The following is a 121896-nucleotide window of genomic DNA, read 5'->3' on the forward strand; positions in this document are numbered from 1 at the left end:
GGACTCAGGTCTCAGCGCTAGATACGGGTGCTCTGTATACAGAATACAAAGCAGCTGTATCTCAAAAAGTAAAAATAGTTTAATAAGGCTCCATTTACATGTGCGTCAGGGCTCCGTTCAGGCAATCCATCTGAGCTTTCCGTCAGAACGGAAACCTGACTAAATCAATATTGTAGTCGACTGCGCTTTTGATTCCATCAAAACGACGGAACCCTTGCACAACGGAGACAAACGCAAACCATTTGCACCGGATCCGTCACTATTGAAATCAATGGTGATGCAAACGGAAACCTATGGTTTCCGTTTGTTTCAGTGAGGGCTCCGTTCTGATGGAAAGCTCAGATGGAACGCCTGAACGGAGCCCTGACGCAGATGTGAACGAAGCCTTAAATGTAATTACAAAGTTGCACCAAACACACTGATTTTTATATAAAAAAAAATAAAAAAAATTCAAAGATGTACATAGCTTTTCACGTAATCTGAACAGGCTTTAAAACGGCAACCAATGGTAGATGTGCACTATGAAGGCACTGAATTCTGTGCCCATTTGACATTTATTAACACTTTAGTGCCTTTCAGTGCACCATGGTGTCCATTTGCCACTTATTGCCTCTTTACCGTTCTTCTGTTTGGTGGCCCCTTGATGCCGATTTGCCATTTACCGCCCCTGTAGCCTTTAGCATCTTTTGTGACAGAATAACAATAACTGGGCAACAAAATGGCAAATGGGCATCAAGGGGGAACTGAATAGAAGGACACTAAAGGGGCAATAAGTGGAAAATGGGCACCAAGGTGGCACTGAATACTCTGTCCATTTGCCATTATTGCCCTTTTTAGAACCCCATCATTTCCCACATTCAAACAAAGTCCAGTCAGTGACTTACCTGCTGGGCTTCTAATAAACACTGCCTGCTGGAGCTGGAGCCGCCCTGGAGAAAACGTTCCCTCAGTGTCTCCACCAGCCCTGTAAACGCACAGGAAGCGCGGTGTCTCCTCTCTGTCTTGCGTCCTGAATGATGTCATCACGCCTGTCTCTTCGTTCAGGACGCAGGACAGGGTGAGCAGAAGAGCGGTGGCTATGACCGTCGATTCCACTCCAGTAGAAGCTCCTGTCGTCTGTGTCCATGATGTCATTGGCTTCTCCTGGAGTGGAATCCCAGGTCATAGAGTCTGCAACGCTGTGACCGGGGATTCCGCTTCAGGAGTTTCCCCTGATGTCACTCTCCATATATGGACAGAGACATCAAGCAGCGCTCCAAGAGCGGAATCCCCAGCCACACGGGGATTCCGCTCCTTCAGGGAGCTACAGTGGCGCTAGTAGACAGCAGAGCAGGGAGATACCTCCCTGCTCTGCTATAGTGCCGTCGCTACCGCTATAGCAGCCACAGCAGCTGCTAGCGGCGCCACCACCCTCATGCCCGGTGTCACCGCTAGCAGCCGCTATGGCTGCTAAAGCGGTAGCGACGGCCACTAAGTGAAGAAGCGCCTGGGTGGAAAGGCGACTGCAGTTAGTGTGTGTATCCGCGCTGGTAGTTGTAACGGCGCTGGGATACACACACCCGCTGGCGCCCCTCTTGCAGTGTGGCGGCTGGCGCCCTGTGCGACCGCACTGGTCGGACATATCTAAGGCTGGCCATGCCCACAGGTTTCAGGAGAGGCACATGGAAGAAGTTGGGAATTTTGAGGGTAGGAGGCAGACGTAATTTGTAGGACACAGCATTGATTTGTCGTAAGACTTCAAAGGGACCGAGAAATCTAGGAGCAAACTTGTAAGAAGGAATTTTTAAGCTAATATTTTTAAGAGGATAACCAGACTTAAACTCCGGGAGAGAATTGAGGAGATGGCCTTCTTTCCCTATCAGCAAATTTCTTCATCCGAGCCACCGCCTGTAAGATCGCAGACTCGGTTTGCTGCTAGATTCGGAGAAAGTTTCCGAAAGAAACATTAGCTGCAGGAACTTCGGAGATAGCAGGCACAGGGAGAGGCATACGAGGATGTTGGCTGTAAACAATTAAAAACAGAGAAGAAACTGTAGATTAATTTGTGTGATTGCTATATGAGAATTCAGCCCACGGAAGGAGATGTACCCAGTATGTCATGTTGAGCTGATATAAAGGGCGAAGATAATTTTCGAGATTTTGGTTAATTTGTTCAACTTGCCCGTTGGATTGCAGATGGTACACAGAAGAGAAAACCAATTTAAAATGCAGAATTTGGATGTGAATTGGACGCCACGGTCAGATACAATGTGAAGAGGTGATCCGTGCTATTGAAAGACATGCAGAATAAAGAAACTTGCCAGGCGAGAAGCTAAGGAGAGGCTGGACAGAGAAATGAAATGTGCCATTTTGGAGAAACGGTCCACAATAACCCAGACGTTGGTGCAGCCAGCAGAGGGAGGAAGATCTATAATAAAATCCATGTCAATGTGCTGCCAAGGACCATCACAATCTGGCAATGGTTGGAGTAGGCCCATAGGCTTGGAATGACCAATTTTGTTTTGGCCACACTTTGAACATGTGGAGATATAGTCTTGACCATCCTTGGGTAGCGTGGGCCACTAATAGTGGCGGGAGATGAAGTCCAGAATTTTACGAATGCCAGAATGACCTGCCAACTTGGAGTTGTATCCCTAGGAGAGAATCTTTTCCCATCAGCGGAAGAGATATAGGTTTTCCCTGGAAGGATGTCTTTGATCTGCAGAGGAGCAACAGCTATTATACGTGAGGGGTCAATGATATGCTGAAGATCCTCTCCTAGGTCAGCTGTCTCAAACGATAGAGCATCTCATATTTTTATCAGCTGGATGGAAATGGAGTTAAAAATTAAACCTGGCAAAGAAAAATGACCACCTGGCTTAACGTGGATTCAGACGTTGTGCCAACTGTAAGTATGTGAGATTTTTGTGATCAATGTAAATGACAACTGGATGGCAGATCCTCTAACAGATGTCTCCACTCTTCTAGAACCAACTTGATGGCTAGGAACGCACGATCACCAATGGAATAGTTCCTTTCCACATCAGAGAAAAGTTTGGAGAAGAAGCCACAGGAGGTAGCTTTTCCATTAGCGTTTCTTCGGTAGAGAAGTGCAGTAATGGAAGAGGCGTCAACCTCCAACAAGATATCGGGAGACATCTGGATGGTGCAGAATGGAGGCAGTAGTGAAGGACTTTTTAAGATTGGTAAATGTAGATTCTGCTTCAATGGTCCAATTTTTGGTGTTCTTCCCTTTTTTGGTGAGGGCCAAGATGGGAGCTGTAAGTGAAGATAAATTAGGGATGAATTGACGGTAGAAGTTCGCAAAGTACAGAAACCTCTGTATAGCTTGAAGACCTTAGCTGTAGTTGTAGGCTATGAATACCTTTGAGGCCATTTTTTTTATTAACTAGATTAGTCAGTGTGTTTAATGTAACTTTGTAAATAGTTTTTAATTAAAAAAAATCTATACCTTTGGAGATACAGCTGTTCTGTATTCTCTATACAGAGCAGCGGTATCGTTCACTTTAAACTGAATCCGTCAGTCCCGCAAACCTGACAGGTTCAGCGTCGACGGGTCCCGCGTGTATGTGATACGCCGGATCCTCCTGTAAACTATCTAAGTTATGAACTTAGATGTGATCGATTACAGGTGGATCCCGCGTGGACCCGCTGACACTGAACCCGTCAGGTCCGCGGAACTGACGGATTCAGTGTAAAATGAGCGATACAGCTGCTCTGTATAGAGAATACAGAACAGCTGTATCTCTAAAAGTAAAACAATTTTTTAATAAAGACTAATTACAAAGTTACACTGACTAATCTATATATATATATATACATATACATTTATTTATTTACCAAATAAGTTGGAAAATGACTAGAAAATATAGTCAAGACATTGACAAGGTTAGAAATAATGATTTTTATTTGAAATAAAAATTTTCTCCTTCAAACTTTGCTTTCGTCAAAGAATGCTCCATTTGCAGCAATTACAGCATTGCAGACCTTTGGCATTCTAGCTGTTAATTTGCTGAGGTAATCGGGAGAAATTTCACCCCATGCTTCCAGAAGCTCCTCCCACAAGTTGGATTGGCTTGATGGGCACTTCTTGCGTACCATACGGTCAAGATGCTCCCACAACAGCTCTATGGGGTTGAGATCTGGTGACTGCGCTGGCCACTCCATTACAGATAGAATACCAGCTGCTTGCTTCTTCCCTAAATAGTTCTTGCATAATTTGGAGGTGTGCTTTGGGTCATTGTCCTGTTGTAGGATGAAATTGGCTCCAATCAAGTGCTGTCCACAGGGTAAGGCATGGCGTTGCAAAATGGAGTGATAGCCTTCCTTATTCAAAATCCCTTTTTACCTTGTACAAATCTCCCACTTTACCAGCACCAAAGCAACCCCAGACCATCACATTACCTCCACCATGCTTGACAGATGGCGTCAGGCACTCTTCCAGCATTTTTTCAGTTGTTCTGAGTCTCACAAATGTTCTTCTGTGTGATCCAAGCACCTCAAACTTCGATTTGTCTGTCCATAACACTTTTTTCCAATCTTCCTCTGTCCAATGTCTGTGTGCTTTTGCCCATATTAATCTTTTCCTTTTATTAGCCAGTCTCAGATATGGCTTTTTCTTTGCCACTCTGCCCTGAAGGCCAGCATCCCGGAGTCGCCTCTTCACTGTAGACGTTGACACTGGCGTTTTGCGGGTACTATTTAATGAAGCTGCCAGTTGAGGACCTGTGAGGCGTCTATTGCCCAATTAGACACTCTAATGTACTTGTCTTGTTGCTCAGTTGTGCAGCGTGGCCTCCCACTTCTCTTTCTACTCTGGTTAGAGCCTGTGTGCGCTGTCCTCTGAAAGGAGTAGTACACACCGCTGTAGGAAATCTTCAGTTTCTTGGCAATTTCTCGCATGGAATAGCCTTAATTTCTAAGAACAAGAATAGACTGTCGAGTTTCACATGAAAGCTCTCTTTTTCTAGCCATTTTGAGAGTTTAATCGAACCCACAAATGTAATTCTCCAGATTCTCAACTAGCTCAAACGAAGGTCAGTTTTATAGCTCCTCTAAACAGCAAAACTGTTTACAGCGGTGCTAACATAATTGCACAAGGGTTTTCAAGTGTTTTCTATTCATCCATTAGCCTTCTAACACAGTTAGCAAACACAATGTACCATTAGATGGTTGCTGGAAATGGGCCTCTATACACCTATGTAGATATTGCATTAAAAACCAGATGTTTGCAGCTAGAATAGTCATTTAGCACATTAACACTGTATAGAGTGTATTTCTGATTAATTTAATGTTATCTTCATTGAAAAAAACTGTGCTTTTCTTTCAAAAATAAGGAAATGTCTAAGTGACCCTAAACTTTTGAACGGTAGTGTATATATATATACCAAAGACAGAGAACAAGTAACAGCACCAGGACTTCAGCGTTAGGGAGATGTTTGTTTATTCACCACCAGGTGGAAGAATGAGCAACGTTTCGGTTCACACCTGAACCTTTCTCAAGCTAATTCAAACAGTGTATAATACCACATATATATAGGAGGATACACAGAGTATACAGTAAACAGTGCAATTACATAATGCGCATAAAAAAATGAATCCATATATAAAGTATGTTCATACAATTAGTGAAAACATATATTAAAGTGACCAGTTCATTTATTTCAGTACAACATCTCTCAGTATGAGATACACGTGTGTATATAACACAGGTAATACTATAATTACCCTATTCAGTGATATCATATCCTAATGAAGGGGCGGAGCAGAGGAATCATATCCAGAACTAATTAGAGTACAGAAAAATAGGACTTGTACCATAGAACTTACATTGTCGGCTCTCAGTGAAGCATGGAACAAGCAATGGCGTCCCACGGTCAGTAATGCGCATGCGCAAGATGGCGGACTGCCGGAAGTGCGTCACATGGAACGCATCCCCGGAACGCAGTACAGCCGCGCATGCGCAAATGGCTCATTCCGTCACAGCGCATATTATAGCAGGACAGAATAACATTCAAGTACGGGAATTACCCGGCAATGAATATTTTAATATAAATACCCTGCCACCAATGTGTATGTATAATTATATGTCTATATATAATTCTAAGACTCAATATGGAGTCTAGAAAAAAAGGGGCCACGGACTATAACATAAGTAGGGGAAATGGCTGTATCCAAATAGGACGAGCAACCATATAGCCTAAAACAAAGGTTAAAGTGGTATATCCCACCCGTCTATGTATTAAAATAGGACCCTATAGATATTAGTTATAGAACAAGACATGTATAAAGGTAGGGGAATCATATATAAGTTCAAAGTGCCATATAAACTTTATTGCAAATCTTTTCACAGAGAGGATGGATTATACAAATATGTAAATAGTAAATAGTCTATAGAACATAACTAGCTGAAAAAACATAGCCTCTGCTCCCATGTTGTACATCCCTTCATATGGATCAGTATCTGTAATAAAAAAGAAGAAAAATTTCACAGTGAAAAAATGGATATATGTAAAAATATGAAATTACAATTCAAATCTAGGGTTACGTGAATTAAAAAACAATAGAATACTGGATAAAAATTATCTTTAGTATACTAAAAAACAACCTACCTATACTCAAGAAAATGGGGAACGGAGTCAATAATTTTAAAACGCATTTGGGATACATTATGTTTACAATCTATAAAGTGTCTAGATACTGGTAGATCTCTTCTCTTGGTTTTAATATTAGATTTATGATTCCTCATTCTGAGAGTTACTTCGGTTGTGGTTTCACCCACATAATATAAACCGCAAGGGCAACTCAATAAATAAATTGCAAAGGTAGTTTTACAGTGTAGAAACCCTGAATTTTGAAAGTTTTTCCAGTTTGTGGATGACAGAAACTATCTCCTTTGATCATATGATTACACATGTTACAGCCCAAACAGGGAAAGCATCCACGTTTTGGAGGGGATAAAGTGCTTTGTGACATTTGAATTTTTGACCTAATATCTGCCTTTACCAAACTATGTCTAAGGCTGGGTTCACACGACCATGTTACGTCCGTAATGTACGGAAGGTATTTCGGCCGGAAGACCCGGACCGAACACAGTGCAGGGAGCCGGGCTCCTAGCATCATAGTGATGTACGATGCTAGGAGTCCCTGCCTCGCTGCAGGACAACTGTCCCGTACTGTAATCATGATTACAGTACGGGACAGTAGTTCCACGCAGAGGCAGGGACTCCTAGCGTCGTACATCACTATGATGCTGGGAGCCCGGCCCCCTGCAGTGTGTTCGGTCCGGGTCTTCCGGCCGAAATACGTTCCGTACATTACGGACGTAACATGGTCGTGTGAACCCAGCCTAATAGTTTTACCTTTACGATATGCTAACAAGGGTGGTTCTTGAAATTCCTTAATGAAGGGAAAGGCCCTGGTCAATAAACGCCACTCTCTTTTTAAAATATTACCAATTTCAGAACTGGAAGTCGAAAAAGTAGAGACAAATGGTATGCGAACATTATTTTTATTATATATATATATAGATATATATATATATATATATATATATATATATATATATTAGATCCAGTTGAACATTTTTAAATTTTTATTTTAGAACTAAGGTGCAACATGTGTATATATATATATATATATATATATATATATTAATACTGTTCAAATTGATGACTTCGAAGGACAGATATAATAAACACCAATGCTGGATGTACAATGTAACACCAATGCGCACCCACCATTCATATGTCCAATAGTTTTAGAAACTAAAACGCCCACCACTAGATGGCACATTTGCACTTGAATTGTATTCTATAGCCTCAAATAATTTGAGGAGTGGAACAAGTGATTGTGAACTAGCCAATTCTACTAATACATTTTAGAGGGAGTGACCATTATCAGGAATTTCTAAGACCCATACAGCCAAGTGGTTTCTTGCAACCTGGACAGTTCCAGGTCCCTTAGGACAGTACCTTTTTACCTGGTAATCAAAATAGATTGTACAAATTTGTTTTAAAGATTCTCTGTCACCACATTATAAGTGCCCTATCTCTTACATAATGTGATCGGCGCTGTAATGTAGATCACAGCAGTGGTTTTTATTTAGAAAAACGATCAATTTTGACGGAGTTATGACCTATTTTAGATTTATGACTTTCTTAATAGACAACTGGGCGTGTTTTTACGGGGACTTACAGCACAAAACATCAAGATCACGTTGTGCTGCCATTTACAGCGTGATCTCGCGAGATCATGCTTGCTGTCATTAAGTCCCACACAAACATTACCGAAGTGTCGGGATTGTGAATAGACATCGCGTCCTGGCTGGAGGTGATGTCTAATCACTCTCAAGGCACTTCAGTAACGTTGATGAGTGAGTAAGTGACAGATCACGATGTCTGAATATATGAATGGAGAGAAGTATATGATGCTGATTGGTCTGATTGCTCAGCGTCATATCCTTCTCTTTACAACGCCCAACTTGGTCAAAAAGTTCAAACACCCAGTTGTCTATTAAGAAAGTCATTAGCATAAATCTAAAATAGGTCATAACAAAATTTATCGTTTTTCGAAGTAAAAACCACTGCTGTAATCTACATTACAGCGCCGATCACGTAAGAGATAGGGAATTTATAATCTGGTGACAGAGCCTCTTTAATCTCTGATTCCTGCTTTCCTAATTTTTTTATTTTTTTCTTCGGAATAACTTTCCTTAAACATAAAGGTTTGCTGTTGAAATATAAAACAAAAAAGCATACACAGCACATAATGTATTTTTATTAATTCATGCACAAAGTAAAATAGCTGCAACATTATGAGTGAATGTAACAATTTATATCAGCAAATTGCAGTGAAAAGTGTTCTTGCAAGAATTCAGATTAGTATTCCGACTAATTGCAGTTCTGCATCAGGGGTGTGCATAACAATCACAGGGCCCGACATCAAATGTCAGCTCCTTTACCACTTACATACACGTACACCGAATGGACACTTTATTAGGGTATGTTCACACGGCTTATTTTCAGCGGTTTTTTCGGGCCGTAAACTTCCCGAAGAACGGCTGAAAATACGGGGGCTAAACACCTCCAAACATCTGCCCATTGATTTCAATGGGTAAAACTGCATTTCGTTCCCACGGGGCGTTTTTTTACGTGCCGTATGTAAAGATGTTGCGTAAAAAAATGTCCTGTAAAAAAAAATGCATGTCACTTCTTGAGCCGTTTTTGGAGCCATTTTTCATAGTCTCCATAGAAAAATAGCTCCAAATGCGGCCGTAAAAAACACATAAAAAAACACTTAATGCATAAATAAGGGCTGAAAATCAGAGGCTGTTTTCCCTTGAAAACAGCTCTGTATTTTACAGCCATTTTTTGTTACGCATGTGCACAATACCCTTAGAAACACCCATCTATTAGCACGTTGGATCTCCTTTAACCTTCAGAACCACAGCAATTCGTCATGGCATAGATTCCACTAGGTGTTGAAATTATTCAGCAGGAATATTGGCCCATTTGGACGAGATATACTCTGACATTTGCCACTAAAGTGTCCTTCTGCCATAGGGTAAATAGCTGCCATGAGGGGGTGAACTTGGTCGGTCAAAATACATCGGCAAGCCCTACTGTTCAGGTATCAGGACACAGGGTGTGCCAAAAACACATTCCCCCCACCATTACTCCACCTCCACCAGCTGAACTGTTCACACCTGCACGAAGGGTTCATCGATTCATGCTACTTGCACCAAAGTCTGACCCTCCCATCAGCATGGTGCAACAGAAATCCGGATTCATCTGACCAGACAATGTATTTCCACTGCTCAGTGGTCCAATTTTTTAGCTCTTTTTCTCACTGGATTCTTGCCTTTCACTTGTACTGGTCATCTTCTGTTATAGGAACAACGAGTTGTGTGTTCAGACACGTTAGTTGGAGCACCAGCCTTGTATTTAACTGCATTTACTTGACTGTTCACCGCCTGTTCGTCAGAACAATTTTTGACGTCCTTCTCTGACCCCTTTCGTTTTATGAGTTGTTGATGTCCACAGGTTTTCGCTGGATGTTTTTCCCTGATCACACCATTCAGAGTTTACTCCCAACACCGTTCTTGAGAAAACCCCACAAGGTTGGCAGTTTTTTAAATACTGGCCATGGTTAGTCTTGCCCCAATAACCATGCTTTGTTCCAAGTTGCTCATATCTCTCGATTTTCCCAATCTAATGTGAATTCACACTGAATCTGATCCATGGAAGATGTGCTCACTTGATTTTATGCCGCACTCTGGCGCCACGTTTTTATTTTCCATACAGGAACGCTCCAATCGTGGAAGGGCAGGTGTCTCTAATAAAGTGGCCAATTAAGTGTAGATACACACATTATACACACACATACACATGCACATGGATAAATATATACATATTCACAGATACACGAATATACACTATATGGAGAGACATTAATCATTGAATTCAGGGGTTTCATTCAGTCCCATTGCCACAGGTGTATAAAATTCAGCACCTCGCCATGCAGTCTGCCCTTACAAACCTTTGTGAAAGAATGGGTCGTTCTAAAGAGCTCACTGAATTCCAGCGTGGTCCTGTAAAAGGGTGGCAACATTGCAACAAGTCAGCTTTTGAAATTTTCTCCATCCTAGATATTCCACGATCGTAAAACTAAATGACTCAGTGGGGAGTTTCCAGGTAATATGAACCCCCCTAAGTGTGCCCCTGAGCCCCTGCCCCACATACTCCCCTATTTCTGTTTCCAAGCCATCTAGAAGGAAGCGTGAGCAGCCAGTCAGTGGGCACTCACATTTTGCCGTTATCTCCTGCACGAAGCTTTGGATGAGTGAACAGTTGAATTGCTCTCAGCCACTGACTGGATGTATTAAGATTGAATCGCAGGCCAGGATCACATGAGCCTGGAGCAAGCGATGTCATATAGCAAACATATACAGAATACACAGACGCCATTGTTTTCCTTTCTTATTTTTGAAACACAAGGGTTTTCTGTCAGATTCCAGATCTTATTTCAACATAATTTATTGGACATTTAAACTGGTTAAGCCGGATTACTTTGTATATTTAGGCAATAAATAAATAAATTAGGCTTATACTGAGGTGAGCCAACACTTTTTCTGTCCTTCTCTAACACATGGGCACAGTGTGCCATTTACATGGACTACCTGATTTTATTTTAAAATAATTTGTTAATTATCGTGACCATCCCAGTTTTTGTGGAACAGTAAATTAATTGGGTGATGGGGCTTCTGAAAGGGAGAGACAATAGGACAGCTCCTATTTTGGGTAAGTCCTTAGCGCTTATAACTCTGACTAGCACCACCTGTTAAATTTCTGGGCCATGTTTTGCCCCTTCTGCAGTAAGGAGCAATTCAAGAAATATTGATTTGGAAACGGAAAAGAAGTTTCTAAGGTGGTTTGTAGGAAATGTTAATACTGTTGGTGGTCTAGGGTAGTAAAGGGGTTAGCGGTAATAGCCCTGGTGGTCTAGGGTAGTGCAGGGGATAGTTGTAATAATATTGGTGGTCTTATGCAGTGAAGGGGTTAACTTTAATATTATTTGTAGTGTAAAAACTATCCAAATGCTTGTCTATCAGGGACAAATAGTCCTATAGTAAGACTGAAGATATCATTATATATGGGATAATATGCCTCCTACTGTAAATTCTAAAAATGTTAGCAGTCACGAAGGATACCCGTGACCATATAAAAGCACGAGGGCGCAGAACAATTGGTTCAGGTTACAAAATGTTTTCTAATACTATTGTTAGGTGATAGTTATGTCTCTGAATATGTAAGAAACTAGAAAGAAAAATTAAAGTAAAACAAGTTTATGTCATTCGCGTATGTTCAGATTACACAATAGCGGAAGGTGTCTGGCCCCCTTTGAAAAAACACCTGCCCCTACACATAATATCAGGAGCTATCGGATATATAACAACAGCTAGCAAGGAGTCTCACATTACAGTATATTTACCTTGAACATCTAGAAATACCAGTTTCTGTCCAGTGCTGTACTTTCTACATCTAATCATTCTCATTCTCTGCTCTGTACCTACAGCCATAGTCTATTGTTCATGATGTCAACAATATAAAATATATATTTACACAGACCTGTGCAATTTTATTTTTTTTCTATGGAAGGGATAAAAATCATGTATTTTGTAAAAGGAACAAACACGTCAACTTAATGTGTTCACATAGTTGCCTTAGTCTGTTTTTCTGGGCCTGTGGGGATTGTGGCCTTGAGCCGGAGGGGTATAGTCTGGCTGCAGCGCTGGGCTGCTAGGTTGCCCCACTACAGATGCACTATTGCAGTCCTGTGTTTAAAGCTAGAGAAGGGACCTGCTTAAATGAGGTCATCCTTAACCCCTATAGGACCGGCCCATTTTCGGTCTTTGGCAAAGCATCTTTTTAAATCTTTTTACATTTTTTCAGCGTCGCATTGCGGGAGCCATAACATTTTTGGTTTTCTGTCAATGTTACTGTATAAGGGCTTGTTTTTGTGGGACAATACATATTTTTTAATAGAACCATTTCAGGGTACATATAGACAGGTCCGCCATCAGGAATTTCAGGGCCCCATACAGCTAAATTTTCTGGGCCCCCCTACCGTGGTACCGCCTGTTAACGGTACTCCGTCCAGCACTAAATCATGCTACAGAGGGCCGCCATCAGGGGGGTATTAGGGGTACTGATGTGAGGGGCCCGGCCAAACCTAATTGAAAGGGGGGCCCGGCAACTGCCGCGACTTGCCTTTGGTAGAAAAAAAACAGGCCCCTGCAATGGGGCCCGTTTTTTTCACCAAAAGAATGTCGTGAGCTGCGGGCCCCCCCTCTCGTCATGGGGGCCGTCAAACACCGCCCGCCCGCGCGACCGCCTGGAACTGCGCAACGATTTTTGAGGCAGATTTTGACCTGCCCACACTATCTTGCCGCGTTTTTTGCCAGCGGCGATTGAGGACAGCAGACAAAAAACGCAGCGAAAAATGCATTTTCTTCCTCCCATTGATTTCGATGGGAGGTCAGAGGCGGAACAGCGGCAAGAAAGGACGTGCTGCTTTTTCTTTTCTCCGCGACTGGCTCCCATTGATTTCAGATTAAATCAATGGGAGGCGGATTTGGAAGTTGTTTGGTGCTGATTCTGACGCAGTGTCCGAGTCAATATCAAGGCCCAAAAACTCTGTGAACTGACGACATAGGTAGTGCAATGTATTAGAACATCAAACAAACAGTTGGACCTTCAAGTCCCCTAGTGGGACTAAAGAAAAGTGTAAAAAAAGTAAAAATAAAAGTTGTAAAAAATACAATAAAAGTTTCAAATAATAACACAAAACACAATCGCCCTTTTTCCCTTATCAAGTCATTTATTATTGAAAAAAATAATATTAGCCATACATATTTGGTATCGCTGCGACCGTAACGACCTTAACGATAAAAATATTGTTATGAATATAATATATAATAATATATAAATATGTTATTTATTCCGCACAGTGAACGCCGTAAAAAAAAACAAAAAAATACTGACATAATTGCTATTTTTTGGTCACTTTGTCTTCCAAAAATTGAAATAAAAAGTGATCAAAAAGTTGCATGTACCCAAAAATGGTACCTATAAAAACTATAACTCGTCTCGCTAAAAACAAGCCCTCATACAGCTCCGTCGACGAAAAAATTAAAACCGTTATGGCTCTCACAACTTGGCGACAGAAAAAATCCATTCTCTTTACAAAAGTTATTTTATTGTGCAAAAAGTTGTAAAACATAAAAAAGTTCTATAAATTAGGTATCACTGGAATCGGACTGACCTGCAGAATAAAGGTAACATGTAATTCATAACGCGTGGTGAACGCTGTATAAAAAGAATTAAAAAAATATGCCAGAATTGCTGTTTTCTGGTCACCTTGCCTCCCAAATAAAAAAAAGGATAACAAGTGATCAAAAAGTCGCATGTACCCCAAAATGGTACCAATAAAAACTACAGCTCGTCCCGCAAAAAAAACAGCTCTCATACCACTACGTCTATAAAAAAATTAAATTAGTTAAGGCTCCAATAAGCCAGGAAATAAAAATATGCAGTTGTGCCGGCCCGAGGGGAACGTTTCTTCTGTTTCAAGTGCCGAATTATCAAGGCCCCTAAAATTAGGGAACCCGGAAGGGGAGGGGCCAAACATATCTGCTGGAAGCGACGGTGCCCGTATTATACCAGGACAACACTTCCCAGCAAAATTCCTCAAACTGCAAACTGCAAAGATCCCGAGTGTGGACCAAAAGGGGAATAAGTAAAGACCATTTATTAGTGCGACACCAGCCTGTGCAGAAAGGATTGCTTCACAGCGTAACACACATCTATGTTTTATTTTATTGGTTTTTTTTTTACCCCATTATTATACCACCTGACTATGCCCCTTATATGCTCCGCCCGGCTTACATGTACACCCACATTATAAACGGAAACACCAGTAAGACTCAAAACAAAACTACTACAAGCAAAATCCACGCTCCAAAAGCCAAATGGCGCTACCTCCCTTCTGAACCCTACAGTGTGCCCAAACAGCAGTTTACTTCCACATATATGGCATCGCCATACCCGGGAGAACCCTTTTAACAATTTTTGGGGTGTGTATCTCCAGTGGCACAAGCTGGGCATGACATGTTGGCATATCTATGGAAAAAATCCAATTTTTACTCTGCAACATCGAGTGCACACCAATTTCTGCCAATCACCTGTGTAGTTAATATGCTCACTACACCCCTAGGTGAATACCTTGAGGGGTGTAGTTTCCAAAATGGGGTAACTTCTGGGGGGGATCCACTGTTTTGGTCCCACAGGGACTTTGCAAATGTGACAAAGCGCCCAGAAACCAATCCAGCAAAATCTGTACTCCAAAAGCCAAATGGCGCTCCTTCCCTTCTGAGCCCTACTCTGTGCCCAAACAGCAGTTTATGACCACATATGTGGTATTGCCGTACACAGGAGAAGTTGCTTTACAAATGTTGGGGTTCTTTTATTCCTTTATTTGTTGAGAAAATGAAAAATTTTGAGCTAAAGCTACGTCTTATTGGAAAAAAATGATTTTTTTTATCTTCACTGCCCAATTCTAATAAAATCTATGAAACCCCTGTGGGTTCAAAATGCTCACTACACCCCTAGATGGATTCTTCAAGGGGTGTAGTTTCCTAAATGGGGTCACTTTTTTGGTGTTTTCACTGTTTTGGTCCCTTAGGGGCTTTGCAAATGTGACGTGGTCTCCGCAAACCATTCCTGCTAAATTTGAGCTCCAAAAGCCAAATGGCGCTCTTTCCCTTCTAAGCCCTGCCGTGTGTCCAAACAGCCGTTTATGACCACATGTGGGGTATTGTTTTACTCGGGAGAAATTGCTTTAAAAAAGCATTGGTGCATTTTCTCCTTTTAGTCCTTGTGAAAATTAGAAAAAATTAGCTAAACCTACATTTTCTTTGAAAGAATGTAGAATTTCATTTAAATAAAGTGAAACATGTCAGATTTGAAAAAATTGGCTGCGTCCTGAAGGCCAAAACAGGCTGAGTCCTGAAGGGGTTAATAGAACCATTTTGGGATACATATAAATTATTGATTAAGTTTTACTTTTTTAAGGTGTGGGGAAAAACATTTCTACCATTGTTTTTCAGATTATTTATGTTGATCAACGTGTGGTTAAAATAACATGTTAACTTTATTATATGGGTCGATATGATTGCAGCAATACCATACATGTGTATTTATTTTTTTTAACAATTTTGCAAAATAAAACTTTTTTGTGGACAGTTTTTTTTTCTTAACTATTTAAACTGTATTTAATAATTTTTTAAGTCCCACTGGGAGACTTCATAATGCGATCTTCTCATCTCTTCTTAATGCTTTGGTAAACTAGAATACTAAAGCATTAATGCCTGTCAATCCATCAAGCTCTGCTTTTGACATAAGACATGATATAATGCATATAGACTTGGCAGGCCTGAGAGGCCTTCGTTAGGCCCCCAACTGCCATAACAACCATTATCCCCTCTCTGCGATTGCAACATGGGCGTGTCGATGGGAAAACAGAGGGAGTCCCTCCCTCTATTAAACTCCTAAGATGGACATCTAAAAAAGCTAAATTTGGCGCATTTCACAACTCATTTTAGCCACGCGATTTTTTTTTTAGACAATTGTTGAGTGTTGAAAGTGTTAAAGAGGTTGTCTGGTCATGGGGCAGTTTTTCATTCTGATGACCTATCCACAGGAGAGGTCATCAGTATATGATCGGTGGGGGACAGACACCAGGATCTTACACCGATCAGCTGTACCGGCTGCCTCCATCACCGTAAGTTATGCAGTGGACAGTGCCAGAAGCAGATGGCTCCAAGCACTTTATAGCAGCTGTGCTGCAACACTGCAGCTCTGCTCCTATTCAAGTGCAGTACATACACTGTTTTTCTCTGCACAGCGGCGCCCCAGTATATAGATGGCTACAATCAAGTAGAAAGGGGCGCAGCGATAAGTCAGCGCTGTGGCCCCTTCATTCTAAAGATCGGTGGGGGTTCCAGGTATGGATACTAGATATATGCCATCACTTTATAAGATGGGAATACTCCTTTAAAATAGATATTTTATTGAAAAAAAAACAGACTAAAACAAATACAAGTGAATTATCTAAGATATATAAAAAATAACATACTGTTCTTTACGTTTACAGCCATAAATGTTGGAAACTTTATGACTAAAATTTCAGTGTCACAAAGTATCAGAAAGTCATTGATTTTTGCAAAGGTCAGAGCTAGTGTCAAATTCTTGTACTAATATTCTTTTATTACATGAGGGATATGTTAAAGGTACAAAGCTGATAAATATATATGGAATATTCATTGGGTTATTTATTTTCTACATTGCAATAATTTACAATCAGATTACAAGACTATGTGTGATAATTTAGTAAATATATGTGTTTTATACATACCAGTTCTTAATAACACGTACAGCAGTTCAGCTTGATTGATATTTTACAAGGTAAAAGGGTTTTCTTACCATAGACTTTTGGCATATTAACAGTCGTACCGTCACCGATTCTGATAATACCTTGAAGTATTTTGCTGTGTGCTCTGAGATTATACAGAGCCACACAGAGTCCCTGTGGCTAATGAGATGTGTACTATCGAGATGTAGGCACTCTCTGTGCCGCTGTATGATGCTCGGTGTGGTGCCGTATTACCAAATTATGTTCCAGTAGAAGTAATTTGTTAGGAAACCTCCATTAAAGCGAATCTGTCATCTAAATATGCTGCCCTATGTAAGGGCGACATATTATGGGGACAGGTCCGCTATACTATTAGTCCAAATGGCACAAACAATATAGTTCCATATGGCTAATAAAGCCTAACAAAAAGACAGTGGACTGTTAGTTATTAGTCCGCTGTACTCATGAGTAGAGCACTCCCCCTCCTCCTCTATTCTCTTCGACCATTAAATTATGGCTGCTGTTTATCTACATGTATTCACGGCATCCTTCACTCACTGGTGAGAGGGGTGGGGACAGGCAGGGAGAGCGCTCTTCTTATGAATACAGCAGACTGTTAACTATGAGTCCACTGTATTTTTCTCTACGCACAATTACCCATATGGAACAATATTATTTGTATCGTTGGATCAATAGTACAGTTTTTACATCCTTCATTTTTTGGTTTTGGGGATATTCACATTTAAACATTCTGAAGTCACATATTAAAATGTTATAGAGGGTTTGTGACCTGAATATGCTATTCCGCATCACAAATCCATAGCAGTTTACAGTACAATACAAGTGGATGGGCTTTCAAAACCCCATCCACGTGTAGCAGAACAAATCTGCACTGAATCTACAGCATGCTCATTCTTGTGCGGAATTTACTTGTGGGATTTTCACTTCGGATTTCACCCTTTACCATGCATGTAATTTATGCAAATTTTGCTGAAGATTCATTGCAGATTGGCTGCAAATTTGTGGCAAAATTGGTGACGGAAATTGTCTGCCACGTCTGGATGTACCCTAAATGTCCCATAATGATACACCCAAAATCGAGTCAAAGGTGGGACAATGCTGATCCATGCATTTGCCCCGAAAAGGGTAATGGCTAACTATCCAAGGTAACTTTTAAATGGAATCAGCATAGGGTCTATATGGACACCACACACAAACTACATATATAACCTGTAATATTGATGACCCTTTAATTTTCTATGTAAAGCCCATTGAAAATTTAATTGCAAATAGTAGCCTTCATCTAGTCCAGTCAATCCTTGGTCAATGATTAATACAGGGAAAGGTTAGAGAGTAATGATGTTTAAACAATGAGCAATACTACAACCCTGCCGAGGTGTTATCACTATAATTCGATTTTCTCACATTTTTGTGACTTTGCAATTACAATTTTTTCCCCCTTCAACTCATACTATGTTAAAACATTCTTATTGAGTGTGAATATTAATATCATTTTGATAAAGTTTTATATTTGGAATGGAGATTCATAGTATATTTTACCCTGCCTCCCAAAAGCAAAATATTAAGTTATTAGAAATGACATTCACTTGTATAAGGCTGATCTGCAATACCAGCAACAGCCCAATAGAAGAGTGGAGCTGTTTCTAAAAGGAAAGCAGACCTCTTTTCCTAAAGATCGACTTTAGGGATTTGCGACCTGTGTGGTAGCATAGAGTGTATCAGCCACGCCTGCTGAAGGGGCGTCCCAGGGGCATCTCAGGGGCGTTGGTGAAATATTTTTTTATCTGTAGAGCACTATTATTAAATTATGTGTGGAGATGTTGTTTGGTCACTATATGTTGATATTATTTGAGCACTGTATGGTGGTATTTACGGTACTTAGGTATAGTGTATGGTAGGGTGGCACTATATATTATTGTTATTGAGGCAACTGTATGGAAGTGTTACCTGGTTAACGTTTGGCACTGTATGGTGCTGTTATTAAGGCATTTTTTGCTATGGTTATTTGTAAACCATATGGGGGCAACAGAAGGTACCCTACAAGGCACCATTCCACATAAGGCAGATGTTGATGGGAGCTAATAGTGCTATATAAAGGATATCATAATTGTGGTGAATAGTAATAGAAGAAGAGAGGGATGACACAAAGAGGAAAACTGTGAAACTGTGAATCCCATATTTTACAAAACTATAGTCTGTCGATTGCTATGTCAAAGCACACAATGTATGTAAATAGTAGGCACATTGTAGAGTTACATTTTAAAAAATCACATTGTAAATTATTCCAATCCACTAATAGAAGCATCACTCCAGGGTATAATCCAATAAAAACTTTGATTCACCCAGTGGCCACTGAAGCAACGTTTCAGCCTCTCAATGAGGACATTTTCAAGGCGTGAAGTCTTAAAATGCCTTCATTGGGAGTGTGAAACGTTGCTTCACTGGACACTGGGTGAATAAAAGTTATTATTAGTTTATAGGTATGAACTTAGATGTCATCGTTATTAGCTGGATCCTGCATGTCAGAGACTCGGCAGGACCAGCTTTCACCAGAGCTGTCAATGCAGCTGACCTGATGGAATCGTCTTTGATGGCAGGTTAAAGCTTCTATGAATACAATAAATATAGACGTTGTAAATTAAAAAGTTTTAAAAAACTTCAATTAAAGTAAATTTAAAAGTTGTTGAAAATGAATAAAAACATTGATTTATCGAAAAAAAAATGTTCAATGGTGTACATACATTGCTTTTAAGTAAGACTATAATGGAATAATAATCAGAATTTGCCACAAGTTATCCATGTCACTAAATATTGTCATTTATCAAGAGAATAGCTCTTTGTTTAGGGTGAAATCTGCAGAAAATCTGCCAGATAATAGGTATTCCCTTAAATCCACAGTGAAACAATCTTCTACATGTGAATGGGGTTTTGAAAACCTCATTTACTTGGTGCAGAATCTGCACTGAAAACTAGGAGCAAGTTGACCATGTCTGAACATGCCCTTACCTAAGAAAATGGCTTGTTTTTTTGGCCAATGCACCAACAAAAGCTGTTGGGCTGCGGGTGATGGATTCCATTGTTGCCCTACCACTAAAGCACTCTCTAGAATGAAAGCAGATTTTACTGGGAGAATATACTATGGAAACTTCCTCCTTAACTTGCTCTAAAAGTAAAAATAAAGAACTGGTTGAGCACATTGCATTGCCCCGGGACATTTTTCAACCATTATGTTAAGATCACTATTATATACAGTAAAGGAAGTAAATATCAGCTGCAATGGCTTCAGATCTCCCCTTACTGAAATGTTTCCACTGATTTGTTATTACTTTCATTATCACCATTTTCCTCTCAGTTTTTCGCATGTTACTATACCACTATTGGTATGCTCTACTCCAAAGTCCAGCCCATGAGCTAGTACTGTGTCTGTCTGTTATTCTGTAAAGTAAATATAAATATTCTAATGTTTGTCTCTGATATTACCAATTGGGCAATTTGACAAATGTTCCTTGTGTGGCCCCAGACTTTATACTTCACCAATTGTTGTATCACCACTACCTTAGAAGAAAAGAGATTATTGGCCGACCAGAGTATTAAAGGATCCTGGCTCAGACACAGTCAGGGTTGTGACCCTTAGGGGTGTGCGACCTCTACCATTGCACAGGGCAAATCACTCCAGCACATGGAAGGGGTTGCTGCCCTGGCTCCCTTCCCCTGCTTGTTTCAGAAGCGCCCGGGCCGGGCGACTCAAAAGCTGCCTTTCCGCCCGTGCCACCCATCAGTGCGGGTGCCCCCATGGCCGGTGGTGCCGCTTGCAGCTGTTGCGGCGGCTACAGCGGTAGCGACGCCACATTCAATTGTGTTCTATTGAACACTATAGCAGAGCAGGGAGGTATCTCCCTGCTCTGCTATCTACTAGCACCACTAACTTCCTGAAGGAGTGGATTCCCCGTGTGACCAGAGATTCCGCTCCTGGATAGAGCGCTTGATGTCTCTGTCCATATATGGACAGTGACATCAGGGGCAACTCCTGAAGCGGAATCCCCATCCACAGAGTTGTCAATGCTGTGACTGCGGATTCCACTCCAGGAGTAGCCCTTGACGTCACTGTCCATATATAGACAGAGACATCAAGCGCTCCATCTTGGAGCGGAATCCCCGACCACAGGGGCATTCCGCTCCTTCAGGGAGCTACAGTGGCGCTATCTACAGAAAGGGGGAGTGCTATCTACAAGGGGGCTGTGTGGTACTACCTACAAGGGGGTGTCTGACAAAACCTACAAGGAGGCTGTGTGGCACTACCTACAGGGGGGTGGCACTAACTACAAGGGGGCTGTGTGGCACTACTTACAAGGGGGCTGTGTGGCACTACCTACAAGGGGGCTGTGTGGTACTACCTACAGGGAGCTGTGTGGCACTACCTACAAGGAGGCTGTGTGGCACTACCCTACCTGCAAGGGGGCTGTGTAGCACTACCTACAAAGGGGTGTCTGGCACTACCTAAAAGGGGGCTGTGTGGAACTACCTAGAGGGGTGTGTGGCACTTCCTACAGGGGGGCTGTGTGGCACTACCTACAAGGGGGCTGTGTGGCACTACCTACAAGGTGGCTGTGTGGCACTACCTACAAGGGGGCTGTGTGGCACTACCTACAGGGGGGCTGTGTGTCCCTACCTACAGGGGTTCTGTGTGGCCCTACCTAGAAGGAGGCTGTGTGGCACCACCTAGAAAGGGGTGTGTGGCACTACCTACAAGGGGGTGTCTGGCACTACCTACAAGGGGGCTGTGTGACACTTCCTACAGGAGGGTTGTGTGGCACTACCTACAGGGGGGCTGTATGGTCCTACCTACAAGGGGGCTGTGTGGCACTGCCTAGAATGGGCTGTGTGTCACTACCTACAAAGGTCTGTGTGGCACTACCTACAAGGGGCTGTGTGGCACTACCTACAGGGGGCTGTGTGGCACTACCTAGAAAGGGGTGTGTGGCACTACCTATAAGGGTCTGTGTGGCACTACCTACAAGTGGGCTGTGTGGCACTACCTACAAGGGGGCTGTGTGGCACTACCTACAGGGAGTTGTGTGGCACTACCTACAAAGGGGCTGTGTGGCACTACCGATAGGGGGCTGTGTGTCACTACCTACAAGTGGGTGTCTGGCACTACCTACAAGGGGGCTGTGTGGCACTACCTAGAGGAGGGTGGCACTACCTACAAGGGGGCTGTGTGACACTTCCTACAGGAGGGCTGTGTGGCACTACCTACAGGGGGGCTGTATGGCCCTACCTACAAGGGGGCTGTGTGGCACTGCCTAGAATGGGCTGTGTGTCACTACCTACAAGTGGGTGTCTGGCACTACCTACAAGGGGGCTGTGTGGCACTACCTAGAGGAGGGTGGCACTACCTACAAGGGGGCTGTGTGACACTTCCTACAGGAGGGCTGTGTGGCACTACCTACAGGGGGGCTGTATGGCCCTACCTACAAGGGGGCTGTGTGGCACTGCCTAGAATGGGCTGTGTGGCACTACCTACAAAGTTCTGTGTGGCACTACCTACAAGGGGCTGTGTGGCACTACCTACAAGTGGGCTGTGTGGCACTACCTACAAGGGGGCTGTGTGGCACTACCTACAAGGGGGCTGTGTGGCACTACTTACAGGGGGCTGTGTGGCACTACCTACTAGGGGCTGTGTGGCACTAACTACAAGGGGGTGTCTGGCACTACCTACAAGGGGGCTGTGTGGTACTACCTACAGGGGGGCCTGTGTGGCACTACCTACAAAGGGGCCTGTGTGGCACTACCTACAGGGGGCCTGTGTGGCACTACCTGCAAGGGGGCTGTGTGGCACTACCTACAAGGGGGCTGTGTGGCACTACCTGCAAGGGGCTGTCTGGAACTATCTACAGGGGGCTGTGTGGCATTATCTACAGGGGGAATCTGATGGTCATTTTACTGTGAGTGGGGGACTGGTGGTCATTTTACTGTGAGTGAGGGGTTAATGGTCATTTTACTGTGGGTGGCGGGCTGATGGTCATTTTACTGTGAGTGGCGGGCTGATGGTCATTTTACTGTGAGTGGGGAGGTGATGGTCATTTTACTGTGAGTGATGGGGCTGATGGTCTTCAAGTGGTTTCCACCTCTGACCTCCAATTGAAATTAATAGGAGGCAGAAAATACCTGCGGCACTCGTTTGGAGTGATTATTTGCCTGCGGCTTTTGCATTAGCTGCAACGGCTTAAAAAAAACGCCCAAAAAAAAAAGTCAAATAACGCTGTCAATTCAAAATCTGCCTCAAAATTCTGAGGTTTTTTTCTGCCTCACAAAAAACACTGTGTGAACATACCCTAAGAGTGTAGTTCTTGTTTTCAGCCATTTTCTGTCTTTCTCAAAACAATTTTTGGTAGGGATGCAATGAGGATTTTTTTTTTCCAGGGGTGCCTCGAGTCCGAAGAGGTTGGGAAACTCTGCCTTAGCTCCTGCCATCATGCAGTGAGGAGGAATGAGGGGTTCAGGACCCCGTTCTAGTGATTGGTGGGGGTCCAAGCGGTGAGACCCCCCACAATCAGATATATAGCACCTATACTGTGTATAGGTAACCATTGATGGTCATTTTACTGTGAGTGGGGGACTGGTGGTCATTTTACTGTGAGTGAGGGGTTAATGATCATTTTACTGTGGGTGGCGGGCTGATGGTTATTTTACTGTGAGTGGGGGGGGGGGTGATGGTCATTTTACTGTGAGTAGGGGGCTGATGGTCTTCAAGTGGTTTCCACCTCTGACCTCCAATTGAAATTAATAGGAGGCAGAAAATACCTGCGGCACTCGTTTGGAGTGATTATTTGCCTGCGGCTTTTGCATTAGCTTCAACGGCTTAAAAAAAAACGCAAAAAAAAAAAAGTCAAATAACGCTGTCAATTCAAAATCTGCCTCAAAATTCTGAGTTTTTTTTCTGCCTCACAAAAAACACTGTGTGAACATACCCTAATGTAGTTCTTGTTTTCAGCCATTTTCTGTCTTTCTCAAAACAATTTTTGGTAGGGATGCCCTGAGGATTTTTTTTTTTCCAGGGGTGCCTCGAGTCCGATGAGGTTGGGAAACTCTGCCTTAGCTCCTGCCGTCATGCAGTGAGGGGTTCAGGACCCCGTTCTAGTGATTGGTGGGGGTCCAAGCGGTGAGACCCCCCACAATCAGATATATAGCACCTATACTGTGGATAGGTAACCATTGATGAAAAAATACTTCGAAAAGTGACTTGGCTGAATTTATCTGTCGAGCTGAAAAAATAATAATGTACTCTGGACTCTGGGTAACAATGTTGCTGTTACGTCCATGGCCGGGGATCGCCGTTCTAACTCACCCCCTGACGATCCCGGCCATGGACACCTCTCTGCTCGGCGTCCTCCTCCCTCTGGCAGGCGCCGGCACTGTCTTCCGGGTCCTCGCGCCGTTCCCCGCAGGGCGCGCGCGCCCGCGCGTGCACGGCCTTAAAGGGCCAGTACGCATCCAGCTGCCAGTAATCAGTTATTAGCCCAAATGGCTGCTGGACTATAAAAATGAGCTCTGCCCACTGGTTCCTTGCCTGAGCGTTGTTGTATACCCTAGTCTGTCTTGCTAAAGGTCTCCCAGTGTTTTCCAGTTCCCAGTGTTGCCCATTCCTGCTGCCTGTACCCTGTATCCCGTACTATCGTTACCTGCTGTGAAAGCCAAGTTGTGTCTTCCGCCGCATGCGCGGCGTCAGCCTCTGTGAAAGCCAAGTCGTGTCTTCCCGCTGCATCCGCGGCGTCACCTGCTGTGAAAGCCAAGTCGTGCCTTCCCGCTGAATCTGCGGCGTCACCTGCTGTGAAAGCCAAGTCGTGATCCTGCCACTGTCTACTATTGCGTCAGGTACCCGTTTTGAACTATAGACATTGTTTTGTACCTAGTTGGCCAGCTGCTACCCCGCTACGCTGTACGGCCCAGTGGGTCCACACCCCGCGCCGTGACAGTACGCTCAGGCCATGGACCCCGCTGGCCAAGTCAAGAGTCTGTCATCCTCCCAAGCCATGCAGGCAGACCTGCAGGATCTGCAAGCGCGACAGGATCAACTCATTGTGGCAGTAGACTCCATGGCGCAGCATCTTGGTGCACTAGTTTCTTCCGTCATCGCTCCTAGTGAAACTCCTCCGATCAACCCTCCAGCTACACCTCCTGGCAGCTCCAGTTCGGACTCTCGGTTCTCGCTGCCATTGCCACCACGGTTTCATGGAGATGCAAGTTCGTGCAGGGGGTTCCTGAACCAATGCCAAATCCATTTCACTCTGCACGCCCAAGCATTTCCTTCGGACGGAGCCAGGATCGCCTTTATTGTATCCCTACTCGCCAGCAAGGCCCTGGCGTGGGCGAACCCAATCTGGGAACGACAGGGACCCGTGACCAGAGACTTCCTGGGGTTTGTGCGGTTGTTCCGTTCCGTATTTGAGGAGCCTGGACGAGCCTCATCGGCTGCTACTGCTATTTTTAACCTGCGTCAGGAGGACGTCTCCGTGGGCGAATACACCATCCAGTTCCGGACTCTGGCAGGAGAATTGTCTTGGAATAATGAGGCCTTGGTAGCATCCTTCTGGCATGGCCTATCGCCTGAGATCAAAGACAAACTGGCTGCTCGAGATCTCCCAGCTGCCCTGGATGATCTGATTCAGCTGGCTAGCCGCGTGGACATAAGGCTCAGAGAGAGATCCCAAGAGATTCTTCAGGAGAGACGGCTTCCTAGACTGGCGCTCAACTTCCAGCAACCCCTCTTGCCCTGTTCTTCTGCTGCGTCCGAGGTCCCGATGCAGGTGGATCGGCTTAAACTGTCTGATCAGGAGAAACAGCGCAGGCGCACCTCTGGACTCTGTCTGTATTGCGGCCTCGCTGGCCATGTCGTGCGTCTGTGTCCCCAGAGGCCTAAGAAACCCCAATGTCTGGGATTGGTTGGAGAGACAACCCTGGGCGCTACTGCACTTGATAGGGAATTCTCGTCCAAGCTGTTCATTCCTGTAACCATTGTCGCTGGCGGGAGACCTCATCCAGTCTCTGCCTACCTGGACTCTGGCTCCGCAGCCAATTTCATCTGTCAAGACCTTGTGGATCTGCTTCAGTTGCCCACTGTTTTGCTGGAGAGACCATTGATCGTTGCCTCGGTAGATGGACTGCCTTTGCCTGACCCAGTATTGTCTGTGACCAAGCCGTTGAGACTCCAGGTGGGAGCTCTTCATTCCGAGCTGATCTCTCTGTATGTCCTGTCCAAGGCCGTCAACCCCGTGCTGCTGGGCTTGCCTTGGCTCCGTCTTCACGCCCCAGTGCTGAATTGGAACTCTGGAGAGGTTCTTCAGTGGGGTCCCAAGTGTCTAGACCGCTGTCTGGGTCATGTCCTTCCATCCCAGCCTTCTTCGCCTCAGTCATTGTCTGGGCTACCTCCTTGTTACTCTCAGTTCGCTGATGTCTTCGACAAAAAGGAGGCAGAGATATTGCCACCACATCGAGAATACGACTGTCCTATTGACTTGATTCCTGACTCTTCTCCTCCTCGCGGTAGAGTATACTCTCTTTCCTTACCAGAGACCCAGTCTATGTCGGCCTACATTAAAGAGAATCTAGAGAGGGGCTTCATACGAAAGTCTTCATCCCCGGCCGGAGCCGGGTTTTTCTTTGTCAAAAAGAAGGATGGATCCCTTCGACCCTGTATTGACTACCGGGGTCTCAATCAGATCACGGTGAAGAACAGGTACCCCTTGCCGTTGATTTCTGAGCTCTTTGATCGTATACGGGGGCGAAAAATTTTTCCAAGCTTGACCTGCGGGGGGCCTACAATCTAATCCGGATCCGTCAGGGAGACGAGTGGAAGACTGCCTTTAACACACGTGATGGACACTATGAATATTTGGTCATGCCCTTCGGCCTGTGTAACGCTCCCGCAGTATTTCAAGAATTTGTGAATGACATATTTCGTGACCTTCTCTATGTCTGTGTTGTGGTGTACCTCGATGATATCTTGATTTTTTTCCCAGATCTTGTGACTCATCAGGGCCATGTCCGCCAGGTGTTGCTTAGATTAAGAGAGAATCATCTCTACGCCAAGTTGGAGAAGTGTGTGTTCCAAGAAAAGTCTCTTCCCTTCCTGGGCTACATTATCTCTGATCAGGGTCTCAAGATGGATCCTGAGAAGGTCAAGGCTGTCCTGGAGTGGCCACGTCCCCAAGGCTTAAGGGCCATACAACGCTTCCTGGGATTCGCCAACTTCTACAGACTATTCATCCCCAACTTCTCTTCTCTGACAGCTCCCATCTCCACCGTTACTAAAAAGGGTATGAATGCCAAAGTATGGACTCCAGAGGCGGAGATCGCATTTGAAACCTTAAAGAAAGCCTTCACGTCTGCCTCCATTCTGCACCATCCTGATGTGTCTCTGCAGTTTTCGTTAGAGGTGGACGCCTCCTCTATTGGTGCCGGGGCTTTATTGTACCAGAGGGGTTCGAAAGGCAAGACGGTGGTATGTGGTTACTACTCCAAGCTCTTTTCTTCTGCAGAGCGCAACTACTCGATTGGGGACCGGGAGTTACTGGCCATCAAGATGGCTCTGCAGGAATGGATACACCTACTGGAAGGCGCAGCTCATCCTATCCTGGTCTTCACGGACCACAAGAACTTGACCTATCTACAGACGGCTCAACGACTGAATCCTCGTCAAGCCAGATGGTCATTGTTTTTTGCACGGTTCCAGTTCGAACTCCACTACCGACCTGCCGACAAGAATGTGAGGGCCGATGCCTTGTCTAGGTCTTTTGAAACAGAGGACACTGTGGAGTCCCCACAGAATATTATCGATCCCTCCTGTATCTACCCTGTCAACCCTCTGCAGGTTAGAGGCATTCCCCCAGGAAAAACTTTAGTACGGCTGGCAGACAGAGGAAGAATCCTTCGCTGGGGTCACTGTTCCAAGCTGGCAGGACATGCGGGTGCCCGTAAGACCCGAGACCTGATTGCCCGTCAGTTCTGGTGGCCCACGCTGCCCAAAGACGTCATAGACTTTGTCTCCTCCTGTACGGTGTGTGCAGCCAACAAGGGTTCCCACTCCAGACCAGCCGGTCTGCTCCAACCACTGCCGGTACCCGAGGCCCCCTGGCGGCATATTGCTATGGATTTTGTTACGGATCTGCCCCCCTCTGCAGGATGCAGTGTGATCTGGGTGGTGGTGGATCGTTTTTCAAAGATGGCTCATTTTGTTCCCCTGACTGGCCTGCCTTCTGCCACTCGACTGGCTGACCTCTTCATGCAACACATCTTCCGTCTGCATGGATTACCTCTGCATATTGTCTCGGATCGAGGGGTCCAGTTCACCTCTAAGTTCTGGAGAGCACTCTGCGGCCTACTCGGGGTAAAGTTGGACTTCTCCTCAGCTTATCACCCTCAGTCCAATGGGCAAGTTGAGAGGATTAATCAAATTATGGAGAACTACCTACGGCACTTTGTTTCCAGAAGACATGATGACTGGGTGCAGCTGCTTCCGTGGGCGGAGTTCTCTTATAATAACCATACCAGTGAGTCCACCACTTCCAGTCCGTTCTTTATAGTCTATGGCCAACATCCTCGAATACCCCTGCCCGGCTCTACTATGTCTCAGGTGCCTGCAGCCGATTCTACCTTCAGGAACTTTCTGCAAATATGGCAGCAGACACGGTCTTCTATTCTGCTGGCGGTGGACCGCATGAAGAGAAAGGCAGACACTAGAAGACGAGAACCTCCCCAGTTTCTTCCAGGTACAAGGGTCTGGCTGTCTTCCAGGAATATCCGGCTGAGGGTGCCATCTTGCAAGTTTGCCCCCAGGTTCCTTGGACCCTTCGAGATTCTGCTGCAGATCAATCCTGTGTCGTACAAGCTTCGACTGCCTCCTACCCTCAAGATCCCTAATTCCTTCCACGTCTACTTGCTAAAACCCGTGGTTCTAAACCGCTACTCCAGGACTCCTAGTTCCGCAGTGGCTCCTGGCAGTTCATCCGGAACTTTTGAAGTGAGGGAGATCCTGGCCACCAAGAAAGTAGGAGGCAGGACATTTTACTTGGTGGATTGGAGGGGATTTGGTCCAGAGGAGAGGTCTTTGGAGCCAGAGGAGAATATCGATGCCCCGGTCCTCGTGAAGAAATTTCTTTCCCGCTCTGGTCCCAAGAGGAGGGGGCGTAAGAGGGGGGATACTGTTACGTCCATGGCCGGGGATCGCCGTTCTAACTCACCCCCTGACGATCCCGGCCATGGACACCTCTCTGCTCGGCGTCCTCCTCCCTCTGGCAGGCGCTGGCACTGTCTTCCGGGTCCTCGCGCCGTTCCCCGCAGGGCGCGCGCGCCCGCGCGTGCACGGCCTTAAAGGGCCAGTACGCGTCCAGCTGCCAGTAATCAGTTATTAGCCCAAATGGCTGCTGGACTATAAAAATGAGCTCTGCCCACTGGTTCCTTGCCTGAGCGTTGTTGTATACCCTAGTCTGTCTTGCTAAAGGTCTCCCAGTGTTTTCCAGTTCCCAGTGTTGCCCGTTCCTGCTGCCTGTACCCTGTATCCCGTACTATCGTTACCTGCTGTGAAAGCCAAGTCGTGTCTTCCGCCGCATGCGCGGCATCACCTGCTGTGAAAGCCAAGTCGTGTCTTCCCGCTGCATCCGCGGCGTCACCTGCTGTGAAAGCCAAGTCGTGCCTTCCCGCTGAATCCGCGGCGTCACCTGCTGTGAAAGCTAAGTCGTGTTCCTGCCACTGTCTACTATTGCGTCAGGTACCCGTTTTGAACTATAGACATTGTTTTGTACCTAGTTGGCCAGCTGCTACCCCGCTACGCGGTACGGCCCAGTGGGTCCACACCCTGCGCCGTGACAGTTGCATTGCCCCATGTGAAATCTAAATGAAATGTAGGTAGGCAGGAGGTACCATTAGAAATGCTCATTAGAATAATCCAACTGAGGTCCATGTTACACAATATTTTACAGTGATGTTTAAACTTTAAACATAATTTTTCAGCTCACATTTATAATTAATCTGCATAAAAGTGTAGTAAATTGTAAATTCCATCTTGTACTGATCTGATCCTGAGTTACAGCATGTGTCCAGAGCTGCATTCACAATATTGCCGTATTCAGAACGGAAACCTCCCAGCATTCCCTGCTGGTTAAATGTCTGCACAGGGCTTGCTCTGGTTATTTGCATTCTGGCAAGTGCCATGGTATTCAGATAGAAAAGACAACTGTTCCAATACATTATAGGAGCAAAGCTAAGCTGTTAGGGATGTGTCTGACAACAAGTTTGTTGTCTGTTTCCAATGACAACCAGCAGAGTTGTGAATTCAGCTCAAGATCAGCTATAATACAGGCTGTAAAGGATCAGTACAAGATAAGTAATGCAATGTATTTACAAAGTTACTCAATGCTTTATGTGGATTATATCTATATATAAACTAAAATGTTGCTCAATGCTGAACATAACCTGTAATCCAACCTCAAATATTGTCTTTCTATATAAATAAAGCGGCATAATAGGCTCTGTCCTATTGAAATTCATTTTCAAATTTTCCCTTTTGCTATTGAATAATTACCACCTTTTATATGAAACAAAATGCAACGATGCTCATAAACAATATTTCCAAAAGTGAGAAGTCCCTTATTTATGCCCCTTTAGTGAAATATATCAATGTTGGTCGGTGACCTGTGTATGGCCACCTTTACTCTAACTAGACATCTTTCTCTAGGACGGTTTCTTACTTTCATGGTATGTTTTCATTGTCTGTTGATCTTTGTGTCTTAAAGAGGCTCTGTCACCAGATTTTCCAACCCCTATCTCCTATTGCAGCAGATCGGCGCTGCAATGTAGATAAGAGTAACGTATTTTTTTTTTTCAAAAACGAGCATTTTTGGCCAAGTTATGACCATTTTTATATTTATGCAAACGAGGCTTTCTTAAGTACAACTGGGCGTCTTTAAAAAAGTTAAAGTACAACTGGGCGTGTATTGTGTGTGTACATCTGGGCGTTTTTACTTCTTTTACTAGCTGGGTGTTGTGAATAGAAGTGTATGATGCTGACGAATCAGCATTATCCACTTTTCTTCCTTACCACCCAGCTTCTGGCAGTGCACAGACACGCTGTGACGTCACTTCCTGCCCCAGGTCCTGCATCGTGTCGGACGAGCGAGGACACATCGGCACCAGGCGACAGAGGCTACAGTTGATTCTGCACCAGCATCGGCGTTTGCAGGTAAGTCGATGTAGCCTCTGTTGCCTGGTGCCGACGTGTCCTCGCTCGTCCGACACGATGCAGGACCTGGGGCAGGAAGTGACGTCACAGTGTGATCTCTCGAGAACACGCTGTGTGTCTGTGCACTGCCAGAAGCTGGGTGGTAACGAAGAGAAGTGGATGATGCTGATTCGTCAGCATCATACACTTCTATTCACAACGCCCAGCTAGTAAAACAAGTAACAACGCCCAGATGTACACACACAATACACGCCCAGTTGTACTTTAACTTTAAACACGCCCAGTTGTACTTAAGAAAGCCTCATTTGCATAAATATAAAAATGGTCATAACTTGGCCAAAAATGCTCGTTTTTGAAAAAATTTTTTTTTTACTCTTTTCTACATTGCAGCGCCGATCTGCTGCAATAGGAGATAGGGGTTGGAAAATCTGGTGACAGAGCCTCTTTAAAATCCCACCATTTATTCTTCTGAAAATCCTGTTTTACTTGAATTCACCTCCTTTGAATTAAAACTTAATGTTTATTAGAAAACAGTTAACATAATCTTGTTGCTAAACCGCTGACTTACATATAAAATCATGCCTATATGACTTGTGTAAATGTTTACCTGTTACAATAAAGTCTACCATGGATACAGATCCATTTCCTTTATTGAAGCAACTTTGCAAATGCAGTTTTGATTAACAATATTCTACCATTTTGTGTCTACAGCCCCTGTGTGTAGTCAGATCCTGCAGCCGTACTCCCATCTGTCTACTACTTCTTGCTAACATGAATGCTTTATTGATCTTAATGGAAAACCAAGATGAGTAGAAAGTAGCTGATACATCTACACTGTCACTATTGAACGACACTTCCCAGCATTTATTTATTAATAAAATAAAAACACAACACAAACCTGACTATACAGAACTCCACTACCGCGTCATAACACTTCACATACATGACTGCGATATGTCGGTATTACTCAGCCTTCAGGTATCTATTTTCTTGTGGACATATTAAACCTGTTTGAGTGCCACGGTTCACCATTTCTTACACAAGCCTGGTGTGTAATTACAGCTCTTTAGTTAAAATCAATCACACATATTTGCCATTGTTATTAGTATTGTTAGGCTTAGAAAAGCTAGAAAATGAACACATGAACATCCAGCACGTAGGGTGCAAATGCTGCTCTTTACCAGATCATATTTGTAACATCCACGGCCGCGGACCGTCGTGGTTACTCACCACTCGACTGCTGGTCCACATCTCCTCCCCAGGAGTCACCAGCACTCACTTCCGCTCCGCAGTGTCCAGTAGGGTCCGTGCACACACTCGTGCCTGGCCTTAAAGGGCCAGTGCGCGCACATGAAAATAAGGTTCTAATTAGCACTAATCACCCGGGACAATAAAAGGGCCCCTGCCCTTTCACTCCTTGCCTGAGCGTTGTTTGTATTCCTCTGTTAGTTTTGCAAATGGTCCCTTAGTCGTATCCTATTCCCTGTGTTCCCGTGCCCTGCTACCTGTATTCTGTATCCCGTGCTGTATTTGTACCGGTGCCCTCTCTAGTGTTGGAGTCGTGTTGTGCCGTCTGCTACGCCTGCTGACACACCACGTCTGGTGTCATCTGCCACGTTTTGGATCATCTGCCACCAAGGTCCCATCTGTGCCTAAGCCGCTGCTACTGTCTGGACTATTACAGGTACTCTTGTGCTTGGATGTTATATTGACTTGGTACACTGTTGTTTGGCCAGCTGCCATCCGGCCTAGTGGGTCCACATACCCACAGATTATGACAATATTTCACACCCTATTGGCAGATAAATACTGGGGACTATTTACTAATACTGTCTAAGTTTTAGATAGTGTAAACTTAGACAAGGCAGTTCAAAAATGCGGCAAATTGATTATTGGTGCATTCTGCATGAAAAATTTGGCGTATCTTTCTAGACATGTTAGACACTTCTCTTTTCCTTTATAGCACCTATTAGTTGGCTTAGATTCTGCTAGTTTTTTTGCAAAAAAATATTTGCACATTTTTGGTGCATGATGTCATATTTTAAGCCCCATCCCCTTTCTATAGATCATGACCCTTGCCAACTAAGCCGCACCCCATTGTCGAGCTTGTTGAAAAAAAAACTGTCTAAAATTGTTAATACATTTGGCACATGGCATGTACGCCAGAATTCAGACTCATTTTAAGACAGAATTCTAGCACATTTTGAATAGTAAATCTGCCCCGATTAAATCAATCAAGTATGAATCTACACAGCAAAAGGGAAGAGTCTCTGGGTGGCCAGGTGACAGCCTATAGTGCTGGCAGGAAGTAGCTGTTCCAGAAACTGAAGACAGGAGAGGTCTGGGTCACTATGAGTAAGAGCCATGATACATTGGCTTGATACGCTTAAGATGAATTTATTCCTAGGATGTGTTATTAAATAAATTTTTTAAATGTTGAAATAAATGAAGATGTCTTTTAATCTCACTGGATGAAGTGCTGGATTTTGAAAATTGCCTTTCTTCATGGATTATACCCTCTGCTGATGCAGATTTCTCCGAGCACCATCTGAATGAAGTGACCCCTGATACTATGGGTAGTACGGTGAGTGGAATAAATATATTTTTTTCTGGAGCACAAATAGTTGAGAACAGAATAAGGCCTTGTTCACATCTGCGTTGGAGGCTCCATTAGGGTCCTCCGTCGCAGATTCTGCTGATAATACCGGAAACAATAGCACAGCATGCTGTGCTATTGTTTTCATTAAAACCACGGACAGCACGGAAAGCTGATGGAACCCATTTAAATCAATGGGTTCCGTTGGCCACTGGTGTTGTCTGTGGTGCAACGGATCCGGCACTTTCGGTGATTCCCTTTATCTGCTCCTCTGATGGATCAGAATAATGGAATACACAACACACATGTGAACAGGGCCTAATTCTTCAGAGCTGTCAAGTTTTGATCTTTGGCTGGAGGTATGTTTTAAGGCTACAACAGCCTAGTATTAGTGACTCTAAGGGTATGTTCACACGCTTAGCAAGAAAACGTCTGAAAATACGGAGCTGTTTTCAAGGGAAAACAGCTCCTGATTTTCAGAAGTTTTTTTTTAGCAACTTGCGTTTTTCATGGCATTTCTTACGGCCGTTTTTGCAGTTGTTTTTCTATAGAGTCAATGAAAAACATCTCCAAAAACAGCTCAAGAAGTGACATGCACTTCTTATTTGCAGGCGTCTTTTTATGCGCCATTTTCAGAAAATGAGGCGTAAAAAAATGCCCCGTCGGAACAGGCGTTTTTCAAGGCGTTTTTCAAGGCGTAAATGCTCCGAAATACATCTGAAAACACTGCGTGTGCACATACCCTTAGTGCTGACTTACATAGAACCCACTGATAAGTGCTGGCCAGAATGGAGAATCGTTGAAGTCTAAGAAGTTTTATTTGTAGAAAGGAATCCATCTGACATACTTATGAGATGTTAAGACATTTATACAGCCATATTTGGTAATATTGTAAGTAGCATATAGCTGGAGAATACAGTGTTCATAATCCTTAACCTGTAATTCTGGTTTCTCTGTAGGAGTCAACAGTAAACACATAAAAAAACCCTCATATTACTTTCGGTAGCCACACCTTGCTGCTAAGCACTATGTGCTCTGTGGAATTGCAAGGAAACATCTTTCACTTCTTCGAACCCAGGTTCTTAAAGGGGTTTGTTTATCAGGGACATTCATATGCCATAAATGTCCCTGATGGGCAAACCCCTTTAACTTATGGTGTGTACAAAATTCATGAAGGACCATGTCAGGCTGATTAATTTATACATCATTAAATTATAAATTAAATTATTAACCATGGGCTTAAAAAATAAATATAAATCTCTAGTCTTCCTTCCTGGTGGGTATTTGTCTGATCAGAGGTAACGAGCATGGTAAGAAAAGTAGCAGGGAAACAGCCAGTTCTATGTAAAGACCCTCCATATATACCCCTAGTGCTCAAGTCCAGGATACCGGGGCCTGTATATATATATTATTAAAAGATGCCATGACACAGTGGGTTATACGTTTTAAATCCGTTAGAAAGGAAAGTGGAGGTATTGTCCATAGCAACTATTAAAAATGCAGCTGTTTGCATAACTTTTTGGATGTAGTTGTTCATATATATATATATATATATATATATATATATATATATATATATATATATATATTGACTACATTTAACCTCTTCCTGCCCTGTGGTGTATAGGTACGATGCATTTATCTCCCAGCGCCGTATATTTCTGGCTCTGTGATCGCAGGGGCAAAGCTGTTGTGCCTGTGCGATCACCAGCGGGGAGGGCATCTGTGATTGATAGCTGCAGTAATGGTCAGGATCGCAGGAAACACATCCTGGCCATTCAACCCTAGTGATGCCACGATCAAAAGTGATCAAGGCATCACAAAGGAGAGAGACTCCCTTTGACCCATGATCGACCGGGCTGATGGTTTTAAGTTACAGAGTTGTCCTGAGCAAATCCCTGTTAGGGCATGCCTGAGGTATGCCCTTATAGCTGCCTGTGCATTTTATATGCACAGGTAATAATGCATTGGAATACATAGGAATTCCAATGCAGTATAAGGAAAAAATTAAAATATAAAGTAAAAGTCTACTTGTGGGACAAAAAAAAAAGTTCAATCAAATAATTTGTTAAAAAAAAAAGAAAACGTCCATGAAAAATAAGGAATTAATATGATTATTTTTAATAAGAACCATTTTTTTAATTAGGACGCGTCCTTACTTAGCAGCTCTCCACTTTGGCTCATACAGGTGGATCCCGCATCGGAGACCCCCTCTTTGATGTCCATATGCCCTAATAGACAACCCCTTTAATGATTTTGTCTGAGAATTTCTTGTGTGAGGCAATCCAAGCATTCCTATAGACTTTTTCTATGATGATGATCAATCTTTATAATCCCTGCAAAATACTTATAACACACAGGATCACCATAATTATGATCACATCTAAAATGATTAACTTAGATGTGATCGTAATTATGGTGACCCTGTGCATTAGAGACACACAGGACCCGCTCTCAGTCAAGCCGTCAGTTCAGCTGACATGACAAATTCGGCTAATATCAAATAATACAGTTTATATGTATACAGAATACATAGAAGCTGTATCGTAAAAACGAAAAATTTAAAGGGGTTGTCCACGACCGGACAACTGATGACCTATCCACAGGATAGGTCATCAGTACATGATTGGTGCGGGGTAGGACATCAGGACCCCGCACCGATCAGAAGCTCCGGCTGCCTCCAGGCGCCGGATGTTTTGAACGGTATGCAGTAGTTGGAGCTGCAAGCAGACGGTACTGACCACTGCATAGTGGACGTTCTGCAGTACTGCTCTGATGTCCATGTGCTGTCCGTTCTTTTCACGCACCCATTGACTTAAATGGGCTGCATGGTGCGCAAAAGCGCACCAAAATGGGACATGTAGTGAGTTTCACGCAACGGAAATACGTAACGCAAATATGCTCGTGTGAATAAGGCCTTAGTCTAAAAGTACAAATTCTCCTCTGCATTATCCAGGTTTATTGTGGACAGCTAACACATATCCATTAAACTAGTTTATCTGTGGCTGTACACTATCATGCAATGCTTCTACACTACACCACTTATAGATCTGAGAAAACAGATTTCTCTTTACAATGTTATTGAACAGGACCAGAACATAGAAAAAACATTTTCATAGAAGGTATACTCCTCTATGACGAACACACTTGGTTGTTTCTATAACCTCCATAGATTATAATGAAGAAAGACACATGCTTGGAAAAGCGGGGGGAGGGGTATGAGAGCCCAATTTTCAATAAGAGGGAAGGTCCCAGATCCAGCAATTGTCTATCACAAACTGTGGGGAGTACATAATGCACAACATATATAATATGTGTTTTAGACCTTGGTTCTTGGAAGTCGTCCAGTATGCAAAAAACCAAGAAGCTCTCATGGGTTATTCTTTCTCTTGATCATTCATCTCACTAAAAAATACTTCCACTCCTTCGATTTTTCTGGTAGTAGTAAATGACTGCATCATTGTGACAAGACAATGGGATCAGTTCTTCTGACATACGAAATAATTATTGTGATACTGTTGGTATTTAGCTGTTGGTGCCAAGATAAAGTAAACAATTAAGACCCTTTTTACATGGGCCAATTATTGGGCAAACGAGCGTTCATATGAACGCTTGTTCCCTATCATTGCCCTGTGTAAACAGGGCAACGAACAGCTGATGAACGAGAAAACGCTCCTTCATCAGATGAAGTATTTTTTATGCAGCCAGAAATATTATTGTTGTGTAAACAGGTAGATGTGCTGCCGACATGATGGAAATGTATGAGGATGATGGTTGATCGTCGCGCGTTTACATGGGCATATGTCGGGCCGTGTAAGGGGACCCTCAGACTGGGTTTACACATTACAGACTCAACTCCATACACAATGCCATGCGATCTCTTCTTGGTCTAGGAGATGCTATCAAAAAGGGCAGTTGGTAACATGCAATGAGAGGCTTAAGGTCCATTTATACGAGCAGAGATTTGCTTTGGTGATCTTCTATATGATTGTGGTAATCGATCACATAGCGATTAGGCTATGTCCATAATTGTGTTGTTTTTTTCCATTGTTTTGCTCCATTATAGGAACAGAACAATGAAAAAAACTGAAGCCTTGAAACCACCGCATGATGGACCCAACAGCGCCCAACAGAACCTATTGACTTTAATGGATTTCATCAGGTTTTCTTCATGGTTTCCGGCATCTTTCCACCATTTTGGACCCCCTAATGGAGACCCCAATGCAAATGTGTACACAGTATTACAGACAAGTATTTACATACAATATTATCGTCTCAATAAACTGTAAAAATTATTGTTTGGTTGCCTATATAACAATCTCACATATCTGCTATCAATTAAATGATTCATGTTTATATACCACAATGTCAGAGCAACCCCCGATTATTTTTCTGTTCACATAAACAATTATTTGTGCCGTCAACGAGCGTTTTATCGCTATTCGTTCAGTCGCTACACCTATTCAGATTAAGTGATTATTGTGCACGATCGCTCGTTAGAGTTGGAATCTGATCGATTATCTGCTCTTGTAAATGGACCTTTAGTCTGCAGCACATAAGACCTGTTCTAAACGTCTTGGAAGGTAGTAGTCATAGCTTTGTGAAAATACCATCGTGCTTCCATTATATTTGGTTACATCATGATTCCTTCCCTTCCTCCTTTTGTTCTGTAGCTTTATTTGTTAGAGGGATTGAGGCTTTATAAGAACAGGTGACAGAGGAATGGATTTAACCTGGTAATTTCCAAGATCCTGTTAAACATCATATTTTCCCAAGAATTAAGTTCTATTAACAATTCTGTATGCTTTCATCTTGTGTAGTACCAGGTTTTAGTGATCATTAGTAGAATTGAAGAATAAAAGGAGTTACCAAAAGAAGGTTTAAAGAGGTTCTGTCACCAGTTTATAAGTGCCCTATCTCCTACATAATCTGAAAGACAATGTAATGTAGATAACAACAGTTTTCGTGTTTTTATTAAAAACTTTTATTTTTGACCGAGTTACATTACAGTGCCTATCAGATTAGGTAGGACATTGGGCACCTATAAACTGGTGACAGAGCCTCTTTAAAAACCCTTGTACAGCCAAGGAGTAGGGCAGCCTCTTCCCTTGATTATCTGGGCAGCAAAGGGGTAAGGCTCCCACAAGGACCCGCAGAGGCATAGCAAACTATGTGGTGTTGGCACACCTGATCTGGATGGGACAATTGTGGTGGCAGAAACCCACGGGTATTATTTTAATACGCCTCAGTACTTTATTCTTAGTTTTTCATAACATTTATGGACGCATATTTCAGAAGTCAACAGATCATATGCCAGTTCACTTTAGTACCAACCTAAGTCAACTATGCAAACGCTCAGCGTTGGGACTTACATTATTCTGCTGGGAGGCTGGTTTATCTATGTTGCATGTCCTTGCTGCTTGTTTTATAGCTGATGATGGATATATAAAGTAAACATTTATTCATGGAGGACATTGGAGGACAAGTTTGCTGAGCAGCGGTGAACAAAGAAGCATCTTGAGAAATACTTACTATTCAAAGACTGACAGGCAGTGTTTATTTAACTGACATAACAATTAATTCATTAAAGTGTACCTCCCCTTTAAAAGGAAAAAACAATACAACAGGACATGGTTATGTTTCTTCAATATGCTTGTTTAGGGGATTTGCTGCCCTACTTCACACCTGGCATATTTGTTGCAGATGTTTGGTACGGATTCTGCTACAAAGTATAGTACAGTACACGTGAATAACAATTGTGCCGTGGATTTTAACTGATTGATGACGCATGGTGAATATGCTTGTCATGAGGGGCAGGAAATTGCTGCATTATGACGAGCAAACTCGTTGTGCTGATCACGCGGTACAGCAAGTGTGCCCGTCCGATCAGGAGCGGGGCAGTGGCAGCACTGCACAGCCGTAGTCCCTCTCTGATGGCGGAGATAAGAGAAATTTCCGTTGTTAACTCTTTGAATTCCGCAATTAAAGTTGATTGGGACCCCCTTTGATCACATCACATGGAATCCCTGCACCTGGGTCTATACTTAGTTATGACTAATGTACTGGCATATAGATATTTGCCAATACATTAAAGTTAAAAAATAGAAATTCCCTCATGGGATTAAAGAAAAAAGTTACATTATTAAATAAAAAGTAATGTTAAATAAAAAAGAAGTTAAAAAAATACACATAATACACATTTATACAATAAATAAACTTTATTAGATATACGTGCCAAAACATAAAATAATATACACATATTTGGTATAGTCACGACCGTAACAACCGGCACACTAAATTGATGGCATCATTTATAGTGATCGGTGTATGATGTAAAAGATAAAAACTGCAGCGGATCTACTTTTTTCTGCATTTATTCAAAATAAAAATCAATATAAATTAGACAATAATGTATATGTACAAAAAATAGCACCTACATAAAGTACAACTTGTCCCGCAAAAAACAAACTATCATACATCTATGTTGAACAAAAAAGTTATGAGCGCTGGTATGCAAAGTGGAAAAGTAAAAAAAATTGGTTATGGTCCACAAGGCCAAAATTGGCCCGATCTTTAAGGGGTTAAAATAGCATAGAGTAAGAATATCAGGCGTAAATGATTAAGCAATATATGTTATGGTACAGTATAGTAATGCTTTACGGTCGAGGCCCGAAATGCCTCCCAGAGATACTAGGTAAAGGAGAACGAGCTCAAGTAGTCCAAATCTATCACAGATAGTTCTTCCATTCCCATGGTTCTATTTGGGTTCTTGGTGAATTCCACCCTATATAAGGCTTCCTCAGATTTCCAGTTTCTGGGTATGGTAGCCGTGGCAAGTTTTGCACTTGCGAGTGATCCAGGATATAAAGATAATAGTGCAATCTTAAGAAAGGCAGATATATTAATGGTGCTGAGTTTGTTGCATATATGGAAAATCCCATAACAAAATGGTTAAATAATTTGGCAAGACCACCAAACGTGTAAGTGAAGCATGACACATGCCAACCGATGGCAGATATCTGTCAAAAAGTTGATCTGCTATGTTAGATTTTTTTTGATTGTTTTTGGGTGCAGTCCTTGGAATGTCGTTCATGCCAAGCGACAGATCTGCATCCCATCAATAGAAGCCTAGACCAGGTTACAGACCAAGGCAGAGATCAATCGACGATTCATCATTTTAACTTATGGCGTTATTGTCCAGAAAGACAACCTTCATAGACCAAGTCTCACAGAAAACTGCCATCCAAAATCACTAATGTGTAGCCAGCTTTAGTTCCCCTGTCTGCCAAACATCATTATAGTACCTCTGCGTGGTACTGAAGTTCAGCACCTTTCTGATGCTCATGGAAATCCTGGGGTTTGGACCCCCACCGATCACACATTCATGACCACCAATGGTTTTTCCTGGAAATCCCCTTTAAGAGAGACAAATAAAAATGTAAATTAGAATGTAGAATAAAATATTTAAAAAGTTAAAAGTACACAAGTGCGTACATGAACCATGGCGATAATCGTAACAACAGATATGTGCAAGTGCAGTTAGCTCATGTTTTTCTGTACCAATACTTTACCATTCCCCGAGGCATAAATATGTACTTTACTCTTCACCACAGCTTATATGTTATACATAATATGTGGTCACGCCTAATTCAACTTATCCTTTAAAAGAAGAATGTGATGTCTGCCTTGCTGCAGCTGGATAGACACGAACAATGTTACAACAATGATGTCAATATTACATTGTCTACGTATTCCATAACATAGGCAGGTCAGTCTATTTGTCTATTACATTGTTGCCAGGCTGCTTATTTATGCTTTACATATCTTTTGCCAGCATAATTTATTACAGAATATTATGTTATATTAATAACAGCACAACGATTATCATTATTATATAATTATTTTCATGTCCGGTCTAAATATTTGATCAAATATTTGTGCCAAGTGTAGGTGATAAATGTTGAATCGCTGGGGACCCCACAGATCATCAGATTGGGGGGTTCCGAGCCCCCCGTTTTCTCCTCAATACACGACCGCAGTGAGAAGTTTGAAAAGTGCTTAATGGGCCTAACGGAGATAGTCGTGCTTTGTACTCAGCTATCTCCGCCAGTCCCATAGACTTTGAATGGAGCATTGTCGGGTAAGTAAAGGGTCAGGCATTTTGGTTTGGAGGATGCAAAAAGACAAGTCACTGCCAGAGGAGTCTGGCAGCAGCTTCACTCCTCCCTATTGAAAACACACGTAAGCTTAGCTGAGTTGAGCTTGCATGTGTATGGGCAGTCGGGAAGAATAGCTGTTGGCCAACAGCTATATAAAATGTGTCACGACTATGGGGTATGTGGACCCCATAATAGTTAACTAACTTCCCTATCCAATCCCTACTTACCCCCCTGTATAAAAAGGACCCTGCCCTCTACCTCCGTGCCTGAGCGTTGTTGTGTCTACCTATGTTCGTTATTGCAAATGGTCCCTTAGGCTATATTCACACGACAGTGAAAAAAATGTCCATTAAAAACGGATCAACTGTCAGCTTTTCATGGCCATTTTGCATCAGTGTGTCTCCAAATTTTTATCCATTTTCAGTCCGTCTGTCCGTTTTTAATGGCCGTTTGACATCCATTTTGCATCATCTTTCCATGGCCGTTATAAAAACTGATTTGGTCAGGCTTTTTTTTGTTCCAGCCCCCTGAAAACACCCAAAGGAAAGTCACATGTTCACCTAGACACTACTTACAGCCTCCCTGTATATGATGCCACACACCTCCCTGTATATGATGCCACACACCTCCCTGTATATGATGCCACACACCTCCCTGTATATGATGCCACACACCTCACTGTATATGATGCCACACACCTCCCTGTATATGATGCCACACACCTCCCTGTATATGATGCCACACACCTCCTGTATATGATGCCACACACCTCCCTGTATATGATGCCACACAGCCTACCTTTATATGATGCCACACACCTCCCTGTATATGATGCCAAATAACTCCCTGTATATGATGCCACACAGCCTCCCTGTATATGATGCCACACAGCCTCCCTGTAGATGATGCCACAAAGCCTCCCTGTATATGATGCCACCCACCTCCCTGTATATGATGCCACACACCTCCCTGTATATGATGCCACACAGCCTCCCTGTATATGATGCCACACAGCCTCCCTGTATATGATGCCACACGCCTCCCTGTATATGATGCCACACGCCTCCCTGTATATGATGCCATGCACCTCCTGTATATGATGCCACACACCTCCCTGTATATGATGCCACACAGCCTCCCTGTATGATGCCAAACACTTCCCTGTATATGATGCCACACAGCCTCCCTGTATATGATGCCACACAGCCTCCGTGTAGATGATGCCACACACCTCCCTGTATATGATGCCACGCACACCTCCCTGTATATGATGCCACACAACTCCCTGTATATGATGCCACACAGCCTCCCTGCAGATGATGCCACACACCTCCCTGTATATGATGCCACACGCCTCCCTGTATATGATGCCATGCACCTCCTTTATATGATGCCACACACCTCCCTGTATATGATACCACATAGCCTCCCTGCATATGCCACACAGCCTCCCTGTATATGCCACACAGCCTCCCTGTATATGATGCCACACAGCATCCCTGTATATGCCACACAGACCCCCGGAATATGATGCCACACAACCTCACTGTAGATGCCACACAGCCTCACTGTAGATGCCAGACAGCCTCCCTGTAGATGCCACACAGCCCCCCTGTAGATGCCACACATCCCCCCTGTAGATGCCAAACAGCCCCCCTGTAGATGCAACAAAGCCCTCCTGTATATGATGCCACACAGTCCCGATGTATATGATGCTACACAAGCCGGCATGAATGCCCTACATACTCACCGATGCAGCGCTGTCTTCTTCAGGTAATGTCCCTCGTCTTCACGGGATCTGTGGCGACGCGTCGCCTTCGCAAAACCCGTGAGACTAGCGACCAGACCAGAAGAAGTCGGCGCTGCATCGGTGAGTATGTGTCATCGTGCCGCCAATAGACAGCAAGGGAACTAGTAGTTCCCTAGCTAAACCCCATGTCACAGATTCATTTTTAATGGTTGTTACATGTATTGACAGACGTTAAAAATGGATCCATTGATTTCTATGGGGACCATCAGGCCGTTAAAACGGCCAAATATAGGATATGCCCTATTTTTTGACGACCATTAATCACGGACCGTTAAAAAAAACGGCCGTGTGAGTACACACATAGAACATCATTGTTCTGAAAATGGCCGTGTGACGGCCGTTAGAAGAACGGCCGTCGCTTGGCCGTTTATCACTGTCGTGTGAATAAGGCCTTAGTTGTATCCTGTGTTTCCGTATCCTGTATCCCTATGCGCAGTAGTCAAGGACAGTTTTGTGTGCTGGCGTCTCAGAGGATGGAGATGCCGACGGTCCGCAACCATGGCCATTACTGTACCCCCCTTATGCCCCCTCTTCTTAGGTCCAGAGTGTGAGATGAGAGCTGGGGCATCCACATTCTCTTCAGGCTTCCATGAACACTCCTCAGGACCACACCCTTTCCATCCCACCAGGTAGAAGGTCCTTCCTCCTACCATCTTGTAATCCAGGATCTCTTTTACTTCAAAGATGTCAGAAGAACCACAGGGAGCAACTGTAGAACCAGGGGATTTGCTGAATCGGTTCAGGACCACAGGCTTCAGGACGGAGACATGAAATGAGTTGGGGATTTGGAGGGTAGGAGGTAGCCAAAGCTTATAGGATACAGGGTTTATCTGTAGTAAAACCTCGAAGGGACAGAGGAATCTGGGAGCAAATTTGTGGGAAGGGATCTTTAGGGGAATGTTTCTAGAAGATAACCAGACTTTGACTCCAGAAGAAAACTGAGGAGGAATTTTTCTTCTCCTATCTGCATATCTCTTCATTCGATCCGCTGCCTGAAGGATCACAGACTTTGTTTGCTGCCAGATGTGAAGAAAACCTCCGAAGGAAAAATTGGCTGCAGGCACTTGGGATGCAGCTGGCACAGGAAGAGGAACACGTGGATATTAACTGTACACGATGAAGAATGGAGAAGAAGCAGTAGATTCACTAGTATGATTGTTGTAGGAGAATTCGGCCCATGGCAGAAGCTGTACCCAACTGAAATGAAATGACGAAGATAATTCTCAAGTACCTGGTTGATCTTTTCAACTTGGCCGTTAGACTGCGGCTGATAAGCCGAAGAAAAGTCCAATTGCACATCCAAGAGTCTACATAGGGCTTTCCAGAACTTAGATGTGATTTGTACACCCCGATCGGACACAATATGGAGGAGGAGACTGTGCAAACGAAAGATGTGCTGGATGAACAAACTTGCCAGCCGAGCAGAGGGTATACCGGTTAAAGGAACAAAATGTGCCATCTTGGAAAAGCAATTCCCCATGACCCAGAGCATAGTACATCCAAAAGAAGGGGGAAGGTCAGTAATAAAATCCATGGCTATGTGTTGCCAGGGAGCATCAGGAACTAGCAGAGTTGGAAGCAGGCCAGCAGGTTTAGAATGTGTAGCCTTGTTTTGGGCACAGTTCGTACAGGAGGAAACATAGTCCAATATATCTTCCAGTAGCATGGGCTACCAGTAGTGACGGGCAATAAAGTCCCGAGTTTTACAAACACCAGAGTGCCCAGCCAGCTTCGAATTATGTCCCCAGCAAAGAATACTTCTCCTGTCAGCAAGACAAACAAAAATCTTTCCAGGAGGAATGTCCTTGATATGCAGAGGGTTAGCAGCAATAATCCTAGAAAGATCAATAACATGTTGAGGACTTACTTCAGAGTCATTAGTCTCAAACGACCGAGACAGAGCATCGGTCTTAATGTTTTTGTCCGCAGGACGAAAATGAAGCAGGAATTTCAATCTGGCGAAGAACAATGACCATCTGGCTTGACGTGGGTTCAGTAGTTGTACAGACTGTAGATAAGTAAGATTTTTGTGATCTGTGAAGATGATGAAGGGATAAACAGTGCCCTCCAGCAGGTGTCTCCACTCTTGTAAGACCAACTTGACGACGAGTAATTCTCGATCCCCAATAGAATAGTTGCACTCTGCAGGAGAGAAGAGTTTGGAGAAAAATCCACATGACACTTCCTTACCCTTGGAATTCTTTTGAAACAGGAGTGCTCCAGCACCAATGGAAGAGGCGCCAACCTCCAATGAAAACTGTCGTGTCACATCAGGATGATGAAAAACGGAAGCAGAGGTGAAGACGCTCTTGAGGTTGAAGAATGCCAACTCTGCCTCAGGAGTCCAGTCCTCAGCGTTCACTCCCTTCTTGGTAACAGCTGACATAGGGGCAGTTAGTGACGAGAAATTAGGGATGAACTGTTGATAAAAATTAGTGAATCCTAGAAATCTCTGTATGGCTCGGAGCCCTTGAGGATGTGGCCACTTCAAGACGGACTTCACTTTCCCTGGATCCTTTTATAGACCCTGATCTGAGATAATATAGCCCAGGAAGGGCAAAGATTTTCTTTCAAATACGCACTTCTCAAGTTTAGCATATAAGCTGTTACCCCTTAACAGGTCTTGGCGAACATGCTTCTGATGCATCGTCAGATCAGGTGAGAGAATCAAGATGTCATCCAGATAAACCACCACACAGACATATAGAAGATCACGGAAAATGTCATTTACAAACTTCTGAAACACCGCTGGAGCATTGCACAGTCCAGAGGGCATTACGAGATACTCAAAGTGACTGTCTCAGGTGTTGAATGCGGTCTTCCATTTGTCACCCTTGCGAATACGGATCAGGTTATAGGCCCTGCAAAGATCCAGCTTCATGAAAATCATGGCTCCACGAATCCTATAGAAGAGCTTGGAGATAAGAGGCAAGAGGTACTTGTTTTTTACCGTGATTAAGATTAACCCATGGTAATTGATGCACGGTCAGAGTGATCCATCTTTTTTCTTCCCAAAGAAGAATTCGGTACTGGCTGGTGAAGAAGATTTCCTGATGAACCCCCTCTCCAGGTTCTCCTTGACATACTCCAACATGGCCTGGGTTTCAGGCAAGGAGAGAGGATAAACCCGTCCATCAGGAGGTGAAGCTTCAGGAAGCAACTCAATAGGAAAATCGTAGGGACGATGAGGAGGAAGGATCTGCCTCCTTCTTGCTAAAGACATCCACAGAATTAGCATATTGTGGAGGTAGTCTATTGAGAGACAGAGGTAGTGGAGAAAGAACAGGACGAACCTGAGGCAGACATCGGTGAAGACATCAGGGACTCCATTGGAGTACCTCTCCAGAATTACAATCAAGAACTGGAGCGTGCTATCGAAGCCATGGCAATCCCAGCAGGATGGGGTTTATTGCTTTGGATAGGACATAGAAAGTTATTAGTTCCGAGTGAAGAACTCCTATCTGTAGTCTCAGCGGTTTAGTGATAGACAGGATAGTGTCCGGCAGGGGTTGTCCATCAGCAGAAGCGACGGCTAGAGGTTTTTCTAGGGGAACAATAGCCAAGTGGAGACGGTCTACTAAGTCCTGCTGGATGAAGTTTGCAGCTGCTCCAGAATCTAAGTAAGCAGGTACATAGTGCGATCCTTCACCAGTGACCATAGACACCAGAATAGAAAGTCTGGGAGAAAATTTAGTAGTCGCGGAAGATTCACCTAGAATTGTCCCTCCAATCAACCCTAGGCGCTGGAGATTTCCCAGTTTCAGAGGGCATTGGCGCACAAAATGTCCCTTGTGACCACAATACAGACACAATCTAGAAGAACGTGTGTGTTGCAGCTCTTGGTCGGACAGTCTGAGTCTGTCTATTTGCATTGGCTCCCCCAGAGGTACAACAGGAGAAGGCAGGAGAGGTTTCTGAAACTTAGGTGCCAATTGATAAGACCTCCTCTCCTGGCGAACTTCACAAGTGCGCTCTTGGATCCTCATATCGATTCAGGTTGCTAGCAGTATCAAGGCACCCAAAGTAGAGGGAGGCTCTCGAGCAGCCAGTTCATCTTTTATACGTGGAGATAGTCCCCACCAGAAAGTTGTCACTAGAGCCTCATTATTCCAAACCATCTCTGCCACCAATGTACGGAAGGAGATAGTGTACCCCCTTACAGTTGATTCCCCTTGATTGAAATTCAGCAGTGAGGCAGCTGCAGAGGAGGTTCGACCTGGTTCCTCGAACACTGTACAGAAGGTCTCTAAAAACAGTGGTAAATCAGAAAATTATGGATCCTTTCGTTCCAAGATGGGGTTTCGCCAGAGAGGAGAGAAATAATAAAAGCGACCTTGGCCTCATTAGAGGGGAAGAGACGGGCACGTAAGTTGAAGTGAATCGTACACTGGTTAATGAAACCTCTACAGGTCCTAGGATCCCCGTCGTGGCGAGGAGGTAGAGGCAACGAGACTGTACACCCAGGACAAACAGGAGGGATAGCAGGTGGTGGAGCTGCGGTAGCAGCCAGAGAAGGGACAGAAGGACTATGCAAACAGTTAATTACGGAGTTTACTGCCTGTAGTAGTTGATCCTAATGCATGTCTGCTTGCATCATTTGGACCGTACTTTTAGGTTGGCCAGCGGGATCCATGGCCTGTCATGTCTATGGGGTCTGTGGACCCACTGGGCCGCTCCCCCATAGTGAAGTAGCTGCTGGCCAAAGTATAGTCAATAACAGTCTCTTGGACAAGAGTACCATGATAGATGATCTGGCAGATGCTCAACTAGCAGACACGTTGTGTAGCAGACACGAGGAGTAGCAGACACTTGGCACAGATGATAATTGGCCCAGATGACAATTGGCATGGCAGATGATGCACCTTGGCGGGTAAGTAATGCCGACGGTCCGCAACCACGGCCATTACAAAATGCATGCCTGAAATGCATTATTCTTCTACTCTATCCAGTTTTTCACTTATATTCTACTCCATCTAGCTATGAACTTAATAAGAAGAAATTCAGGGTGAGGAGAAGTAGCCTGGCATATTCAAGGAGGGGAAGCAATTAAAGACAGTGGGGGGAATTTATTAACCTATCTGCACCAGTTTTCTGGTAAAGAAAAGTCGCAATTTGCACACAAAAAAAAGCTTTTTCCCCAAAAATGTAGTGACTTTTTGTTTATTCCTGCCACTGCACCACTTTAAAAAAAGTGACCGGGGCTTAGCAGAAGGGACGGGGCCACCCACGGCCTCACATATTTACTATAATTCACACCAGAAAGAGTAGTAAATTATAGCAGAAATTTACGCCAGCCTCGATTTCACTGTCTTGGCATGGACAACCAGAGATGCACCACATTTATTAAGAGGTGTGTGTCTCTTAAAAAAATTAGGCACATTTTACTCCAGCGCACTTTCTATCAAGACTGGTGTATGAAAAGCAAGTCTTTATGTTTTCCCTCCCTAGGAGTTCATTTTGGGAATTTATTCAATCACCTTATGGCAATTTCCTACTGTGTTTAAGCCCCCGCTCTTCACTCTTTTAGTCATTTTCATTGACATAAGTAAAAATTACCTTTTAGAATCCCTATCTTTTTGGCTCTCGGTGACGTATACTATTGTACTATTAGGGAAAACGACCGTATTAATTCAGTGGTGTTCAGTGGCGTTTTATTGTATTGGCCCGAGTGTGGATGTGTGTGAGAGATAGGACAGTAACATTGTGAGCCCCATTGGGGACAAGAACAAATGTGAATAATGAAAATCTCTATACAGCGCTGCGGAATATGTTGGTGCTTTATAGACAACAGTAAATAAAGTATGCTAACCTGGTGCGTTATCCCTAAATTCTGCTTGCATTAAGCGAACACCGAGAAGCATTACTGTTGATTGCTTTTGTCATTTACAAGGAAATTCTCATTATGAATGCTCCTTTGGAACCAAACAAGAATTGCTTACTACGGTGGTAACAATACAAGAGTTAACGGTTAATTCATAAACTTTAATGCTGTTCAATTTGGCAAGTAAAATATAGCTCCAGGAACAATAACCTCTACCGTATTTAGTTGAGCCTAACCTTCATGTACTAATTACAAGCTTTGGTTTTTCCATCTCCTTGTATATCATTTACTAACCACTATGCTATACATATCATTATAACAGTGCAACCTTCAGACAAGAGACCTTGCATTCTAACTAAATGAATACAAATTACTCATTGACTCCCTTCGCAGGACATACCCTCCTGTATTGTGGGCAGGATGCAATGTAGAATTCTGGGTGGGTTAACCCAGCAGGTAGGAGGATCACTGCAGGTAAGCCTGGGCTCAGGTTACAGGTTTGGGAAGCTCTGCTCCTGTGACAGGTAAAGGTGACAATATTGGTCCTGACAGAGAGAACTTAAAGTCACTATATAACCCAGGTAAGAATTCTTACACGGTTTGTTCCATCATATGTTGTGTTCTCCAATTCCGTCCTATGAATAGTTGTTAGGAAACATCAACCTTCTCCTGGTGCGGAGGGAACTTCTATTCTACTTGTCCCTTACCTGTGAATATAATCTTTCCATAGAAGTTATGCAACATGTTTGGGGATAGTTTCTCTATTTCTCTATTTCCTGATCACAAATCACTATTCTGCTGTTTACTTGTATATGTACTTTACTTTAGTGACTGTGACTATGTATATGTTATATAGGTAAAAAGTAAAGCTTTCATTAAGAATAACTATCTTGTCATGTAATGCTGAGTAAAAAGACATACGACTATAATGTAAAATGATCAGGGAATAATGAGATTTGCTGATATTAGAGCCAATTATCATTTTCAAGTAACGATAGATATGAAGGGTGTTTCCCTATGTAACTCCTTATTGAAGCATGTAGAGGAACCTCCACCCTATTGCTCCAGGAGATGTATATCCTACAGGCAGATCTCACGATACGGGGGATAGATGCAGGTTTTACCTATAGTAGGGCGTATACAGGACTGTGCTGCAGATTGTTCAGATACTGTAAACTTATGTCTATATACAGATTTTGTACAGGTTTTGTGACTGCTACTGTTGACGTCAATTGTTTCCATGATGTAAACTTGTGCATAATAGATACAAACAGAACTTTTCCATACCAATCCATACTACATCACCAATGTGCACAAACTACTAATTTTGAATAATGTATATACATTTTAATGTGGATAATAGGGGAGATATTCTAAAAATGTTATTGTAGTAACTGCTTTATCCCTTTCTTTTGTATATGTTCGTGTAGATCTTGCCAACATTTGTTGTTTTTTTTATTGCATTTTCTGTTGCGCCTCTCTAGCACTATGTATATAAAACATTAATTAGCATATTAGCCCTAAATAATCCCCCTGACCCATACTAGTACTACGTAGTACAGGGGTGTAGAGGGAGTGCGAGGGGTGCTGATGGTGCACATGCCTCATGTGCTAGATGCCAGTGGGGCCACAACAAGCCACGTTTCCTTTGCCAGGGTATTTGGATACAGGGCTTGGGCAGCAAAATATTTTTGTCCTCCGTAAAGGAAAACCAATCTACCACTCTGAATAATATGCTTGCCTGATTTTTATATATATATATATATATATATATATATATATATATATATATATATATATATATATACATATATATATATATATATATATATATATATATATATATATATATATATATATATATATATATATATATATATATATATATATATATATATATATATGATAAAAAGGACCCTGGACACACAGGGGAGGCAAATTATTATCAAAAAGCTACTATGGCTAAACTTAGCATTTCCAATCATAACATGATATCAAGGAATTGCTACTTATGCAATTGTACAATATAAAAATTAAAGTTTCTCCAAAGTTGGAGGTTCACTTTAACCAACAGATCTTATCATACTGTGTAATACAATACAATGTACTTCTGTGCTGGTTGCAGAACCAGTAAATGTGGCTTTCGAGAACTTGTCAGGCACGTACACGCCCAGCAGAGTTTGGCAAAGTCAAAGCTGAACAAATTTCTAAACAAATATTTTTTCTCCCCCCGCCTTGTTGCAGTGAACGACTATTGTTATTGCGGAATTCATGGTAACAGCTGTCATCATGTTTCAATAGGACGAACGTCCTCTCTTGAAATTTACCTAAAGCGTCTCAATAGAATTAATAAGTTATCTTTCTTAATACAAAATAGCAGCTCTTGAATATTCAAAGCGAGACTTTCAATTGTTACACATTAACCGTCTATCGGCCACATAATTTTTAACTCAATCACCGTTCTAACTACAGAAGGATTTTTAGAAAAATAGTTAATTCCCTTAATAACATACACTATGTGATGTAAAATGAATGGCACATCCAGATCCAGTCGTCAGGCTTTTTGCTTTAAATGTAAAGTCAGTGTAGGCTCTTTCCTTCATTCCCTCTATAAACTTGTATGAAACAGATATCCCAATTTTTTGTGGTAAAATAAGTCTTCGAGACCAGGTTAAAGGGGTTGTTTGAGTTAGACATTTCCAATCCATATGTCCTATTAGGCATCAGTAATATATAAATCAGAGCGGAGAGGCTCGGAACCCCTTGAAGGACTTGACTCTTCCATGCATCACACAGACAGTCCATTTTCGTGACAGTGTTGTGTAATGCTTAATTTTCCCTGCAGCGACAACCCCTGAGGACTCTTAGGCTCTGCTTCCGGCAAAACGACCTCTGGTTTCCGTCGGTATCAGTTTGTGTCTGCTCAGGGTCCCGTTCTGACGGAAACCTCCGGCGGAACGTCAGAACGGGACCCCAATGCAGATGTGAACAGAGCCTTACCTGTCAATAACAGTTGATCGCCAGGGGTCAACTCATCATTGGCGGACCTGTTGTAGAACGAAAGCAGACAGCCCCTTTAAAGCCTATTTATCCATTTCTGCTTCTTTTTCCTCTGGCTAGTGGTTGCTTTTATAGCTCTAACAGGGGTTGTCACCCACATTTCCTAATTATACATTCCCAATTTTAGCATGGTTCTCCCAAGTTTATCACTATATAATGATATTATTTGAGCATTGTCACCTGTTTGTATGGCACTATAATGTAGGCACCACATGTCAACGTTATTTGCCACTGTATATTACTATCATTTAGGTACATTGGGGCACTATAATTTAGGTAGTACCATGGTAGTATTATTTAATAGAAGAGGACCACACACATTTTGCCAAAAGGCTCCACAGACTTGATCAAACTCTGATCCCCTATCCCTGTAAAACTGGTTAAATAGTCCAATTGTTCATTCAGACTTCTAGCAATTCTTGGAGACTTTCCTTAGGCCTCATTCACACGGCATGGTTTTCCGGCCGGGTGCCGGCCGTTCATAAATCGGCCGGCACCCGGCTGCATTAGGAATAATAGACCCCTAATGGGGCTATTCACACGACCGATTTTTTGACGGCCTGGAAAACCGGCCGGCAAAAAATAGGACATGCTCTATCTTCGGCCGGGTACCCGGCCGCCCGGCTCCCATAGAAGTCTATGGGGCCGGGTAATACACGGCCATCACAGGGATGTGTCCCGAGTGATGGCCGGGTTTTCCGGCGCTTGCGCTCTATCTCCTCCTCCTCACAGCGCAGAGTGCATGTGAGGAGGAGGAGTTGATGCCATTCTGACGAATGGCATCGCTGTACACTGTGTGGCAGGGCCGGGGTGTACAGCAGGTGGAAGGGAGCACTGCGCTGGCTCCCTTCCCCTGCTTGTTAAAAGCGCCCTGGCCCGGCGACACCTTCGATGGCGCCACTAGCAGCTGCTGCGGCTGCTACTACTGCAGCGACGCCACTATAGCAGAGCAGGGAGGTATCTCCCCGCTCTGCTATGTGCTAGCCGCACTTTAGCTCCTTGAAGGAGCGGAATCCCCGTGTTTTCGGGGATTCCGCTCCTGGACAGAGCGCTTGATGTCTCTGTCCATATCTGGGCAGTGACATCAGGGGAAACTCCTGAAGCGGAATCCCCGAACACATGGGGATTCCCCTTCAGGAGTTGCCGCTGATGTCACTGTCCAGATCTGCCCGGCCCGGCACGGATGCAAAACTTAATGCAAACCGGCCGGGCAAAATGGCCGATTTTACCGGCCGACACTCGGGCTCGGGAACGACCCGGTCGTGTGAATCCCGCCTTATAAGAGCTGGAATGGGGGCCAGGATTTACAGGATTGTGCCCCTGCTGCTCCAAGATATTTTAATAAATATGCCACTTTAAATATATCACTCTCCTATGTCTATTTATTTTTTTAAGGCTATTTTTTTTATACTGTCTTGCAAGTTGTTTCTTATCTTGTAATACAACACAGCTCAAAAATGGATACATTTTATCCCAGTAGCATTTGAGTAGGACCCTGTTCCCGCTGAGTTTTTTTGCAGGCCGAAAAATCTTCAGGAAGGAATTTTGAGGCAGATTTTGACCTGCCTGCATGCTGTTTGCCGCGTTCTTCGCGGCATTTTTTGGCCGCAGCCATTGGGCACCGCAGGCAAAAAACTCAGCGAAAACCGCTCTCTCTGCCTCCCATTTATGTCAATGGGAGGTCAGAGACGTAAATGCGAGCGGTTTCTACCGCTCGTGGGAGGCGATTTTGCACATTTTTTCGTGATGTTTTCAACGTGGTTTCTGCATCCAAAATAGCGCCAAAATACTCTGTGTGAACATACACTAAGAATTCCTTCAGGAATTTTGAGGCAGATTTCTAACTACCTGCACATATTTTTTCAATTTTTTTCGCTACGAAAAACGCTCAGAAACAGCCACCGCAGGCTTTTTCTGCCTCCCATTGATTTCAATGGGAGGTCAGATGCGGAAACCGCAGCAAAAAGGGACATTCCACTTTTTTTTTCACCCAGGGAAAATAAAAAGCCTCTGCCTCCCATTAAAATCAATGTGGGCGATTTTGGAAATTTTTGGGTGCTTATTCAAAGCGGTTTCCGTGTCAAAATCAGCGCCAAAAAAACATGCGTGAACTGACCCTAAAGTTCTAGAGCAATGAAATAAAGCCCTACCTAATTGTGTATGTGTGAATATCATGGGAATCTAAGAATGGCATTAGAAAAATGTTCCTTGGTGGCACGAAGAAACCCGAAATGCTTTAATAATGTGCTGATTGCTCTAGTAAATCTCAGCAATGCTGTTTTTGAGTATGAGGATGTGACTTTTAACTTTGGAGCTAGAAAATATGATTTATTTGCTCTATCAGGGATCTTTATAGAAGTGGTTTAGTTTGTAGTGACTCAGCAAAGAAAGCAGTTTAACCCTAACCTTTAATAACAGTTCATGTCCTATAATCTTGTAAAGCAGGAAGAAATAATTGAGAAATGGTTTGTTCTTTTTGCCCATTAAAAATAGTATTTAGTGACTTTACAGTGATCCCCCTGGGATTGTGTATATCCAAGCAGCTAATTTCTTCTACAATAACATGACACTAATAGGTCAATGAGGTTTTTTTTCCACGTTTACAGCAATTATTAATCTGCAAGGAGATCCAGACTTCAAATGGTAAAAAAATTGTTTGTAGTCTGCAGGGCATCAGCAGGGAATTATCATTTTTCGTGGCTTGCCCTGCGACACATTACAATCACTCTGGCAGATAATGATAATAATTCTTATAATAATAGGGAATTGATATTTAAAGGGTAACTAAACATTAAAAAAAAGTTTTGACATGTCAGAAGTTTTGATCGGTGGGGGTCCAGGCGCTGAGGCCCCGACCAATCGCTAAAACAAAGTGGCAGAAGCGCTAGCTTGAGCGCTGTGCTGCTTTGGTTCTGATCGGCTTTTCTTGGAAAGTCGAGCAAATGGTGTACGGGCTTAATAGAAAGCCTATGAGCCTGTACACCACTCCGAGGAAAGCTGATTAGAAACAAAGCGGCGTAGCGCTCACCCTAGCGCATCCGCCGCTTCGTCTTAGCAATCGTGGGGGTCTCACAGTTTTTTTTAAAGTTTAGTTACCCTTTAAGCTATTTCCTTGCTTTCAATGTTTTCATCAAACATGGAGCTTCACTTTGAGATGAAACTTTACTTTTACCCATTAAGTGCCCAAAAAGTTTTCAACTATATATTTCTTTAAAAATATGTGGTTTTTTTTCTTTTAGTCACAGTTGGTCCTCGTGGTTTGAGGACAGGAAGTAAAAAATAGGGAGGTGCAGATGAGCAATCTCCATGCTCTAAAACTGATCACGGGGTATGCTGTAGGGTGCAGTGCACGACACTTGTGGCTCAGTGTATTCCTATGGAATGTACTTTATGCTGTAAAAAAGTGTCTGTGTAGTCCCAGCCTTAGAACAAGAGGACAAATTAGGCCCCTAGCAGTAAGGGATGGGTTGAAGTTAAAGTGACCTGAAATCAAAAAGCAGCATGACTATTTATACCATAAATTGAAGCTTTGTTTAAATCTGCGCTGTGGTCGGTGCTTAAAAGGGCAACCATAAATTTGTGCTGGATTCATTGTTGACTTATAATGGGGTGTGTCAGGTTCCGCCGTGGTTGGCGCCTCCAACACAAATGTGAACACAGCCTAAGTGTCATATATCAGATCTTCTAACCAAAGGTATACCTATAAAATAAAAAACGTTTTTCTAATCTCAGTGGGATCCTTCCACTTCCAGTCGCCATAACGTTGGTTATGGCTATACCTATTCTTAGAACACCAAAATATACAAGTTACATTGAATTCAAAATAGATGAGAAAGAATCCTGTTTTCTTGGTGATGGTAGTATCACACAAATGATGGCTTATGCTGAAGAAATCACTGCCAGGCCTATTAAACACAATTTCCTTATCATATTTATTCCCACGTTCTGCCAGGGAAAAGTAAAGAGCAGAGTGAAACCTAGATTATGACACACACCTGAACTTCAAATATTTGCAGTTTCTTTGGATACAGTTGTGAAAAATGACGTAGATACTATGAAGTTTGGCTGAACAAAATGAATGTTAAGGACAAGGCACTAGAATATACATTTTTAGCAACAAATAAATGTATGTTGAGTAATGTCTTTATCTCACCCCCTGCAAAGCCCAATAATTTGACCATCCAACACCAGTTAGCAGAACGTTAAAGTGGTGTTCACACCTTATAATGTTATGGCATATCCCTAGAATATGCTATAATATTATGATTGCTGGTGGGCTGTCCTCTAGTACCCCCGCCGCTCCTGAGAACGAAAGGAGTCGGGGTTACTTTTGTATTTCTCCTGCACAGTGGTGCTCCCAAATGGAGCTGTTTCTCAAAGAGAATACCTGTTAACTGAGGAACAGTGTGGGCCCCAGCAGCCAGACCCTTATGTTCAGAAAGTGATGGCCTATTCTAGTGATATGCCATCAAAATGATTGTACTATTCAATGATGTCAGAAACAAGAGGAAAGCAGTGACAACCTCTCATACATTTCCAGGAAAAAGGATGTTTGTCAGGATTAAAGTAAAAACTTGGTTTTAAAGATATATTGAAAGGCTTATGGGGTTGTCTGAGGAGAGACATTGAGGCGTATTGCCATGAGGACCCAGCAGTGCTAGGAAGGTTCTGGTCACTCTGTCGGCTCTGCTCAGCTTTTTCTCGATGGCCACATGCTTGGCCAATTATAGTCAAGACTGTGACCACCTGGAGAAAACCGAACAAATGACAGGAGATGTGGCACGGCGCTTTCCTAGTGCTACTGCCATTTTGATCTAGTGAATGCTGGGGGTCAAAGAAGTGGATATGTAATCATTTGAAAATTGGCATAGGAAAAACATCAGTATGTGTGGCTTCCTGGGGCATTAGAACTGTGAGGGGAATACTGGACTGTCATCCTTTCACCACCCCCTGGATCCCATTATAAGAAAGAATAAACCAACAGTGGAAATACAGACCCAATGTATCAATGTATAACTTTTTGGGGGTATTTTACTCAAAAATTATGTAAACATTTAATGAAAAGTGGCCAGGATTTAGACATTTATGAAATGCAAATGATAAACCCTATATAACAAAGGAAGTCGCATCTCCGCTATATACAGGCACTGGTTTAGAACAAGTGCCGCCATTTTAGCCAGTGTGAAAGGTAATGGCAGTGATGTATGTTGTGACACATTTATCAAATAGGGCAAATGCAGTCATAATTCTGTTGCAACATATATCATTCAGAAATTATGTCACATTTGAGATATACAAGCCATAGAACATAAGCTAGGAATGAAACAAGATACGGATAAAACACAGGTGTTGACTCACAATGAGTAATCATAAAATACAAAATGTGACTGGACCGACTGGTGTGGCTTTTACAAAGAAGCTGATTAAAGAGGCTCTGTCACCAGATTTTGCAACCCCTATCTGCTATTGCAGCAGATAGGCGCTGCAATGTAGATTACAGTAACGTTTTTATTTTTAAAAAACGAGCATTTTTGGCCAAGTTATGACCATTTTTGTAGTTATGCAAATGAGGCTTGCAAAAGTCCAAGTGGGTGTGTTTAAAAGTAAAAGTCCAACTGGGCGTGTATTATGTGCGTACATCGGGGCGTTTTTAATACTTTTACTAGCTGGGCGCTCTGACGAGAAGTATCATCCACTTCTCTTCAGAACGCCCAGCTTCTGCCAGATGACGCTGTGACGTCACTCACAGGTCCTGCATCGTGTCAGACGAGCGAGGACACATCGGCACCAGAGGCTACAGTTGATTCTGCAGCAGCATCGGCGTTTGCAGGTAAGTAGCTACATCGACTTACCTGCTAACGCCGATGCTGCTGCAGAATCAAATGAAGCCTCTGGTGCCGATGTGTCCGACACGATGCAGGACCTGTGAGTGACGTCACAGATCTGCACTGCCAGAAGCTGGGCGTTCTGAAGAGAAGTGGATGATACTTCTCGTCAGAGCGCCCAGCTAGTAAAAGTAGTAAACACGCCCCGATGTACGCACATAATACACGCCCACTTGGACTTTTACTTTTAAACACACCCACTTGGACTTTTGCAAGCCTCATTTGCATAACTACAAAAATGGTCATAACTTGGCCAAAAATGCTCGTTTTTTAAAAATAAAAACGTTACTGTAATCTACATTGCAGCGCCTATCTGCTGCAATAGCAGATAGGGGCTGCAAAATCTGGTGACAGAGCCTCTTTAAGCAGCAAGATCCAAGAAAAAATTGCAGCAAATTCAGTTGAACAATTTTTGCGTTCAGTGATGTTCAAGATCGAAAACGCATAGGGGCAGATTTACTAAGACTGACATTTCATACGCCAGTCTTAGATTGACGTCAACAGGTATAAGATGCAACAAATTTATTAAGAGGCAAAAATATGCCGTGCAACATAATATGTGACTTTTTAATGCCAGAAAACTTACGTAAAGGTGTTCTTAAATTCCCCCATAAATCATGTCCAGAGTTGTAATATAGTAGAACATTATTGCAAAAGGTCAAATCCTTCCATGTGTTTCTATTCTCTTCCTCCATGAGAAATTTTACTCATTGGTCTTTGCTAACACACGTGAGAAAATGAACACTGAGAAAACTAAATGTGGAAAGTTGGCAATGCATATTAAAGTTTTAGCGGAATAGGCCGACGATTTAATGGTTATAAGGGCTATCGGACTCTCAGATGTCGGGTGAAAGAGGCATCGGGCATGTTTGATTTCAACATACTTATCCCTTGTTCCCACAGGAGATAACAGAGACTTAGATAGGACACTGCCCTAAACTTTACAGGTACAAATTGAATTAGGTATGTTTATGCACAGTGAGGGGGATGAGAAGAGAAGGTTTGCCTATAAATGTGTCTCCAAAATTTGGCTTTGAGTGGTAGGAAATGGAACATGCTGCAGAAGTTTTTTTTTCCATAATAAGTACCAATTCCCCGAGCTCTAAGATGGAGTTCTACCTCATTTTTTAGGGATTGATATGTACAGTATGACTAGCTAGTTCTATATTTTCCCCTATTGCTTTTAGGTTGTATTAGAAGAGTGTGAGATAACCTTGGGCACTTCAATGTCCGAAAGTATTGGGGAATTCATCTATATATTTATTTAGTGCACATTACACAGCTCCTATGTGGTCACTTAAGTTTTGTGTGTAACCTTAGTATTTCAGTCTTATCCTGTGTGCAGTAATTGTCATAGTGATATGACAAAAAATATCTGCAGCAGAAAACTCGGTTGTATCTGAACAAAAACCTATAACAATCCATATTGTCCTATTCATATACAAGCAACATATTATTCAACGCTCTACATAACATAGTAGTAGAAGTTGCAAGTACAGACTCCTATGCAATTCCTACAGAAAAAAAAAGCAAAGCACACAAACAAGGAAAAGAGACAGGCCTGCCCAAAACAAGCTTACAATTTAAGCAGCTGTGCAGAGGGGTGCAGAGGCCCTTTAAATGGCACATGATAGGTGAGGGGCCCTGTTATAGATCTTGTATAGGGGCTCAGGAGCTTTTGGTTACAGTAGGTGAGGGGGAAAGAACTTGCAAAAGGTGGTAATTGTGAGCTTCGTGTTGAGGGACAATCACGGTGAGGAAGATAGGTGGGCATTAGTGAGTAGGAGAGTTTTGAGGGCCTGTTTAAACTTTTTAAGGTAGGGTCAAGTCTAAAAAGGGAGAAAATTCAAGAGAATGGGGCAGCCCAAGAGAAGTTCTGTGGATGTGAATGGGAAGAGGTGATGAAAGAAGTGGAAAGTAGTAAATGAGCAGAGAAGCGGAGAGGACAGTACGGAAAATATTTGTGTATAAGGGTAGAGATATAAGGTTGTGAAGAGATTTGAAGGTAAATCAAAGTAGTTTAACAATCATGTTTATTACATAACATGTGAAGATTAATAACCTATTTCTTGATATTGCTCGATCTATGAATCTGTCAGCACCAAATTCCAAATGATGACGCATTGTAGTAATGAGAAAAAATGCCCAGGATTGAGAAAACATGTTCTGACAGTTTTGTGAATGTTCCCCACAAGGGAGTGTTAACGTACACTTAGTCCGACTAATAACTAGTGGTTTGTCGCAGTTTTTACTTACTTTTCTGCAAATACTAGACATTGTCCTAGAAAATAATCTCCACTCCATTTATGATGCGCCACCTTTTTAGTAAGTTCAGGAAAGTAAACATATATGTGTTACCCCACATTAAGAATACAAAACTAAAATGAACATCAAATAGAGTGTGAATCAAGCCACACTAGTTACGTAGGTGTAGACACTCCATGTGCCGCCATATGGTGCTTCATATGGCACCGAGTTATGGAGATATTCTCACTTAGAACCGATTCTTCTAGGGGAGAAAAACTTTGTACATATAGCATCAGATGTAGCATGCCGCACCTTTTTTTTTGTATGCCTTTGAGCCTGTATGGGGCAGTAATACGTCTGTTTGCATGAGCCCTAATGTTTCTTTTTACAAACAGGCAGCTGAGCATAATAATAAAATATACAGATTGATTCTAGTATTTACAATCTCCAGTATATCCAGGAGACTGCTGACAGCTCCAGTTTTCCCTAGTTTGTTCTGCTATTAATTAGCAAGGGCTGAAATATTTAACTAATGCCTGACAACACGTGTAACATCAGTAAGGGGAACGTCATTTTATTGGAACATCGCTGCAATACCTTGTACAGCCACTACGAAAGTGACGGTGTGTTAAAGTATGAACAGCAGTGGAACCTATGTAAACAATGAAGAGGCTGCAGTGCACATACAAGCGCCGCGGACCCTTCAAACAGCTGATTGTGGGAGTGCTGAGAGTCGGACTTCCACCGATCTAATATTGATGGCCTATACTAAGGATAGCCTATTTATGTATAATGCCCCCATATTGTCCCTCATAGTATAATGTCTCATAGTGCCCCACACACAGTTTAATTTCCCTATATCCCCCCCCCCACACACAGTATAATGCCCCCATAGTGCCCACTACACAGTATAATGCCCCCATAGTGGCTCCACTCACCGTATCATATTCCCCCTCACACAATATAATGCTCCCCATAGTGCCTCCTACACAGTATCATGCCCCCAATAGTGCCTCCTCACATAGCATAATGCCCCCATAGTGTCTTTGTACACAGTATCATGCCCCAATAGTGCCTCCCCACATAGTATAATGCCCCTTGTGCGTTCTCACACTACATAATGCCCCCATAGTGCCCCCCACATTATAGTGCCCTCATAGTGCCCCATAACAGAGTATCATTCCCCATTGTGCCCCCACACATAGTATCATTCCCCATACTGCTCCTCACACACAGTATTCAGACACAGTATAATGCCCCCATAGTGCCTCCCCACATAGTATAATGCCCCCATAGTGCCTCCCTACACAATATAATGCCCCTGCGGCGCCTCCTATAAAATATTAAAATAAATATTCACTTAGCATGTTCCCATGACAAATGGTGGAGATCCCTCTGCAGGTCTCCTCCGGTTTGTGCTGTGTGTGGCTTGGCACAGGCAGGCGCGATGGCGTCACTGCATCGCGCTTGCCTGCGCCAAGCCACTCATGGCAGGTGTCACTGTGTGAATGGTGGAGCAGGGAGCTCACGGCTTCCTGCTCCATCATTGTATTCAATTGTATCTGCGTCCTGAGGACGCAAAGACATTTGTAACCGGGACAGGCTTCCTGGGACATTGCCTGGAATCTGAGACTGATCCGCTGGATTTGGGAATGGTAGGGAGTCATGCATCTAGACTGGTTGACAGTCTGTAAGTTAACATTTGCAGGAGTTAAATGTGAATGATGTGAATACAATTGCTCTTTACTGGAATGGCTGTGTTTGTACTGTGTATTATTGGATTGTGAACGACTATAAACAGCTCTGACTTTAATGTATCAATCTGCACCACCTGAACCAATGGTGAATCCAGGCCACCTGCCAGGCAACAAATAGTACAATATATGCAGCCACGTACAATGTTGACTTCATGCCAATGCAATCAGCAAACTATGAGATTTTAAAGCATTAACCTTTTATGCACCACTAATAAATCAAGAAACAATATGTGGAGAGCCTAAGAAGTAAAAAGGATGTGAAATGCTCAAACCTACTACAAGATGTCCCTTGTTAATAGGCTATTAAATATAGGTTATTTGACTTCCAATGAAGCTGGAATGATTATAATCTGTGTACAGTGCCATGTAATATGTTGCTGCTATATAAACAATAAGAAATTAAAGGGGACCTGTCAGATCTCCCTTTAGTAAATACTTCCTCATGCAATAACACTTTTAGAGCATCTTTTCTTAAAACTCTGCATTGTGCCGTTCCTACTTTATTCCTCTTGCAAATGTACAAATAAATTGACAATTGGGTGTTACCATTAATCTTGTCAGTGGGGTGTTTTCCTACACACACTGACTATGTCCAAGACTGTGTAGGGACACACCCTTTTGCTAAGGGCAATGGTAACAACTAGTTGTCAATTTATTCATGCATTTCCAGGGGAAATAACAGCGGAACATCGCAATGAATAATTGTGATACAATAGAATTGTTATTCATGGGTAATACAAGTATTAACAAAAGCAGACTGTCAGGAGAGCTGAAAGGTGCTTTTTAATGAATAGCGAACTAACTAACTAACTAGCTAACTAACTAACTAACTAAATAAATACATAAATAAGGATCCACAGAGAAGAAGATAGTGAATATCATAGAAAGAAAGGTAAAAAAAAGACACTTATGTATATATGTTAATCACCTAATGTTATTTTATGTAATGCAACTGTATTTGTATGAGGAGAAAAGGTTCTTTACCATAGAGCACTATATATTTTGTACAGACAGGACTCTGTGAAGGCACATTAGCGTCAGAGGTCAGTTGTGGCGTGTGGCCCCTTTAAAAAAAATGGGAGGAGCCTAGTCTTTAAAAAAAAATAAAAAATAACGGTTTTGATATAGTGACAGTTGGTGAGTGAAGGAGCAGAAAGACATAAAGTGAGTGATGTGTGTGGGATAAGCAGAAGAGGGAGAAAGAAGTCAGTACAAAGTGGGTGGATTTGCCGAGCAGGGCGTGAGCCGCTGTTAGATAGCCGGGAAGGGCGAGAGCTGCCAGATTGTATAGCTGGGCAGGGGGAGAGCTGCCAGACTGGATAGCCGGGCAGGGCGAGAGCTGCCAGTTGAGATTGCCAGGTAGGGCACAAGCTACGAAGTGATTGATACACCAAAAATACTGTGTATTGCTAGGCTGAATGGCGTATCGCTAGCTCAGCACTTCATATGAGAACAATGATCTCTGCACCCCAAGTTTAACTTGAGACTGCACCATAGCCAACACTGTGTCCCGTTCCCACCAGTTATATCAGAAACTGCCAAGTATAGAGACTATTTATTAGTGGAACCGTCAACTTTATGTACCAAATATTGTAACCATGAGGATTTTTGTGCCTCTGTTGGAGTAAAGTTCTGTTCAGCATCTTATACCTGTGTCGTCTGAAGTTCTTGCTGTGCAATTTCCTCTGCGGGGCAGTAACCATCCTAAACCCCCTCCCACCTGTTACAAGATTCCATATGCCAAATAAAAGGAACAAGTTAAAAACAGAGAAATGTGCTGGCAGAATAACATCAATAAAATGTTAAAAGTCACAAAAGAATAAACCACAATACTGATCTTCATGTCAATGTATTATGAAATTCAGTAAATAAATAAATACATACATAAAAAATATAACATGTTTTCAGCATATCTGGGCTGATTTATTGGGCTGTTGTAAAAATAAAGTTTTTCCTACATTAGCTTACTGTACATTGCCTGGTGTAAAGAGGACACTTCACAAAATACAATCACGAAAGCAAGCTGTGCAGATATTGAGCTAGCAAGGAATGCAGGAAGATTTCAGTTCTGAAGCCTGCAAAATATTTAATGCAGTTATCGACTATTATAAGGAGTGTAACTTAAAGGTTATGGAAACATTTGGTGAGATGTATGTATATATTAATTATAAGCACTTTTCTAATATACATTTATCAACATTTTTGCTTCGTTTAAGTGCTGCAGCTTCTATGTATCCACTTACATAGAAGCTGCAGAACACCAATGAATGCTCAATCCATCCGGGAGTTGAACTGATGGCTCGGCTACGAGTGGCCTCTGACACACAATCTAGCCCTAATACTGATCAAATGGAATAGAATATAACAATGAATGTTTCCATCCTCTTGAAAATTAAAAGGTTTATTTACATAAGAACAAAAAGCAGTGCTGAAGTGTAAGGCCCTATTCACATCACATTTTTTTTTGTCTACTTTTAGCATGTGCGTCGGGAAAGCTCCCGAAACGCTAAACATGTCCATAAGGCTTCAGTGTCGGATACAGGCCAAAAGAGTGTCCTTTAGGCCTCCGACCGTAAAATAGTATGGAATGGTGTAATAGACTATGCTATTCCATCCCACAGAGTCCAGAGAGAGAGAAAGTGAGAGTGTTTTTCCCTGCATACTGTTTCAATATACTGTAATATTGGGACAAATTCTGCCGGCAGTATCACAAAGCATGTACAACTTCGACCTTGCACACCCCTGACATTGTCATCCAGGGTCGGACTGGCACAATAATTGGCCCTATGTACAGCTATCCTATTAGATTATATGTCCTGTGTGTGCAATGATAACAACAAAAATTATAATACAATTAAAAGTGGACACGCACATGTTTTGTATAGATGGAGGGTGGGACCGCAGTCATTTGTCCTGATGGGCCCAAGGAATCTCGCTTTTGCCCTGATACCATCATTACATCACTATTCCATATATACTGATATATCAAATACACATATACTCTATGCCAATATACCAGGTCGCACTTTTAATAACCTGGGCTTCATTTCTCTAGCTCTCTTTATTTGAATATATTCAAAAAAGAAACTCAGTACACTTTACCTCCTATTACATGGCACTGTGGCTATGTAATCCTTTAAAATAATAATATTTAGCACCTACTGGACCTTATATTAAAAAATTATACAAAACATAAACTCTGATTGCTTATTATGGCTATGGGCAACAAAATTACTTTTTCTAGAGGCGCCTTTGTGTCACCGCCCTGGGATACAACACTGTTAGGGTGCGTTCACATATCAGTTTCATCAGCATCAGTAATTTTGTCTCTCAAGTGATTACAACTGATGCAATTTTTACTCAAAACCATCAGTTGTCATTGGTTGTCGTTAGTTGTCATCAGTTTTTAACATCAGTTTTTACCACAGTGGTCCACCAAAAAGGTAGTCTAGCGTCTGAATATGTGCCAATTTTATCAGAGTGGTACATATCTTGTGATAGATTGATATATTAGATACTTGTTGTGTACCATGTCAGGGCTCTCCTTCTCTGGCCGGGGATTCCGCTCCAGGAGGAGTCCCTGACGTCAATGTCCATATATGGACAGTAACCTCAGGGGTTTCCTCTAGGTGTGGAATCCCCGGCCAGAACATCGGCAATGGGGATTTCGCTCAATCAGTAGCCACTGACGTTACTGTACATAGGGCTTCCCCGAGCACAGTGCTTAAAGTAGCTCCCTCTGCTCCTCCGCTCTGAACTAAATCTGAAGCAGGGAGCTGATGGTTCCCTGTTTCAGAATTGGGTTCAACTCAGCGGGACATACCCCCGGCCGCCTTCCCGCCATGTGCTGGTGGAAGGTGGATGCGGCGGCAGCACCCAACGTTCATCCGACAACATTTGAATATTTGAATAGATAGGATACGGCGCCGGAACTCCCTGGGAGCCAGACCCAAAAACGCTGCAGGTAAAGTATTTGGATCCGGCTCCTGCACAGGTCCAGCGCCGTATGGAGTCACGACTGAAGACAGTAGAGCAGGAGATAAAGCAGGAAAGAGAGAGAAATCACATTACAAGGGCCTTTGACTACAAAATCTGTAAAGCTGAGTAACCCCAGGAATTGGGAACAGAGCCAGAGAGTCTGACAGAATAAAGAGGTACTGATTTGGGTTAGAGAGACCCTACAGAACATATATTCCTGGGATCAACCACGGGTAGCAGCAGAATAGACTACTACGCCGTGGAAAACGCCATACTTGCACTTCGCTGTATTGTGGATTGACTTTATCAGAGGACCTTGTAGCTCCATTTAGAGACTGACATTCTCATTAACCTGTACAAACCCCTTAATCACTAGCTGTGAGCAAGCCCTGAGAGAGTGGGAAGGCCTTTTAGCCACCGTGAATCCACAGTGAGCTGGCCGCCATTTTGTGGGCCTACGCCTTTCCCATTCCTTCTCGGGTCTCCCGCTTGCACGCTACACATTCACACATAGTGGAAAAAAAATCTTCAGTGATTTCAGAGCATGCTTCGGCTTTGCAGATCCACAGTATGCCCATTATGTTGCGGAACTGACACATATTTTTACTGCGGGTTGCACTTTTTGCAATGAATCTGTAGCACCTACATTTTTCTTATAAGAAATAAACAGAACTTAAGTAAAGGTACATTCACACAGGTAGTAATGAGGCGCAGGGAGACACACCATTACCGCAGCATGCCAAAACAGTTTGTGAATACATGCAAATCTTGTTACAGTCTTACCGCAATCACAGTCAAAACTACAATCACACTGACACTATGGCAGTGGTATTTACATGTGGTTTAGCCACGGTAAGGTAATGGACTGGCTTTCTGCAGCACTATTACTGCTCCGTGTGAATGTACCTTTCCCAAGAGTTAATCAGTAATATGGTTTTGACTTTAGTACCAAGTTCTAATAATGCTATGACCTGGCGCCTCTAGTGCCCAATAGTATCTGCAGTTGCCACCAGCTCAGCGGGCCTGAGAGCCAAATGTGGCTCTAGAGCCAGTGGTTGGGGAACACTGCTATAATGTATTATTAAATGTATGATGATTTCTTCCTTATAGTATGTCTGTATATTTTTCTTCATATTAAAATATGCACAATATCATTGTAACATTTCTCAAATTTTGTCTTACAGTTTCTCTGTCAAAATGAGCACGCAACCGTTTGCCAATATTAGTAGGAAGCCAGGCTTACAAATATGGTCCATCGAGGTAAGAAACTATGTTAGCTGTAATTGTGTGATGAGATACATTTATTTAGAATTTGACATTTCTGCTGAACCAAATGTAACATGCAGCGGCATATTGTAGGCAGTAAGGACAATCAGTGGTGTAACTATAGGTGGTGCAGAGGCAGCAGTCGCACCCGGAATATTTCTGATATCTGTAGATTCTGCTCACTTCTGTACATGTTTTGTGTGCCATGCTTGAAGATAAAATGAGCTAGAAGCGTTAGGCTATGTTCACACGGGGTATTTTGCCGAGTTTTTTGACGCGGAAACCGCGTCGCAAAACTCGGCAAAAACGGCCCGAGAACGCCTCCCATTGATTTCAATGGGAGGCGTCGGCGTCTTTTTCCCGCGAGCAGTAAAACTGCCTCGCGGGAAAAAGAAGCGACATGCCCTATCTTCGGGCGCTTCCGCCTCTGACCTCCCATTGACTTCAATGGGAGGCAGGAGAAAGGGTATTTCTCGCTGTTTTATGCCCGCGGTGCTCAATGGCCGCGGGCGAAAAACGGCGCGATAATCGCCGCGAAAATCGGCGTGCAGGGAGAGGAATATCTGCCTCAAAGTTCCAAACGGAATTTTGAGGCAGATATTCCTCCCCCAAAATACTCCGTGTGAACATAGCCTAATAGTAAAGATTACTTAAAAGTCTATAGACATAAATGCATCTTAATGCTAAATGACTTTGTGTACAACAATATTTCCCTCTAGACAAGAAGATGGATTTTTAATTTTCTTTCATGATTGTCATGGCACACGCACTACCCTAAATATGGCATAAAGCCCATTGTTTTGGGGATTTTAGATGGAAATAATGTCAATCAAATACCTGTATTAAGAGGGCAATGCTGTACTTTTCAGTGGATGTTTACTGGTTAACCTGTCCGGTTCATATATAGAAAATCCAACTAGATGTTAGCACACATTTCTCCTAGTATTGTTAGTGGACATGGAACGAGGACTCCTCCATTATGTAATTCTTGGAATAGGGATGAAAGAGTGTTTTATGATATACACAATGGAAATCTTGAATTTGCATTGATGTGTCAATAACGTGTGTTACAGCCAGCTGAAAAGCTATTATTATGTGTCAGGCAGCACATCTCTGTTTATCTGGCCTTTATGTAGAGGAGGTTGTCACAGTTTCATAATATTCTTTGTACACACCTGGCCTCGATTGAAATAATTGTCTCATGCAGTGTGGGGTTCTGTTAAAATACACTAATCCGGCAATAGTCCTTTCATTGTGGAGATAGATAGATGATAGATGGATAGATATTCCAATGAAAGAGATAGACAGACAGACAGAGACAGACAGAGACAGACAGACAGACAGACAGACAGACAAACAGATAGATAGATAGATAGATAGATAGATAGATAGATAGATAGATAGATAGATAGATAGATAGATAGATAGATAGATAGATAGATAGATAGATAGATAGATAGATAGATAGATAGATAGATGGATATACTTCTTGACAGATTTCACTGAATCATTTGTTCTTGCACATCAGTCCCTTGGGCTGTCCCGGTATTCTAAATTTAGTCATCACAGATTAGTCGCACACAATAGCCATACGTCAGTTAAAGAGCATCTGTCAGTTTTCATGATTTAGGATTAATGTTATCGTACAATACAGGGGTGGCCGGCCAACTGCCTTTTGGGAGCCACAGTAATGATTAGCTGGCCTCAATCAAGGAAGGATAGCAGCACAGGCCATAACAAATTCATTAGCAGGGCAGAAAGGGTCACAGATGTGTTTTGCGGGACGGGCCTAGAACCTAGAACTGTCTAAATGAATCCTTGTTTGGCATGGGGTTAGGAGCCGCATGAGAGGCATTCCCAAGTCACATTGCGGCCACCCTGTTTGCAATACATTCTCTTTCTAGTTTTCAATTAAATATATAAATAACAATTCCTTATTATAATGTTACCATTGGAATTATTCCCTTTTGAAGCAGGAGTGTTCTGATGATACCCAGCAGGGCTTCAGTCTATTAAATTGCCCCCAGTTTCGATGTAGTCCCTTCAGGCAGTTGCATAACAGTGTGACAGATAGCTCAGATTGGATCTCGATGAGGAGCTGCATCCATACAATTTCACACCGGTTGGCATCAGCGCAAACGCTCACATCACTATTAGAACTTTACTATAGAACTTTTATCTATAGCATGTTTTGAAATTATTGTATTATTGTATTATTGGATTATATGTAGTTTATTATTTATCTATTTTCAGAAAATGGAAATGGTCCCGCTTCCTGAAAAAGCCTATGGAAGCTTTTTTGAAGGTGACTGCTACATCATTTTATTTGTAAGTATCAATAATTTAATAGCGGACAATGTTTATGTATAGTGTACATTGTATATATATGTACATCATGTCAGCGTCACAGCTTTATTGAAGTGGAAATATTCATGAATACATACAATGGATCTTCTATTCGACAGACGCCATCAGGCTATCTGTACAGAAGACAGGTGTTTTATCATGCGTGAGTTTTACACATGGAAACTCCTAAATCCACACAGGTACCCTTCTATTCCAACACGAGTGAAACACTACAATATAATATTCAGAACTAAATAAAAATAAAAATTCAGTGTCTCCCCAAGTTTTACTCTAAAGTTATAGACTTAAAAAAGTAATAAAATAAAAACTTTAAAAAAAGTTAACGTTACCTCCTGTCTATATGCTCTATTAGAGCATATGGATATCATAGAGGAGGGAGGTACCCTCTCTAAACCAGTACAGAGAGCCCCTATGTAAGAGCGGCGCCCAATCTGGCAGACCCAGCCTGTCCATGCATTACATAACCAGCTATTCATTTGTAATGCCAGGATGTAATTCTGTATTTCCCTTGTAGTGTCCTCTGAGTGGAAATTCATAGTAAGAAGCCACTAACCTCCAGCAATAACAGTTGATCGCCGGGGATTAAAGAAGCTGCACCCACAGCGATCAGCTGACCTTCAAACCGGCTTCTACATAATACTCTATGTACTAATTGTCTTGGTGGGAGAACCAACACATTATAGGAAATTTCTGTGAAAATGATAGTACTTACTTGAAAATGATAATGAAAAACTATGGCCAAAGAAAAAAAATCTTTATATAATGATAGTTGTTTTACCAGAATATATAAAAAAATCACTGTGGAGAGATGTACAGAGTGGAGGGCCTGCATACAAATGGCCGTCTCCATACAGGTCTATGGAGATACAGAATCATCTAATGTTGTTTGATCGCTGTTTCCATGTTCACCATAGACTACAATGGTGGGTACTGCCCATGTTCTATACATCTCTTCTCTCTGATCCTGGTGAATAATAAAAGAAAAAAACACAGTGCACAAATAACAATGACTATAGTCATGCTTGCCACTTGGCTGTTTCCGTATCGCCTATAGATCTCTCCTGACATGTCTATTTTAGTGATTTCACCTCCAGACACCTCCTCCCAATTCTGGGGCATCTTTTGTTAATACCCTGCGTTGTGCTGTTCCACTGTTATTCCTAATGGAAATGTATGAATACATTGACGACTGAAGGTTAACACGCCTCCAAGCATCTGTCCATAGATTTCAATGGGAAAAACGGCATTCTGTTTCGACGTGACATTTTTTTACGCGACCGTTTTGAAAAATGGCCGCGTAAAAAAAAAACGCTGCAAAAGATAAGTTCATGTCACTTCTTGAGCTGTTTTTGGAGCCGTTTTTCATTGACGCTATAGAAAAACAACTCCAAAAACGGCAAGTTTGCTTGAAAAACGGCTGAAAATCAGGGGCTGTTTTCCCTTGAACACAGCTCCGTATTTTCAGAAGTTTTTTAGTAAGCGTGTGCACACACCTTAACACTGTCCAATCAGTGATGACAATGTTGGACTGTGTAGGGAACTACCCTGTTGACAAGGGAAAAGGTAATGGGCAGTTGTCAATTTACTCATACATTTTAAGGAGCATTATTAGAGTAACGGCACAATTCAGAGTTAGGGTATGTGGACACGATAACTGGCTTTTACGTCTGAAATTACAGACTGTTTTCAGGAGAAAACAGCTCAGTCGTTTCAGACTTAAATGCTCCTCCTCGCATTTTGCGAGGCATCTCTGACAGCCGTAAATTTTGAGCTGCTCTTCATTGAATTCAATGAAGAACAGCTCAAATTACGTCGAAAGAAGTGTCCTGCACTTCTTTGTTGAGGCAGTAATTTTACGCGTCGTCGTTTGACAGCTGTCAAACGACGACGCGTAAATTACAGGTCGTCGGCACAGTACGTCGGCAAACCCATTCAACTGAATGGGCAGATGTTTGCCGACGTATTGTAGCCGTATTTTCAGGCGTAAATCGAGGCATAATACGCCTCGTTTACGCCTGAAAATAGGTCGTGTGAACCCAGCCTTATAAAAAAAGATGCCCCAGAATATTTAATGGAAAATACAAGTATTTACCAAAACATACTTGTCAGGATAGCAGACAGGTCCTCTTTAACCCTTTGGTGCCACAGCCATTTTTTGTTGCTTTTTTTTTCACTCCCCGCTTTCCAAGAGCCATAACTTTTTTTATTTTTTATTAATGGAGTGGTATGAAGGCTAACACAGAGTTTTCTATTGGTACTATTAAAAGTACCATATAATGTACCAGGAAACAAAAAATTATTTATGGGGTGGAATTGGAAAACTGTGATTCCGCCATTTTGTTTGGGGGGGGTTTAATTTTTCCGTCTTTCATCGTGCAGTAAAAATGACGACTTAACTTTATTCTGCTGGTCAATATGATTACGGCAATTAAAAAAAAAATCTATAAGAATTTGTTTCGCCATATTCTGAAAGCCATAACTTTTTTATTTTTTCGTCAGTTGAGCAGTGTGAGTTAAATAATCTTATACTGTAATAATTGAGACTTTTATGGATGCGGCGATACCAATTTTATTTCTTTTTACATTTTTTACATGACTTTAGAGAAAAATTGTGAAAAGTGTTTTTTTTAAACGTTTAATATTTTTCATTTTTTCTACACTACTGAAAACCTTGTTAAACTATTTTTAACGCTTTTTATTAGTCCCCTTAGGGGATCGCTAGTTCAATACATTGCAATACTAATGTATCACAGAGTAATGTAATCTTTACCGACTCCTGCTAAGCAGAAAGAAGACAGACCTGGGGGCCATGTTGTCAGTGAATGGAAATATTCTTGATTACATCCAGATGCTGAAACTCCTGCAGATCTGAAAGATGCCATATTCACCCGAACGTATGTCTCGTCAGTGTGCTGTCCGTTTTAAAAACGGACAGCACACTGACCTATGAAATTCAATAGGGCTATTGCCATCCGTTTTTTTTTCCACATAGCATGTGTCCATTGTGTGAAACTCACAGAATGCCCTATTCTAGTCTGTTTTTGCAGACCAGACTCGCCCATTAACATCTATGGGAGGGCAAAATAAATTAACAGCACACGGATGACATCCGTGTGCTGTCCGTTTTTCACGGACCAGTTGATAAAGAAATGCAGAAAAAAAGAAAAGTGAAACCAGGAGGTACTTGCAGAGGAGAAAAAGGGCCCAAAAAAAACGGATGACACACGGAAACCACACGGACGCAACGTGGACATTTATAAAGCAAATCAGACATGCTCGTGCGCATAAGGTCTTAAAACCCCTTTCCATATACAATATTATTCCATCTTTAGTGTGATATACTGTTGTAGCAAACCCTCAGCTGAGAACAGGCCTGGTTCAAAATAGTTTTTCAGCCTCTCATCTAAACAGACCATCTAATAGGCTGGGACAATTCATTATGTCACCTACTAAGAAAGGTTTAATTTCTAGGTGCTATGACGCCATACAATGGGTATCAACTAGTGGGGCAAACCCACGACTGAGGGACCTGTGGATCCAGGACATAAATAAATTAACATAAGTAATGTGGGCTAAAATTCTTTTTAATATTTTTAATTATTTGACTAGCGAACCTAACAGGCTCATTCAGTACAAAGTAATATATAGAAAATATTTCTCCACCGCACTTTTACATTTTATTAAAAGATGAGATACTAATAGCAGTCCAAAAGGTCTGTGGCGTGAAGCGGACTGGATCCATATGTTCTGGCGTTGCCCCAAATTGTATAAGTATTGGGAAGAAATTGTTATAGTCATTTCAGTCTTACTTGGTACTACAATCCATATGAGTATAGCAATATGTTTGTTGGGAGAATTAACAGAGATATCAGATAAACCACTAGTTTATAGATTACTATTTGCGGCACGGAAGCTTATTGCTAGACTAGGGATCTCGGCAGAAACTCCAACAGTTTGTTTATGGAAGATGAAAGTAGATGAATTAAGGAATAAGGAGTGAATAGATATACCCAGTGGCAGAATATCTGGAAACGGGATCTTTCCAAGTGATGGGGTGTTTTTTTGTTTGTTTTTGTTTGTTGTTTCTTTGCTTCTCTTCGAATTGGGGGTTGAGTAGTATTAACTGTATTTGATTGTATTAGATCAATTATAATTAAAGAATATAATATTATTTTTCTTATAAAAAAAGAAAAAGAGAAAAAAAGAATACCTGTTCTGATAGGGCACATTAACTAAGGAAGGGAGATACGATTAAAGCTAAAATTGTTATACATATTTTGCATAGTTATTTATGGGAGAACTTAAGGATTGAACTTTGGTATCATGAATACCAACAATATTACACAATAAGGCTGGGTTCACACGTGGCGGAATTTCACTTAAATTCCGCTGCGGACACTCCGCAGCGTTAATCCGCAGCGGAGCCGTTTGTCCATTGACTTTCACTTTAATTTAGCAGTGTTCGTTTAGACGATGCATAAAATTCCGCTGCGGAGCATAGGCTGCGGAGCGGAATTTGGTGTCCGCAGCATGCTCTGTCTGTTGTGGAGCAGTGGCGGACTCATGGCGGAATTTCTCCATTGACTTCAATGGAGATTCTAATTTCCGCAATGAAGTCCGCAGCTGTCATGCACATGTTATGTGTGCTGCGGATGCGTCTTGCTTTTTTGCCATGACATTTCTTCATTCTGGCTGGACCTATGTATTTCTAGGTCTACAGCCAGACTGAGGAAGTCAATGGGGCTCCCGTAATGACGGGAGCGTTGCTAGGAGACGTCTGTAAATAGTCACTGTCCAGGGTGCTGAAAGAGTTAAGCGATCGGCAGTAACTGTTTCTGCATCCGGGACAGTGACTACCGATCACAATATAGAGCAACCTGTCAAAAAAATAGAAGTTCATACTTACCGAGAACTCCCTGCTTCTGTCTCCAGTCCGGCCTCCCAGGATGACGTTTCAGTCTAAGTGACGGCTGCAGCCAATCACAGGCCAAGCACAGGCTGCAGCGGTCACATGGACTGGTGCGTCATCCAGGGAGGTCGGGCTGGATGCCGAAAGAGGGACGCGTCACCAAGACAACGGCCGGTAAGTAGGAAATTCTTTTACTTTCACTAGGGAAAGTGCTGTCCCTTCTCTCTATCCTGCACTGATAGGGAGAAGGGAAGCACTTTTCCCGCAGTCCGCAGCAGCTAGTCCGCATCAATTTTCTGCACATTTTGTGCAGATCCGCAGCAGAATCTGCAACGCAGATTCTGTGCAGCATTGATGCGGACAGTTGCGGAGGAAATCCGCCACGTGTGGTCATGCCCTAAAGGGAAAAAGCAATGGCGCACATGTATCGATATAGAAATTGTCTTGTTTATTTGTGTTGTCTTAGTTTTGTTGTATGTTTTGTAACAAATGTATTTAATGTCGCATGTGTTACATTTTTGCATTTTCTAATTGGAAAAAAACCCACAAAAAATGATGAGGGATTTAAACAAGTTGTAGCACTTTTCCCTATACGATTGAGCTTTGAGCGTAAAAAAATCCTTTTAACAAAAGCAAGTTCCTCAATGTCGTACATCGGTCTTGGATGAGAGGTCTCTCACTAATGAGGAAATCGTAAGGGTGAAGTAAAGGACAGAATGTGCATGTTTGCTTATGGTGACAAGGGATACTCACAGAATTAAATCCTGCCATGCCTTAAACAAATTCTGCACAGAGCAAAATGCACAGAATCAGCAAACATTGTGAATATGCATGCTGCTTTGTTATATCCTTGCACCATGAAAAACACCTGTCACTGAAATAACATAAAAAGTAAAAAATTTGCCTTATCGAATGTCAAATATATAGGGTTTCTCTGTATATCGCTTATTACTGGATATGTAAACCCTGCAGAGTGAACTCCCTTTAAATCTTACAGCTGACCAAAAGGGAGACAGGAATATTAAATTACTTTATCTTTTTCCTGTCATGGAGCTGACACACCATACGTGCAGTCCGCTCAGCTGTCATCATCGAAAAAAAAGTATTAATTCATCTTACTGCCTAGTAATTTGCATGTAAGGGACTGTTTTATTTATTCCATTAGCTCAGAAATACTGGTGGAGAAATTGGCACATTGTTGCCAAGTTTCCTAAGAGAGTCATAGAGGGAAGCTCTCAGATGATCACCTCACTATTGACAAATTCACTGCAGGACAGCAAGGGGGCCAATATACTGTTCTTACACAGGGGCCCCTCTGCTGTCTTTGTCCAGCCAGGGCTTCTTGATGGTGCATATTTGACATAGGGTTTTCCCATCTTGGACATTTATGGCATATCCACAGGATATGCAATTAAATTTAGATTGATGCGGGTCCCAGCTCTGGGACCCGCACATATCTCTACAACAAGGGGCCCCCTAAACCCCATTCTAGCTTACTCGGCTCCGCTGCCTCCTGGACACTTCCTGGTTAGGTGGTAGGGAGTTATGGAAACAGCCGAGTGCTCGCTAATATATGCTGTTTCTGCAACTCCCATAGAAGTGAATGGGAGTTACTGAAACAGCATAGCACGCCGGAAATCGCCAGCTACGAAAACAGCGTAGATCGCCGTGCTACGCTGTTTCCGTAAATCCCATTCACTTCTATAGGAGTTACGGAAACAGAGTAGCTCAGTGAGCACTTGGCTGTTTCCGTAACAACCGACCACCTAACCAGGATGTGGCCGGGAGGCAGCGAGTGCCGAGTAAGCTAGAACGGGGTTTAGGGGGCCCCGTTCTAGAGATAGGTGCGGGTCCCAGAGGTGGGACCCGCATCTATCGGACATGTATGGCATATCCTGTGGATATGCCATAATTGTTCAAGATGGGAAAACCCCTTTAGAGGGCTTGTCCAGTCCTAAAAAATGTACGGCCTATCTTCAGGATAGGCCATCAATATCTGATCGGTCGAAGTCCGACTCCCGGCACCCCCCGATCAGCTATGTTGAACGGGCCATGGCACTCATATGAGCACTGATTCTCCTTCATTACTGTTACTGCTCGTACTGTGCATCGCTTTCACACTTGTAGCAGCAGTTCATATTATTACAGACTTCTTCTATTCACTTGAAAGATAGAAGGCTGTAAGGCTGGGTTCACACAAGCATGTTACGTCCGTAATGGACGGAATGTATTTCGGCCGCAAGTCCCGGACCGAACACACTGCAGAGAGCCGGGCTCCTAGCATCATAGTTATGTACGACGCTAGGAGTCCCTGCCTCGCTGCGGGACAACTGTCCCGTACTGTAATCATGTTTTCAGTACGGGACAGTAGTTCCACGGAGAGGCAGGGACTCCTAGCGTCGTACATAACTATGATGCTAGGAGCCCGGCTCCCTGTAGTGTGTTCGGTCCGGGACTTGCGGCCGAAATACATTCCGTCCATTATGGACGTAATATGCTCGTGTGAACCCAGCCTTATACTGTGAAGCTCCGCTACAAGTGTGTCAGCGATTCACAGTACAAGCAGATAAGGAATGAAGGAGAAGCAGCGCTCGTAGGAGTGCCGCAGCCCCTTCAAAACAGCTGATCAGCGTGGGTGCCGGGAGTCGGACCCCTTTAAACCTAATAGTAATCCTCTTGCACTAGAAAAATGGCAGCTATAATCTAATTGGTCAGTAGCTGCACTTTTTATTTGCACTTGTTTTCATAAATAATCTTACATTTATTTGAATAAAGGTTAGTATTGTCTGGGCCCTGTTCACATCTGCTTCCTGGTGTCCTTTTATAACGGAAACCAGGACGCAGTGCTGGATCCGTTATACCACCGGCGCCCGGCGGACCCCATTGACTTATAATGGGTGCCATTAGGTTCCGTCCTAATATTCATCACTTTGACAGAACAAATAGTTATGTTTGCAGCTTTATTTTTTTCGTCAAATATGACAGAACCTGCGGCGGAGGTTTCAAACTGAGTTTCCAAAGCAGCTGTTCACAAAATAATGATAAAAATATTCAGAATCCACAATTTTCTCCTCTTCCACAGATCAAAAAATCAGCCAGTGGCATGTCCAGTGACCTCCATTACTGGATAGGGAAGGACTCCACTCAGGATGAACAAGGAGCTGCTGCACTTTACACAACCCAGCTGGATGAGGCTTTAGGAGGGAGCCCAATACAACACAGAGAGGTGCAGGGGTATGAATCAGCCACCTTCAAAAGCTACTTCAAGCAAGGTGTTATGTGAGTGTACTTTATTTTTCTTATACCTGCTGATGTGGACACAATCAATAGGTCAGAATATTTCCATTTGATAATTATAATGTAGAAAGTAAATGTGTAGCAGAGGCAACTAGTATAAAGTGCATGGGAGTCAATATCAGACGTATGCAGCTGTATATAGGTATACAGTTGCGTAACTCTGGGGCACACCTTCAATGGCACATTTCAAACACTCCCCACAAACTTAATGACTGAATGCAATGGGAATCTCGCCTCAGCTGGTTCCTTATATCTGTCTAACGGTATAAAAAGCACAAAAAACATGTGATCAACAAGAACAAGGAGCTTTAACCCCATAATGCCCAGTGTAAATGCGAGAAAAAATAGTAGAGATACATAAATAGATACATATGAGATACATTAGATAGATTAGATAGATAGATAGATGGATGGATGGATAGATAGATAGATAGATAGATAGATAGATAGATAGATAGATAGATAGATAGATAGATAGATAGATAGATAGATAGATAGATAGATAGATAGATAGGAGATATATACCAATTTCCTTTCCTTTTAGTCCTTAGGCTGCGCTACGGAATATGTTGGTGCTGTACAAATAGAAGTGTTTCCTTTTATTAATGTTTATCTAGGAGGAAAAATATATAGATAGATATGTGAAGTATATACTGGTATATTAAATCATGAACTAAAAACATGTCTGATTTGTAGAGATCTTGGTTTCCTAATTCTTTAACATTTTCTTTTAAATGTATCTATTTTGGTCTATTTTCAATAACCTAAAAGTTCTGAACGATTTTCCTTTTACTCTGAGGTTTCTGTTTTAATTTCACACACCAGATACAAGAAAGGAGGAGTTGCCTCAGGATTTAAACATGTGGAGACAAATATGTACAACATACGTCGCTTGCTTCATGTAAAGGGGAGAAAACATGTCTCAGCCACCGAGGTATGTGCAGCATGGCCTGAAGTGTCATTCTTAAATATTGTCATTGCCTTATTCTTCAGTGAAAAGGGTAAACATAGCAAACTCACATTACATACTAAAAAAGTCTAGTGGCCTTCCTTTCTAGACTCAAAATCTCACGTGAGCATTAAATCAATAAATTACAAGTAATACGAAATATTTTACCATAAATTGATATATATATAAATGTGCTGAGCTCCTCCTGCTCTATAACATATTGGCTGCAGATAGAACAGCATGATCAACATGAAGGATCTGCTGGAAGGTCTTTGGGGATAACTTATTAATAATGCCTTTGACTACGCTATTGCTTCCGGGAAAACGACGGGTCCGGTGCACAACAGAGACAAACGGAAACTATGGGCACCGGATCAGTCACCATTGAAATCAATGGTGATGGAAACGGAAACCTCTGGTTTCCATTTGTGTCAGTATGTGTTTGTCCAGGGTCCCGTTCTGACGGGACCCCAACGCAGATGTGAACGAAGCCTTAGATGACACTTTGAACAAAGTGTAGCTATATACAACAATTCAGAGTGTTCTAAAGTGCTCAGAAGGGTATTCCCAATTTAGTCATTTGTGGCATATTTAGTTGGTGTTTCCGTAACGCCCTTAGACGCCTACGTACTCATTTATCCACCTCCTCCTAGATGTAGCTGTCGGCCGCCTTTGCTTGCCAAATGGGTCAGGGCACTCCAGGTTTCCAAATAGGTGTAGGCCCCATGGGTGAGACCCCCACCTATCAGAAACATATAACATATTCTGTGGATAAGCCCTAAATGTCTGCTGGGAATATCTATTTAATGTACCACTGTAAGCAAGTATTTCTATTAATAAGGAGATAAACTGGTTCCAATGGGGGTTCTGAAAAAGTGGTAAAAATCTGTGCTAAAGATCTAGTAAAGATGTATTCTTGGTTCTTAGAAAGAAAGAGCCCACTCCCACCAGATCTATGTACAGGAGTGTGAATAGGTGAACTACGGGCATTAAATAATTTCTATATCCTACTCAAATGTAGCCAATGTGATATTTCAGTTTATACAGGCAGCTTATATCACCACTGTATTAATTGTATATTTACAATATCCTACAGATGTATACATTATTAAAAGTGTTTTCTGGGATTATAAAGACATTTTTTTTTTCAGAAATAGCGCCACTTGTGTCTATTGGCTGTCCATGGTATTGCAACTGATCTACACTCATGTGATTGTGTCTGAACTGAACTGCAATACCAGACAGATAATAGACAAGTGTGGACTGTTTATAGAAATAAAAGCAGAACCTTTTTTCTACTCCCAGACAACCGAGTTATCCAACCAAAAGTATTCACAATTCTAAGTAATACTTTAACCTATGGTAGTGATAAACATATCGAATACCACATTTACATTACTGGTGGATTCTAACCACACACTTTGGCATTATTACAAGTATTGTTCCATTCTCTTCAAAATACTGAACTAAAATCCTTTGTAGTAATAACCTTTTGAATATGTTTTTCTACTCAGTGGGAGAGAGACTACAGTATCTTGTTTGTTTTGCTAAGGGCACAATTCTAGATCTGTTTCAATTCATCCTGTGTAGAACTAGCCATACTTACAGACGTGTCCAAGTATTTCAGTAAAGAGGGACACTTTTCTGCCCTATATATAAGACTATTGGGTCAGAAGTAAACTTTTCTGGAGTTCCTGTTCAGGTTCGGAATACTTCTTAGGGTATGTTCACACGGCCTATTTACGGACGTAATTCGGGCGTTTTTGCCCCGAATTACGTCTGAAAATAGCGCCTCAATAGCGCTGACAAACATCTGCCCATTGAAAGCAATGGGCAGACGTTTGTCTGTTCACACGAGGCGTATATTTACGCGCCGCTGTCAAATGACGGCGCGTAAATAGACGCCCGCGTAGAAGAAGTGACCTGTCACTTCTTTGGCCGTAATTGGAGCCGCTATTCATTGACTCCAATGAATAGCAGCGCTAATTACGGCCGTAATTGACGCGGCGTTCAAGCGCCTGCACATGCCGGTACGGCTGAAATTACGGGGATGTTTTCAGGCTGAAACATCCCCGTAATTTCAGCCGTTACGGTCCCCCGCCGTGTGAACATACCCTTAGGGTATGTGCACACGGAGTATTTTCAGGCATATTTTGGGGCGTTTATGCCTCAAAAAACGCCTGTAAAAACTGAAGCAGAACGCCTACAAACATCTGCCCATTGATTTCAATGGGAAATATGGCGCTCTGTTCTGATGTTGCGTTATTTTATGCCTCATTTTCGAAAAACGGCGCGTTAAAAAAACACCCGCGAAAAAGAAGCGCATGTCACTTCTTGAGCTGTTTTTCATTGACTCTATAGATAAACAGCTCCGAAAACAGCCATAAAAAACGCAGTGAAAAACGCGAGTGGCTTAAAAACGTCTAAAAATCAGGAGTTATTTTCCCTAGAAAACAGCTCCGTATTTTCAGACGTTTTTGAGTTTGCGTGTGCACATACCCTTAGGCTGGGTTCACACTGAGTTTTTTGCAGGAGGAAAATTCTGCCTCAAAATTCAGTTTGGGATTTTGACACAGATTTTGTCCTTCCTGCACGGCGTTTGCCGCGATTTTCACCGCGTTTTTCGAGGCGTTTTTTGCCCGCGGCCATTGAGTGCTACAGGCAAAGAACTCTGCCAAATACGCTCTCTCTGCCTCCCATTGATGTCAATGGGAGGTCAGAGGCGTAAACGCGCGAAGATAGGGTATGTCCCTGTTTTCTCCCGCGAGCCAGTTTTACCGCTCGCGGGAGAAAACCGCCCCCGCCTCCCATTGAAATCAATGGGAGGCATTTTCGGCCGGTTTTTGACGAGTTTTGTGGAGCGGTTTCCACTCCAAAAAGCTTGCCAAAATACTCCGTGTGAAATGGGCCTTAGGGTATATTCACACGCATACAAAAAAACCTCTGAAAATACAGAGATATTAAAGGGAAAACAGCTCCTTATTTTCAGCCATTTTTTAGCAACTCACGTTTTTCGCTGCATTTTTTACAGACGTTTTTGGAGCTGTTTATCTATAGAGTCAATGAAAAACGGCTCCAAAAACGGCTCAAGAAGTGACATGCACTTCTTTTTCGCCAGCGTTTTTTTATGCGTCCGTTTTTAAAAACGGCCACGTAAAAAAATGGCCCATCGGAACAGAACACCGTTTTTCCCATTCAAATTAATAGGCAAATCTTTGGTGGCGTTCTGCTTCCGATTTTTCGGATGTTTTTCGGCCGTTTACGGCCTGAAAAACGGCTGAAAATAAGCCGTGTGAACATACCCTCAAAGAAAAGTTTGTAGGGTCTTCAGACACAGAACATCCATACAATAGTGATATGTATGATATTTGCACGTTAGATGCATTGATGTGTTGGTAAAATACTAGTTAAACCGGAAACATAATTTCCATATTAAACTATATCAAACAAGACATATGTCAATGAGCACTGGATTACTACTGTAAAGTGTTGGTTTTATTTGATAGTATGTGGATGCTTTGCAAATTCTGTGTGTCCTACTGCAAGAGCAGGGCTTTGTTCTTTTGCCCGGAGATACGACACAAGTTCCTCTCCGAATACAATTCGTAACAGAAAAAAGTGCTCTCGGAAAGATCTAAGGGCAATGGGGATAAGAAACTTTGTCTGCTAAATATAATCCACCACTTTAAAGCTACTTATAATCCCGCCATATCCTTAGCCGCTTTTTCTAAAGGGTTGCAAGTTCTCTAACAATGACATAGCTGTTTCACTTCAGTGAAAAATATTGTTTTTGACCCTTACAGGTGGAGCTGTCCTGGAGCAGTTTTAACAAAGGGGATGTTTTCCTTCTTGACCTTGGCAAAGTGATCATCCAGTGGAACGGGCCAGAAAGCAACAAAACTGAGAGGATACGGGTAAGGGAATGAGGAGGACAGAGTATTGCATTCATGGAAGGAACATTGATTTTTTAGACCAAACAATCCATGATTAGAACAACAACTCTAATTCTGTCTTATACATTAATATATAAGGATAATTCATTGCTAATAGGAACGTAAATGCTTATGTACTTCCATATAATCTCCATAGACAAACATAGACGTATTAAAGTTCTCAGTAACTTTCATACTGTAGAACCTTCCAAGATCTCCGGCAGTTTTCAGGGTCAACCGTTCATGAGAAGACTTCATGAATTTGGTTTGCCAGACTGAGGACGAGATCACAATGTGTGGCTGGAGAAACATAAAGCACACTTTCATTGCATTCTGGGACAGAGACAACTGAAATGTTGAATCACACGGCGCCATCTGGGAGTTTGACTGAAGGATCTAACTAGCGGATGCAAGGAGAATGCTTCCTGTCTGAATGAGTGATGCCAACTGTAAAGTTTGGTGAAGGAGCAACAATGTTCTAGGACTGTTTTGCATAGTTTGTGTTGGGTTTGCCTGAATTGCAGTGAAGGGAAATGTTACAGCATAGAATGACTTTCTATAAAATACTGTACTTCAAATTTTGTGGCAAAATTCACCATGACAATACCAACATGCACAACGCAATGGCCATAAAAAATTGTCACGTTTGGCGTGGAAGAAATTGATTGGTCTGACCTCAAACCCACCAATCACCCTTGGGATGAATTGGACCCATGTTGACCCCTGTTTACTGTCGAATGTGCCTACAATGGGCACTTGAGCATCAGAAATGGACCATGGAGCAATGGAAGAAGGTGGCCTGGTCAGACTAATCATGTTTTCTTTTACATCATTTCGACGGTTGGGTGCATATGCATCACTTACCTGGGGAAGAGATGGCACATGCAGGTATGTTCTTGAGGTCAAATGGCTGCATTCAGCCACCAACATATTTCAAATTCTGAGGAAGTTTCTTCCAGGAGGCTTGTATATCTGCAAACGGGGAATGAGCCCATATGAATATGATCATTTGTCCACATACTTTTCTCCATGTAGTGGTTGGTTGAATAAAATTTAGGTAGATTATTATACTGTACTCTATTATGCTCTTTTTTCGTTACTTTTATTTTCTACATTACAGTTGCTTTATTCCTGTACACCGCTTTTATAAACATTCTGGGACACACTTATTAAAAGAAATGTGCCAGAATATTGTAGGAATTTGCACTGAATGTGGACTTGTTTACACAGCACATCCCACAGATGCTCGATCGAATTGAGATCTGGGGAATTTCAAGGCCAAGTCGACACCTTGAACTCTTGGTCAAATTATTTCTGAACAATTTCTGCTGTTGTGTTGCGCATTTTTCTGCTGAAAGAGGTCACTGCCATAAGGGAATACTATTGTTATGAAGAGATGTACTTTGCCTTTACCAATGTTTAGGTACGTGGTACATGTCAAAGTACCACATGAATGCCAGGACCCAAGGTCTACCAGCAGAACATTGCCCAGAGCATCACACTACCACCGCTGGCTTGACTTCTTCCCATAGTGCCTCCTGGTGCCTTCTCTTCAAAATTAGAAGTACACTATTCTTTAGAAAGTCATTGTATGATGTAACATTTCCCTTCACTGGGGTTTAGACAAACCCAACACAAACTATGCAAAACAGTCCTAGAACATTGTTCCTCCTTCACTAAACTTTACATTTGGGCACTCAGACCGTTCTGCGGAGTTGAAGCCCCAAACACAACAAACTGCAATGAACTGTGTGTCCTGACAATTTTCTATCGTAGCCAGAATTAACTTTTTTAGTAATTTGTGCTACAGTAGCTCGTCTGTGGGATTAAACTAGACAGGCTAGCCTTCGCTCCCCATCAATGAGCCTTGGGCACCCCTGACCCTGTCACTGGTTCACTGGTTGTCCTTCCATGGAACACTTTTGGTAGGTACTCACCACTGCATACCAGGCACACCTAACAAGACCTGCCGTTTTGGAGATGTTCTGACTCGGTCGTCTAGTTATCACAATTTGGCTCTTGTCAAAGCTGCTCAGAATATTACACTTGCCCATTTTTCTGCTTCAAGAGCTGTCTGTTCACTTTCTGCCTTATATATCCTACCCTTCCACAGTAGAAAAGTCACAAATGCATCAAAAGTTGCAATTTGAGACTTTCGATGCATTTTCATGGCACTTTTCTGAAAAATGAGCACAGTCATTTGCGGCCCAACAACTTGACACAAGGCGAACAGACAGCCAAAGATGCGATTAGTTTAAAAAGAGCCGTGTGCCTGTTAATCAACATCTTACTTCAGAGATCTTTATATTAAGACCGGTGTAATAAATCTCCGTCAATGCCATAACTAAAATGTGAATTTAATAGTTTATTGCATACATTTCATTTGCAAACATAAGAATGAAAACTGGAATTTCATTAAATTCAATAAAGTGTTTTTAAAGATCACTCCACATGTGCAGCTCATTTATTCACTGATAGAATACACCGGGGCATACTATTCAAACTTATACCATTCAGAGGGGCTCTTATTACATTTTATAATAATCGTAGTATTAGCAAGCCCCCCTTAACAGGTAACTTATAAGGTTTCCTGTCCATCACCCAAAGTCTCATCATGGAAAATCCACCATAAATTGAAGTTGTGAGTCTGCTGGTTATATCCATGATTTCCGCTGATCTTAGCAGCCGTCCAGCCTTTTCCACATCCTGGTAAAACAGCTAAGGGAAGACGCATTCTCGTCTCTTTCAAGCCAAAAGAACGAAGAAGACTTCCGATCACTGTCTTTCACATGTAGAAAAAGGCTTTACAGTCCGAATCCCCGTTCCTGACGTGGATTGTGGAAGAGAAGATGCTCAATTGGTTTTAGCTACAGTTCTCGAAGTTCAAGATGGATTCTATTGACAAGGCACAAGAGATGGTGTTTTGCTACAACTTTTCACAAGGTCTCAATTTCCAGTTGTCCAGAAAAATTGCTTGCTGAATGTGAAGTCCCCTATAATAGAACTGTTACTTTAAAGACAATTGCAACTTCTCAATCTTGTGGTACGGGACAAAGTTTTCTTACACTTTTAATTGCGAGACTCTGAAGTGTAAAAGAAAGAAGAATGGTACTTTATGCACAAAATGTCACAACTCTTTGACTTGCTGCAATAAATAAAATATTTAAAATGTACTTTTCCCAAGCCCAGTCAGTAAGGCCCCATGCACACAACCATAGAATTCGCCCCCGTGATTGTGGACAGTAATTACGATCCACAATTACGGACCAATTCATTTCTATTGACCACGAACACCTTCCCAGTAGCCGTCCGTAATTATGGAAGTGCCCATAGACTTCTATGGAGAGTCCGTGCCATACTTACGGACAAAAAAATAGACATGTTCTATCATTTCTACGGCACGGACACCCATCCGTAAAAATACGGAAAGGTGTCCGTAGCCCATAGAAATGAATGGGTCCATAATTACGGCCAGTGATCTGAAGAAAGATAGAACATGTCCTATCTTTCCTCGGATCGGAGACTCCGATAATTTTTCACGGACCCGATGCACCCGCTAAAGTGAATGGGTCCGTGAACACAATCGTGTGCCACTTGGATGCCGTCAAAAACGTCCAGAGTGGCACAACGGTCGTGTGCATGAGGCGTTAAGGTTAACAAACACTAGAAAGGGTATACAATCTATAGTGAATATGGATATATTATTTTCAAACAATCGATTTCTTCCACATTTACTAGTAATAGTTTACATTCACTGTACAATCGACATTCACTGTGACTATATGAACTGCATATATCTGCATGGCAATAGAGATTTCTTTTTCTAAATGAAACATAAGAAATACTATCTATTATCTTCCTCCAGGCTTGCTCTTTGGCTCAGAGCATAAGAGACGATGAACGAGGAGGAAGAGCCCAAATCGGCATCATAGACAATGAAAAAGATTCCCCTGACTTGATGCAGATAATGACAGCCGTGCTAGGGCCCAGAACTGGTGAACTGAAGGACGCTGTTGCGGATGAGAAGGCAGATGAACAGCAAAAAGCAAATGTCAGGCTTTACCAGTAAGTCCAATACTGACGCTAACGCTGCCTGACCACAGCTAATACAATGAATCAACAAGGACCATATGTCATTAATGTAGAAAGTACCCTACCTTCCGTAAGAATAAAATACAATAATGAATCGCTTTGATAGTAATTCCCTAAAAGATATAGTAATATACAGTAGAAAATGATCTAACTTTCCCTAAGAATTTGTCAGCAGAATACTAGCTGCAGTTAATGGATGGGTATTCTGGAAACCTTGGGGAACTGGAATCACCCTGGTAGTTCTGCCTGTCATCCTGACAGCTAAAGTGATTAATTCCTATCATATCATCATATCAGGGATATGCTAGTTCAGGAATTTCCTAATATTTAAAAAAGCGCTCTATTTTAGAGCACCATCTACAGTCTGATAACCATACCTGCAATCGTAACCAGCAAATATGTAAATTGTGCAGTTCCAGGTTACATGCACACGTTGCGTATTTTGCTACAGAATATACGCACCAAAACCGCAGCAATACGCAGGAAACTCGCAGGTAAAAACCACACCTACTCGTGCGTTTTTCGGTGCAGTTTTTAAAGTTTTGATGTGTTTTTCAGCGCGTTTTCATGCTGCGGATTTTGGAGCGAATTTCCTTAGCACTACGCAGATACAATTCGCAAGCGGAAATGCAAGATAAATTGACATGCTGCAGATTTTAAAATCCACATCTCAGGTCAATTTACGTGCAGTAAAATACCGCAGCGTGTACATCAGATTTCCTGGACTCTCATTGACTATGCTGGTACTATATTACGCTGTGGTTTTGCTGCACACAAAACCGCACGTAATACGCATCGTGTGCATTGACCCTTAGGGTACAAATACTAGCTTCAAAACAGCAGATATAAATGCACAACACAAGGTGATGTACCGCATGCAGTTTCTGTAGCCCATATCATATTTAGTTGGTTAATGGGGAGTGGTAACAGAATACTAATTGAGACCTATATATTTACACTTGTTGGGAACGAGGCTTGCCCATCGTTACCTATGAAATGGTGCCCTTTTATTTTATAAGTGGAACTACTGCGAACTATCTACTATGCAGTAACTGAAGGACAAGCTGGTGGTAACCCACAGGTAAGTTGGACCCTTATTTGCCTGCACACCTGACAGCAGTAACACCCTAATGACAGCTCTGGGTGACACACATAAGAACACTACAGTCAGCATCTCGCCATCTTGGAATGTCTGCTTACAGAGAACAATAGATTACATTCAACAGCACGTCAAATGTGGATGAGGTAGATTTCAGGTATAGCCCCCTTTGAATGTCGCTATTTCTTTTGATCTGCATACAATGTATAACTTCCCTTCTTTATTATGTCTCTTTTGCAGCGTATTTGAAAAAGATGGAGACTTGGTTGTCGAAGAAATTGCAACAAAACCTTTAACTCAAGATCTCCTGCAGCACCAAGTAATACATAAAAGCAAAGAAATAAAAAAAATGACATCCCAAGATTTTGCTTCTGGCCTCAACTCCTCTCCCACTCCACCATTTCATGCTCTCTTTCATTCTGCTTTCCATATACAATAGCGCCGCAGGCAGAAAACGCCTCAAAATATGCTCTCTCTGCCTCCCATTGATGTCAATGGGAGGTCAGAGACGTAAACGCCCGAAGATAGGGCATGTCGCTTCTTTTTCCCGCGAGATGGTTTTTGGGAGGCATTTTCGGACATTTTTTTGGCGCGTTTTCCGACATGGTTTCCGCATCAAAAAACGTGTCAAAAAACTCTTTGTGAACTGGCCCTTATACAATTTGTTTCTAGTTCGTGAAATAGATGAATTTGTAATTCAGACTTAAAAAACGTTGTATACAGTGAAGGAAATAAGTATTTGATCCCTTGCTGATTTTGTAAGTTTGCCCACTGTCAAAGACATGAACAGTCTAGAATTTTTAGGCTAGGTTAATTTTACCAGTGAAAGATAGATTATATTTAAAAAAAAAAAGAAAATCACTTTGTCAAAATTATATATATTTATTTGCATTGTGCACAGAGAAATAAGTATTTGATCCCTTTGGCAAACAAGACTTAATACTTGGTGGCAAAACCCTTGTTGGCAAGCACAGCAGTCAGACGTTTTTTGTAGTTGATGTTGAGGTTTGCACACATGTTAGATGGAATTTTGGCCCACTCCTCTTTGCAGATCATCTGTAAATCATTACAATTTCGAGGCTGTCGCTTGGTAACTCGGATCTTCAGCTCCCTCCATAAGTTTTCGATGGGATTAAGGACTGGAGACTGGCTAGGCCACTCCATGACCTTAATGTGCTTCTTTTTGAGCCACTCCTTTGTTGCCTTGGCTGTATGTTTTGGGTCATTGTCGTGCTGGAAGACCCAGCCACGAGCCATTTTTAATGTCCTGGTGGAGGGAAGGAGGTTGTCACTCAGGATTTGACGGTACATGGCTCCATCCATTCTCCCATTGATGCGGTGAAGTAGTCCTGTGCCCTTAGCAGAGAAACAACCCCAAAACATAATGTTTCCACCTCCATGCTTGACAGTGGGGACGGCGTTCTTTGGGTCATAGGCAGCATTTCTCTTCCTCCAAACATGGCGAGTTGAGTTAATGCCAAAGAGCTCAATTTTAGTCTCATCTGACCACAGCACCTTCTCCCAATCACTCTCAGAATCATACAGATGTTCATTTGCAAACTTCAGACGGGCCTGTACATGTGCCTTCTTGAGCAGGGGGACCTTGCGGGCACTGCAGGATTTTAATCCATTACGGCGTAATGTGTTACCAATGGTTTTCTTGGTGACTGTGGTCCCAGCTGCCTTGAGATCATTAACAAGTTCCCCCCGTGTAGTTTTCGGCTGAGCTCTCACCTTCCTCAGGATCAAGGATACCCCACGAGGTGAGATTTTGCATGGAGCCCCAGATCGATGTCGATTGACAGTCATTTTGTATGTCTTCCATTTTCTTACTATTGCACCAACAGTTGTCTCCTTCTCACCCAGCGTCTTACTTATGGTTTTGTAGCCCATTCCAGCCTTGTGCAGGTCTATGATCTTGTCCCTGACATCCTTAGAAAGCTCTTTGGTCTTACCCATGTTGTAGAGGTTAGAGTCAGACTGATTAATTGAGTCTGTGGACAGGAGTCTTTTATACAGGTGACCATTTAAGACAGCTGTCTTTAATGCAGGCACCAAGTTGATTTGGAGCGTGTAACTGGTCTGGAGGAGGCTGAACTCTTAATGGTTGGTAGGGGATCAAATACTTATTTCTCTGTGCACAATGCAAATAAATATATATAATTTTGACTATGTGATTTTCTGTTTTTTTTAAATATAATCTATCTCTCACTGGTAAAATTAGCCTAGCCTAAAAATTCTAGACTGTTCATGTTTTTGACAGTGGGCAAACTTACAAAATCAGCAAGGGATCAAATACTTATTTCCTTCACTGTAGTTCCTTTATTGTCTCAATTTCTGTTTTAAAAATAGATTGCTTAGAATTTTTTTTTTATACAGCTCATGCTTACAGTAAGGGTATGTTCACACGGCAGCCTCCGTTACGGCTGAAATTCCGGAGCTGTTTTCAGGAGAAAACAGCTCCGTAATTTCAGCCGTAATGGCATGTTGAGGCGCTTTTCGCTGCGTCCATTACGGACGTAAATGGAGCTGTTTTTCCATGGAGTCAATGGAAAACGGCTCCATTTACGTCTGAAGAAGTGACAGGTACTTCTTTGACGCGGCCGTCTTTTTTACGCCCCGCCTTTTGACAGCGGGGTGTAAAAAAAATGACCGTCGGCACAGAACATTGTAAGACCCATTCAAATGAATGGGCAGATGTTTGCCGACGCAATTGAGCCCGAATTACGTCCGTAAATAGTGTGTGTGAACCCAGCCTAAAGCTGCAGACACAGACCCTGTAGGGTAGAGAGAAAGTACTATGCACACCAGAATAGAAATTATTTTCCAAATAAATAATTTATTTATAGCCAGTGACAGTGCGACGTTTCGGTCAATGCCGTGACCTTCCTCAGGCATTTTGTCAATGCTGGATCCTGTATAGATGGCGCATTTGCTTGGCGGCTGACCGCTGTAGTGTGCGCCTCACCCCTAGTGCACTTCTACAAAAATATCTGAGGCGAAGATCTATCCGAAATATTGTATTTCACACTACACTTACTCTTATTGTATCAAATTAATTTCACCCTTTTACGTGTAGCTGGGTACATGCTGTTGTTCTCTGCTATCAGATAATTTTTGGAGAAAAAGTCTAAGCCTGAATTTATTATTCATTTAAGGATCCTTTAGATCTGATGTTTAGCTGAAGTTGACTGTACTAAATTAATACAAAAAAGTTAGACACAAAATCATAATAGAAGATCTTCTATATAAAGCGAGACGGGTTCCTCCAGCACTTATAACAGGGTTCATCTCTGTGTCTTTCCCTGTTGCAGGACTGCCACATTCTAGATCAAGGAGGAGTAAAGATTTTTGTCTGGAGGGGGAAAGACTCCAGTCCAGAAGAGAAGAAAGCAGCTTTCAGTCGAGCAGTGGTAAGTGCAATAATTATGTCATAACACAATATTTCAATTAGAACATTAAATCTATAGAAATAGATTCAATAAACAAGATTCGATAAACAAGCAATGTATAGTTGGTAGGGCTAAGGTGGTGGAGGCTTCTAGATGGTTGGCATCAGGGCCAACCTCCCATGTTTTATTCTGGATCTTGTAGTAGTTATTTACAGCCTTGATGTAATCAATATGAAGATATAGTCTCTCATTTATAATCATGTGAACTTCCACTTTACAAATACTTATGTACAGGGCTGGTTGCAAGCTGGGCAATTGTCCAGGGTTTCCATTTACTAGGAGGACCCTGAGAATAGGAACCCCACGTGTCAACTAAAATCACCCCGTATTATTTAACGGTGTATGGCCGTATTATTTGGAAATGTACTTGCAGTGTTATGTAAGAACTATATGCCAGAATTATTATGTAAGTCTCTTTAAAGAGAACCTTTCACCTGCCCATACATGTACAGCTGAGTGCAGCATGTAATAGGTAGTGCTGCACAAACACTGTTTCGCTTGAAATAATTTTTCTAACTTCCTCTGTTATTTACATATCGGTGCCGTTATATTTGGCGCCCAGTATTTAAATAAGCCCCTGACCTGTCAATGGGGCGTTTCTATGTAACTAAATGGCAAGGGGGCGTGACCTCTTCGCTCTGACACTGTCCAATCAGCTACGGACAGTGTCAGGATGGCTTGTGCTGTCTTCCCTCCCGCGAGTAGACACACAAACTGGTGGTTCTGCAGAGAGCGCTCTCTCAGACTGTGTGTACTCGCGGGAGGGAACACAGCGCAAGCCGCCCTGACACTGTCCGTAGCTGATTGGACAGTGTCAGAGCGAAGAGGTCACGCCCCCTTGCCATTTAGTTAGATAGAAACGCCCCATTGACAGGTCAGGGGCTTATTTACATACTGGGCGCCAAATATAACGGCACCGATATGTAAATAACGGAGGAAGATAGGAAAACAACTTTAAAGTGGGACAGTGTTTGTGAAGCCCTGCCCATTACATGCTGAACATGTATGGGCAGGTGAAAGGTTATCTTTAAGGGAATATTATTTGGATACTCTACTAGTATATACAGCATGTGTGCACCATATGGTGGTATTTTGCCAGCTGTATATGACAGTATTATCTTGGCACTTTATGGCAGTATTATGTGGGCTCATACATAAATTTCATGTGTTTTTCCGTGTTTTTAGTATCCAGTGATTATTTAATTTATTCAATTCCACCATATCTAATATTATAGGGATATATGTTTAGACATATTAAGAGTTTCCATTGTTTTCCCTGCAGAGACTTAAAGTTTTTGGTTGCAGGGCATAAAATATATGTGATTATTGAATGATCATATTGGATATTTTTTATTATGTCTTGTCTGTAGGGTTTCATACAGGGCAAAGGATATCCCGCTACCACAAATGTAGAGGTGGTCAATGACGGAGCAGAGTCAACAATGTTCAAACAACTCTTCCAGAATTGGAGAGATTTTGGAGAGACGCAAGGACTTGGAAAAGCATACAATGTGGGGAAGATTGGTAAGATGTCATATAATTTTATCTGCTACATAAAAGTAGTGATAGTGATATTAGAGTTCATTATACGCAATAAATCGACGGTGGTCGATGAGTCAAGCCCAACCTTTAAAATAGACTGACCATACAAGGCTGGATTCAAGTGAAAACCATCAAATTTAATGATTGGTATGACTCCGACCATGCATGGGAGGCACAGCTAATTCTTCTTATCGGACATAGAGATTTTAAAACGTGTTGGGAAAAATGTATACTTTCCTTTTTTATTGAGATGTTTAGATGTTTTTTGTTTGTCAGTGGGGATATCTGCCTATTTTTAAAGTTAAGATAGATGAATTGTAAAAATAGTTTGGACTCTTATGCATCTATAATATGTTGCTCGTGAGTATATATAATGCCATATTCTATTCAGCCAAGGTGGATCAAGTTAAATTTGACATTAATGAGCTGTACGCCAGACCTGACCTAGCAGCAGAACAGCGGATGGTGGATGATGCTTCAGGAAAGGTGGAGGTGAGTCAATAGTGTTATCCACAGGTAAAACAGGGGTCCCCCATTCTCCCAATCAGTGGGGGTCCCAGTGGTCGGACCCCAAATGATCTAATATTTATCATCCATCCAGTGGATAGAAATGGAAGTGATTGTGGCTGAAATACCCCTTTAAGTACGTTGAAATAAGAAAACGGAACAATTTTTTTTTCTTCAAAGTAATAAAACTCTTTCGAAAACTGAGCCTTGTCATTGAAACGGTTAGCATTAGCCTTATAGTAATTGAATAACAGGGGTTGTCCGCTTTGGGGACCTCTGACATTAAGGAACCCTAACAATAAACTGCTCTGAGGGTGGGTGTCCTGCTGCTAGGACTTACAGTGATCAGCTGTAATCTTTGAAAGAACCTAGCAGCAAGTGTTTAATTCCCCTGCAGCGCCACCACAGGGAAAATAAAGAATTACACTATACCCATTGAAATCAATAGGTTGTCTGTGTAATGCACAGATGTGCTGGGTCCTCCAGATCAAGAGGCGCTCTCTGTGGCAGCTCTGTGTTGTGGTCTATAGATGAGGTTCTTAAACAGGAGGGTCATTTCTTTTAACTTAGTTCCTCTAATAGAGTATTATAAAATTTATTTTCTTAATTTATTATCTTAACCTGTCATCTTCTAAGGGCAATTACTTTGTTTACATAAAAAATTATTACCGTAAAGCAATTCCGTTATTTTTAAACTATGTTCGCAGATCTGGAGAATCGAAAATCTGGAGCTGAAAGAAGTTGATCCAAAGATCTATGGGAGATTCTATGGAGGAGATTGTTATTTGGTGCTGTACACATACATAAAATCAGGGAAACCAAATTACCTGCTTTACATGTGGCTGGTAAGTGATGTACGAAGCAAAATACATTGCACATGTAGAATGGCTCATTTCTATTCTCTATCGTCTATTTTCTTGTAGTGTATTTATACAAAAATACAACGTTTAAATCACCTTGATATAATCTACACATAACATTGCATTATTTTACAAATTTACTGCATTGATTCTGAGTTTCATCCTGTAATATAGTCCATCCTCATCCACAGTGATACTTCTGGTTGATACTAGTAAACTAGTAGTAATCCTGTAATCCAATGCTAAACTGTTTTTTGAGATTTGTATGTTTTTGTACATGCATTCAGTGCCGGTGACAGTACCCACCAAGGTCGGGAAATTCGTCGGGATATACAGACATACCAGGTCATTACATAAATAAACAACACAAAACAGTACAACAAAAAAAGTACATAACAGACACATAACTATAACAAACTGGACGGGGGCGTGGCTTGGCGCGCAACGGGAGCAGTCGCATGACTTGAGAGCTCCGCTGTGGTTCCGTGCTATATTGATCCTGTGACTATCCTGATCGTTCCTTACCTTCATCATTACGTCCCGGAGATCCAGGCAGCAGTCGGGTGGTAAGAGTGGAGTTATGGGCCCCACGAGAGGTCAAACGGCCGCGGAAAAGCTACAGAGTTATGTCCGGGAAGAAATCAAAGATGGCGGCCGTGCTTCCCTGCAGCAGCGCTCAAAGGGCAATGAGACGCCTGGTGGGTCGACATCTTCCTCAGCGGTGGTGGAGGAGACAGAACCGGAACCTACTCCGACAGAGGTGATGAACAAACTCCTGGCAGCCATATCAGCATGCAAGACCTCGCTGACCGGTAAGATGGAGGAGGTGAAAATTGATATAGGCCTCATAAGGCAGGATATGCAGACCCTGAGAGAAAGAGTGACACATGTGGAGGACAGAGTGTCTGGGGTGGAAGACAGGATGGCGGCCATACCGCGTGCGATTACAGATCTGGAATCCATGACGGAGTTATTAAAACAAAAAAATGATGATCTGGAAAATAGGCTGCGTCGGAATAATATCCGGATAATAGGAATGCCTGAGAAATCGGAGGGCCAAGATCCGGGCGAATTCATATCTAAGTGGTTGAAAGAGATAATGCCAGATGCACCTTACTCGCAGGCCTTTGCAGTAGAAAGGGCGCACAGAGTGCCGGCAAGACCGCCTCCACCGGGGGCCCCTCCGAGGCCGATGTTGGCCAGGTTGCTTAATTGTAACGACAGGGACATGATCCTGCGTCAAGCCCGCCGACTGCAAGGTATTAAATATAATGGCGTTGCTATATCCATATTCCCGGATTTCTCGGCTGATCTGCAAAAGCGCAGAGCTACGTTTATGGCGGTGAAAAGGCGGCTGAGGGATCTCAATATCCCATATTCTATGGCGTATCCTGCAAGGTTGTGGGTAGTGGATAACGACCGTTCTATCTTTTTTAACTCTCCGCTGGAAGCCGACGATTGGGTGAGAGGGAGGAGATCGCCCCGCCGCGTGTGACCCCTTTGGAGGGTAAAGATGCAAAGTGCTGGAATTTAAGATGATGCTGGAGTTTCTTCTGCGCCTGATGCAGGCTAAAAGGTTTCTTTTTGCTGGTTGATCTCCTGTGTTTAAGGAGGGATTCCAATGTTATGGTACACCCAATTTGAAGTCTTATCCGGCGGGTGAATGGTTCCGGAGGCCCTGAAAAAGGGGTATTCTTCTCCGCCCCATTTCATTTGAATGGACTGTCGGGACTTTCAATCTGTTACCATTCGGTTCATGGAGATTGGCCTATAGTGGGAAGGAGTGATCCGGCCGAAGAAAGAAGGGGCCCCAGTTGAAGGACTGCAGGAGTAATCCGGGTATATGCGCAGGACGCATATTACGTTTAAATATTGCTGATATATTGTTTACACTGCTGCTGGATTTATTATCCTCCTGTACGAAGTTATGGAAAGGGCTTAAGATGCATTATGGTGTTTGAAGGTGTAGATAGGGAAGGATACGTTAATGCTGCCTAATAGCACGGGGCCTTCCCCGTTACTCTTTGGTGCCACGAGGAGGGCATGATTCGGCAATGGCCTAGGTGTCATCTCGCATTGTCGATACAATTTACTGTTTATATGTTAGTTTTGTCGTTTATGTTTTTAATGCCGTATTTAGGCGAAATTATACTCATTTATGAATGCAAATGTCTAAAAAGTCATACAGTACACAGAAGGTGGGGAAAGGTCACTAGGGAAAGTATATGGATAATATGTAGGAGTAGGGAGCCATCTTCCCTCCGAGGCAGACATAGCTTCCGGCCTCATTAATGGCGTCTATATCGATTGTGTCTTGGAATGTACGGGGGCTGGGTACTCCGAGGAAAAGGGCAGCCATTTTTGCATGTATCCGTAAATTTAATCCCTCTATAATATGTCTGCAAGAGACGCATTTAATCCCAGACAAAGCGAGATTATTGCGTAGACCTTGGATCCAATGGTCTTCACACTCTTTCCATACGTCCTACTCCCGGGGGGTATCGGTATTAATTCACAAATCCCTGAGGTGGGAAGCGGTTAAAGTTAAAGTGGATAAGGAAGGTAGATATGTGTTTATACATGCTTACATCGACACTATACCATTTGTATTGTTGGGCCTATATGTTCCTCCTCCGGCAAATATACGAATTTTACATGAGGCTGCCGCATTTGCTGCCGCTTACCCACAAGCTACGGTACTGGGCATGGGGGACCTTAACATGGTCATGGATCCCAAATGTGATGGATTTAGAGGAGTGTTGGACGGTGGGGATACATCGGTGTCTCCAACAGAGTTGAATTTGCTATTTCAAGAAATGGGTTGGTTAGATATATTTAGGTGCAAACATCCGAATGTAAAGGTGTACTCATGTCATTCTATCGGTAGGAATTCCCTGTCTCGTATAGATTATATCTTTGGGAACGCTCTAATGGTCCCGATGGTAACGGATGTGTCTTATGAAGTAAGGGGAGTGTCAGATCACTCTCCGATGGTTGCACGTTTCATTCACCCAGGGCCTGTGAGGACTGGTAGCTGGAAAATTCATCCATTCTGGCTTACCCTGATAGGGCCGCAGGATCGCATACCAGATCAACTGGAGGTTTTTCAGGATACTAATAACTCGTGCGATAATCTTAATATTTTATGGGATACCCTGAAGGCCTACCTTAGAGGCTGCTTGAGATCTACAATCTCCTACATAAAAAGGGAAGCGGCAAAGGAAGAGGGTCAGTTGGCACAGCAATGTGAAACATTGGAGGGCGAGTATATAGGAAACCCATCTGAAGCGAATAAACATGCATGGCTGACGATGGGCCGTAAATACTTATTATTATTACAAGAAAAAGCTGATAGGAAATTGTTTTTTGCTCGGCAGACCTATTTTGAATTAGGAAACCAATCAAGTAAATTGCTGGCTCATTTAATACACCACAGTTCTCAGAGCTCAGCAATATTAAAGGTTAAAGACAGTCAAGGCCGTGAGCTGACGGATACTCCTAGTATAGCGGCTCGATTCACTCAATTCTATAGGGACTTATATTCCTCACAGTCTTCGTATGATTGGTCCGAGTGTGTATCATACTTGGAGGACTTGGAATTCCCGCAGTTAGATGAGGCAGGCAGGGATATGTTAGAACTCGATATCACGGAAGATGAGGTTACGCAGGCATTAAGGGATATGTCAAAGGGTAAGGCATCGGGACCAGACGGGATTCCATTGGAGGTGTATCTTCGTTACTCTGACCAGCTCATTCCCCCAGTATGCTCTATGTATTCTTATGCCCGGAGGGAGGGGAAGCTACCGGACAGTTTCTATGATGCCACAATTGTAGTGTTACTAAAACCTGACAAAGACCCTAGTGAATGTAGTTCTTACCGCCCTATTTCATTACTGAATCTAGACTACAAGATACTTGCAAAGGTACTGGCAAATAGATTGAACAAGGTGATATTACAACTCATTCATTCGGATCAGGCGGGCTTTATGCCGGGGAGATCCACATCTGATAATATACGCAAGGTTCAAATTTTGACTCAAATAGGAGAGGCACTAAAGGAGGACTGGGCAATGGCATCTCTTGATGCGGCCAAGGCCTTCGATTCTGTTGAATGGGCATATCTGTTTGAAGTATTACAGAGGTTTGGTTTTGGCCCGATATTCATTAAATGGGTAAAAATCTTGTATAAGGATCCGAGGGCACAAATTTTGATTAATGGTATAATGTCCCCTTATTTTCACCTCCGTAGAGGTACCAGGCAGGGGTGCCCTCTCTCCCCGCTTTTGTTTGCAATAGCTATTGAGCCTTTAGCGATACGTGTAAGAACGCACTCAGAATATAGGGGAATAGTAGTGGGAGGACGAGAGGAGAGGATTAGTTTGTACGCCGATGATGTGATATTGTATATGTCATACCCGAAAGACAACTTGGGGTTAGCTATTGCAATCCTGAACCAATTCGGTAGATTTTCTGGTCTACACGTTAATTGGAATAAATCGTTTTTTATGCCTTTGAAGGAAGTGGGGTGGGCGGAAGCTGAGCATGGCCTGCAGGTAGTGTCGTCCTTTAAATATCTGGGTATTATCATAAACAGAGATCATAGGTATGATCGAATTACCAACATACTGCCTCTGTTAGACTATATCAAGCTCAAATTCAAGGTGTGGGGGGCACTTCCACTGGCAGTGACGGGTCATGTAAATTTAATTAAAATGGTTATTCTCCCAAAATGTCTGTATGTTCTGGAGCACGCAGCCATACCGGTATATAAGGCCTTTTTTAAAACCCTACATGCATTATTCCCGGCTTTTATATGGGGATGCAATAGATCCAAACTTAGTTTGGCTACTCTGCAGAGACCCAAACAGGAGGGGGGAATGGCACTACCGGATTTGTTTATGTACTATCTAGCTGGGCAGTTGAGATATTTACAGCTATGGACTGGGTCGGACCCGTTACCAATGAGGGAACAGCACCTCGCTACATATTTGCATCTAGTGCACCTTTGGCCAGTGATAGAAAGCTCCCCGGGAACTTATAAAAGAATGCTCCCAATCCACAAAGTGGCCGTGCAGGCATGGACGGCGGCCAAACAAATTTATGCATATGCGGATGTACAAGTGGACATGCCATTATGGGATAACCCCCTTCTTTCACATCTAATGGAGGGGCAGGCCCCATCTTTTTGGGATGGATTTGAGGTACGTAGAATTGGGGATGTGCAGGGGCGTAGCTAGAGGCTCATGGGCCCCGATGCAAAAATTCTTACTGGGCCCCCCCCCCCCCGCAAACTTCTCATGGCCGACGGTCCGTTTTCAGCTGCATCGCTGGGTCTCCTAAGTGACCCAACAATGCAGCACTAGCAGCCGGGGCGTCACTAAGGCTGGGTTCACACACACTATTTACGGACGTAATTCGGGCGTTTTAGCATTGAATTACGTCTGAAAATGCGGCTCAAAAGCGTCGGAAAACATCTGCCCATTCATTTGAATGGGTCTTACGATGTTCTGTGCCGACGGTCATTTTTTTTTACGCGCCGCTGTCAAAAGGCGGCGCGTAAAAAAGTGCCTGTCACTTCTTCAGACGTAAATGGAGCCGTTTTCCATGGACTCCATGGAAAACCAGCTTCAATTACTTCCGTAATGGACAGCAAAAGACGCCTGCACATGCCATTACGGCTGAAATTACAGTGCTGTTTTCTCCTGAAAACAGCACAGTAATTTCAGCCGTAACGGACGCTGCCGTGTGAACATACCCTCAGGGCTTAACATGTCAGGGGAAATAGCCCCAATACATATGTGTCCGCCCAAAAAAAAGTGTGTATATGAGACAGCATAGCATATCTATAGCACTACGACCCTATAAACTATGGATAGGATTAGATACAGTGGCTGAGCAGACAGTATCACACATGATAGGATTAGATACAGTGGCTCAGAAGGCAGTATCCCACATGATAGGATTAGATACACAGCTCAGCAGACAGTACCACACATGATAGGATTAGATACAGTGGCCCAGCAGACAGTATCACACATGATAGGATTAGATACAGTGGCTCAGCAGACAGTACCACACATGATAGGATTAGATACAGTGGCTCAGCAGACAGTACCACACATGATAGGATTAGATACAGTGGCTCAGCAGACAGTATCACACATGAGAGGATTAGATACAGTGGCTCAGCAGACAGTACCACACATGATAGGATTAGATACAGTGGCTCAGCAGACAGTACCACACATGATAGGATTAGATACAGTGGCTCAGCAGACAGTATCACACATGATAGGATTAGATATAGGGCCCAGCAGACAGTATCATACATGATTGGATTAGATACACAGCTCAGCAGACTGTATCACACATGATAGGATTAGATACAGGGCCCAGCTCGCTGACATTGCGGCTCCAGCGCTGGACCCAGGATAGGTAAGAATAATAATTTTGCTTCTTTATGTGTTACTGATTATTTTTGTGTGTTTGTTTTTTTTACAGGTTCGGTTGTTGGACTTCGGATACGAGGACTTCAATGACGGCGTTTTTTTTATTCTCAATAAAATGGTTAATGAGGGTTGTGTTTTTTTATTTCAATAAAATATTTTTTCTATGTGCTTGTATCTTTTTAAACTTTATTATCACCGCCTTAGTAATGGCCGCTGGCTGATTGACAATCTCCATTACTAAGGCGAGGCTTAATGTTAGCCGGTGCAGAGGCTACACTAACCCCCATTATTACCCCGGTACCCACCGCCACCAGGGGTACTGGGAAGAGCCGGGTACAAACCAGTACCCGACCATCTGTAGTGACGGGCAGGCACCGGGGTGGCCGCAGGCTGGTAGTATTAGGCTGGGGAAGGCCAAAAACAGTGGCCCTTCCCACCCTTGTAATGCTGCCTGCTGCTGCTGTGTTGTATCTGGCTGGTTATGAAAATTGGGGGGGACCCGACATCGTTCTTTCCAATAATAATAATTTTTTTTTTTTTTAAATGACGTGGGGTCCCCCCCATTTTCATAACCAGCGAGATACAATAAAGCAGCAGCAGGCAGCATTACCAGGATTGGAAGGGCCACTGTTTTTGGCCTTTCCCCTCCTGATAATACCAGCCTGCGGCCACCCCAGTGGCCGACCATCAATACAGATGGTCAGGTACTGGATCGTACCCGGCTCTTCCCAGCACCCCTGGTGGCGGTGGGTACCGGGGTAATAATGGGGGTTAGTGTTAGCCTCTGCATCGGCTAACACTAAGCCTCGCCTTAGCAATGGATGCTGTCAATCAGCCGGCGGCCATTACTAAGGCGGTAGTAATATAGTTTAAAAAAAAACACAAAGACATAGAAAAAATATTTTATTGAAATAAAAAAAAAACCCACACAGCCCTCATTAACCATTTTATTAATTTAAAAAAAGCTGTCATCGAAGTAGTCCTGGAATCCGACGTAGTCCAACGACCGAACCTGTAAGAAAACACACAAAAAATGATTAGTAACACATGTGTTAGGGTATGTGCACACACACTAATTACGTCCGTAATTGATGGACGTATTTCGGCCGCAAGTACCGGACCGAACACAGTGCAGGGAGCCGGGCTCCTAGCATCATACTTACGTACGACGCTAGGAGTCCCTGCCTCGCTGCCGGACAACTGTCCCGTACTGAAAACATGATTACAGTATGGGACAGTTGTCCTGCAGCGAGCCAGGGACTCCTAGCGTCGTACATAACTATGATGCTAGGAGCCCGGCTCCCTGCACTGTGTTCGGTCCGGTACTTGCGGCCGAAATACGTCCGTCAATTACGGACGTAATTAGTGTCTGTGCACATACTCTAAGGCTTAGATACAGGGCCCATGTGTGATACTGTCTGTGGGACCCTGTATCTAAGCCTACCACAAGGTAGGCTTAGATACAGGGTCCAGCAGACAGTAATCTTATACAGTATAAGATTACTGTGTGCTGGGGCCCTGTATCTAAACCTACAGTGTGGTAGGCTTATATACAGGGCCCAGCAGACAGGATCACACATGGGCCATGTATCTAAGCCTACCATGTGATTGGCTTAGATACAGGGCCCAGCAGACAGAATCACACAATCTGTGATCCTGTCTCATGGGCCCCCTAAGCCTGCTACATCGTAGGCTTAGGGGTTGTGCAGTCCCTAAACATTGATGGCCTATCCACAGGATAGGCCATCAATAGCTGATGTGTCGCCCGGGACCCGCAAATCAGCTGTTTTGAAGGGGCCGCAGCACTCGTACGAGAGCTGCTTCCCCTTCATTTCACTACTCGCCCACACTGTGAATCGCCGACACGGATTCACAGTGTGACCGGAATGAAGTGACAGGAATGAAGGGGAGCAGCTCTCGTACGAGTGCTGTGGCCTCTTCAAAACAGCTGATTGGCGGGTCCCGGGAGTCGGACCCCGCCAGTCAGGGCTAACCTTACCATCCTCTTCGGCCGCGGCGGGAGTTCTGTCGTCTCGATGCTGTGCGCGGCGGCATAGCGCTGTGACGTCATGCCCTGCGCACAGCGCTTGACGTCAGGACCTCCGCTGCGATCCGGAACCAGGAAGGTAAGTAAAGTATGTTACTATAGTAACAGGGGCCCGCGGCCCGAGTTACTATAGTAACTTTTTATTGATGTGGTGCGGGGGGCCGTGGGCCCCCCTGGCTTCGGGGCCCGGTCGCAATTGCGACCGCTGCGACCCCTATAGCTACGCCAGTGGGGATGTGTATAAGGATAATGTCCTTAAATCCTTTGCGCAAATGCAAGAGGACTTCCAAATTCCTAGGGAAAGTTTTTATAGATATCTGCAGCTGCGACATGCTCTCGCAAGTCAATACCCTAGGTTAGATCACGAATTCTCACGATTCCCTTTGATTGGAGTTTTTAAATCGCAGGGCCCCCGGGGGCTGATTTCTGCGGTCTACACGGCCCTTATACATGCTATACTGGCCAATGTCAAATTACCGGTAAAAGATAAATGGGAGAGCCTGATATCAGATCTGACAGAGGAGGAATGGGAGGATGTACTTTCATCTCCTGTGTCTGTGTCACCGGCGGCAAATAACAAAATGATCCAATTAGCTATAGTTCATCAGAGTTACCTCACGCCGGTGAGACTGCATAGAATGGGCAGATATCCTAGCACTGAATGTCACAGGTGCCGTTTTCCCAGATCTGATTTCTGGCATATGATCTGGGATTGTCCAGTGGTGGCTGCCTTTTGGGGGGAGGTGTTGAAAGTGGTGGAGGAAGTGGTGAAGCAGCCGATCCCCTTTTCACCTAAGATTTGTCTATTTGGGGTGCTGCCTGAAGATCAGTGGCCATTTCACATGCGTATTTTATTGCACGAAGTGTTGTTTATGGCAAGGAAGACCATCGCACTTCGGTGGATGGATCAGAGACCTCCTAGGGTGACGAAATGGAAATCACTGATCAATTCCATTATACCATATGAGCGAGTATTATACAAGAAAAGAGGGTGTGTTGGTAAATTTTATAAAATATGGCAGATTTGGTGTGATTCATCATGTACCCTGTATACTCCGCATAGATTTACAGACCTGAGGGACCAGTTGCTGCAACATTGAGGAGGACAAGTGTTGCATGATTGGTTACTTATAAGATCTCTATATTTTGTATGGAATAAATTAAACTGGCCTGGGAAAGTATTGTGCCCGTACGGATGTTATTGTGTTGTTTCCGAGGGCTAACTATGTGATCTATTGGGTTATGACATGTTAAAAACCATCATAGCTACTATGCATCTGTGTTAAATGTGTATGAATACATAAATGTGTTTATTTCCTGTCATGTACTATGGACGTTTGTATTGTACAATTCTTTCAATAAAACGAGTTTAAAAAAAAAAACTATAACAAACTGGACAATAAAGTTATCATATTATTTATGGTAATTGGTAAATGGCCTAAAAAATGGCAGAATTTTTTTTTCCACATCTCCCTCATAATAAAAGTTAATATAAATTAAATGCTAAGGCTAAGTTCACACTACCGTAAGTGTATGTTTATCTCTCTTCCGTCAGAGAAAGAGAGGATCAAAAGATTAAACGGAAAGCACCGGTTCCGTTAGAATTACCATTGATTTAAATGGTAATTCTTTTGTTTCAGTTGCTTTCCGTTTGTCTCTGTTCGCTAGGTTTACGTTTTTTTTTGAACGGAAACAAAAGTGTAGTCTGAAGAACTTTTGTTTCCATTAAAAAAACGGAAACCTAGCGAATTGAAACAAGCGGAAAGCAACTGAAACCAAAGACTTAGCATCTAAATCAATGGTTAGGGTATGTTCACATGCAGTGACCAAATTGTCTGAAAATACAAAGCTGTTTTCAGGCGAAAACAGCCCCTGATTTTCAGACGTTTTTGTAGCAACTCGCGTTTTTCGCAGCGTATTTTACGGACGTTATTGGAGCTGTTTTTCAATGGAGTCAATCAAAAACGGCTCCAAAAACGGCCCAAGAAGTGACATGCACTTCTTTTTCACGGGCGTCTTTTTAAGCGCCGTATTTTGACAGCGACGCGTAAAATAACACCTCGTGGGAACAGAACATCGTAAAACCCATTGCAAGCAATGGGCAGATGTTTGTAGGCGTAATGGAGCCATTTTTTCAGGCGTAATTCGAGGCGTAAAACACCCGAATTACGTCTGAAAACAGTGCGTGTGAACATACCCTAATTCTAACGGAACCTTTGCTTTCAGTTTAATCTTTCAATCCTCTCTTCCTCTTACGGAAGAGAGGTAAACGTATACTTACGGTAGTGTGAACTTAGCCTTACTTGAATCGCAAAATGACGCCTAAAAAAGGTACAACTCCTACCAAGAACTCATACAGTTATGCTGCCGTAATAAAAAAGCTATGACTGTCGAAAGGCAAAAACAAAAAAATATATTTTGGCCTTGTTTATAGATTGTCGTTACACACTCTGAAACGGTCAGCAGTGATTGGACAGTATAAGGCAGTATTCGTTTTTGCCGCATTTTTGCCGTGTGTCCGAAAATTGCATGCGATTTTCAGTGTGGAATTTGGACGCACAGCAAAAGCGCATAAAAAACCACAGAATTTTTCGCGCAGCCGCCATCATAGAGATGGCAGTAACTCTTTCAGCACCCTTGACAGTGCATTCCGATCACCATATCGAGTAACCTGTTTAAAAAAAAAGAGGTTCGTACTTACCGAGAACTTCCCGGCCGTTGCCTTGGTGACGCGTCATTGGTGACGCGTCCTTGGTGACGCGCCTCTCTTGACATCTGGCCCCACCTCCCCTGATGACGCGGCAGTCCATGTGACCTCTGCAGCCTGTGCTTGGCTTGTGATTGGCTGCAGCTGTCACTTGGACTGAATTGTCATCCCGGGAGGTCAGACTGGAGGAAGAAGCCGGGAGTTATCGGTAAGTCAGAACTTTTTTTTTTTTTTACACGTTCACGTATATTGGAATCGGAAGTCACTGTGCAGGGTGCTGAACCAGTTTAACTCTTTCAGCACCCTGCACAGTGACTGTCTCCTGCCGGGTTCGGTCAAAACAAGTTCGGCCGAACCCTGTAAAGTTCGGTTCGGTCATCTGTAAGACACTCCGTTCGGATGTTTGTAAACAGAAAAGCAGGTGGTGCTTTTCTGTTTACATTCAGTTTGACAGCTCTTGCGCGAATCACGCAATTCGCACGGAAGTGCTTCCGTGCGACCTTCGTGGTTTTCACGCACCCATTGACTTCAATGGGTGCGTGATGCGCGAAAAACACAGATTTATAGAACATGTCGTGAGTTTTTTTCAGCGCACTCACGCTGAGCAAAACTCACGGACTGTCTGCATGCCCCCATAGAGTAATATAGGTGCGTACGACACGCGTGAAAAGCACGCGCGTCGCACGCGCGTATATTACGCTCGTGTAAATGAGGCCTAAGACTGTGTAGAGACTATTGACAAGGGGAATGGTCACACCTTGATGTCAATTTATTCATACATATTCAGGAGGAATACAAGAGTAAGGCCAAATTCAGACCACTGTAGTATATGTCCGTGTGATGGCCGTTAAAACAACAACCGCCACATGGACGCATGTATTTCAATGGGGCCGTTCACACGGCCGCGTGAAGGGTCCGTAGAAACATAGAACATGTCCTATTTTCGTCCCTTTTCACGGATCCATCGATAGACTCAAGTCTATGGGGATCTGTGCAAACAGGTCCCGCACAGGTGCAACTCGGACGTGAAAAACTGCAGTTTTTCACATCCGAGTTTGCACTCGTTCGTGTGAATCTGGCCTAATGGCACAATGTGGAGTTCTAAGAAAAGATGCTACAGAATTGTTATTTTATGGGAAATTTACTAAAACAGAAAGGAAAGCTTTGACCATATAAAAATACTTGACTCTAATAAATGAAAGGATGAAGTGCATTTTAAAAACCCCAAAAACTTTGGCTTACATGACTGATCCACATCTCGACTTTAGAGTCAATGAATCCTTTATAACATTGTGTTTCTCACCGGCAGGGTCGTCACGCCTCACAAGATGAGATCACAGCATGTGCCTTTCATGCAGTAGAGCTGGACCGCAAATACCAGGATCAGCCAGTACAAATACGGGTGACTATGGGAAAAGAAACGAAACATTTCCAGGCTATCTTTAAAGGAAAGATGATCATATATGAGGTAATATTGTCTAATACTGTGTCGGGTACTATGACCATCGCTATAGTAGTTGCTTTATAGACTATCAAGACCCTGATGAACTATTACTATCTGTATGGTTAATTGAAGCCCTACATTCATATTGTTTGAAATGGCACCTGACACAAGTTCAGACGGCTGCTGCAATGTGTATATGATAGATACTGTAATAGAATATATGTCCACCTGTGCATTAGGGAGGAACAAGCCGCCATGGAAGTACAGAGCCAGAACCTGCAGTCAGATTGTTCCAGGTCAGGGGAACTGATGAATACAACACAAAGGCCACCGAGGTCCCAGCCAGAGCGTCTTTTCTAAATTCCAATGACGTTTTTGTACTGAAGACTGATACCGTTTGCTACCTGTGGTGTGGAAAGGTCAGTGACTATTAGTAGATGTTTAACAATATGCACATGACCGATCTATAATATGATTATTTTTTAGCTTTATCTGTTTTTCATAATATTGTAACCCCAAATTACACCCTAGGGCTGCAGTGGAGATGAAAGGGAAATGGCAAAAACAGTGGCCAATATTATCTCCACAAAAGACAAACAGACCATCCTGGAGGGTCAAGAGCCTGCTGAATTCTGGGTGGCTCTGGGTGGAAAGGCTCCCTATTCCAGTGATAAGAGGTGAGTGCACGGACAGTAGGTCATAGAAACATAGGAGGCAAACGCCGGCCATCTCCACGGGCGGTGAACTGCACAAGTGTATGGAAATAAAGGGGTGGGGTCCCACATGCAGTCGGTACAGTAGATAATCCTTCTTACCGGTTACTTATTCATCGTCTTAGATGAGAATAGCCCTTTAATAGCATTTCACTAGCATGTCCACCCACACTCCAGAGGATTTCTACCTAAAATGTAAAATTTATATATATATATATTGTGAGGGTTTAGCATCAGGAGAGTTTGGTACAGCGGTTTCTTTGTAGCCAGAGACAGGGACACCGTGCATTAAAAGTCATAACAGGGCTTTGCCTGTGTTTTTATTCTTGTCAAAGAAACAGCCTCTTGTACAACAAGGCAAAATACAAAATAAATCCTGCTCGTCTGAGCACTAACTAAACAAGATATTATCTAACTATACCAAGTGCCTTCCTACCAGGCACTGGACACAAAGTAACACAGGTCTTTACTCACATAGCATACAGGCTACTCCAGCCTTAGTAGTCTCCAGTCTGAGTCAGGGGTGAGACTCCCACACACTGTGTCTGCACCTTTTTATACACAGGCTATAGGTGCAGCTAATTGAGCAGCAACCTTGTCCTACAAACAGAGATGGACTAGGGATTGGGGAACCCGCCCTGCTCTTCTCCAATCCAACTCCAGGTCCTTTTTTCTGGCTTTTCCTTAAGCCGAGATTGGAAAACTAGAGCTTTCTATTGCAAGAACTACTCATTCCCTGGAGCCTAGGATACATATGACAGGATTCTAGGGGAAATATACCTTCCCTCAATGACTTTACCTGTCACTGTCTCACAATATATATATATCAGTTGTCATTTTTCTGTTTTGTAGTGGCGGTCTGTTTTGCATAAGTGACACTAGGACGTGCAGCCATATTGATTGTCACTTTTGAATTAGATTCTCAGAAACGGATGGTAAATCTGTCACTTTGTCCCTGGTAAAACATGCTGATAGAGTGAACAATGATTGTCAGTTTCTGAGAAGAAAATAATGTTAGTGACAACCAATATGGCCGCACTTCCTGTTGTCGCTTTGGCAAAAATGACTCCAGCAACTGAATAATTTTTTTTTTAATATGTGGGTAAATAATTCAGAATTACCACACCCTGGCTATGGCTCTAACTTCTCTGCTTCTGAGCGTAGCTTCAGCACCCCTCATTTATCAACATTGAGAGATATTGGCTCACGACTTGCAATGTATTTATAATACGCTGGTATTAATTTACCTCCCAAATGTGACAACACATTATTAAATGGGTGGAAATGCTCTTTCAACATGTGCTTGTTCCTGTAATATTTTGTATAGATTCCAGGAAGCTGTTGTGCAGTACAAACCCCGACTCTTTGAGTGTTCCAATCAGACGGGTCGATTCATTATGACCGAAGTGGTAGATTTTGCCCAGAGTGACCTTGATGAAGATGACGTCATGTTACTTGATACTTGGGAAGAGGTACGTGATTGTTACTATTACAAAGCAACCAATCAGATGTTCTCTTCATAATAGGATTATATTAGACATTGCAAACGGAGATGAGATATTGGTCACTATTTAGCATTGTCATAGATATCTCATATATAAACTAAAATATGTACAAAAAAAACACGTATGCTAATTTGGTAGATAAGGCTAACAAGTAAAAGCGGGAAGGAGTCCTACGGCTCAGCAACATTCGTTTAGTAGATAAAAATAAAAGAGGTACACTTGGAGCCCCAACATGCTTTCACTATAAACTCCAAATGTATGGAAGAAGAGCTTTAAGACCTTCTGAAGATTATTAGTAAGCACATGTAAATGTTGAGATAATAATACCGGTTTTATAGTTAAACCTAACAAAGAAAAATACTTTCCTTCACCTCAGCTTTTCCTTTGGATTGGAAAATCAGCAAATGAGTATGAGAAGAATGAATCCATTAACTCATCAAAAGAATACCTGAAATCTCATCCAGCCGGGCGAGACTTATCAACTCCAATAGTTACAGTAAAACAAGGTCATGAACCTCCTACCTTCACTGGCTGGTTCAATGCCTGGGACTCTCACAAATGGAGTGTAAGTAAGATCAATCTCATTGTAGTCACAGTTCTATCTTATATTCAAAGTTATTCCATTAATAGGACACGTAATGTTTAAGTGATTTTTATTTCAAGTATATATAAATGCAGAAGTGGGATCAAAGTATATAAAATATATAAACATACCAGACAGGGCACATTGTACTAGCCCTGGAACAATGGCAGGAGTGCATAGTGTTGTCTGTAAAAACATTGAGACATAGTGTATGTCTTGGAAAAAAAAAAGCATGGTGTCTTCAATACTGCTTCTATCATTATAATAAGATTGAGCCGCAAGAAAACTCTAAAGCATTCTCTGGTGGACCAGGGCCTGACGCAATGATAGTACCAGGCCACAACAGGGCCCATGAGATCCAGCAGAGGACAAGCCATCTAAAGCCACATTTGGAATAGAGCATATCACTATTTTGGATTGCACATGTCCCATGCACATACATAGACATGCACATGTTTTGTATAGCTGTAGAGTAGACCATCATTTCCTCTGAAGGGCCCAAGGTAATCCACATTTCCCGGACCGAACACACTGCAGGGAGCCGTACTGAAAACATGATTACAGTACGGGACAGTTTTCCCGCAGCGAGGCAATGACTCCTAGCGTCATAGATAACTATGATGCTAGGAGCCCGGCTCCGTGCAGTCTGTTCGGTCCGGGAAATGCGGCCGACATACAGACTGTATATCACGAACCGAACACGCTCGTGTGAATTCGGACTTAGAAGGAGGGAAGATTGGAGGAAATTTGCAGTCACATAAAGATGCAGTAAAACACTAAACACAGAGAGGATAATAATAATAATAATAATAATAATAATGGACATCTAGGGAGCTATAAAAGGTTGGGCTCTATACATAGATAGAAGGGAATATAGCCAACATATGCTGAAGGGTGGTATATGATAGGGAACAGAAGGTCAGCCAACACGTCCACGAAGGTTCCTTGATACACATTATCTGAGATTAAGAGAATCATGAAACCACATTCTCTCAAACTGGCCTTGTTTGTCACTTAAAGTGATGAAATTACATTTTAAATTATATACCGTGAGAAGGCAGAAAATCCTATCTCCTTTTTTTTTTTTTTTTTTTACAAAATAACAATGTCAAACAGACAAACAATAAATAGAAGAATATGGCAGACCTGGTAGAACATGTGCAAATATATTGGTTTCCCTGGCTACATTCTTGTTAAAATAGAAATGATCTTTTCCCAACAGTCTGACTTATCCTATGAAGACATGAAGAAGAACTTAGGAGATGTCTCTGCCATTTCTCAGATCAGCGTGGTAAGTCTGCTGGATTGTTTTACTACATGAGACACTATTGTTACTAAAGGGCCATGTATATTAATTTATATTTAAATCTTCTAAAAGTGCAAAATAGCAGCTCCTACTATAAGATATAACCAGAATGCGTGCTAATTCTGTGACACTTTTTTGCTGCGATTTGTGTAAAATCATAGCAAAACCCTGACGCATGTAAGTATATAATAAAGTTGGCTGGAAATTTTGGGTGGAAGAGGTGGCAACCCTAGGCACTTGTAATATTTACCCATGGCTTCCCTCATCTCCCAGTGTAAATATAAGGCTGTGCTTACATACAGTTTTTGCACAGGTTCTAGTCTCCCAATAGTAAAGGGGATGGGCCCAACCCGCGCTGGGGCCCATATCTTAAAATATCCATATAAGACCTGACCCTTACATGAAAACGTTATTGTATTAAAGGGTTTATCCGAAAACAAACATGGTTTCATAAAACTCAAGTTCAGTATTACTTTTATTTAAAATTTCAGTGATTCCCACTGTTTTGTGGATCCCGTGGTTCCGCTCACGGCTTCTTCTAACAGGGCAGTCCCATGTTACTGGACCTAAAAACTACAATTCCCATGGGTCCTCTCTGCCGCTCTCGCGGACTCTACCCCCTCCCTCATCCGATTTTCTTCCTCCAAGTTACTTTCAGTTGATTAAAGCAGAACAGACGTCACATGACCTATGAGATACTGTTCTGTAGACGTTTGTAACAGGGAATGAAACGTCATATGACCTGTGATGTTTCATTGTGGTAGCGTTTCAAACAGGGAACGAAAAGTCACAAGAAAATTAAGAAAATGTCATGTGATTAGTGACGTTTAGTATTCTAGATGCTTTGAATGCTGGGAAAGTGTCACATGATGAGAAATAGAAACGTGACTGATCTGGTCCACAGATAGCGTCGGCGCAGTAACGTGACTAGATTATAGATTGGGAAAACCAAGCATTGTCACAACATCAAGCGAATTAGTAAATGTGATATCTTTTGCAGATTGATTGATTTAAAGAGCAACTGTAGTTTCAAAAAACTTTTGATGTCATGAACTTCTGCCACTTTAACTGTGATCGGCGCTTCTTGTTAGGCTGAAGACTGGCTTACAAAGAATGTCTATGAGCCCTGTTTCCACCTACCATGGAGCGCTGACCACAGCCAAAGGTGCAGGGAACTAAGCTGAACGCTTCTGCACCTTTTTTTTATGACGGTGGGGTTCCCAGCACCCAGACCCCACCGATCAAAACTTCTGAAATGTCTCTATGACATATCAAAAGTTTTTGAAGGTACAGATAATTTTTATCATATTTTGAAACAAGATAGCCCTTGTAATTTACTTTTTCCTTCTTAGGACTTGCAAAATACAAATCTAAACAACACAAACAAGTTTGGTGTCCCAGTAAAAACAGAGAATAAGAACATAAAAGTTCCTGTGTACCAGTCCCATTCCAATGGTGACCTGCCACAAAGCAACGGTAATCTTGCCAGCACCAATGAAAAACAAGCACAAAGCCAGAAACTCCCTAAAGTAGAAATATTGACAAAGAGCAATGGAAATCTTGTCTTTGATAAGAGTCTGCTTCTTAACAAAAATGCAGAAGATTTGCCTGATGGAGTAGACCCCAGCAAAAAAGAGGTAAGCAGAGTTTAATAATGCAAATTCAGCACTGCAATATATGCTGGACAAGCAATTTTGGTGCCTAAAGGATAAAGCTGGCCAATTGACTGACCTTCCTACTCAACATTTCTAGCTTTTACTATTGAGTAGCCACAAGCTCGTTATACATTTTAATATACAGTGAAGGAAATAAGTATTTGATCCCTTGCTGATTTTGTAAGTTTGCCCACTGTCAAAGACATGAACAGTCTAGAATTTTTAGGCTAGGTTAATTATACCAGTGAGAGATAGATTATATTTAAAAAAAAACAGAAAATCACATTGTCAAAATTATATATATTTATTTGCATTGTGCACAGGGAAATAAGTATTTGATCCCTTTGGCAAGCAAGACTTAATACTTGGTGGCAAAACCCTTGTTGGCAAGCACAGCAGTCAGACGTTTTTAGTAGTTGATGATGAGGTTTGCACACATGTTAGATGGAATTTTGGCCCACTCCTCTTTGCAGATCATCTGTAAATCATTAAAATTTCGAGGCTGTCGCTTGGCAACTCGGATCTTCAGCTCCCTCCATAAGTTTTCGATGGGATTAAGGTCTGGAGACTGGCTAGGCCACTCCATGACCTTAATGTGCTTCTTTTTGAGCCACTCCTTTGTTGCCTTGGCTGTATGTTTCGGGTCATTGTTGTGCTGGAAGACCCAGCCACGAGCCATTTTTAATGTCCTGGTGGAGGGAAGGAGGTTGTCACTCAGGATTTGACGGTACATGGCTCCATCCATTCTCCCATTGATGCGGTGAAGTAGTCCTGTGCCCTTAGCAGAGAAACACCCCCAAAACATAATGTTTCCACCTCCATGCTTGACAGTGGGGACGGTGTTCTTTGGGTCATAGGCAGCATTTCTCTTCCTCCAAAAACGGCGAGTTGAGTTAATGCCAAAGAGCTCAATTTTAGTCTCATCTGACCACAGCACCTTCTCCCAATCACTCTCAGAATCATCCAGATGTTCATTTGCAAACTTCAGACGGGCCTGTACATGTGCCTTCTTGAGCATGGGGACCTTGCGGGCACTGCAGGATTTTAATCCATTACGGCGTAATGTGTTACCAATGGTTTTCTTGGTGACTGTGGTCCCAACTGCCTTGAGATCATTAACAAGTTCCCCCCGTGTAGTTTTCGGCTGAGCTCTCACCTTCCTCAGGATCAAGGATACCCCACGAGGTGAGATTTTGCATGGAGCCCCAGATCGATGTCGATTGACAGTCATTTTGTATGTCTTCCATTTTCTTACTATTGCACCAACAGTTGTCTCCTTCTCATCCAGCGTCTTACTTATGGTTGTGTAGCCCATTCCAGCCTTGTGCAGGTCTATGATCTTGTCCCTGACATCCTTAGAAAGCTCTTTGGTCTTGCCCATGTTGTAGAGGTTAGAGTGAGACTGATTAATTGAGTCTGTAGACAGGAGTCTTTTATACAGGTGACCATGTAAGACAGCTGTCTTTAATACTGGCACCAAGTTGATTTGGAGTGTGTAACTGGTCTGGAGGAGGCTGAACTCTTAATGGTTAATAGGGGATCAAATACTTATTTCTCTGTGCACAATGCAAATAAATATATATAATTTTGACTATGTGATTTTCTTTTTTTTTTAATATATAATCTATCTCTCACTGGTAAAATTAACCTAGCCTAAAAATTCTAGACTGTTCATGTCTTTGACAGTGGGCAAACTTACAAAATCAGCAAGGGATCAAATACTTATTTCCTCCACTGTATGTAATAGAACCTATCCATAGGGTATATACATGCATTTTACATAATCACTACCCCATATAACACGACTGTACAACTTATATATATTATAGTACCAAAAAGAGAAACCACAGAGTCTATAAGTCAAAAGATAAAACATAAATTTTATTTAAGAAATTCTAAAAAATCAGTACATGAACTATTTAAAAAGGAATCTCCACAGATGACAAAAAAGGACCGCCAAACATAAGACAGTTATCATACGAGGGTTCAAATATCGGTCATATATCCACATATATCTACATATACATTGGTATAAAGTACAATACAAAAGTGCATAGTGCAAAGTCAATATCGGACATTTATGTGTCTGGTTATAGAGATATATAAGAACTCCACTGTTATCAGCCTCGACAGGAAATCCAATAGAAAAACCCCCTACCATTATTCCATCAGACTCCATATATTAATTGTAAAGTGCTGAGTGCAAAAGAATAAAGAGAAAGACCTAGGATAAATGGTGGACTACTGACCCATGTTGCTGTGTCTCAAAGATGGTGACCTGCCCCGACGCGCGTTTCGGCTTCCGCCTTCGCCTGGGGGTCTCTGTCCTCTTTGTCATCTGTGGAGATTCATTTTTAAATAGTCCATGTACTGATTTTTTAGAATTTATGAAATAAAATTGATGTTTTATCTTTTGACTTATAGACTCTGTGGCTTCTCTTTTTGGTACTATAATTTGATATATGTGTTTGGCTAGTGCTAATCTGCAGGTCCGTTATACAGCATACAATGCAACATTTCCCCCTCATATGAATCCAACAGAAAAGACGTCCATATGCTTTTGTATGAAATTGGAGGCATGTGGAGGTAAAGTAGCACCCCACAGAAGTCTATGGGTGCTGTATTATGGCTTCGCACAGCTCAGTACAACCATGTGAATGAGGCCTTGAATTAAAACACCACATTTTATCAACATGATATCATGCTGGCTGCCTGCACTTGAATAGGAGCAGAGCTGAAGTAGTGCAGAACATCCGCTATACTGTGACCGGATGCATTTGCTTCTGGCACCAACCACTGCATAGCTTCCGGGGTCTGGGTGTCGTACCCATACCGATCATAAATCGGTGAATAGGTCATCAGTATGAAAAACCACCCCCTGCCTGGACAAACCCTTTAATTTTATGTTTTTGTTGCATGGTGACCGCGATAAAAACTGAACCCACAAAACAATGGAGGAAACACAGTTTATCTTCCCATTCCAACCCACAAAGATTTTTTTTTTTTTTTTTACAGTCTCCCAGTGGCTTTAAAAACTATGATTTGGACCGCAAAAAAAAAACAAGCCCTTATATCAATGGAAAAATAAAAAAGTTATAGCTTTTGGAAATTTGAAGCTGAAAAAACTAAAATGAAAAACCGAAAAATGGCTGCGATATATAGATATTATATCTGAGCTTATTTTATACTTCTTTAAAGATGGTTGCCATTAGACTTGAAGGAGTAAGGGCACTTTTGCCATTTCTTCATTACTCCTATGTATACAAGAGATTTTCCAATATGGCCGCCGTGTTGTCAGGAGGGTGAACAGCATGTGTTGTGAGTCATACTGCAGCCAGCTTTGTTTAACCTGTTACCATGGTAGGGCATAACATCAGCATTCTGCCTATTGGCTGATCTTTCAAGAGTACTGATCGGTTGTACAGCTTAGCATGTTGATTGGCTCTATAGCCGAGCATGCTCAGTTCAGTTTTCAGAGTGCCATTGCATATCACATGGCTGTTTTTTTTTTTTTTACACGTGATCTCCATGGTTCCCTATGGATTGGTGAGTGAATGGCTGTCCCTTATTAATATGTTTTATATGCATTATATGATGACTATGCACTTTATACATTGATCATATTTATGATGTATATGAACTCCTATGACTCTATGCACTGTGTCACTTCAATGTTTTTATTATTATTAATGATGTAACTAGTTCACATGTCTTAAAGAGGCTCTGTCACCAGATTTTGCAACCCCTATCTGCTATTGCAGCAGATAGGCGCTGCAATGTAGATTACAGTAACGTTTTTATTTTTAAAAAACGAGCATTTTTGGCCAAGTTATGACCATTTTTGTAGTTATGCAAATGAGGCTTGCAAAAGTCCAAGTGGGTGTGTTTAAAAGTAAAAGTCCAAATGGGCGTGTATTATGTGCGTACATCGGGGCGTTTTTAATACTTTTACTAGCTGGGCGCTCTGACGAGAAGTATCATCCACTTCTCTTCAGAACGCCCAGCTTCTGGCAGTGCAGATCTGTGACGTCGCTCACAGGTCCTGCATCGTGTCGGACACATCGGCACCAGAGGCTTCAGTTGATTCTGCAGCAGCATCGGCGTTGTAGCTACTTACCTGCAAACGCCGATGCTGCTGCAGAATCATCTGTAGCCTCTGGTGCCGATGTGTCCCCGCTCGTCTGACACGATGCAGGACCTGTGAGTGACGACACAGCGTGATCTCTCGAGAACACGCTGTGTCTGCACTGCCAGAAGCTGGGCGTTCTGAAGAGAAGTGGATGATACTTCTCATCAGAACGGCCAGCTAGTAAAAGTATTAAAAACGCCCCGATGTACACACACAATACACGCCCACTTGGACTTTTACTTTTAAACACACCCACTTGGACTTTTGCAAGCCTCATTTGCATAACTACAAAAATGGTCATAACTTGGCCAAAAATGCTTGTTTTTTTAAAATAAAAACGTTACTGTAATCTACATTGCAGCCCCTATCTGCTGCAATAGCAGATAGGGGCTGCAAAATCTGGTGACAGAGCCTCTTTAAATACTCTGACATGTATCACTTTGCTTAAAAAATCGTTAAATGATGGAACTGAAACGTCGCTTAGCTGTAAACACGGGCAAATAAAACCACAGATTTTATTACGTTACCTTGCCGGAGTGCTGCAATCTTTTTTTTAGTATGGCATCTTGAGCTGTGGATTAAGCTCTAGTTGCTTTGCACCCACCACTCTATTACACGAGCGTTGTTTCATTTGAATATTTTTGAGTTATAGATCATACTAATCAATTAATGATATTAATACGTTTATTTTTATTTTCTTTTTACAGATGTACTTGTCTGATGATGAATTTGCCAATATTTTTGGGATGCCAAAATCCGAGTTCATCCAAATGCCAAAATGGAAGCAGCAAAATGTCAAAAAGCAGAATGGCCTGTTTTAATACATAGAATTTCCAATTTTTCTTTTTAATTTTATGCTGGAAAACTCACATTTCGTCATTTTGAGGGAGCAGTCACATACAGTACACAGTCCTTAAATAATTCCATGTATATGACCACGCAGACCTGACATCCTACACCCTGTACTGTTCATTTCCATTTATTGACTGTCTTAGAAGATGTGGCCTTTTAAATTTCATCGGTCATTACATTTATTATTTGTACTAAGCTGCACTATTTATCTGCTTCTTTATAGATAGATGCCAATATAAGTAATTAATCTTGATAAACCGCTTATAAAACCCGCTTCAGGACCACTGGCCGGCATTACCTACAATATGATATTACATTGATTATAGATCAACTCTACCATGCTCCAAAGTGAAGGAGAATGGATATCATGTCAAATAGCATCAATGTCCCAAGTCACAATCCATATTGAGACCATGCAACAGATTTAGGGGCAACTCCATCCATATATTAACAACTGTAGGGTGGAATTGCTCTACTGTAATACAATACTAAGCTTGAAAATCCAGCTGTGACTGCAGTTTATGTTTTTGGGGGTATTTGTTACCTTGGAGTTACCCTCTAAAGATAAGTTATAAGTCTGGAATTACTTTAGAAAGGGGGGTGAGAATACCTTTTTTTTTTAAATATATATATATATAAATGTATTATTATAACACTATACTTGTTTGCCTACTGTATACCCAGATTCTACACTAACAATTTGTTCCTTTTTAATGGAGTATTTTATTCTCAGATTTCTTATTTTGTATTATTTTGATGTCATCTGTCCATCTAAAATTTTAGTTGCCATGATAAAGCTGATAAGTATTGTCCTATCATACAATGTAGAGCAGTTCCCCGTGCTTCATAAATCTCAATGATGTGCCATTGCAAAAGTCTTAAGTGACTTTTTTTCTAATCTTTTAATTTTTGTTTAACTCGAATGTGTGATCCAATAAACACTAAGTTCATTGTGATGTTTCTTTTTATTTGGTTGAAAAACAGAGGAAGAAGTCTGGGCACTAAAATATAGGATTGTGATTGTCACTGACTCTTTTTATGAAGTAGGTTTCTGCTTTTGTTGCTTTACAACTAAAAGGAATAGTTTACGGATATTTCATCTAAGTACATGCTCAAAGGGGATCTATCAGCAGGAAATGCCCTATTGTTTAAATCAAACTTTTATGTGAAATTTTTTAATGTTTATATTCGTTTTTTGTTTTTTATTTTATTTGCTATGACACTATCTATGCTAAAAAAAAAAAAATCCTAAAAGCTTGCAGAAGTAGCCTAATGGCCACTAAGCTAAAAGGCCATTATTGGTTTTGTAGAAATCACTTTTCAGCAGCTACCAATCTCATTATCATCACATTCAGGATTACAAGGTAAAGCCCCAGGCACAAGACCGTAAAAATCGTCTGGAATTACAGACCCATTCACTTTTATTGACCACGGAGACCTTCCCGTATATTTGCGGGAAGGTGTCCAGGCCGTAGAAGTGTACCGCAAATTATGTAACATGTCCGTTCTCTTGCTTTTTACGTGCTGTGCTCCCATACTTTGTACGGGAGCACTGGCCGAAAATGCGAGTGGCTGTCCACGGCCACCCGTGCCCATAATCGTGGGGCGTGATTACGGGTACGGCCGTGTGCATGGGGCCTAACACCTTTATTATAAAGCTAGGGGTAGATAACACAGGATCACACTATTTACAATAGGTGATGGTCACAGCTCACCTCCATCAAATCTGCACCAACATTTGCAGCGGAAAAACTCTGCCACGTTTGGCCGTGCCCTTAGGGTATGTTCACACGGCTTATTTTCAGTTGTTTTTCGGGCCGTAAAACGGACGAAATATCGGAAGCAGAACGCCTCCAAACATCTGCACATTGATTTCAATGGGAAAAACGGCGTTCTGTTCCGACGGTGTGTTTTTTTACTTGGCCGTTTTGAAAAACGGCTGCGTAAAAAACAGCCGCGAAAAAGAAGTGCATGTCACTTCTTGAGATGTTTTTGGAGCCGTTTTTCATTGACTCTATAGAAAAACAGCTCCAAAAACGGCCGTAAAAAACACAGCGAAAAACGTGAGTGGCTTAAAAAACGTCTGAAAATCAGGAGCTGTTTTCTCTTCAGAACAGCTCTGTATTTTCAGACGTTTTTGATTTTGTGTGTGCACATACCCTTAGGGCATGCCCACACGTGGCGGATTTCCTCCGCAACTGTCCGCATCAATGCCGCACAGAATCTGCCCAAAATGTGCAGTAAATTGATGCAGACTAGCTGCTGCGGACTGCGGTAAAAGTGCTTCCCTTCTCTCTATCAGTGCAGGATAGAGAGAAGGGACAGCCCTTTCCCGAGTGAAAGTAAACGAATTTCATACTTACCGGCCGTTGTCTTGGTGACGCGTCCCTCTTTCGGCATCCAGCCCGACCTCCCTGGATGACGCGGCAGTCCATGTGACCGCTGCAGCCTGTGATTGGCTGCAGCCGTCACTTAGACTGAAACGTCATCCTGGGAAGCCGGACTGGAGACAGAAGCAGGGAGTTCTCGGTAAGTATGAACTTCTATTTTTTTGACAGGTTGCTGTATATTGGGATCGGTAGTCACTGTCCAGGGTGCTGAAACAGTTACTGCTGATCGCTTAACTCTTTCAGCATCCTGGACAGTGACTATTTACTGATGTCGCCTAGCAACGCTCCCGTAATTACGGGAGCCCCATTGACTTCCTCAGTCTGGATGTAGACCTAGAAATACATAGGTCCAGCCAGAATGAAGAAATGTCATGTCAAAAAAGCAAGACGCATGCGCAGCACACATAACATGTGCATGACAGCTGCGGACTTCATTGCGGAAATTAGAATCTCCATTGAAGTCAATGGAGAAATTCCGCCATGAGTCCACAACCAGTCCGCAACATCCATTGCATGCTGCGGACACCAAATTCCGCACCGCAGCCTATGCTCCGCAGCGGAATTTTCCGCTTCGTCTAAACGAACCCTACTAAATAGAAGTGGAAGTCAATGGAGAAACGGCTCCGCTGCGGATTAACGCTGCGGAGTGTCCGCAGCGGAATTCAAGAGCAATTCCGCCACGTGTGGCTTTGCCCTTACAGTCCGGGGTCTGGCGGGATCCCGTCTCTGACCGTGGACTGGTAAGGGTTTGTTCATACACAGAGTCAAAAACGTCTCAAAATGCGGAGCTGTTTTCAAGAGAAAACAGCTCCTGATTATCAGATTTTTTTTGTGCCACTCGCGACTTTCGCTGCGTTTTTCACGGCCGTTTTTGGAGCTTTTTTCAATAGAGTCTATGGAAAACGGCTCCAAAAATGTCCCAAGAAGTCTCCTGCACTTCTTTTCCGCGGTCGTTTTTTTACACTTAAAAAAACGCAGCGAAAAACACTCCATCGGAACAGAACGCCGTTTTCCCATTGAAATCAATGGGCAGATGTTTGGAGGCATTTTGCTTCCGATTTTTTGGCCGTTTTTCGGGCATTTACGGCTCGAAAAACGGCCGAAAATAGGCCCTAACTGTTTTATACTCTACCTTCTCTGCGACGCTTTGTCATGAACCAGATCTCCCTGTAACCCTACTTTGTCTTCATTGCATTGTTGTGCCACACTTTCTGGGGACCCTACTTAAATCTGATTGCTCCCCACGTTTGTAACGGATATCGCAGTTCGCCCACCCATTATGCTTGATTGTTTATTTATATTT

The 121896-nt window shown here is 42.5% G+C and overlaps 1 protein-coding gene across 2 annotated transcripts; it reads left to right on the forward strand.

Annotated features, from left to right (window-relative positions):
* The first annotated feature begins 63691 nt into the window (after positions 1-63691).
* On the forward strand, positions 63692-119130 carry VILL (villin like). Of its 2 annotated transcripts, XM_075827327.1 has the most exons (20): positions 63692-63727; positions 67726-67801; positions 70061-70135; positions 78166-78362; positions 79206-79314; positions 83133-83243; positions 87127-87326; positions 88693-88771; positions 91767-91865; positions 93275-93428; positions 93838-93938; positions 94661-94798; positions 107326-107484; positions 107700-107879; positions 107992-108137; positions 109501-109645; positions 110055-110243; positions 111484-111552; positions 112920-113204; positions 118059-119130. In XM_075827327.1, exons 2-20 carry the CDS (start codon positions 67739-67741, stop codon positions 118170-118172), a joined length of 2613 nt encoding a protein of 870 aa, XP_075683442.1. In that variant the 5' UTR covers positions 63692-63727; positions 67726-67738; the 3' UTR covers positions 118173-119130. The 2 variants fall into 2 exon arrangements, with proteins under 2 accessions (XP_075683442.1, XP_075683441.1); XM_075827326.1 differs by lacking the exons at positions 63692-63727; positions 67726-67801; positions 70061-70135 and having other exon boundaries at positions 78172-78362.
* Positions 119131-121896: the final 2766 nt, after the last annotated feature.

The sequence above is a fragment of the Rhinoderma darwinii genome, chromosome 5, assembly GCF_050947455.1.
Source record: "Rhinoderma darwinii isolate aRhiDar2 chromosome 5, aRhiDar2.hap1, whole genome shotgun sequence".
NCBI classification, from domain to species: Eukaryota; Metazoa; Chordata; class Amphibia; order Anura; family Rhinodermatidae; genus Rhinoderma; species Rhinoderma darwinii.

Excerpts from the sequence above, each read along its gene's own strand:
- VILL (XM_075827327.1), top strand. The coding sequence starts at position 67,739 with ATGAGCACGCAACCGTTTGCCAATATTAGTAGGAAGCCAGGCTTACAA. Across the intron at positions 78,363-79,205 it reads TACTTCAAGCAAGGTGTTAT|ATACAAGAAAGGAGGAGTTG; the intron begins GTGAGTGTACTT and ends TTCACACACCAG. Across the intron at positions 110,244-111,483 it reads GGGACTCTCACAAATGGAGT|TCTGACTTATCCTATGAAGA; the intron begins GTAAGTAAGATC and ends TTTTCCCAACAG.